General features: G+C 42.0%; 11 protein-coding genes across 16 annotated transcripts; 3 read left to right on the forward strand and 8 right to left on the reverse strand.

Moving 5' to 3' along the window:
• Positions 1-8,704: 8,704 nt before the first annotated feature.
• Positions 8,705-16,695, reverse strand: tcp11l2 (t-complex 11, testis-specific-like 2). The gene is made up of 10 exons (XM_056425303.1): positions 16,592-16,695; positions 14,204-14,390; positions 13,785-13,938; positions 12,626-12,746; positions 12,217-12,440; positions 11,956-12,092; positions 11,614-11,798; positions 11,152-11,333; positions 10,538-10,710; positions 8,705-10,430 (listed from the first exon to the last, which is right to left on the reverse strand). The coding sequence occupies exons 2-10, from the start codon at positions 14,370-14,372 to the stop codon at positions 10,168-10,170; spliced, it is 1,608 nt and encodes a 535-aa protein (XP_056281278.1). The 5' UTR covers positions 14,373-14,390; positions 16,592-16,695; the 3' UTR covers positions 8,705-10,167.
• A 1,254-nt stretch (positions 16,696-17,949) lies between these two features.
• On the reverse strand, positions 17,950-28,670 carry LOC130200771 (4-galactosyl-N-acetylglucosaminide 3-alpha-L-fucosyltransferase 9-like). Its single transcript, XM_056425304.1, has 3 exons — positions 28,509-28,670; positions 23,750-23,816; positions 17,950-21,584 (listed from the first exon to the last, which is right to left on the reverse strand). The coding sequence occupies exon 3, from the start codon at positions 21,575-21,577 to the stop codon at positions 20,426-20,428; it is 1,152 nt and encodes a 383-aa protein (XP_056281279.1). The 5' UTR covers positions 21,578-21,584; positions 23,750-23,816; positions 28,509-28,670; the 3' UTR covers positions 17,950-20,425.
• On the forward strand, positions 25,554-35,194 carry depdc4 (DEP domain containing 4). Its single transcript, XM_056425298.1, has 9 exons — positions 25,554-25,656; positions 30,222-30,639; positions 30,982-31,136; positions 31,233-31,428; positions 31,570-31,820; positions 32,645-32,787; positions 32,923-33,048; positions 33,518-33,596; positions 33,710-35,194. Exons 1-9 carry the CDS (start codon positions 25,554-25,556, stop codon positions 33,907-33,909), a joined length of 1,671 nt encoding a protein of 556 aa, XP_056281273.1. The 3' UTR covers positions 33,910-35,194.
• A 616-nt stretch (positions 35,195-35,810) lies between these two features.
• On the forward strand, positions 35,811-45,857 carry scyl2 (SCY1 like pseudokinase 2). 3 transcript variants are annotated; one of them, XM_056425291.1, is made up of 19 exons: positions 35,811-35,946; positions 37,842-38,038; positions 38,197-38,354; positions 38,838-38,982; positions 39,818-39,967; positions 40,070-40,291; positions 40,582-40,698; positions 40,801-40,926; positions 41,550-41,726; positions 42,022-42,033; positions 42,217-42,339; positions 43,146-43,259; positions 43,395-43,527; positions 43,620-43,738; positions 43,870-43,970; positions 44,166-44,235; positions 44,353-44,424; positions 44,520-44,642; positions 44,727-45,857. In XM_056425291.1, the coding sequence occupies exons 2-19, from the start codon at positions 37,862-37,864 to the stop codon at positions 45,354-45,356; spliced, it is 2,769 nt and encodes a 922-aa protein (XP_056281266.1). In that variant the 5' UTR covers positions 35,811-35,946; positions 37,842-37,861; the 3' UTR covers positions 45,357-45,857. The 3 variants fall into 3 exon arrangements, with proteins under 3 accessions (XP_056281266.1, XP_056281264.1, XP_056281265.1); XM_056425289.1 differs by lacking the exon at positions 35,811-35,946 and adding an exon at positions 35,963-37,694; XM_056425290.1 differs by lacking the exons at positions 35,811-35,946; positions 42,022-42,033 and adding an exon at positions 35,963-37,694.
• Positions 45,858-48,266: 2,409 nt separating this feature from the next.
• si:ch211-244b2.3 (uncharacterized protein LOC557230 homolog) lies at positions 48,267-52,690 on the reverse strand. The gene is made up of 11 exons (XM_056425312.1): positions 52,580-52,690; positions 52,456-52,495; positions 51,919-52,048; positions 50,762-50,906; positions 50,547-50,670; positions 50,376-50,454; positions 50,198-50,285; positions 49,884-49,989; positions 49,733-49,811; positions 49,256-49,425; positions 48,267-49,177 (listed from the first exon to the last, which is right to left on the reverse strand). The coding sequence occupies exons 1-11, from the start codon at positions 52,580-52,582 to the stop codon at positions 49,116-49,118; spliced, it is 1,026 nt and encodes a 341-aa protein (XP_056281287.1). The 5' UTR covers positions 52,583-52,690; the 3' UTR covers positions 48,267-49,115.
• A 455-nt stretch (positions 52,691-53,145) lies between these two features.
• si:ch211-244b2.4 (uncharacterized protein LOC541512 homolog) lies at positions 53,146-58,184 on the reverse strand. The gene is made up of 10 exons (XM_056425310.1): positions 58,113-58,184; positions 56,961-57,052; positions 56,602-56,788; positions 55,761-55,905; positions 55,525-55,657; positions 55,301-55,421; positions 54,799-54,862; positions 54,602-54,704; positions 54,407-54,527; positions 53,146-53,824 (listed from the first exon to the last, which is right to left on the reverse strand). The coding sequence occupies exons 1-10, from the start codon at positions 58,126-58,128 to the stop codon at positions 53,769-53,771; spliced, it is 1,038 nt and encodes a 345-aa protein (XP_056281285.1). The 5' UTR covers positions 58,129-58,184; the 3' UTR covers positions 53,146-53,768.
• Positions 58,185-58,971: 787 nt separating this feature from the next.
• On the forward strand, positions 58,972-61,613 carry si:dkeyp-38g8.5 (uncharacterized protein LOC568385 homolog). 3 transcript variants are annotated; one of them, XM_056425315.1, is made up of 4 exons: positions 58,972-59,107; positions 59,649-59,742; positions 60,032-60,119; positions 60,212-61,613. In XM_056425315.1, the coding sequence occupies exons 1-4, from the start codon at positions 59,035-59,037 to the stop codon at positions 60,917-60,919; spliced, it is 963 nt and encodes a 320-aa protein (XP_056281290.1). In that variant the 5' UTR covers positions 58,972-59,034; the 3' UTR covers positions 60,920-61,613. The 3 variants fall into 3 exon arrangements, with proteins under 3 accessions (XP_056281290.1, XP_056281292.1, XP_056281291.1); XM_056425317.1 differs by lacking the exon at positions 58,972-59,107 and having other exon boundaries at positions 59,656-59,742; positions 60,016-60,119; XM_056425316.1 differs by lacking the exon at positions 58,972-59,107 and having other exon boundaries at positions 59,724-59,742; positions 59,848-60,119.
• Positions 61,048-75,297, reverse strand: epyc (epiphycan). Its single transcript, XM_056425297.1, has 10 exons — positions 75,192-75,297; positions 71,798-72,001; positions 66,530-66,701; positions 65,678-66,193; positions 65,125-65,349; positions 64,082-64,198; positions 63,773-63,931; positions 63,486-63,688; positions 63,004-63,099; positions 61,048-62,158 (listed from the first exon to the last, which is right to left on the reverse strand). The coding sequence occupies exons 2-10, from the start codon at positions 71,987-71,989 to the stop codon at positions 61,988-61,990; spliced, it is 1,851 nt and encodes a 616-aa protein (XP_056281272.1). The 5' UTR covers positions 71,990-72,001; positions 75,192-75,297; the 3' UTR covers positions 61,048-61,987.
• A 1,977-nt stretch (positions 75,298-77,274) lies between these two features.
• kera (keratocan) lies at positions 77,275-81,854 on the reverse strand. The gene is made up of 3 exons (XM_056425311.1): positions 81,765-81,854; positions 78,129-79,000; positions 77,275-77,995 (listed from the first exon to the last, which is right to left on the reverse strand). Exons 2-3 carry the CDS (start codon positions 78,985-78,987, stop codon positions 77,826-77,828), a joined length of 1,029 nt encoding a protein of 342 aa, XP_056281286.1. The 5' UTR covers positions 78,988-79,000; positions 81,765-81,854; the 3' UTR covers positions 77,275-77,825.
• Positions 81,855-86,332: 4,478 nt separating this feature from the next.
• lum (lumican) lies at positions 86,333-90,619 on the reverse strand. 2 transcript variants are annotated; one of them, XM_056425306.1, is made up of 4 exons: positions 90,177-90,619; positions 89,913-89,991; positions 88,117-88,992; positions 86,333-87,740 (listed from the first exon to the last, which is right to left on the reverse strand). In XM_056425306.1, the coding sequence occupies exons 1-4, from the start codon at positions 90,189-90,191 to the stop codon at positions 87,586-87,588; spliced, it is 1,125 nt and encodes a 374-aa protein (XP_056281281.1). In that variant the 5' UTR covers positions 90,192-90,619; the 3' UTR covers positions 86,333-87,585. The 2 variants fall into 2 exon arrangements, with proteins under 2 accessions (XP_056281281.1, XP_056281280.1); XM_056425305.1 differs by having other exon boundaries at positions 88,117-88,995; positions 90,177-90,615.
• Positions 90,620-100,416: 9,797 nt separating this feature from the next.
• Positions 100,417-118,499, reverse strand: dcn (decorin). The gene is made up of 8 exons (XM_056425307.1): positions 118,337-118,499; positions 110,826-111,052; positions 107,503-107,615; positions 106,362-106,575; positions 105,483-105,596; positions 105,109-105,202; positions 103,745-103,883; positions 100,417-101,898 (listed from the first exon to the last, which is right to left on the reverse strand). Exons 2-8 carry the CDS (start codon positions 111,031-111,033, stop codon positions 101,698-101,700), a joined length of 1,083 nt encoding a protein of 360 aa, XP_056281282.1. The 5' UTR covers positions 111,034-111,052; positions 118,337-118,499; the 3' UTR covers positions 100,417-101,697.
• Between the last annotated feature and the right edge of the window lie 23,087 nt (positions 118,500-141,586).

Consider the following 141,586-nt stretch of genomic DNA (forward strand, 5'->3'; position numbering starts at 1 on the left):
TTAAATACTGGAGCTGGAGCCAGCTGCTGGTTAGCTTAGCCTAGTAGCTACACAGACTGGAAAAGGGGGAAAGACTTTTAAACCGTTTTAAAGCTCCCTAGTTAACAAGTTACATATTCTTTGTATAATCTGTAGGAAAACAAAAGCTTAGATTGTGGTTTTAACGAGAGTAATACAATAACTTATTGCTTTTAAAGTCGGCTAATCAAACCGGCCGCTAACTCCAACTTCACATTTAAGCTAACACACCGCTAGCTCGAGCTTTCATCATCTCGCCTAGCTCTCTCCAAGAAAGCTAAAAGGTGTATGTCCCAGGGTGTCAAACTATTCCTTTAAATATCATCACTTTGAAGGTCTAGACTGATTTTCGTGAAGAAGACGTAATTCAAATGAACCTGTTTTTGAGGCTCTGATTATATTTTGAGAATACAACGCCATAAAGCCGAGCTCCTCCCAGAAAAAAAAAACATCCAGTCATATGACAGATGGATACACACAACTACTTGAAACACTACATGAAAAGCAGACAGTTAGTGTACCCGAGATAAACAATCAGATGTATTTTGAGAGCCTTTGTGACATCATCGTAAAACAACCGCCATTGGCGGGCCGGGGCTAAAAATAGCGAAGATGTCAAAGCCCTGGTACATATATGTCCATGAAGTGTCCGGAGAACATTCCCCGTGATAACGGCAGATGGCTCACAGATTGGAGCCTCATGAGGAAAGGTTGAGGAGCTCGCCCACACACGCCTGGTGCATCTCACTCCGGGAGCTGGAAGCTCACCTGGGAAAAGCCCTCGCAGAGGCTCTGAAATGATGAGGTGTGAGGTTAAAGGGGGCATCTGTTTTGGACTCCCACGTTGTGTACACGAAGTGGTTATTGACCCCGATCGAAGAGGCTGAGATGGAAAACATTACCAGTGCTTGCTGAAACACAGAGCCCCGCAGCTGCGTATGAAAACATCCGCTATCTAATGTGTTTGGGATATTTAGGATTGGTCAGAGTGCCAGGAGTGTATACGGAAAGTGGCTAAATGGAAAAAAAGGGTTTCACTCTCAGCCAAACACAACTTGCAAAAGATTACTTCTGCATCTCTCGTTGCTGTCGTGATATTGCGTTTCCTCCTCATTTCTGCTTTTTGTCCTGCAGATAAAGGGAACTTTGCTGCAGTTCCGCAAATGAAAGCAACAACAACAAAAAAGCACCATAGGGCATCGATGCCGACTAATTCACGATTTGTAAGAAGCCTGTCCAGGTTGTGATGGACGGACGCCTTATTTCAGCTCAATGAAGTCGTCAGTGTCGTGTGTTTCTCTGACGTGCGTGATGAGTCCGGCCAAAGCTCTGCTTCTGCTACTGGGCTTCTCTGCTGCTGTATGAGGGAGGAAAAAGAACATAAGAGGAGGGGGGGAGAGAGAGTGAGAGAGAGAGAGAGAGTCAGTCCACGACATCATCTCTCCAGGCCTTTTAAGGAGCTCTCCAGTGGAGGGCTGAGAGAGAGCTGGCCCACTTTCCCATCAGAGCTTCCCAGCTCTGTCTCCTCTCCCCCTGGGATCCTGGAACATAGAGCGAGCACAGACGTACACACACACACACACAATATGGATATAATACACTTCAAAAACATACCACGGATACTCTTTCAACACGGACTGACTATACTCTTAAGGCGACGAAGACCAACAAAAACACAAAGACAGCGGCATCGGCGGGGCCGATCATTTGTCGCGTGCACTTGTGGGAGAACTGGACCACAAGTTGTGACATACACTTATCCCGTTGTCAAGGTCACACTTCATCATCTTGGAGACATTTTAATACGAGTGCAGGCACAAGCAAACACTGGGAGAGAAATGAGGGGATGCTAGTTCCTGGCGGCCGTCATATCCATCTTTGTATTCCCAGATGTTGTCAAGGGCTCAGTGTTCTAGAGCTCATCAGATATAGACACACTGGAGAAAGGGGAGGGGGGGGGGGGAATAAAGAAGACTTTGCTGAAGTGGTGACCCTCTCTGGCATTATCCCCACTGATGTCAGTCAGATCCCACATGGCCCCGTCCTCAACCCAGTGCCACTGAACCCCGTACGACCTCGCACACGCTCACACAGAACGGGTGGGATGAAGGAGGGAAATAAGTAATAAGAGGGGGGGGGGGGGGTGGACCAAGAGCGAGATGGAACAAGAGAACGAGGAGAGTGATGAAGCAGATTGTGTGGGCGAGCTGAGTGTGTGAGTGAGTGAGATTGATCGGGGGGGAAGTACCGGTGCATGTGTGACAGCGCGGACAAATGGCGAATGAAAGGCTTGTTGTGTTGGCGAGTTTGGCCGCGCTCCTGCTGCCAGATCGGCTTCGTGGATTCGGCGTTTCAAGTGCAGCTTCGAGCCCGATCGACCTGCCCCGCAAACAAGTGAGCGTCGCTGAAATACAGAATGAGGCCTTTATGAGGTGGGGGGGGGGGGGGGGGGGAATAGTTTAGTATTCTTGAAACCAAATCCGATGGTGAAAAAAAAAGTCACAGAAATTTAATAAATGGCGACATTGCGTGAAACATGATTAGAGTTATTAACCTGAACGCTGGTCATTCTAAATCTTACAATGAAAAACAACTGCCCTTCACAATGGTGGCTGGCAGAGGCGTTAAAAAAAGAAGAAGTTTAGACCTGCAGAATATTGACTAAGACACTTTATCCAATTAACTATTCTACCAGATGTTGAATGCGTATCATACCCCAATAAATTATAGTTATCAAAGAAAGTTATTTTGCATAATTACTTTAACCCTCCTGTCGCCTTAGGGTCATTTTGACCCGATTAAATATTTAACCCTCCTGTCGCCTTAGAGTCATTTTGACCCGATTCAATGTTTCACCCTCCTGTTACCTTTATATTTACTAACATATTTTACCCTTTGGGTTCAATTTGACGCCAGCAATTAAAACCTCCAGAAAATTATTAGAATTAATATTGTTTTCCAAGTTTAAGTGTGAGGCACTTTATGTTTGTTTGTTGACTACCGAAAGAACACCGACATTAAACATTGAATGGGGTCAAATTAATCCTAAGGCGACACGAGGGTGTAATATTGATTCGGGTCAAATTGACCCTAAGGCAACACAAGGGTTAAATCAGTCAGAATCTGTTGACTTTTTCCAACTCCTTTTGACTTCCTATGATATTCGTCCAAAAATCTATTTAAACGCAGCTCAACTATTTGAGCAGAGCAGTGCATTCTGGGAGTCGCGACAACATGTCCGCTGCACCCCTGAGCCCGCTCACTTCGGCATTATCCTGTGGCCCCGGCTCCGAGGCTCGACGTGTGTTGACAGAGCGCGGGGCAGCTGCAAGGCCCATTGCTATGTGGTAAATGCGTGCTGAAATAGCCAAATTAATGGAAGGGGCTCAAGTCCAAACCAGGGTTCAATACCGGGCTACATTTTAGTGGTATGAGCTGTCACCCACTCAGGCAGACATCAATATTTACTGCTGCCATGGCACAGCGACAGGCACGAAAGAAAAGAGGGGGTGGCAGCCATTTTGGTTCCTCTCACTTCCAAGAGGGATGATGGCCCCAGACAGCTTGGGGGAATCTCAACCCGCTTAGTGGCCCAGTGGTCCACCACCTTGGGACCGGTGGTTCTTAGAAAGAGGCCAGAGCAAGATAACCCATATACTGGGAGTGATGGTCACCACACAGTGGAAAGTCTGGCCTATAAATATACACACATATAAAAAACTAGATTGGGCACTCGGTGGAGCGCATACCTTCGCATATCAAAAGATTGGGCATTGAATTATGAACATTTTGGCATTAGTTGCATGCCAATTGGATATAAATTGACCGCGCTATGGTAAAAAGAAGATGTTGACCTTTTCATGACCTTGACCATGACCTTTGACCCGATCGATCCCAAAATCTAATCAAATGGTCCCCGGATAATAACCAATCATCCCACCAAATTTCATGCGATTCGGTTTACAACTTTTTTACTTATGCGAATAACACGCATACAAATAAATAAATAAATAAATAAATACACGGCGATCAAAACATTACCTTCCGCATTTTCAATGCGAAGGTAAAAATCAACTGCTTAGTATTAGGCCCAAAAAATAAATGGCGGTGTTGTGCTTCCAGTATTCAATTTCAATCTAATATGTACGGTAGAAAAGTAGGTTGTTTAGAAAAGTATAAAGCCTATGTGAAAATATGAATTCCCAATTTTCTTTTGTGGCTGAATTGAATAAAATGGAGAATGTTTGAAATGGTAGGGTAGCTATTTATGGATCCTCGCACATGGATATAAAAGGTAAGGCCTGTTGCCTTAAATCGTATTTCTCTTGACTTGCAGATTCACGGCCCCGTCACCGTTCGCTTCCTCTGACGAGACACTTTTTGTGCCGTTGCCGTGGCGACTGCTCTTCTGTATACCTTTTTTTGTTTTTCGCGCCCCTCTCGGCATCCTCCGCCTGCCGGGTTTAGCGGATATTCTCCTTCTGCTCGGGGAAACTTCAATTAACCGGCAACACTTTTTCAACCACCGCCAGGCCTATTATGGTCAAGCCGAGACGCCGCGGCCGGCCAGGAACGGCATCTCCTCCCCTGTAAATCTGAGAGCGTTTGTCTCCTGCTTACGGGGCTGTGACTCGACAAGGTCGAGGGGTCGCGCCTCCAGGTGATGTGTTTCCATAAGGCCGCCGAGAGGAAATGCACATATATGGTGTGGTCTTTATTTATTGCCAGCGGCTCCTCGCACTGGATGAGTGCAGCCTCTCCTCCTCCTGTAAGCTCTGCACCTCTCCTGAAGCACCGAGGCTCGCCGCGTCCTCCTCTTTTAGAGAGATGTGGGATTCAAGCGTCTCAGATCTTTTAAGTACATTACGATTCTAATAAGAATAAGAGTCACGGCGTGATTACGTAAGGTCTTCGTTCCCTGAAAACTACCCAAAGCTGTCACCGGGACCATCTGGACGTTGTCACATGAACTTGACAGTTAGCAACACCAACGCATTGTTTCCTTTGCAGACGGTGACCCATAATACAAACACGGGTTTATCTGAGAGCTTATCATCCGGCCCGGGGTCCCCACACTGCGCTTCCTCCGTCTGCCTGACTCGGGGGTAGATATGGACCCCGTTGGTCCACAGCGACTTCCCTTTGCGTTTATCTGTTGGCTAATGAACTCCTCGGACTTGTCACGCATGAACTGAAAGAGGAAGAGCACGGAAAAGAGAGTGTGCGGTCTAGATAAAGGGCCGATCGGGGCGTTGGAATGGGTCTTCACATCATGACTCGTCACATTTGTCGCTCCGATAGCGAGAGGGAAAAGGTCCAGAGGTGGATTCAGAGGTTTTAATGCTAATATTGTGGTATTTACGACGGATCGAAGGACTCGCGTGAAACGGTTACACGTGTAGAGTTTTGGTTCGTTCTCAACGCTCTCGAAGACCTCTTTCCCCACCGCGGCAGCTGTTTTTTTATTTTTTAGAAACAAAACTCTGATGGACTTTTATTCATCGGGTGGCCAGAAAAAAAGACTACAATTGAATGCTGATGTTGCTCTGTGCCATTAGCTCTATGTATACAGTATACAGCGTGGGAAATACACGAGGGCAAAGGGCAAAACTGCCTCTAAGAAATATAATTTTGCCCCTGATATCACTAGGAGAGGGACATAAAAATGCCCCTATAATTTCGATAATTTAATCGTGTTTTGTTTTTTGTTCTTAATCTGTAGACTACTGCCTTATTATTGCCATTTTTCTCACAATTGCTCATATACTGTAAGTCTAAATAAGTATATTTATTATTTTTGAACAACGGTTAAATGTTATTTTACACAAGTTTCAAAAAGTGCCCCCAATTTCTTTTTAAATGCCCCTGGATTTCAGTCAGTGAGGGCAAAAATTACCCCCTAAAAAATAGGTACATTTCCTACCCTGACAGTAGATACATCAATGTGTCTCTAGCTTAGTCCACTGCCCCCAAGTGACCCAAAACATGAATTTACTTTATTTTCAAAATAGTTACAGGCCCGTGCTGTGTACCCCACTGCATGTGGCCCGCGGCCTCGATGGCCGTTCACTTTCCCTCTGACAATAAAAGAATCCAGGTGCCATTTGCCCCGTGGCCACCGCTGTAAACACCAGTCCCACTGCAGTAAAGGTCAGGCATAGGTAGGAGGCGCTGCACACATGACTCACGCTACTGTATACAGATTCTCAAGATGATATCTATTGTGAGCTGCTTCCCTCCTTTAAGGGTAAGACGGGGGCGTCGAAGCCATCACTTTTTGGTTTGCAGGGTGTGTGTGTGTGTGTGTGTGTGTGTGCGCGAGATCCTCGTCAAGAGTCCCTCTCAAGGCTTTGGCCCTCCTATCATTCTGGTAAATCAATCTGGCCTCAAAGACTATTTGTCTTTTGTCAACTGCACATCCACGGTGCATCTCCAGAAAAGCACAGAGTGGACTGTTCGCCGCCGGTTCACCGCCCACAAACTGCACGGTCCAATTTGGTCGGATCAACATTGTCCAACATTGTGGTCAGATGAAAGGCGGCCTCTTGTGTACGACTGCGGTTTGATATTTGATGTCCAAAAAGCTCCCCACTTCCCTTTTCCCATGCTCATGTCCCATTCCCATACCCCGACCCTGCGCCCCTGAGCCCCTCAGCTCCACGCGGCGCTGAACAACATGACCTCTGATGTTTGGCTCGCCACAGGCCAGAACATTTGTTTTCTAGACACCGAGGTGCACGGAGTTTGTGTGGTTTGGGGTCGGCCTGCTATGGAGGAGAAATCAACGATCTGCTCTGATTTCTGCCAGACAGCATCTGGTTGATTATATAACTGTGCCACCAGCTGAAATGGCAATGATGTCACACTTAAAAGTGTTTTGGAAATTGTGCCCGCCAGAGGGCGGTGTTGTGCAGAGATGCTGAAAAGTGGACGAGGAGGAGACTCAAATATTATCCACTGGGAACTTCACAGTTGATATGATTTATAAAATGGTTGGATTATATTATACCTTTTTATTTTTAAACAACCGTGGCAATTAAAATCTATATTTATATAGCTAGTTAAAATTAATATTTGGCTCCACCAGATCCTGTTGAGTAAATTAGTTATTATCGTATAATGTCCTTATCAAAATAGCTCCTGAGCTGTTTGCATGATAATTTTTAGAAGCATCCATGTAAATAAACTAAGATTCCTACTGAAGTCATAACTCAGAGACCATATGATTCATTAAAACATGTATTTCATTAAAAGAATTCAATGTGACAATAGGAATAACCTTGTTTTTAATCTTTTTAACTGCTTGGTCTTACTTTGGTTCAGCGGCTGAAGCTTCATCCACCACATTTATATTGGAATGTTATCATATTGCTGTATCAGTGACACTTTTACTATTTTCTATATGAAACACTAATCAGAAATGAGAACAGATTTGACCAGCAGGGGGCAGCAGACGTTCATCATCCTCCGCCAAGAGATTCCAGGTGTAATGAGGCCTGGAGCCTCCAGCCTGCAGCAGAGATGAGCAGCTCCTTTCTCTCTGACAGACACACATGGTGGTTCTGAGATTACGTGATACAGAAATATGAACTTCACCAGCCCAGCTGGACGACACGAGCATTCAAGGCCCGGGTTCAAATCCCACCCGTGACCCTGTTGACCCCTTTTCCACAATCTCTTCGTCAATCTCTCCAATGAGGCCAAACATTCTACCTTTTATAATAAATAAAAAAACAATAAAGACAACTGACGCTAGATAACTGACACAGTTGTTCATTTAGTGAGTTTGAATCAGTCAAATAATCTAATTGTCATTTTTCAAGCACACTTGAACTCAAGCCTGTAAAGATTGTCTGCTTCCTTTGTCTCATGTGGAATTAAATTAATCATCCGTGTGATGTTTTGGATGCTGATCATAAAATAAGCTATTTTAAAATGCCAGTTTGAAAGAAACTAACAGGTATATTCCCGTGTTTTTATTTACATTTCTAACGTGGGATGGTCACAGCTTAATATATGCAGCTCCAGTGTGAGGACAGACACTTTCCTTAATCACAGATAGATAGATAGATAGATATATACTTTATTAATCCCCAAGGGGAAATTTGTCGTGACAGTAGCAGCAACACACAAGAGTAAAAACAAAACACAAGAAACAGGGATGAAAGATATAGAAGTATACAAGTAAAATAAAAGTAAAATACAAACAAAATATATATGTAAATATACAGGACTGTCTCAGAAAATTAGAATATTGTGATAAAGTTCTTTATTTTCTGTAATGCAATTAAAAAAACAAAAATGTCATGCATTCTGGATTCATTACAAATCAACTGAAATATTGCAAGCCTTTTATTCTTTTAATATTGCTGATTATGGCTTACAGCTTAAGAAAACTCTAAAATCCTATCTCATAAAATTTGAATATTTCCTCAGACTAAGTTAAAAAAAAGATTTATAACAGCAAAACAAAATCAAACATTTGAAAATGTGTTTCCAGGTGTTTCGAGTTAATTAGACGATTCAAGTGATTTGTTTAATACCCTACTAGTATACTTTTTCATGATATTCTAATATTTAGAGATAGGATATTTGAGTTTTCTTAAGCTGTAAGCCATAATCAGCAATATTAAAAGAATAAAAGGCTTGCAATATTTCAGTTGATTTGTAATGAATCCAGAATGCATGACATTTTTGTTTTTTTAATTGCATTACAGAAAATAAAGAACTTTATCACAATATTCTAATTTTCTGAGACAGTCCTGTACAACACACATGCATACACAACACACAACAACACTGACAAATCAAATACACAAAATATTAAATATAGACAGAGTGCAAAAAGCAAAGTGTGTGTATGAGTGCAGAGCAAATGAAATGAAATGTGTGTGTATGTGTGTAGTGCAACCAAATGAGATGTGTGAAGTGCAGATCAACATAGTGTAAGTATTCAGTTATTATTGTAGTTATTGCACTATGATCTGGCAAGAGGTGAACTGTTATAGAGCCTCATAGCCGTCGGCAGGAATGTTCTCCTGTATCTGTCCAGACAATTAATTATATTATTGATTTCAGGGGATAATACTCTGCAGTCTGCAGCTTCACGGAACTTAAACATGGACTTAGACACAAAGTAAGACGATTTTCTTTTTAAAAGTTGAATTTTATTAACTGTGGTACAGAAAACAAACAACAACAACATCCCACATTTTATATAAACCTTTTCAAAAGTACATATCAGTCATTTTCCATTGTGCATTAATGGGCGAATGAAAATCTTTGGACACATATTCACTTTTGAGTTCAGCACCTTTGGTTCCCTCTCAGGTTCTAACAGCCAACACAGCGATACTGTAATGACTACAGTACATCAACATGGAACAAACATGGCCACTAAATCAACAGAACAAGTATTCCACTGGCAGACAACAAGTAAAAGTATAGAACAACAAATTATTCATGATGATACAACACAAACTCAAAGCTCCTCACGCAGACGTTTGTTGGTTTCTTTTTTTTTGCAACTTTAAAATCCCAGTTGTTGTTTTTTGTATTTTTTACCTGTAAAGCAATACAAGTGGATACAAAAAAAAGAAAAAAATACATAAAGTAAGTTATCTGGATGATAAAGATACAAAAAGGGAGAACAATCAAAAAGATGAATTCAGTGGGAAAAGGGCTACCTTGTGTTTTTCATTTTTTTCTTCCCACGGTAGTTATTGTTTAAATAAAATTAGGTTCCTTAGAATTTAGCACTGATAAATTATTTGTTCTCCATAAGGAATCTCATGTGCTACTTTTCTAAATATAACAGCGTTTTCCACTCTTTATAAAGCTTACTGTGGTTTTGATCTTTCCCTTCTCTGGACTCCCTTCACAATAAAAGTCTGACCACGGACACGTTTCCCCACGTCGGGATCACCGTGAGCTCCAGAAACGGATCGCTGTAACAACGGGGTTCTGGGTTTGAAGCTGAAAAATACTCACAGCAAAGCACATTTAAGAGCATCTATGATAAAGGATGCAGGTCACATTAAATGTGTCCTGCATGGCGCCTTCACTGCTCAATGTAGTGAGAAAAAAATTCATTTGCAATACAATGAAGGCAAGTCAAACTATTGTGTTTCAAAAAGACAACCTTTGGTTTTAATTGGAGGGGACGGAGTCCCGAGTGGGGTCCTGTGGAGGGTTTGCTGCCGGTGCGCCGCTCCGGAACATCAGCTTCTTGATGATCTCCGCGTAGAAAGGTCCATACACAACCTTGTTGTAGTTAACCAGGGAGATGAACTTCGCTCCCAGCGACGCCAGCTCCGGCTTGATGGCCGTCAGGCCGGCTGGCACCTGTTCAAGTTTGACCTGGGGTTTAGGATCACAGATGAGTTCCGCGAAGAACTGCCGCACCCGATCCTCTGCGCGGAAACAGAAACCAGGAAGAGAAAAAGAGGTAAGAAAATGAGAACCAATCCTCACGTTTGAGGAAGAAAAAAAACAGTCCCTCCAGCTCCCGCCGTCTTACCAACGAGAGTGCGGATGGGATTGTCCTTCTGGGTGATGCTGCGGATCTGGCCCGTGAGCGTGGCCTGCAGCGCCGGGCTCAGGGCGGGGTAGCCCCTCTCCGTTAGAGACTTGTTGACCTCACAGCAGATCTGAGCACTCACGCTCTCGAGGGCCTCTTCCAGGTTGAAGTCCCTGCAGGTGGAAGGAGACAGGAGGTCCTGGTTTGAGGGCCTGTGTCGATGTGACTCGTGGATGTAAAGGGAGAGATCTGGTGTTTTGAAGTAGGGGTCGTATGAGTTACCGCCAGAATATATGTTCAGCCCCCGGACCGCCGACAGCAGTATAGATACATTTCCCTTTCAGTTACAAGCTGTAAAATATTCTTAAAATTTAGGGTATGCTGACATTAAATTACTTTTTTGGGTGAGCCCTCTTTTTGTGCGGTGTGTGAAAACACATTCGGCGTCATTGCTTTGGTTCCATGCTGGTCTCCAAGCTGTGGGCGTGCTGACCGCCATCTTTAGTTCATACACTGACTATGGATGAGCACCTCACACAAACCCACTTGAAAACACCGGGACCATCCCTTAAAAAGGTGGATTTAAATAAAAAAAGTGTTTAAAGTCAACTGACGGGCTGTGCATCCCATCCAGCAGCACACTAATCATCCTCTTCAGGCGGTCAGACCAGGAGGGCAGGCCCTGGATGGGCCCTCCGACGGTGCTGTAGATAATGAGCAGCACCTCGTTGACCGCCTGGACCTGATGGAGCTGCCATTGAATCTGCCGCAGACGCATCTCATCGGTCATCCAGGTCTGCACAGGAAGAGATTCGGGGACAGTTTTCACATTTTGGGAAATATGTTGTCTTCTGGAGGAACAGCTAGCCTGGCTCTGTCTTAAAAAATTTTTTTTAAATATACCTACCAGCATCACTTCTGAAGCTCACTATTTGGTTCCCTCACTATCTTATGTTAAGACTCACTGCTTCCAATAAGAACAATAATATTTGACTATGCATATTACAATAAAATATACAAAGAGGTATTAGAATCTCTTTCTCTCAGTGACGTGGACACATTCGAGACCCACTCACCTCGGGCAGTGGGCTCTTGTCGTAGTCCCACGTCAGGATGCGGAGGAAGGCCACGTTGAGCACCTGGAAGGGTCCGGGCATCAGCCGCTGGCCTTTTCCCTGACCATCAGTCGGTCCTTTGGTGATGGAGGTCGACATCTCCTCGAGGGTTGACTTGATCCACGAGGTGGTGTGCTTCAAAGCGCCTGAAGAAGTTTACCGCAGTAATACCGATTGAGGAGTTTGCTCTCGATACTATTTTTCTTTCACGAGAATGCATATTTTGGGACTACGTGGCGTCGGAAATGATAAAACATGTACGTTATTAAAAAGCTTTAGGGAAAACTGTCCTTGTTCACTCACTGGGGGTTTTGTCCAGGATGTTCTGAAACGTCGCCCGCTCATATTCTACACCCTGCCTCTGCAGGACAGGCCTCAGATTATCTATTTTAAAGTTGACGAAGTCAGCCTTCATCAGGTCCAGCACGCGGAAGATCCCCCTGGGTTGTCAAAAATAACATTAAATAAAAATTAAAAACTGTGACTTATAAAATAGCTTAATAATTCACAAACAAATCAAAACAAATGGTTTTCAAAGGCTTTAAATCCCATCGGGGTTCGTACTTAAACAGTGCCACTATGTTATCTGGGCTTTCGCGGAGCTTCTTGACTTCCTCATCCCTGACCGGCGCACACATCTTGCCCATGGTGGTGATGATGTAGGAGGCGAGCCCCTGAATGTCGACAGCGTCGTTGTCAGCCTGCTGACGAATCAGATCCATGTTCAGCACCTCCGTGATCTGAGTCCGCATCCGATTGGCTCCCGGATTGAGGAATGACAGTAGGATCTGTCCAAATAGGAACAAATAACAGCCGGTATTATTTATCACTCAATGAGTCAGCGATGTTGCCGAATGTGGAGGTGACGGGGACGAAGAGAAGCAGACACAAAAAAAGGAGCCTGAGAATGGGAGCGAGGAGGTAATTCCTGCAGATGGCGAGACGCTGTGAACATCACCGAGTGCGCGCTGACCTCTCTGATCTCCTCCAATAATCTGATGGCTTCCCCGTACTCGGGCGGGTCGTCGTTCAGCTCGGACTCCAGGATGTCCCAGAAGGCCTTGTGGATATTATCTCTAACTAGCTTCCATAAACTAAAAAAAGAAGAAGAAAAAAAAGAAATGGAAGATTTTAGTTTACCTCGAGTTTGTAATCCGTCAGAAAAAATGCCCGTTTATAAATTGGGCTTTTGGTGTCGATAGTGCACACGGTACTAAACAGCTGACAGCATCGAAAGATGAATAAATAAAGAATCCCTACTTGCGTTGTATTGCAGCCAGTATCTTATCCGCTACTGTCCCTGTCTTCACTCAAGTCAGAACTTTCTTGACTTTGCCCTCATCTGTCCTCTCCCCTCTCGTCTTCAGTTCAGTGTTATACTCAAAGGTCAACTGAGGCGGACAGGCGGTGACCTACGCGCTGCCCATCTGTTCTCTTCACTGTAAAATGTAATCCAGATTCACATCCATTACATATATTGGAGTTTGGTGCTGAAATCTTTTCTTCCATGAGGTTTACACATACCTTCGCCAATACTGTGATCCTCTTTATTCTATAGGAAGCATAGATACAATAAGCAGTTCTGGCTAAACACCAATTTATTCCAGATTTAAGGATGAATCTCTGGGATTAGAGCTAATAATGGAGTCTGAATACTGCGACGCAGCGGCAAGTTTATACGATTTAAGAAGTAAATACTTGGAGTTTGGAATCAAAGCTGGTGTTATTCAACTCGTGCACTTTAATATTCTTTTGTACAGCCCATACCTGACCAACTGATGTTTAACCCTCCTGTTACCTTCACATTAACTATTTTACCCTCGGGGTCAATTTGACCCCAGCAATTAAAACCTCCAGAAAATTATTAGAATTAATATTGTTTTCCAAGTTTAAGTGTGAGGTACTTTATGTTTGTTTGTTGACTACCTAAATAGCCCTTTAAATAAATAAAAAAGTTGATATTTCTTATATGTTTGACAGTGAAAAACAGCCTGGGGTCAAATTGACCCCAAAGAACACCGACATTAAACATTGAATGGGGTCAAATTGACCCGAAAGGTAACAGGAGGGTTAAATACATTGATAATCCACAAAACATGACCGGGGTGTGAAGGCTGTTTTTCGTAGTATACCTGTCCTGAGGGAGGCTGTCTGGTTCCAGATGGAAGTCGCGGTTCACAATGATCTCGTGGGCAATGCTGAGATTAGACAGGTCTCTGGTGGACTCCATGACTTCATCCAGGGTTAAGGTTTTGGGTGGGCTTGCTGTGAGAACCAAATATTTAGCTGGAAACAAAAGAAGTGGGCACGTGAAATCAACCAATGAAACAGGGTTGGTAATATATACATATAATATATATATATATATTTGGTTTTCCCTTTCTCTGGCTTGTAGTAATGTGCAGAGGCATTTTTACCAATGTCTTGAAATGTAAAAAACAAAAATAGCATCATAGAGATTTCTTCTCAAAGTGGAGTCCGAGTCAGAAACCAGACAAACTGAGAAAACCATGGACACAAAAAAATGACACGGGGAGGTGGGACAACTCACAGGAGGGCGTGCAATGTTTGCTGGAGCCGTCGCTCGTGAAGCTTTCGCGGGAGCAGTCCGCGTCGCTGGTCGACGTCATGCTGTCACAACGCTCCGATGACGACTCCGCGTCGCTGCCTTGCTCCTCGCCGCTGGACGTGGAGGTCGGTCGCTCGTCGTTTAGAGGCATCTCGGCTCGCAGCTGCACCTGAGGAGTTGGTTACAACCCGTAAGCTCGTCGGCTATGGCTTCAGGAACAACTGGATTTCTCTTGAACAGAAACACCGGGCACAGGTTTAGAATTGAAGTGGAAAGAGAATAAAACTATTAAAACAAATAAAAGTGCCCCACTGTTGCACTTAATGACTTTTTTCATGACCACAGATTCTGAAGTGAACCCTCCAGGTGGTGTAAATGACCACCAACATTGCTTTGCCTTTAGAAACTGAAACATATTCACGATCTGGTCATTTTCAAGATGTACATCTTCAATGGGATACAAATGGCTTGAGGTTGAGATCGAAAGACGGAATATGTTAGAAAGTACTGAGCCATTTCCTAAGACTAATGCATTGTTGGTTTTTGGTTGGTTCAAACTGACGGTGCATAAAGTAATTCTTTGGAAAAACATTTTCAGTGCGTGTTTACTGGACAACATTATCCAAAGTCTGGACACAAACAGAAAAAAACTATTTCCAAAACTAGGTTTAAACAAATAGGCATATTGGCCAAGATGAACTGGGTCTCTAAGGAAACATGGGACAACAGACATCCATTACTAGGTTTGAACAAAAGCTGATTGAGAGTGTAAACCTATGGATATGCATATGTTTCTTATTCGAACAGGCCTATTTTTAAATTAACCTAATTGTGGAAATAGGTTATTATGTGTGTGTGTGTGTGTCCAGACTTTGGATAAGGTTGCCCACCTCTGTGGTCGGCCTATCTGAGATGAATGGGGTCTCCAGGGCAACATGGGACAATAGAGGGCTTCTCAATTGCCAAAACGATCCCGTTACAGCTTTCCCTACACAAACAGCCTGTCTTTTAACGAAATATAAACACATACGAGCTAAATCCATCTGAGGGAATAAAAAAAAAATCAAACTTTAACTACTGTGGAAGTTGTGTTTGTGTTCTTATCACACATACTTGGCCAAAGAAAAGTAGCAATAAAATGCCTTTTCTAATATTATCTGCGCTGGCAGTGACCCTTGGGTGTTCCTTCCTGTCCCCGGACTCAGTTATCTGCTTCTAAAAATGAATGCACACTCCCTCGCTACTCATTCGGTTTAAAGATAGCTCAAAGGGTGAGGGTGGGTGTGTGACGTCCATGTACCCCTGCTGTGTCCGCTGCTCATCCATTACATCATCTGCTAGACTTGACAGCTAGGCCACCGCAAGGCAGCAGGGCAATTTTCAGAGATTATCTAGAGTGCTGGGAGCAGTACAGTGCAGAAAACTGATTTCGGATTATAGGTCATCTGCTGCTTCATTATAGGAAATCCTCTTGAAATAGTCTAAATACTGGGTCAATTCAAATGCATTATGCAATAACATGAAGATAAAAAGATAAACATTTGCCATATGTATGGACATGCAAGTTAACATTGTTTTTAAATAAACAATGTACATGTGTTGGACTGGTTTTAAGCAGTCGGTTCATTGTAGACCGTAAAATAGAGCACTGGAATGCAATGTGCTGGTAATACAGCTGTTTTTAATAAATACAATACGATATCCGAATAATCTACAAAATGTTACAGTCTCCTTTGCAGAAACAAAGTCTTCTGGGTCCCAGATTTGTCTGCAGTATATTGTAAACAAAGCAGTGGATCAAGGAGGCGGGGCTAACCACACGGGGGGACTCCCTATTGGCTGCAGCTCCCCGTCTGTCACCGTGACATGGAAAATCTTTGGTTGCAAGTGGGAGAAAAAAACCAAAAATAATACCCACACACGCGTAAGAAGTGGGTACACGTGATCTTAGCAGCGGACAACAACAAGAACTTCATGCACATTTAATATAGTTCGTCGCGTTTCCATACCAAAGTCAGAAGCCAAACAAAAGCTGCAGTCAGATGAAATACATTTCCACATACGAAGATAAGCTCGTCACCTCTGTGGAGGCTACATTACAGCAGGGTTTACACGACGGTCTTTGTAAAAGACACGACGATCTGGCTGGAACACAACAGCCATAACCTATATAAGTAAAGCAGGAAACTAGTCATGTGTTAAAGTAACGTCAGTCGTATTTAGCTTCGACCTTCGACGACTGTACCGAAGTTTCGCTCCACAACGAAGCCAAACGCAAAGTCAAAATGAACGTAAAGTTGTACAACAAAAACAAGCCAAGTGAGTGACCATTTTAATTAGAAACTAACCCGAACAAATTTCAACCTTTACCTCATTCAAGTCTCTGGGAAAGGGAGACTGATACCCAAAATAGCTCAACTGTATAGTGAAGATCCGTTGTCGTTTTGTGAGGCTGGTCTCCCTGTTTAAAGGTCTTTAGTTACCCCAACTGACGTTGAGGACTTTTGGGCGAAACCATTTCGTACATGGGGGTCGATCAACGGCCAGTAAAAACGCAAAGAGAATGTTTGCGATTCAAGATTTGCGTGTCTTTTATTAAAAGACACGTTTTAAATTTCCATATGTTTTAACTAAATGTACACGTCGAGTTTGGAGAGAGAAACGTGATGCGATGTTCTACATTGTGTCACCCTGGGTGGAAATGGTACGCTCCACTCTGTTTCACGTGGGACGACTCTGTTTACACGGTTGTGACCTCAGTCTGTTTACAGCTGTGTATGTCTGTGTATATCATAACCATTTACTTGTTTTTAATAATAATACGAACATGAAAAACATTTAATTATTTGATAGACAACACAATTCCTGTCTCTTTCATCAAGTACACATAGTGCTACTTCTTTAATCTTTAGCACGTTTCATACAGTACAGCATAGTTGCCTTGATCATAAAGTGCAGGTACCAGTACAGGTACCAGTATAGATACAGTCAGTATGCCATATTTTGCCAATGCTTAATACAGAGCTATTTTTTGGATTGAATATTGTGCACTGTTATTATTACATGTAGAAACATGTTAACCCCTTTGCATCAAACCGCTTATGGTCCTAATGCAGCCGGGGTGACGTGTGTCTCCCACTATCGCCTGTTGAAGCATAGTTTTCACAGTCCAAGGAACGTATTTGGATGCAACCCTTATGTATTTCTTTTCGGGAGGAATGTCGTCTAACCACGTGGTTACTTCACTAATGTGAGGTCCAACATATGTTTGGATTATTTTTCGAAGAACTAACAACTTGGGAGATAGTAAGATATAACAAAAAAGCAAATATTCCATCATAAGAGGCAAATGAGGCATAGCTACTATTGTAATATAAAATCTGAGCAACAATCTCATCCAATTGTCTGAAGTCTAGTGACCTTGAGTGGTTATTGACCTCAGCATTGCATTTTTACAGTTAGGTCATTCTCCATGAGATTAATGTGTAACTAATTTTAATTCGAGGTATAAATGTAACTTTGTGTTACAGCACGGCTCAAAGGCTGCAACATTAATGCTAGACCAGACGAGTGAAAAGTAATAAATACTCACATTTACTTCACTAAAAACATGAACTAAACAAAACAACCATGGGGATTAGGTAATCAGTAATGTCAGCATGTGCGACTGTGTGGAAATGTGTTGAGCAAACAATACTAAACAGCAGTCAGAAAACAAGAATACAAAATAAGATAAACAATATTTCAGATGTATTGCAAACAATTATCCTCATACAGTCATAAACTACTGGGATTAATTTAGACCAATATGAATTGACAGTGACAACCCTTTCGTTACATTTAACATGTCTTGATTTACTTTGAAACATAGAAATAATAAATTAAAATAAGATGAACAGTTAATATTGCAAATTGTCAATGAACAACACTTATAATCATAGTCATAAACTACTTGTATTCATTTAGATTAATATGAACAGACAGTGACAACTTTGTTACATTTTATATGGATTGATTGTACAAAAATAAAGAAATAAAGAAATAAGATAAACATTAAATATTGCAAATTGTCACTGAACGAAGCCTCATTCTCAATAACAAGAAGCATCAGTAAAAAACGAAACAATCAAGGCCTATCATACTTTATTAAACTGTTAAAAATCTGCATATAATCAAACCGTTGAATCTACATTATTGCACAAAGGAAGATATTGATAGTGAACAGTTTCATTGATAATGCACGAGTGAAAATAAGCTGTTTGATTGCCTGCAGGCAACAGAACAAAAGCTTTCACAGGGTCATGTTTTTAAAAAGAACGTTTCGACTGCAACCCCTGCAGCTCAGGAGCAGCTCATCAACTGACAAGCAACATCCTGAAATACAAAGAATCAACCCAGACCCCTCCGAGTGAAGTGGAGGGGTCATCACTGTTTGTACGTTTGACAACTTCTTCTGTGTGGAGTTAAATAATTAACATTCATTAGTCCTGAAAAGAATAGAATATATATTTACAGTAATTATGGGGCAAGTGTCGATGCTCGGGAACAAACCTATTCAAACACTGACAAAATGACCCGATATAAATATCCCAACGGTAAACAGGGTTTAAAATGACCTGTCTATTTAGTTTTTGTCAACATTTTTGTTCAAATTAAGTTCATTTATCAATTATGTTAATGTATAACATCATATGAACAGAATCCCCATTCAGTTAAAAAGAGTGGCAATTATTTATGAGTAGGGATGGGTATCGTTTGGGTTTTTTCCGATACCGGTGCTAAACCGGTACTTTTAAAACGATACCGGTGCCTAAACGGTGCCTGAACCGATACTTTTTTTTAAACGCACAATGAGGACATTAAAAACCTCTTCGGCCATATTCCCTGTAGAAGCCGTTATCATGGAGCACCGACACACAACGGATATCAGACTGTTAACATACACAATATATGTTCTCCATGATATGATGTGATATGTATTGTCATGTGCAGACTTTATAGGGTTAATCCTGTCACTGTTTTGATGGGCAAAGAGAACAACCAATCAGAGGTACTGAAGATGACACGTGACAAATAAAGTTTTGCTTCTGACAGCGAGAGTTACACTGAAACAAAGTGACGCCCCACGGTCTTTATTCCTCCGTCATTATATTCCCGGTAACACCGGGTATACAGCCGGGATCGCTGGACATCAACACATCTGCTAGCAGACTGTCACGCTCGCTACGAGCTAGCTTAAGCATGGTTATAATGGCTAATTTATTATTTCTTGGCCTACTTTTATGAATGCAAGACTTGCAATCAACGTTCCGGTACTAATCTGAGTTAAGGCTGCTTGTCATAATCGGTCTCCACGTGTTCAGGGGGACCGGTGACGGTCTCCCCGTCGCGCCCAGCCTGACGCTGGTGTGCTCCACACGGGTTCACGTAGTCACACACGGCGCAACCTCCGCTGTCAGAGTTAAATATGAGAGGCTCGCAACCTGCTGACAGGGCGGAGTCACCAGAGAAGTTCACAACAATAGTTTTTTTCAATTTCAATCGGCTCAGGCACCGGAAAGAAGCACCGGAATGTGCGTTGCGTTTCGGTCCGGGTAATACCGGTTGTATTGGAACCGGTACCATATTGGCACCGGGTTTCGGTACCCAACCCTATTTATGAGGAATGTTATTTCTGATTTGATTGAAGAAATTAAATTTTGTTGCGTCGGCCATTCATAATACAACCAATTTTTTATGAAAAACTAAATGAATAAATACATTTAAATGTTAGGTTCATTCGTTAGACCTCCATTTGTTCCTGAGGAACCGCGTGTTGTTGCGCAGTCAGTATGAATATATTATATTCAATCAATCATTATATACAATAATAATCATACAACATAAATAAATAAATGACTTGATTGAAACAAACAACAAAGGGAAATTCACGCAAAATGAGGAACACACGCACATACACACACACACACACACACACACTTACACACATACATAACCCCATAATAAGAACACATAATTGGGGTTAGGTCATCGCTTTTCTTTGGTCTGGTTTGAGAAAGCGAGATAAACACATAAAAGTAAAGAAAAAAAGAAAAATGTAAAAAGCTATTCAAATTATATGAATAACGAATCAATAAAGAGCATTTGTGACAATGATACTTCAGGTCATATAGTGACCTGAGGTGTCATTAAACTGTGTGTTACTCAACCCCAGTACCAACCGTTCAGATCATTAACAGCTTGGTACCCCCTGTGGTTTTGTAAGTATTTACAGGTTTTGCATGCGTGATCTCTTCCAAAATAAGTATGTTTTACTTTAAACATGCTTGTCCAGTTAAAGAATCGCATGTACTCCACAGGATTCTGGTCAAGGTAAAGTAGCCGCTGTGCCAACTTCTTTGCAGTAGAAAAGTCGTTGACATGAATGAAAGAATCAGCTGGGACGTGGTCCTCATACATTTGTCTTGAAGGGCCCAGAGCGATGGGGACACTTCCTATTGTCATAGGCCTGTACAGCTTCTCTGTGATGTAGTCTCTGTCGTTGGAGTTTTCAAAAGAGAGGTAGAATTTACAACTCAAAACTGTGTTTTGATATTCTTGGTCACTTAGAGTTTTGCCAAAGGTGCGGCCATAAGTATGGACCTCGACGTGTTTCCTCAGTTCATTGTAGAACTGGACTCTCCTGTGCTCCGGGTTCCAGTTGCTCACTATCCAACACACCAACTTGTCCTTCGCCGGCAATTTAAAACTCTGATCTTCAGATGTCACTGGTTCCAGATATCCATAAGGCACTGGGATATCTGAATCAAGGCGATAGTTGCACGTCAAGTTGAAGACTCGATTAAGTCCAGGGATTGGATGTGAGTTTGTGGGTGACTCCATATTAAACCACACCCATTTCTGAAAAGTGAGGCGTGGCAATTTGGGCATATTTGATAGCTGTCCATTTATGTCCCTGTGGTGGAACAAAAGCCCGTGGGCTTTATGGTAGAGGCTCTTATCATCTGTTATGCGGCATCTTGACAAATTGAAACCGTTGCAGTTGAGATCAAATTTGAAGCCAAATGGCCACATCCAGATCAGCAAAAGTGTGTCAGGCTCAGCATCCATTGCTGCTGCCTGGATCTTCTGGGTTCGATTGGAATTCGGGTTATTGTGGAGCTCTGTGGAGTTGTCGGGGTTTGACTCATTGGTCTGCGCTTTCTCTGCACACAGAAATGCAGGACAGAAGCGACCCGTGTAAATTCCAAAGTTGGGGTACTGGATGTCAGACCTGTACGAGAGGAAAAGGTGGAGAAAGCACAGCACCGCCACGATGCTGAAGAGAATAGGACGCAGATACGTCCAGCAGGCCATGGCTCACCTTTGGGGGGGAGAAGACAGTCGTTGATGGAAGTCGGTACATTTGAATGGACATTGAGTCGTCTGAATGAAAGCAAGTGATTTGCGATGGGACACGCATTTATGGAAACACAGGTAATTATTACCGCTAGATTTGTAAAAAGAACTCAAGAAGTAATGTAAAATCACTGAAATTCGGTTTCATTTTCTGGCATCAAGCTAAATGTTACATTACCAGTATTTATGGAGTAAAGAACAGGTTCTAAAGCTGTTTCTGATGAACAGAGCTTGAGTCCCCCACTGGCCCTCATGAGCAGAGCCCCGGTCCCCCACTGACCCCCATGAACAGAGCCCGGTCCCCCAGTGAACCCCACTGACCCTCATGAACAGATTTATTTGATTTATTTCATCTTATATGTTGACTGTTGATTGTTTTTGATTGTTGTTGTTTTGCTTGTCTGACTAATATGTACACCTCAGCCCCCAAGTCAAATTCTTCATGTGTCTAACATACATGGCTAATAAATTTTTCTGATTCTGATTCTGATGATGTATTGTATTTCTCAGTTTTAAAAGTTGTTCTACCTTAACACGTCATGCATCTCACAACACAGCAGGAAAGGGCGTGCTAGGTCAAATACAGAGTCATGTGCAAATATGTATTCAAATATCTGGCATGAAGGGTAGATTGTGCCAGTGACAATTCTCTCCTTAGGAAACTCCATACAAAGACCAAAGTCTGTCAGTCAGACAGAGAGTAAAACTTAATGGATCTTACATCATTGATCAAGTGCTTATTGCAAATGTTACACTGACGTATGTATTTATTTAACACAGTAGACAATATATATTATATATTTTGTATTATCATGATACAGACTATTCAGTAATTTTGACTTATAAACTATCAGTTTTATTTAACAATAACACGATTCATAAGAGGCTATTGACGCATACTATTTAAAAAAGATAATCATACATTCAAAGACTAAAGCATGACAGGCTTATTATATGATATATCTACTGTATATCCCATGGTTTTTATTTCAGAATTCATATCTGAACATTGCATTTATGAATTGTTTAATTTATTTTTCTCATCACTGCCCACTATAATCGTGTATATCCTTGCCTCAATCCCATTGGTCTACCATCGAAGATTCAAAATGCTGAGTCGATTCTAAAAATAAAAAACTGTCAGTAACTTCCGTAAAAAGGAAACAAAGGCTCATTGTCTGATAGGCCTTGACACGTTGAAACAGGTTTGTCCTCATTCATCTGTTAACATTTTGTATAGGACGGAATATATCATTTGATTATTTGTTATATATTATTGTACTATTGACTTAAATACTGACCTTTTTATTCATGAGCATTTTTATTTCATCGTATTAAATCTCCGACAAGCTTTTGCTCCTCATACAACAGAAACAAACAACAATAATGATTGAAATCAAAACGAGTCTAACTTTTTTGCAGGTTCTAATATTGTATTGGGATATGTGCTGTATGCGGTCCTAAAAGCGTAACAATATATCCGGGGCCAAACATGCTCTAAAAAGTATAAAGTGCTTTAAAAGTAAAACTCACCTTTGGAGTAACGCTAAAAATAATTTTAAAAAATAGTTTGGCTCCCTCTTTTACCATATTTCAGTGAACTCTAAAAAATATGTATTTATATCCATTTCAGAGACCTTCAGGCACCAGACTGTATACGTGTGTATTTTCGCATATATATGCATATATATATATATATATACATATATATATAATAATAATAATAATAATAATCATTTATTTTATATAGCGCTTCTCTAGACACTCGAAGTCGCTTTACAGTCCAGAGTCCAGTAGTCATACACACACAGTCGTCCCGGTGGTGGTAAGCTACATCAGTAGCCACAGCTGCCCTGGGGCAGACTGACGGAAGCGTGGCTGCCAATCTGCGCCTACGGCCCCTCCGACCACCACCAACATTCATTCACATCCATACGAACCGGGGTGAGGCTGCGGTGCATGTCTTTATGATATTATATATATAACTGGTTTTTTTTTAGATCACCTTTTTTTTTTACATTCACAAACTAAAGTAAATATGTCCGTCTGCCTCAAAATTAAAATATACATATTTTTTCCATTACATTTTTAACAGTTCCAGTTACAAATAGTGGTTGGAGCGCCGCTTACTGTGTTCGGTGTCTGCGGAGCTTCAGCTGGAGGAGTGGAATTAAATGTTGCGACATTCACCTGCCACCTGCAGCAGGCATCCAATCACAGCACAGACACCGGACAATTATATTTCATCGTACTTTGCATTTAAAACAAACTTAGTAGATTTTTTAAAATATATGTTTTTACTGCATTCAACAGATTTTTCATTCACATGTCGAATCACAATTTTAGCATCAGAAGTAACATTTTTAGTTTGTAATCCGACTTGACCAACCTGTTTGAGCACACGGGTTGAATGCAGCAGCAATGAGTGAAACTCACCTTTAGACTAAATCCATTCAGCTGCAATGAGTAGAACTATTTGTTTGAAAATACCTTTTTATCTGATATTTTTCCTTATTTATTACCACATTGAGGCTTTAATTTGAAGAAAACAAAACAAAAACAAAACTCCCAAATCTGGTAAACCCTATAAATATGTGAATATAAAGAATTAATCCAAATCTTAAAAAAGACAAATAAACATAACGAAACCAAAATCTCTAAACATTTCATTTAGTAAATATTTCCCATTCATAGTGCCCTTGAAATGTATGTGCTCATTAAAGGCGTTTTGTTTTTCAAATTTTAATTCTGGAATTTATTTTTAGGGTTCATAAAATACTGAAAGTATTAGAGGCCTGGAACTATCCCCTTTCTTATATATTTTAATGACATTATTTTTAGTATAATAGTTGAAAATTAACAGAAATATTACATAAAATATTATACATTCGAAAAAGGTTTCTGACAACATGTTAGGATAGGCTTCCAGTTTTAGCATTGTTAAACTGGTTCAACTCATACTGTAAACCTCCTCACTTCTTCTACAAACAACTCCAAAGCTGTTGTTGGTTATTTGTTGTTTTTTTCGGCATCATTACAATCGATAAATAATTAAAAAAATCACACAAGCAAAACAGAACAAAGTCATCAATGAGTCTGACCCTGTTTCAGAAGAGTGTTGAGCTGTAATTGTGATCACGCTTATTCTAACCGTATACGCAGTGGACACATTCCTGCAGTTAATTACACACTGAGATGAGTCGACTGCTTCAACTTTCAGCTTGGAAGCAGGTCTGACGTGTCAAAGTGCTTACACAATAACCTGTTGTACTTCTTGTGTAAAAAAACCTGAAGTGGGATGATGACACCAACCACACGATAGTTGAAATAATTGACCTGCGTCACCACTTGGCGACCAAGGCGCTTCTATTCTTGAACTCTGAACAACACTTGGAGGAGCCAAGTAAGCGTTCGCCAACAACAATTTTAGAAAATAAGTCGATAGCATGCACAAAGCATTTTAGGACCTATTCTACAATGACCCATTGATTTCCTCAGTAAACATTGTCAACAGTTTGTGTCAATCGCAATAGTTTTAAGTCTTCATCAGAACAGCATGACGTTCTTTTTGTAAATAACACTCATTTAGAGTCAAATGAAAATCAGATTATAGCCGATGGGTTCCACTATAACAGGGGTCTCCAATAAACCGACCGCAATCCGAGTATGGACCCGGACGCTGTTGTATCCGGACCTGGACCTACAACCAATAAATATACTTTTGAATTATTTTTCTCTTCATTAACTTCACAACTAACATTGTGGCCTGCCTTTTTCATGAGCTAACATACAGATGGTTTAACTTTAACCAGTGCAACATATTTTTTGGGGAGGCAGAAATTGGAAAGGGCTCGCAGTACTTGTTATCGTCTGTAGGGGACAGCAGCGCACGGTACTTGGTTATGTTTGGAAGAAGGACACGAAGAAGAAGCAGATGCCTACGTCATACAGAGAGCTCGGGATGGCGGCTGATTTAACTCCTCGTTTCAGAAGGCTGAACAGCCAAACGAGAAGTTTTCGTGAAAATATACATAATGGTAAGATTAAGGAAACATATATTTAATTTAAAGTGTGTTATAGATTTTATGGCTCTTGTTTAAGGAGAAACAGTATCCTAGTTAATGCAGGAAGTAAGGAAAGTAACAATATCACACTGATAAAAACACACCATTCAAAAATACAAGATTGATCTTTTCCCCTGTAAACATTCAACGTTTTATGGGAAAAAAGTGAGTGACTTTACGTTCTTTTAAAAAGAATACTTCGCGAGTATATTGTGCGATTGTTATTGTTCACTTAACAGCCTCAGCGGTCTCGGTCACCAGATTCAGATTACGAGTGTATAAGTGAGCGATTACGAGTGTATAAGTGAGCACTACATCACGTATGACAAAATACATGTAAGAACATATATTTACAGAAAGATCGCAACGACCTGGATTCGATCTCCGTCGAGCAAAATGATAATATCAATCAATAACAGATATAAAAAAAATCTCAAGTCATTTAAGAATGTACTCATGTGTCCAGGGAACAGTGTAGTCCAGGTTATCTGAAATTTAAGCGGATATTAAAACACTTCCAAATATATTCAGCGATGCTTTTATAAGTAATATTCAGACTCAGATATCATAATATAAAAATAAAACAAAAATATAACACAACGGTCAAGATAAACAATCAAAGAAAACATGCTGGACAGCAGAAGTCCTATATTGTCTGCCACGTGTCCTATATTAATACTGGTGTCGCTAATTAAATTAAAGTTATTGCCTGATTCTGATTACATGATTTTCAATTGGACAGCGTATTGTCTGATTTGACGTCTGTGAAGCATTTTCTCAACTCGTGTAATATGTAAATAACGTTGATCAATATTATCTTTTTATTATGATAGTCTGAATATTATTTCTAAAAGCATCGCAAAATATGTTTTGAAGTGTTTTAATATGCGCTCAAGATAACCAGTTGTTGGGTTGTGCATGACTCCTATTCCATTCTTCCTGTTGCTCAGTGTTCGCAAGGTTTTTAATCTCTTGTCACAGTACCATCGTCATTGTACACTCGTCTCAAATGTACATTTGTCTCAAAAGACAAGGCGTCTTTGAATGCATTCTCATTTTGCTCGAAAGAGATCGCTTCCAGGTCGTTGCGATCTTTTTATACATACAATCGTAATTGCTGCAATGTATATGAACTTTGGCTTGAAGATCTTCAGCAATATGTTTGTGAATGTTTGATGAATCCGGTGACCGAGAAAGACAACCGCTGCAGCTGTCGAGTGAACACTACGTATACTTGCGTGCGTAGGGAAACCAGTAGGATTGAAAACCAGTTGAGCCCTTACCTGCCTTGACTTGGTTAGGCCTTAGGGGAAGTGCCTACAGGACTGTCTCAGAAAATTAGAATATTGTGATAAAGTTCTTTATTTTCTGTAATGCAATTAAAAAAACAAAAATGTCATGCATTCTGGATTCATTACAAATCAACTGAAATATTGCAAGCCTTTTATTTTTTTAAATATTGCTGATTATGGCTTACAGCTTAAGAAAACTCTAAAATCCTATCTCATAAAATTTTAATATTTCCTCAGACCAAGTTAAAAAAAAGATTTATAACAGCTGAGTGTTTGTCAAGGCTCAGGAAACCCTTGCAGGTGTTTCGAGTTAATTAGACAATTCAAGTGATTTGTTTAATACCCTACTAGTATACTTTTTCATGATATTCTAATATTTAGAGATAGGATATTTGAGTTTTCTTAAGCTGTAAGCCATAATCAGCAATAAATCAGAATAAAAGGCTTGCAATATTTCAGTTGATTTGTAGTGAATCCAGAATGCATGACATTTTTGTTTTTTTAATTGCATTACAGAAAATAAAGAACTTCATCACAATATTCTAATTTTCTGAGACAGTCCTGTATACTTCTCTTTTTAAAAAAATTATATTTTATAAGTGTTCAGAATCTCACGTACACATATTTACATTTTTCAGATTCTATGTATAAAGAGAAGTAAGAAACAAAAAAATAAACAGATATGCAAATAAAGAAACAAAAACAATACCATAGTAACAAAACTATAAATAAAGCAGGGAGAAATCATTTTCCATAGAGTAAAGAAATACAGTCAGGCCATTTGTCTGTGACATAGTTGCACCACTTTTGCCAGTGCTTAACCCTCCTGTTACCTTTAGGGTCAATTTGACCCCATTCAATGTTTAACGTCTGTGTTCTTTGGGGTCAATTTGACCCCAGGCTGTTTTTCACTGTGTCAAACATTTAAGAAATATCAACTTTTTTATATATTTAAAGGGCTATTTAGGTAGTCAACAAACAAACATGAAGTACCTCACACTTAAACTTGGGAAACAATATTAATTCTAATAATTTTCTGGAGGTTTTAATTGCTGGGGTCAAATTGACCCCGAGGGTAAAATATGTTAGTAAATGTAAAAGTAACAGGAGGGTTATGTTTCCGTTCTTTGGTGAACATGAGCTGTGATCTGCTCCATTCTGTAGATTTCTGTTACAGTGTCTCTCCATGATGTATTTGTAGGACACTCTGGTAATAACCATTTTCTTGTAATAGTCTTTTTACTGGCCACCAGCATTGCATTTATCAAGTGTCTGTCCCTTTTCGGACAACTTTGAGGTATATTTCCAAGGTACAGAAGTGCCTTTACTTCTCACGCCAGCCGTGCAAAGAGGTCCCGATTAGAATCGTAATTGTTTTTCTCAGTTTTCTTTCGATTGCAGACGATGGCGGATGTTTATTCATTTAAACAGAAACCCTGTATCTCCCCGTGGCCATCCCATTTCATATTCGGCCTCTAAAGGAAAAGGATGACAAATAATTTGACACACAGTGAGATCCAAAACATTACTTACATTTGTCTCTATCTGGGACGAAGGCAGGAACTGGGTTGGATTGTGTTCCTCGGTCGCTGTGACCTGGGCCCGGTGTTTACCCTGGTGTCTCCATTCTGAAAGTCGTCTTCTTTCATTAAACGGGAGTCTCCATCGAGTAGATTCCTGCACTCTTATTCCAGAGTATATTGAATTTATTTCAATAAGGCAGGTTTATCTACACGGTGAAATACAGTGCAATGACCAAGTCTTCTTCCTTGTTCCCCGCAGTACTAAGAAACGGTTAAGTGTATCACGGGAAACCTCTGTGTGATTGCTTGAAAAGAGTTGTTCAGCCTCTGGGACCGAGCTAGAGAAGAATTACAGAAGAGCGCGGTCGTCCACTATACAGGACTGTCTCAGAAAATTAGAATATTGTGATGAAGTTCTTTATTTTTTTTGTAAAAAAAAAAAAAAAAATGTCATGCATTGATTTCTTCATTATCAAAAAAAATATTCAATATTTTTATTCTTTATTATTTGCTGATTATGCTTACAGCTTTAGACAAAAAAACTCAAATATCCTATCTCTAAATATTAGAATATCATGAAAAGTGTAGTATAAATAATTAAAAACAAATCATGAATTGTCTATAAACTAACACCACTGCAAGGGTTTCTCCTGAGCCTTGACAAACACTTGTTTTTTCTTTTTTTTTTTTTTTTTTATGAAAAAATTTAAATTTATTAGATAGGATTTTTAGAGTTTCTTAAGCTGTAAAAATAAAAAAATAAATATAAAAAAATAAAAAAATAAAAATATTTGTTAGATTTTGATAATGAATGAATGATTTTTTTTTTTTTTTTTTTTTTTAATTGCATTACAGAAAATATAGAACTTTATCACAATATTCTAATTTTCTGAGACAGTCCTGTATATAGGCACGTGCGTGGGAAGATTCCCGCGTGTGATAAAGTGGAATTCAACATATCCTTAGAGAACATCATGTGGTAAATAGGGTTCTGCAGAAGCAAAAACAACAGGATCCAATTTTAGGAGCATATTTAGACTTGCGTCTTCCGTTGTCGTGTAAAAAAAACTGAAATGAACGACAGCGCATTAAATGCTTAAACTTTATAACCCGATCCTCAACGTGATTACTTAAAATGTTACTTTCACAGTTGAGCGAAGTCGAACTATGTCAGCGGATAGTTTAATCTGTAACTATGTTTAATTGATTTAGTTAAACATTGTTTGGAAGAAAAGAAAAAAAAATGTCCATCTGGAATTTAGCTCGTGGAATAGAAGCGTGTGGAAATACTCAAGTGAGGTGCAAGTACACGAAGTCGGCCTAAAGTACAGCAAGTGTAAAAAATAAAAAAACAGCATATCTACTGTACGATAAATACATTCCACTGATGCAACTGGTTTCCAGTGAAATGACAAACGTGTGAGTGGCAGCTAAACTGTTATGGGTCCAGCGTTTACTGGTCCACCGTCATTTTTGATCATATTTAATCGATTATAGGCTAACTTCAAATATATATTTACAATACATTTAGTTACAAGTTGTTTGTGGTCTTATTTTCCTCTATTTGTTTCTTGATGTTCACCTTTTGAATTTAAGTTTATTTGTAAATTATTTGTATTCACATTTGCTTGAAAGACTGTAAATGATCCTACGAGTTTGAAAGCTCGCATGACATAACATTTGAGCTCTCGCATTGACCCCCCCCCCCTGTTCCTCCTGGCAGGTTTCTCGGGCCCCTTCGGCGCCACCCAGCTGTGGCACAACATCATCCGGGCCCTGCAGCTCCAGGTGGAGGTGCGCCGCTGTCGAAGGCACCTGCGCGCTCACGCCGCGTGCTTCACGGGCTCGGACGCCGTGGACGCCGTGCTCAGCTACTTGATGCAGAATGTGGCGTTCTGCGCCAGCGAGGTGTCGCGCCTCAAAGCCGCTCGCCTCTGCCAGGCTCTGATGGAGGCCAAGGTGTTCGAGCCGGTGGGCACCAAGCTGTTCCGCAGGGACAAGGAAGTGACCTTCGAGGACAGCGGCTGCAGCCTGTACCGCTTCCTGGATTACAGCGCGGTACCCGGTCCCGCCGGGAGGGAGCGCGACGCGGAAGACGCGCCGCAGGAGGAAGAGGGGCTGAAGAGGAGGAAGAGCTCCAGGTTGGTTTTGCTGGGAATCTGATAAGTTTGCTTCCTTAACTGACTCCTTGTATGTATCCAGTGTCCAAGATGGATTAGTGCAAAATAAAGTAACACTAGATATTGGAGCTGCAGGAATATATGCGTTAAAATATTGCTATTGGAATCTAGTTCTGGATAACATCTTTGAGAGATAGCTGCAGAGTTGCTAAATTCAGAAGTTCAACCAACCCTTGATCTAGCATAGGATTTAATATGGTGTGTAAGCACTGATCATACCTGAAATATGTTGCATCAAGGTTGAGCTTCTCCCCTGATACCTGGGCGCTTTTTAATCCCCTTAATGCTGCTTCTTTGTTTCAGGAGGCTGAATGAACTGAGGACGATCTCTAATCCCCTCGCCGTGGGGTCGTCGGACAGGAGGGTGGAGAGGCTGCTGAGGACCATCAACCTGAGGCCGGCCTTGTCTCCGGCTGTTAACGCGACCCCCGCTGCTTCTGCCTTTCTGTCCAAAGCCGGTGAGTCAAATCTGCCCGTATTTGCCAGTTTCACGGGAAACCCCAGTCGTGTTGACCGCTGATGGTGGCCGGATGTTTTTTTTCTGCTCTCCCTAGCGGTGAATGAGGTCTGGAAGCAGCAGACGCTGCTGCAGCTGCTGCAGGTGGTGGAGTTGCCCATGCTGGACCGCATCCTGACCTCCCCCACCAGGGTCCAGCTCCAGACCTGCAGAGCTCCTCTGGCCACCCAGGACCTGGTTATCTCCAACACGTGCCTGGAGAGAGAGCTGCCCGACACCCTCAATCTGCCCGAGTCAGTGCTCTTTGATTTCAGAGAAACGTCTTTTGCAGTTGTGGTAGCAAACAAACGTCGATTCTCGTATTTCACCTCTTCTGCAGTCACCTTTTAAACAACAACAACAACAACATTTTTTATTTCATCTTTTGCTTTCAGGTTGGATGGCTGGCTGGCGGCAGCGGCAGACTGCTTGGAGCTCTTCCCCGACCAGCTGATTGTGGTCGCAGGGGAACAGCTCAGCCACCGGGTTGTCGGCGCCTCCTCCTCAGAGGCCCGGGCGGAGCAGATGGCGAGCCAGAAGAGGGTGCTCTTTGACACCATTGCCAAGTACTACAGTGGACAGGAAAGAGCTCCGCTTCTCTCGGGACGCCACCTGGACATCCACGCTGCCATTCTGGACTCGCTGGGTGAGACTTCATTCAGGTTTACGGGGATTTTTGTTTCCGCGTTATGTCTTTGCCACTTTGGAAAGTGTGGAGAGAGGCTTGTGTAACCTGTGGCTCAATTTCAAGATTTATTTTCCAAATTCTATGCTGTTGTCTCCAGGTTTCGGCTATGGAGCTCAAGTTGTGTGCGAAAAACACAAAATCAAATAGTTGAGTTTAAGGGCTTTTACTGAACATAGAAATAAATCAAGTAACACATATTTATAATGAACAGAACTTTGTCACAGTGGGCAGTTGTGTTCATCCAACTCGTGGGTAGCTCGCCATCTTCATCGGATACAAAGTTTGTATCATCTCAAAAACCTGACCTGTACACAAGGTCACATGAAACAGTTAATTCAAAACACAAACAAATGTTAACAGCAGGAACCAAAAGCGCTGACATAGTCAGGGAAATACAAAGGAAAAGGAAAAAAAACATGTAATATAACAAAATGGAGGTCTAACATTTACACCAAATATTCTCAGAACATTGCACAGTCTACAACACAAAATTAACTTAAAAGTAATGGAGGTACACTCGCGCTGCACTCACCGCTGTCTGCACCCAAACGAAACAGGAAGTGACCTCCCTTGACCCGGATATTTATTAGGACTCGGGTCCTGGATTGGCCAATTAAAAGTTTTTCCTCCCTGAGCCAATCAGTGGGTTACACTTGACTGGCCATTCTGGCAACGTTGACCTTTAAATGAAAAGTGTGTAAATTACAAAGCGACAGGTTACTCCTTTTGTAGAGCTCCTGCTGCTTTGACCGTCTCCTGTCTTGACCACATCTCCTGTCCAGATGAAGGGAAGGTGCAGAATGCCGTCAAAGCATCTCAGCTGTGTTTCCGACTGCTGGAGACGAGCGCGAGGGATGAACTCCGGAGGCTGCTGGTCTTCATGGCGACCGCAGCTCACCCGGATGCTTGCCGTCTTCAGAAACAGGTCCACCGACCAGCTTGTGTGTTCCCAGTTCACGCTGTACATTGTGTTTTAACGTTGGAGGAGTATAGCCACGGTGGGATCAGTCGTCACTGTGTCGGGTATCCATCGTTGACATTCTGGTTCGTTTCCTTTCAGATTGATAACCGGGCCTCGGTGTGCCGGGCTTTCCAGAGAGGAATAATCCAGAATCATCAACTGACCCGACCCCAAAGCGAAACGCTGGTGCTGTTTCTGGTGGATAATTGCACAGAGCTCTTCAAGGTACACTTATGGATACTTAAAAAAACAATTCAGGTCTCAATAACATGCTCTTTTTAACCCTTGTGTTGCCTTAGGGTCATTTTGACCCGAATCAATATTACACCCTCCCCCCGCCTTCGGATTAATTTGACCCCATTCAATGTTTAATGTCGGTGTTCTTTCGGTGGTCAACAAACAAACATAAAGTGCCTCACACTTAAACTTGGAAAACAATATTAATTCTAATAATTTTCTGGAGGTTTTAATTGCTGGCGTCAAATTGAACCCAAAGGGTAAAATATGTTAGTAAATATAAAGGTAACAGGAGGGTGAAACATTGAATCGGGTCAAAATGACCCATAGGCGGGGGGAGGGTGTAATATTGATTCGGGTCAAAATGACCCTCAGGCAACACAAGGGTTAAAGATGTTTAAAGCGTTCGCATCAATTAAACCATTTTTATTATTTAAAACTATGTGATGTAACACAGACTCCCACATCCCTGACTGAAGCTGTGAGGAGAACTCTCCGGACCATGCAGCAAGGGAAAGACCCCGACTCAATTGCCAGTAAGTCAAATGCATATACACCGTGTATAAATATACAGATCACTGCAGAGTGTGTAAGTCCACTGGGCATCGTCATCAATGGCCTTTTTTTTTCTCCCCTCTTTGTGTTGCAGCTTTCACCTTCTGCCAGCAGGTGACGCCACAGGAGTACGAGGACCAGCGAGAGGCGACCACGCTGCAGAGCCTCAAGCAGCTGCTTCGCGATATTTCCTCCTGCAAAACCGTACCTGCCAAGGAGAGGAGGAGGCTGCTCAGAGAGTTTGAGAAACTCCACCCCGTGGTCTTCCTCCAGCATTTCCACAGCACCTTCTGAAAACCACCGACGGGTTTGGTTTGTTCGGTGCACTTCACAAAGCCAGTTTGCAGTGGTGCAGCGCTTACACTGAAGATTGATCATGAGTTAATGCATTTTTAATTAATTTAAAAAGCCGTTTAGCGATTGATTAGTGTAGATATTACTTGAATTAATACAAATGGGGCTGCTACAGCATGGCTGTAGACTCCCAGGATGCCTTTGAGTCACAAGAGGCCTCCAATAGTTGAGGTTGTAGATTTTAAGCACTATTTGTTTTAATATCGTTCTTACAGCCCTGTAGCACTGGATGCATTGTCTATTTTAATGAACATCGCATTTTGAGAGATATAAGTCTGTTCGTCCAAGCCATGGGTTTAATAATAGTTGTGAATGGGGTTTTGCACAAGTTTATAAACAATGAATTATCAGCTCATTTATGATATCAGGTGCCTGCATGGGGGGTAGTCTGTGAGCTGGGAAAGCTTCAGCTGTTGCTGCTGCTTTCCATTTAGGTTTCTTTAATTGTACACTTGACACTGATTATGTATTATTGAGATGAATACTGTTTAAAAGAGGGCATTTGCTTTTATACTGTAGAGCACGGTCGATGCCAAGAAAAGCATCATGTGTACATCCTGGTCCAGCTGTGGATGCTTTATTTGGATACGCTATGTTAACTGCTTTTGGACATGTGGTTTGCAGAAGTAATGCTGTGCACTTTGACCTGGCTTTAATATTTTTCTATTATGACAATTTTTGTTTGTTTTGTTTTCCAGGCTTGCTGTAGCATGCTGTCTGGTTAAGGAAACATAAACACAACGCTAATGCAGCTGAATAAAGTTTAACACTGACATTGCAAGATTTTTCTTATATGAAAACGGATATGAAATGTCAGCAGATGGGGTAAAATAATCAGCTAACCATAGCTCAGTTTATTATTACATGATTTCATTCACAGGGGTGTTGAGCATTATTTTAGTGCCATTATATTGATCAAATGTCTTTTGATTGTGAGGATTTTACTTGAGGGGACATTAAGTCTTTACACAAGATGTGTACTAAATAATAATGTAATGTTATTTTAAACTACTAAATTAATCTGGTTAAGCAAGATGCTTCAGTTGGATTGAATTATTCTAATTATTGACAATGATCATGCAGAAGTAATTTGCAGGCAAATCTCATTTCATTTCTGCTTTTTTTTGTTCTTTACATACACTGAAATCATGTTAGATTGCACTTTATGAGGCTGAAGCCTGCTTTATTTTTTTGTAACAAAACTTCTAATAAATGTTTAACTGATGTTATCTGTTGTTTTATTTGCATGCGTACTAGTGGAGTTCTTCTGGGGTCCTTGATGCGGTTGTAAGGGGGCTGCTCACACAATACTTAGTTGAGGCACTATAGAGGTTACTTAATAACAGTAACTGAATTACAGTGATTTCATTTTTCCCCTCATACTTAACCGATTTATGTGACCATCAGATTGCCACATAGATTACCTGATCTGAAGACATATTGCAACTGCAATGTTTATAATATCACTCTTAATCACATACTTTATATATATTTTTGTAATGGAGAACAGTATTTAGATAGTGTCATGCGCTCTTATCATTTTGTAAATAAAGTGTTGGAGTGTTGCTGTCAATATGTATAGCGCTGTTTTAAGGTATGCATACTTGGTTAATAGCGATTAAAATCACGACCACTCTATTTAAATAGTACACACAACTCTTAAACTACTTTTGCAGTACTGCCTCAATTTGTTTGCAACTGGGACACGCATGTTAAAGAAAATCAGTGCACTATTGTTTAGTTGTAAATAATCCAGAGCGTTTGTGTGCACAGAAGAGTGGTTGCGAAACAGCGACGCCGCCGATGACGTCACCCGGAAGTAGGGTTCGCTCGTTCACTAGCGCACTAAGCTAACGTTACCTCGTATCGTATGCCACTGGAAGACATGGGGGCTCTGTCTCTCAGCCATTACTGACTGCGGTGCAGCGGAGAGCCAGTGAATAATAAGACATACAAGAGAGTCCACTTTATATCGAGGTATGTAGCCGGAGGGTCTCCGACTGTCGCGTTGATGACTAACGTCACTGTCTACTTTGCGCATTGTTGAGGAAGATAGCTTGGGTATGGTAGCTACCGTGGTATGTTTGGGTCAAAAAGTATTTCGTGGTAGCCAGCAGACCGCCACGATGATGTCAGCCTTCTGGAGACCGACATGTGAGTGTAAAACAAGGACTGGGAAGCTCGCTGTTAGACGAACGTGTCCCATTGCTGTGCTAGTTGTGGATGTGTGTGCGCGCGCAGGCAATCAACGCGCTTCATGTAGCTAACGTCAGGCTGTTTGACAGTCACGCCGAGCAGCAAATGCACCATCTAAATGCTCCCGGCCGACGTTATGATGGTTGCGTGGCTTCCCACGACGAGTCTGTCTGAGCGCAACTATGTGAGAGATTATATCGATAAACTGTGTGGTCTCAAAAGGCTGCTCTCAGTTCACCTCCGTCAACCGGCTCATGACGCTGACGGATTGTTGTGAGTTCGTGACGTGCAAGAGGTGCCATGGTAAAAAAAAAAAAAAACGCCACAGCGGTGATCTTGAGCAAATGTATCGCTCTACCTGTTGCAAATGAAACACGTTAAACAGCCTATATAATACTATTATGTATTTTTATTGTTAGGCCTATTGCTATCTATAGATTTGCGTTTGGTATCTTGTGTGACTGTTTGCACTCAGGCCATCTGTCCATCACAGAGTAAACTAGAACGGGCACTCGGTAGAGCGCATACCTTCGTATATCACATGATTGGGCATTGAATTATGAACATTTTGGCATTAGTTGCATACCAATTGGACAAAAATGTATCGTGCTATGGTAAAAAAAAAGATTTTGACCTTTCCATGACCTTGACCTTTGACCCGATTGATCCCAAAATCTAATCAAATGGTCCCCGGATAATAACCAATCATCCCACCAAATTGCATGCGATTCGGTTCAATACTTTTTGAGTTTTGCGAATAACACGCATACAAATAAATAAATACACGGCGATCAAAACATAACCTTCCGGCATTTTCAATGCGAAGGTAATAATGAGCACTGCCACGGTGATTATACCGCACTGGTGTGATTCTCTTGCAGTTGAGTTCTTCATCTGCCTGTATTGCAGGTTTGGCTCATGTAGACCTGGCTGTTGTACCAAATGAGGAGGGGGCTGAGTGATTGACACCATACACATTCACAAAGCATCAGATTGAGCTATGCTTATTGATGGATTTCATATTCCTGTGACATTTGCCGTGGATGCATGCGTGACTGGGCTTGAGTGAAGTGCTGTGTAGCGGGCAACCGATTTATCCTTCAAATTTGGATTAAAATTGATTTAGCTTGGATCCATTTATACTCTAGTTATTTTTTTTTATCCGGGAACCTATAAGGAATGAATTATGCATACTGCATCTTGTGCATCTCAATTCAGCCTCGTTGCAGTGAAATAGACATCAAAGTGCTCGGAGCCCACTTAAAACCCAGAAGAAACTGTTCACGTGAAGATAAATTAGCAATATAGCTGTCAGCCATGTTCCTTTTTTTTGTCGGACTTCCTGTTGCCTAACATGCTTTCAAGTCAATCTGAAGTATTTTGAAAGGGAGTCTTAATGTGGTGTGAGTCGTGTTTTATTTCGGGGGACAGTTTGGTGCATATTCTCCTCAGCCAGCACAGGCAGGATGCCGGTGGGCACTTTGATGTGCAAATGTTCAAGCCGGTGCATCGGAGTGCACGTCAAAAAGGTTTGTTGAACGGGTTTTGCTTAACTCGAAAGACTTACGCGCCAAATTGCAAACTGCCGTTGTTTTGACATTTGACTGTCTGGTTCAGAAACCGTATTCATCTTTCTCACCTGTCCTGGGTGGTTCGTGATCCACCTCTCCCTTCAGCTGCCAGGTCAGGCGCGAACATGGAGTCTATGCTGAACAAGCTAAAAAGCACCGTCACCAAGGTGACGGCGGATGTCACCAGCGCTGTCATGGGAAACCCCGTGACACGGGAGTTTGAGGTCGGACGACATATTGCCAGCGGGGGTCCTGGCTTGTGCTGGAGGATCTACAATGGCACCAAGAAGTCAACGAAACAGGTTTGCGTGTTCACGTCCTCCCAATAACCCGACCCGCTCGCAATTCATAAAAGTTTAACTCGAAGTGATCGTGCTGTCGTTGACATCAACACCCGGAGATGACACGGGGCTCCATGAAGCTAATGTCGGTACCTTGTGGTTTGTCTTCGACCCTCCAGGAAGTAGCGGTGTTTGTGTTTGATAAGAAGACGATAGATAAGTATCAGAAATTCGAGAAGGACCAAATCGTTGATTCGCTGAAAAAAGGAGTGCAACAACTGACCAGACTGCGTCACCCGCGTCTCCTGACGGTGCAGCATCCTCTTGAAGAGTCTCGGTAATTAACACACACACACACACACACACACACACACACACACACACACACACACACACACTGGTATCAAGGGCAAAATGAAGGAGCTACTGCTTAAAGGGGGAGGGGGGGGGCTTTGGCATTCAAGGGGAACGTTACATAACCAATGTATTTGTCTGCCTGGCTCTGTTTGTGCATATATGAGCCGAAGCTCGTCCTGATCAAAAGACTCCGTCGACAGAGCCCTGATTAATTAATGGCCCCCGAGGCTGCCATCAGGTCGAGGCGGTCATGCGCTTACTTTCTTTTTACCGTTTTGTCTTTATTAAACTTCCAGCCAGGCAAGTGCTGAATTTAAAATAATTTCTCTCGCTCTGTTTTTGTCTTTGCTCGCGTTGCTTTTTGTCTCTTCTCTGTTCAAGAAGAATTCAACATAAAAAAAAAAGAAGCTTTTGACATTATTTTTTTTATGATACCGACGTTATCTCTGTACGTGGCCCTCAGGGACTGCGTGGCGTTCTGTACGGAGCCGGTCTTTGCCAGTCTGGCCAACGTTCTGGGCCAGTGGGACAACCTGCCCAGCCCCGTGCCCACCGACATCAAGGAGTACAAACTCTACGACGTGGAGACCAAGTATGGCTTGCTACAGGTAAGAGGGCAGCTTGGGTTATTTTTGTATTAGTGATTTTTTTTCCCATTATTTGCTGTGTAATAATGTCTGTACATCATTAACCCCAATACACACCCTGTGCACTGTCCACCTGTCAGATGGATGCTAAATCATTTTTCAATGCAAACTTGTCTGTTTGTTTTTATTGAGCCCACTAAATGTTAGTGGTCTGGTAGGTTTAAGTCTCGAAGTCCAATATGTATTCATTTTCTATTCTCAAAGCCCGTTGAACCAGATCCATCTCAGGACTCACCTTTCAGTGGTATGCTGTTTTACCAACATATTCATTGTTTGTGTCTTTCTCACCTTCATCTACATTGGTTAACATTTCAGTTTTCTTCTTGACTGAAGTATGTCTGCAGCTTTTTTATGTCCACGTCCTCCTACTCCTTCAACAAAATCCTGGTTAAATGATTTGAGGCGCACCAAGTCAGTATTTTTTGTCTGAAAATAAATTCAACCGTGTGATAAATCAATCATGTTTGCACACCGGTGATGAAACTTCCATTTCTCATTCAAGTTTTAAGAACAGGGTCGATTTTGGAGTTATTGGAAATGTTTCAATCCCACCACAAGAATCTTAATTCTACAAATTGTATAATGCTATTGATATTAGTGCCGTCTGATCTTTCTTTACACCTGTGCAGAGAAATATCTGGATGATTCTGTCCAACCCGATACTGAAGGGACACAATTTATAGAAAATGCCTCCAATGTCTAACATAGCAACCGTGAAACAATCCTCTCGTCATTGCAGAATCTTTTTCACCCTTCCGTATCAAAACTCGACACTTATTTATTTTTCTCCTTTCAGATCTCGGAGGGTTTGACCTTTCTCCACGGCGGGGTGAAAATGGTCCACGGCAACTTGTCTCCAGAAAACATCATCCTCAACAAGAGCGGATCCTGGAAGATCATGGGCTTTGACTTCAGCATCTCCACCACCAACCCCTCCGATATTGAGGTGTGTTTGCAGACTGTTTGCTACTTTCAGTTCAGCCCGTCTTCAATGAGCTCTCCCACAGTACCACGTCTTCATATTCTCACGCCGTCTCCCCCTCTTCAGCCGAAGTACACGTGTAAAGAGTGGGAGCCCAACCTCCCGCCGCTGTGCCTCCCCAACCCCGAGTACCTGGCCCCGGAGTACATCCTGTCCGTCAGCTGTGACTCCGCCTCCGACATGTACTCACTGGGCGTGGTCATGCACGCCGTCTTCAACGAGGGCAAGCCTGTTTTCCAAGTCAACAAGCATGACATATTCAAGAGCTTCAGCAGGCAGCTGGACCAGGTGGGTGGAGGTGTGGCCTACGTGAGAGCGAGCGTGACGAATGACTGGAGAGACAAAGGGCCAAAACAAATGTCTCCGAAAATTATAGAACGACAACACAGGGCCATGCAAATACTTTCTTGACACGCATGCTTATTGTTTTTTTACCTCTTCCCATGCTCGCCTCTGCTCAGATTCGTGTCGTCGTCCAGTTCTTAGTGCAGGCGGACGTCTTTTGATTTGATTAGTTTTTTACTTCTCAAACTTATTCTCCTCTCCTCTGCCATGCTTCCTATCTCTTTTAATTGTAGCTGAGCAGCATAAGTCCAGCAGTGTTGAACAAAATCCCCGAGGAGGTCAGGGAGCACGTCAAAATGCTGCTCAGCATCACACCCAACGTCCGACCGGACGCAGACCAGATGACCAAGGTTTGAATCTGCGTGACGCGCATGAAGAGACACGAGCAGCGGCTCATTTTCACGGTCTGCGACAAAGAATTAACATTATTATTCAATATTTTTTTCCTTCAGATTCCATTCTTTGACGACGTGGGCGCTGTAACCCTGCAGTACTTTGACTCCCTCTTCCAGAGGGACAACCTTCAGAAGTCCCAGTTCTACAAAAGCCTCCCCAAAATCCTGCCAAAACTACCCAAGGTACGTATAAGAAATGAGATGTTCTTCATTAGAGTGAGCTAAACCGTTAAAATAAGAGAGCAGGTGACTTTTTTTTGTTGCTCCGCGCCGGCATCGGAGCTCTGCGTCGCGCGAGACGGAGAGCCGAGAAGGGTTAACGCGACACGTAGAGACAGAAATGACATGCTGTCGTGTAGAGACGATCAACAACACACGGCTGTTTAGTTTAATAAAAGAACAAAGACGTCTTTAAGAAAAGGGCCCTTCAATTACTTCTGCTGTAATCTGGCGTGATAGAGAAAATTACAGGGGGGTGGGCCGAGATTTTTTTTTTCCAACTAAAAATTGTCTGGGAGCCATATGCCGTCACCGGAAGAGCCATATATGGCTCGCGAGCCATAGGTTCCCGACCCCTGGTGTAATTTCTTCTTCTTCTTCTTCTTCTTCTTCCTCTCCTCCTTCTTATTTTGACCTCTTCTCCTTCTTCCCCCTCCTTCTTCTTCTTCCCCCCCTCCCCCTCCTTCTTCTTCTTCTTCCTCCCTCTCCTCCTTCTTATTTTTACCTCTTCTTCTCCTTCTTCCCCCTCCTCCTTCTTCTTCTTCTCCCCCTCCTCCTCCCCCCCTTCTTCTTCTTCTTTCCCTCAGAGAGTGGTGGTGTACCGCATCTTGCCGGCTCTGATCTCCGAGTTCGTCAACCCGGACATGGTGCCCTTCGTGCTGCCCAACGTGCTGCTGATCGCGGAGGAGTGCACCAAGGAGGAGTACGTCCGCCTCATCATGCCGGACCTCACGCCCATCTTCAAGCAGCAGGAGCCCATTCAGGTAGACGCCCGCGTCCAGCTTTCAACAGCTCCACCCCACTGGTGTAGTCTGAGCATGCGCTGGTGAGCTAGACGTAACGACATTCACTCGGGTGATGTGCTCGCAGTAAAGTGGGATTCCCCTCTTTTTAAGCTTTGCATGGCATTTTCTCCCTTTTGACGTTTTGTGCGTTATTATATTTTAGAGTATGTAAATATGCCTAAACAGCATGCTCTGTTTTTTTATTTTGTTCTGCCTCTTCATCAAGACTTGTCTCTCTCTCTCTCTCTGTATTTTTCTTCCCATGCTTCTTCAGGCTAGTAACATGGTGAGTGGTCTCTGCTGTGAATATGAGCTAGTTTAGTGTTGTCTGTAGAGCTAGACGCTACACCGAGAGCACCGTCTCACCGCTACATTCCACTTACTACTTTAACCATTTGGAGAACATGGCATCAGGCGTTGGACCCTTGTATTCCTAACTGCCCCCCCCCCCCCCCCCCATGCTGTGCAGATCCTGCTGATATTCCTGCAGAAGATGGACCTCCTGTTGACCAAGACGCCCTCGGAGGACATTAAGAACAACGTGCTTCCGATGGTCTACAGAGCTCTGGAAGCCCCTTCTGTACAGATCCAGGTACAAGAGGGCAGGGTTTAAAGTCTTACTCTATATTTATATATATTAGGGCTGTCAATCGATTAAAAAAAAGTAACTAATTAATCGCACATTTTGAAATTCATTAATCGCGATTAAAAGTTTTTTTCTTCTTCTTTTTAAAGACAAAACTTCACAGAGCTGTGTTTTCAAAGAGGCTCCTACCTATAAAGTGCCAGCGAGGTATTAAATATTGTGGATGATAAATTGTTTCTTCAGTGAAACATCCAGATTAGTAAAAAAAAAAAAGTATATTTGAGACACCATTGGTCCTGTCATCTTTAACACTGAACACAGCAGAACCAGTGGCCTTGGTAACTGATTTACTGAGTGTTCATTGGTTGTTTTTTTCGCTAAATGTTGACAGACAAACGGATTGACAAATCACAGTGAAGGCTTCATGTGACGAGTTATTTCCGCGCCGCGTCACCCGACACGTCGCCCCTCCGTTCCTCTGTGTATCAGAGGGGGAGACGGGAGGAAGGAGGAGCAGGAGGAAACCCGACTGATTCATCCACGAGTTAAACTGATTTCTGCTCCTTATTTTCGCGGAGAAATAATTGTTTTAAAAACGGAAACAGTGTTAAACCGTACTGCCGCGGTTTGACATTCAGAGGAGTGTAAAAACTTCAACGCACACCGGAAGTAAACAAAGTTGCGTTAATTGCGTTAAAATATTTTAGTGCGTTAACGCCGCCAAATTAATCGCATAGATTAACGCGTTAATGCTGACAGCCCTAATATATATATAAATAGATGTCATATTTAAAACCGTCTTATCTCTGCAGGAGCTGTGCCTGAACATCATCCCGACGTTTGCCAACCTGATTGACTACCCGTCCATAAAGAACTCCCTCATCCCTCGAGTCAAGTCCGCCTGCCTGCAGACCTCTTCGCTTGCTGTGAGTCTCCATCGTCTTCAGCTTTTTTTTGTCTCTACTTTTATCCTTTTCCTTCTTGTAACTTTTACCGACTGAAATGCTTCCCGATGTATCCTGAATGTTTCTACGCGCGCATCTTCCACTGCCGCTGTGCAGGTCCGCGTCAACTCTCTGGTGTGCCTGGGGAAGATTCTGGAATATCTGGACAAGTGGTTTGTCCTCGAAGATATCCTGCCCTTCCTGCAACAGATCCCCTCCAGAGAACCGGCGGTGCTCATGGGCATTCTGGGTAAAGACGGCGGACGCGCTCGGCTTCCTACTCCATGCGGTTCAAACACCTGAGGATCGCTTATTTGACTTTTGCCACTCCCCCAACTTTAGGAATCTATAAGTGCACCTTCAGCCACAAGAAGTTGGGCATCCCCAAAGACCACCTGGCCACCAAGACCCTGCCCCACCTCGTCTCTCTTAGTATCGACAACAACCTCAACCTGAACCAGGTACCACACAGACAAGCGCACATGCGTACTTTCACATTTTATTCACCTGCAAATCTTTTAAAAATACACATCACATGTCTTTAAATCCTCCTGTTTGAGTTCTCATCTCTGTATTATTTGATATTCCCCAGTTTAACTCCTTCATGGCGGTGATCCGGGACATGCTGAGTCGCATGGAGGCTGAACACAAGACCAAGTTGGAGCAGCTGCACGCCATGCAGGAGCAGCAGAGGTGCCTTTTTAAATTACTTTTACACAATTTGCATTCTCTCTGTGACTAAATATGCAATGATGATACATATACGTGTGTGTTTTATACACATACGCTATAACATCTTAATAGCATTTGATACCTACCGGCCACATGAATATGATAACCGGGCTTCTTTTCACTCTCTGATGTTGGTCTTTGTGTGTCTTCTAACAGGAGTATAAACATCTCAAACCCAGGGGGCCCGTCAGAGAAGACCCCGAGCCCCCCCAGCAGTAGAAACCAGGTGAGAGGTCGATTGTGTGACCTATTGGGTTCATTTACAGTGCTGTGTGAAGAGGGAACTGTTCTGTTTGACCTCTCTGGGCTGCAGTGAATCTATTTGGACGTTTCTTTCCTTCAGATTGATGATATGTTCGGCAGCTCGGGGGTTAACGGGAAGGAGAATGGATCTGCAGCCCCACAGCCGAATAGAGTATGGAAACAATCCCGAACCTCAAAGACGCACATCTTCACCTTTTTTGTCCATTCAGCATGTATCCAATTTGTTCTCCTCCTCTTCCTCCCTAGATGTCCCTGACTCTGGAGGAGAAGCAGCGATTGGCTAAGGAGCAGGAGCAGGCAGCCAAGCTGAGGAACCAGCAGCCGTTGGCGCCGCAGAGTATCAGACCGGCCAGCGCCGCCAACACAAAGGTAACGCCTGGAAACGGCCGCGTCCGCGACCGCCGCGGCTCGCTCTGACGACGCTCGTCCCGTGTTTTCTTTTTTCCGCCGCAGACGAAGGATCTGACGAGCAGCCTGCTCAACAGCATGACGTCTCTGACCAGCCTGTCCCTGGGCAACGCGGCGCTCGCCGCCCCCATGCAGGGCGCCGCCGTCTCCACCTTCCCCTCCTCCGGCGCCATGATGGGCGCCGACCCGGTCTCCAACGGCTTCAACCCGCCCATGGGCTTCCAGGCCGGCGGCATGGGGATGGGCATGCGGCCCACGGGCCCGGGCCTCTATGGCGGGATGGCCACCGCCACCAGCACCCCCAACTTCGGAGCCCTCGCCCAGAGCCAAGGACCCGTCGGGCACGCCAATAAAGCCCCCCCCGACCTGTCGGCGCTGGACAGTCTTTTCACCCCCAACCAGACCAAAGTCACCCTCAGCCAAATGGGTCCGAAGGCTCCACCGGGCGGCGGCGGCCCGTGGCTCAGTCAGTACGGCGCCGGCCCGAACGCTCAGACTCCGATGCAGGGCGCGCCGCCGGGGGGGATGGGAGGAGCGCCCAGCGGCTTCGGGATGCAGGCCAACCCTTTTTTCAGCCCGCAGAACTTTTCTCAAGCCGCCGCCGCCGCCCCCAACCACAGTGGAGTTAAACAGAGTACGTCCGTCAACAATGATCTCAAAGACTTGTTCGGCTAAATAAGAAGAAAAAATTGACAACAGAATATATGAAAGGTGCCAGGTTGGGTTTGTTTTAATGACGTTGGGCAGAAGAGCCGCGGCGCTGGTTGAATGTTCCCATCCTTCCCGAGGGCGTCGCCGTCTCTATTTTTTAATACGACCTGGTATCACTTCTGACTCTCACTCTCCGCTGGCGTGTTGACCGGCACCTGAATTCCATTTCTACTTGACCAGACGGGATGAAAAGGTGGAGGCGGGAACTTCTTCCTCTCCGCTGTGTCCTTTCCATGCTGAAAGGATTATCCTACCGTTTTGTACGTGACGTTCTTTGGGAATGTCCAAATGTCGTCGGGTGGAGATGAATCCCGACTCGCGAGATATTCAGGAAGGTTTGGTGTTCGTATCATGAGCGAGTTTCACTTCCTGGACCAGTTGCATCAGAATCACTCACCAACCCCCCCCCCCCCGAAAAATAGGCAGAACAAAGAAGGGTCGCTCCCGCTGGACGCTCCGACGGGACGCTCCTCGGGACGCCTCCGACGCCCTCCGGTCGCTCCGGACGCCTCGACGGTCGCTTACGGACGCCTCGGTCGCCTCGGTCGCTCCTCCGACGCCTCAGGGACGCTCCTCCGGGACGCTCCTCAGGGACGCTCCTCCGGTCGCCTCGGGTCGCTCCGGTCGCTCCTCCGGGTCGCTCCGGGTCGCTCTACGGTCGCCTCCGGGTCGCTCCTCCGGGTCGCTCCTCCGGGTCGCTCTTACGGGTCGCTCTTACGGGTCGCTCCTCCGGGTCGCTCCTCCGGGTCGCTCTTACGGGTCGCTCCGGGTCGCTCTTACGGGTCGCTCCTCCGGGTCGCTCCTCCGGGTCGCTCCTCCGGGTCGCTCTTACGGGTCGCTCCTCCGGGTCGCTCCTCCGGGTCGCTCCTCCGGGTCGCTCCTCCGGGTCGCTCCTCCGGTCGCTCCTACGGTCGCTCTCGGGTCGCTCCTACGGTCGCCTCACGGGTCGCTCCTCCGGGTCGCTCCTCCGGGTCGCTCCTCCGGGTCGCTCCTCCGGGTCGCTCCTCCGGGACGCTCCTCCTCCGGTCATCTTTTATAGTGTTTTCTTTTTCATTCTTTCATCATCGGGTTCTGAGGCTGCAAATCGTGCTCTTCTTTTTCTAATTTTTCTTCTTCTTTTCTCTAATCTGACATTAAAGCGTGTTGAAAAGGGGAGGAGTTATCTTAGTCTGGCCTCAGGGGGTTGGCGATCCGCTCACCTCTTGTCAGTGTGTGTGTGAATGCAGTATGAATGATTCATCAGTGTTTTATGGTGGAATCCGATGTGTGAAGTGGTTTTTACAGCAAGGCGATGAACATGCACCGCTCACATGGGACGAGACAGACGGGCATCTCATCAAGTATTAATATTTTCCGATTTAATCATGTTACTAACCGTGACCACGAGAGATCTAAAGTTAGATTTTTAGCATCTTTTTCGACAAATGTCATACAACGACAAAGATTATCACAATATATTTTGATTTCTGCACTTTTTAAGCTGTCTGGCGACATACGAGTATGAAGTGTAAATATATAGTTATTTAAAGATTGATTGCTCTGTGAGGGGATTGTTTTTGTGTTTTTGTACGTCTTCGTGATAACAGTTAAGAGGCCTTAGATGAGTCGTGTGCAATAATCCCTCCTGGTCGTTAAGGGCGAGCGTCGATCGGCTCGACGCGTCCTTTAACTTCATCGCCACCGACCTCCAATAATCACGCAGCAGAACGTTAATGTCTAATCATTTGAAATCTTACATCTTTGAAAGAGAAGCGCATCATTTTGGGGTTGTTGGATGCGCCCCGGCCCCACTGGAGCTCCAAAAGAGAAAAGTCAAAGCTTATTCTTCTACGAGACTGTTTGTCCTGTCGATGTACGTGTAGTGTGGCCCGTGTGTGTGTGTTGTGTGTGTGTGTGTGTCGAGGCGCTGGTTCAATGAAAACCTGTACATATAAAGGACAGTACACAATCTAAAGCCCTGGACGGTGGTCGTTATTCGCGTGCTTGAGAACACGTCCGACAGCGGGAGAGAGGATGACGAGGCAGGATGAGCCAACACGTGGAGATTCACATCGAATTAGTCGGCAGTATTTAATAAAACATCAACGTTAACCCAGGGCTCTCAAGTGTCACGCATTTCGGTCTTACGTCACGCACTCCCGCCACACATCGTATTTCTCACGCTGAAAAAAACTCGGCTATTTAATGTTTTAATGTGCCGCAGCGCGCCAACATGAGCTGGCCGCACTGCCCTCCCCGTGGAGGAATCAAGCGCTCCCCTGGAGTTCTGCTGTGAGGAGCCACTTATCAGCCAATCCAAAAAAAGAAATGGGCTACACAATAGCCAATCAGAAAAAAAACCGTATCTGTTGTATCTGGGTAAGATTTAATCCAGCAACCAATGAAAATAAAGCATCCTGGAATTGCGCGCGACTAGCCATCGGGGGTCTGTGGGGAAATAATTCCGCTATGTAGGATTCTGGAGCCGCCCGATCCGGGGCGGATGTACTTCGACCTGCTTTCTGGCAGTGATTACGCAATGTCATATAGTGCCACTCCACGCTCGCAGCTCCAGTATAAGGGTAGCTTTTTTTATGTAGCTTTTTGGTGTTGTCAACAATATCGTATTCGATCACACGTACTCCACATTCAAACATTTAGAAAACAACGTATATAGGCTGAAAACGCGATCGATATTTATATAAACTAAATGTCATTCTTTTGGTTATGTTGTAACAATTCGCCCTTAGCAACTCAATCAAGGGGAAAATGTACAATACGCTTGTGTCTGTCTGCCTGTCTCACACTTAATGGCTAAAAAAAGGGAATGGGCGGATCTGCGAATTCTGGTGTTAACTCTCTGCTCAAATGGTCGTAAAAGAAAAACAGTCGATATGCGGAAACCCAAATGTTATTATATTAAATCAAATTCAATGCATCTGCAAGCCCCCAAAATGAACATACACTACAAACAATCAAACCCACTCAAAACGAAGTATAATCCCCGGATCCCGACAGTCCCCAAACTACATAATGGGGCTTTAAGAGAGGTATCTTGACAAAAGGTAAACATTACACGTGCTCTGACAGCGAGAGAGTATTCATGACTCATCACATTTTCAGGTGCATTTCAATAAGCACTTATATGAATCTTTGGTTTCAAGGTAAACTAGATGTGAAGGACATTTCCCCAATAATTCGTTATTTTCCCATAATTTAACAATGTACTATAAAGATTATATTTATATATGATTATATATAGAGATATTATAAATAGATTATATGTATATATATTATATAGATATATATATTAAATCTATCTATATATATAGATTATTGTGGTGGAAATAAGTGTTCCTTTTTCCGCCGACAATTATATCTATATATATATCTTGTGTTGCCTTTTGGGTTAATTAAACGGGACATTTAAATATGTACTTAATGGATTTTACATTTATATATATACACACATTTAAAAAAAATCTACATAATATATATATACACTTTTTTTTTATAGTCCCTCGCTAGTTCGAGATATTAAGATGTTAAATCCATTAAGTACATATATATTAATAATATCTTTAAATGTCTCATGTTTGTCTCCCAAAAAGCAACGAGATGAGGAAGCTTGTGAAAAACCGAACTGAATCGTTCCAGTTTGAGAGACGTCCTGAGACGGGCCCTGAGGCCATCGTGAGGGTCAACATTGTGTTGACCTCCGACCTTCGACCCGTCTGTCGTCTGTCACTGCTGAAGTCGTCGCACTGATCTGGTGGTGCTGGTGGACATGTTCTTCTGACTCATGGCTGCAAAGGAAAAGACTTTTAGTAAATCTGGACTTGATCGACATATTGATCCATCGGTCTGGAGATGTTGCAGCTCACCTGAGAGGTCCAGCTCATAGCCGTAGCTGTTGGTGGTGAACTTCACGGTGCCCGACGGGTTCTGTTGGTACTGGAGCTCGATGTCCTGACTGGAGACGCTGCTTCCTTTGGAATAATCTTTCCAAAGTCCATCGATATCTTGAAATTGCCATCGTGGCCCTGCGCCCGAGCTGAAGAACACACAAATAGACATAACACCAGTCCAGATGTACATGAACATGAAAACAAAAAGAGTCACAAGGAATTTTCAAATGAAAGTGGTTTACGGGATTTTGTTTTTCCCTTAAAAATTATCTGCAAACAACTGATCATCTTTCATGATATTTAAAATTGTAAATTTAAGGGGGAATTCATGTACCCCTTAGGCATAACTTCATTTCTTATAATGGGGGTTTTCAAATGAAGGGGGTTTGGTATGTTTTCGGGGCTAAATGAAGCATCGGTCCGTGTTATTTGAGGGGAAATGTTCCTCCTGACCTGCTGCGTGGACTCGCAGCGGCGGCGGTCCTCCTCGCCGCTCTTTCAGTCCCGAAGACGTGGTTGACTTGACACATTCCTGTGATGAACACAGAGTTTAAACAGCGATCGGTACTGCCGTTACGTTCCAGTGGCGTCGCGTTTCCCTTACGTGAAAAGTCCAGCGTGTACGAGCTGCTCCCGATCTGGAAGTGCAGCCGGCCTTGTGGACTCTGCTGGAATTGTGTCTCGATGGCGGCGCTGTCAAAAGAAGAAATCTACACACAAACACAAATAAATCAACTGAATAAAGGACGAAATGCATCTAGATAAGATACAGATTTCAAAAATATCTTTAAAAAAAGCAGATGTAACAACGTTAAAAAAGTTTCTGGCTGAACGTTGAATGAAAACATTTCTCTTTTTAAATTTATTATTATTTCCAACTTCCTGCCACAGCCACCGGAGGTTCGATGCCCCGCTTACATGCGCTTCGTATTCTGTCCATTTCCCCTCGTCTCCCATGAACTCCCACGTGAAGCCTCCGTCAGGGAGCTGGGAGGAGGAAACTGAACTGAAAAAATAAAATAAAATCTTTATTCAGGATGCAAGCCGTGAACGTTTTACACACAAAAAAAACGATCCTCCAGATGAGAAGTCTCACCTTCCCGTGTTGGAAGTGAATTTAGGACGTTTTCGCACATTCCTGCGCAGCCCTGTGGCGCAGTTTGTTTGTGTCATGGCTGCAAAAACAAAGAACACATCGGTTGGATTTTGGTGCGTTAAGACACGTTCATAGACGTGAACAGGCGGCGTGAAAAGGAATATCACCCACTGGAGAAGTCCAGCGTGTAGCCCGTCGAGCCCACCGTGAAGTTGAAGGTTCCCCGAGGGTTCAGGGCGAACTGACGCTGGACGTCTCCGCTGCTGACCGAGGAGGAGGACGACGTGCCGGAGCTCTGAGGACGAAGAGGAGGAGAGAGGACGCTCGAGAGTGTGAAAACCCAGGGAGTTCATCATCGTGGGGCCGATGCTCGAGGTGTCCCTCACCGTGGATCCATATTCACGCCACAGCCGGTCGTCTCGGAAGTACCAGCCGACGTCCTCCGTCTGGCCCGGAGGGAGGAGGCGGAGCCTCTGGACCCCGACACCTGCAGTCTGAGTCTCTAACTTATCAAAGTCGATGTTCACCTGCCTGTGGAGACGCACGTGAATATGAAGCGTGACGTTTTTATTGCACCAAAACAGAACCCGTCTGTAAGGTTCTGTGTGTACTCTGTCTTCTCTGTCTACTGTGTCTTCTCGGTGTCTACTGTGTCTCCTTGATTGTGTCATTCCCTGCACCTGCCCTCAGCCACTCGTCTCGTTAATGTCTCATGTCATACACCTGTTTCCCTGTCGTACACCTGTTTTCCCCCCTATATATTGTGCCACTCTTTCCCTTGTCTGTTGCGGGATTGTTGTCTTTTTTCTGTCGTCCTGTGTTTACCTGATCCTGCCTGTTTCGACCCTGCCTGCCTGCCCTGGACTCCTCTGCCTGCCCCTTTTTGGACTTTGTTGGTTTTCATGTGGGAGTTTTTGCCTCATTAAAGAGCGCCTTTTGTTAAATCTACACTGACTCCTCAAATTCTTCTGCGCATGAGCTCCTGCACCTCGCTACCTGTGACGTAGCCGTGACACCGTCCATCCGAGAGCGATATCGGTGTTATTCATTTTCTGAATATCGGTATTTGTCACCATCCTCGGCTTCAACTGACACGTTTATTCCCTTAATTAACTAAATGCTATTGTTGTCATTTGTCCAATAAATGAAAAACAAACATAAATCAGATTGCCACTGGGTTTGTGGTTTACACAACGACAAAGAAATTAACTTTACTAAAAACTATCAAAAGAAAAAGCTATCCTAATATATCAGATACCCTAAATAATTAAACAATACCACTTGTGAATAAAATAACTAAATACTAATATCAAATAAATAGCTCCTACAACTATACAGCTACAAACTTAAAATGGCTTAAAAGTGTCAGAATCCGCTCTGGGTCAAAGCTCATCTTCCACTTTCCTTCCAAATATTATTTAGTGCTTCCCAAATAAAATATCTGAACACAGAGACACATTTTCTGTGATTGTCATCAAATGTACAAACTTTGAGGAGAAGTTAAATGTCTTTTCTTTCTGTTTTTGGCCAGAAACACACTGACCTGTGCAGGATGTGGATGCGGATCCCTTTGGCTCCGGGCTGGCAGTAGTGGGTCTCGATCACGTGGTCGTTGGCGATCGGCTGCCACTGACCTCCTGTTGACAGCTGCCACTCATAATGTTTCCCGTTGGCTGTAAAAAGAAATAATATGGGGGCTTATTATGCATGTATGTCTTTTCTTAATTTAACAAATGGATAAGCATAGAAGACAGTTTTAATATTTTACACTAAGTCTTTATTTCTTTACTGTCTGGTACAGGTGTTGAGTCAAAGAAAGAAGTTCGGCCTGACGGAGACCTGCCTGACCTGAGGGCCTCCATGTTTGTAGAGATCATAAAACTAAATAAGGAAGTTCATGACATCATGTCCAAAGAATAACCACGTCATAAATCTGTTCTGAAGTCTCAATCTCGTACTTTTTACAGTCATATTTAATTCTTTAACTTCCGATTTAACGCACTGTAAGTCAGAGTCAGCTGAAGGGCTGGATGCGCACATCCGGGTACAAAGAACAGAGAGATTAAAACCTCAAACCGACCTGGAGTGTCCTGGCTTTGGTCCATGTTGTCTCCGGAATCCTGGAAGCAACAAATACACAAAACCAGTTCACATCACAGAGACTCCGTGTTTGTGCTGAAGGGATCTCCGTGACGTGGACTCACCATGCTGCGAGGAGGACGCGCCGCGGGGGACACAGCGCGTCACGTGAGCGCAGGTCCACCGCGGAATGGTTCCGTTGGAGCCGCTTCACCCACTCTGGCTCAGGAGAGGCGTCATCTCACGAGGAGCTTGGGTTTCACTTTCGTTTCAGGGCAGCCAGGCGCGCTCACGCGCAGACGCACAGATGTCACGCGCAGACGCGCGGACCTGACGCGCAGACGCACGGACGCACGAACCTCACGCAGCCAAACCAGACACATTCTCAGTTGAAGTGCAGTTAGTTATATAATGATTTATTTAGCCCAAAGAGAAAGTTTTGATATCTTTTTAAAATTAATATATGCAAGAAACAATAACACATTGTAATCATAATAATGCATTATATTTATATACATCACATAATTAAAACATCGTAACATATATACAATAAAAATAACTTAAATCTGATCTGCCTTATGCATATTCATAGTCATTGCCCCATTTAAGTGACTTTACAGTGTTTACAGGATAAAAGGGCATACACACACACATGTTTACAAATAAAGGGCAAAACACTAACACACACATATTTGATTAATTGTTTTTATTTGCAATGCTTCTCCATTTCCATTACACACGAGCCTCTGATACCATGTGTATCAGATTAAAAGAATCAGACACATGAATTTAGGCAGAATCACCCTTAAGATTCAAGATTTGACTTCCGATCTTGAGCAAAACTTGAACATTTAATTGACGAACAGTAGATTTCTATTGCATAATGTGAGCAGCCATGTGATGTAAGCACCTCAAACACAGCAGCATGTTGTTTACATTGGGGTCTCAATAAGTGGTCTTATATCAGAAGAGGCAGTGTGAAGAAATGCGGCAGCTTGAGCGTCTAACATGACATAATATCTAATATCTGTATCATGACACAAGTGTTGGTCTGGCAGTGTGCGGGTTGGTCTGCGGCAGGTTGATGAACTTTAGTCTCCTCTGGCAACCTTGTTTTTAAAACACAGTTCTTCATCTCATCTTAAATGCTGTAAACATAATATACCATTTTCCGTGAGGACACCAAAGTAGAACCAACAATAAAAAAAGATGTGCTCCAAACACCCACATCCTGCAGATTAATGTATAAATATTGTCTCGCATGATTGTTTGTAGACTTTCTTCTCGACGTCTTCCGAGATCCGATCGAAGCGCTCACACGCGCCTGATCTTGCGAGTCTTCTTGGTCTTGAGGTTGAGCTGAGTCATCGCTGCGGGGGAAACAAAACAAAAGGATAAATGCTCTCTGTGGTGCTTCAGGATTACTCTTCACGGACAGCTGAGGGAGTGAGATTTTAAAAAAGGACCATGAACCTTAAAGATGTACTTATGTCAGACTGGTGATGTGCAAATGTGTTATTTGCTGTGGTTTTTCGAATTATTTTGTATCTATTTTTTGGTCTGTTTGTTGTTGTTTTTGACCCTTTTATTTCTCCTTTCCCTTTGTATGGTACCCTTAAAGTCCTGTCTTGCTAATTTGTAAAATCAAAATAAATATATAATAATAATAATAATAATAATAATACTTTACATTTCTATAGCGCTTTTCAAAATACTCAAAGACGCTTATAAATAATATATCTTTAAAAAAAATGTTTTTAATGGACCTTGAATTCATCGTAATCTCTAGTTCTTTCACCTGGGAGCGAACAACTGCTAAGAACTCAACAACAAACCGTCTATTGCACAGAAGAAAACAATTGGTAACAAATAAGTCTCTCCTGAAAAATGATCTAGAACTCGCTGGTAAGCAGAGAACCGGTAGCGGCGCCAATTTTCTCTTTAAAGTCCACCTTGAAAGTCCAGCTTGTAGGAGGTTCCCTTCACTTTGAAGGCCATGCCGTCGGAGGGGTTCTGCGCGTACTTCCTCTCGATCTCCTCGCTGCCCACGGAGCAGCCGGTCGGAGTGTCGTCCTGCAGGAAACTTTTATTCTTAAAAAAAGTGAGGACGAGCGTTTCTCGGGCTCGGCCGGAGCCGGAGAACTTACCCTGCGCCGGAAGTCGTGCCACGCTCCGCTGTCGCCCTCAAACTGCCACTTGGGTTTGTCGTTGAGAGAAAGGTTCTGGAGCTCCGCGGCGGCCGAAGAAACTCTGCAATCGCCACAACATCCGCATTCTGGATTAGATTCGGGGGAACGTGTTCGTCCGCCACAAACGTCCTCCCTCAAACGAGCTCCACACTCACTTCGGTCGGTACAGCGGTCGGCGGGTGACCTTCCTCTTCCTGTTCGCTGCCACCTGCCGCATTTCTGACAAAACGTCGAGGAAAATGAGAGTAAACTAACAACGTACTTGTTGTGGACGTCCCACCCACTAACGCCCTCGTGTTTGGGTTCATGACATCACCCGTAGGCTCACTCAGCTCGGTCACTTTCACCGATGAAGTTACTGTTACGCCTGAAAGACTTCCGCTTCCAGCGCTACGAGAGTGGAACTCAAGAGCTGATTGGCCCGAGTTGCGAGATGACCGCCTCAAAGTTGAAATATTTTAACTAGGGGCGAAAATTGTGCCGCCGAAAACGCGTCGGCCACATTGCGTCGCCCCAAACGCCCCAAATGCGCCGCCCGGAAAAATATCGCGTCTGTACGTTGACTTTTCATGGAATTCGGTCGCGCGAAAAAAATCGCTTCGCTTTTGGTGTGAACGCACCTTAAGAGTGGAACGTAGTGTTCTGAGTGTGCCTCACCTGTGAATTTAATCTCAAAGGTATCGGCACCGGCGGTGAATTTATAAGAGCCGGCCGGGTCGAGCTGGAACTGGTTCTCGATGTCGTCGCTCTTCGCGGGTCCGTGTTTGCCCTTCGAATCCTGCGGAGGAATGAAAAAATAATAAAAATACATTCAATCCAAAAACCGCGTCACACACTCGGGGGGACGCGGAACAAAGCCGGACTCGTTGACCTCCGTCTACCTTGTCTCCGTACTTGGTCCACTTGCGACGCAGAGTGCAGTACCAGACCCACACCGTCGTCCCGTCATCCAAACGTCTCACTCTCAGACTCTTTTTTATCACTCTCATCCTGTTAAAATCCATACTCACCGCCCTACACAGAGAGAGAGAGAGAGAGAGAGAGAGCGAGGTCAGCGAGCTGTTTCTGTGCGTCTTCTCCTCGGGAATGTTTGCTCGCTACGTTTTGAACCCCTCACCCGTATGGAGTGTTGTAGATTTTGATGCCCTTGGTGTGGGGCAGCGAGTACTGGGCCTCGAGAATGTGATCGTTACCGACATCCAACCAGACGTCTCCAGCACAGAGCTGCCACTGATAGAATCGGCCGTCGGTGAGCTTTGGGTCTGGGGGGGAATGAAGAAGACATAAAGAAGACAACATTTCCATCGAGCAAATGTAGACAGCGAAACAAGCGAAGCGGTGATTCTTATTTGACTCCTAAGGGGCATTACAGCTGCACTACGCAACATAAATATATATACATATATCAATAATGTATGGGGTCAGATCAGTCTCAATAATTGCAAATGCACGCACAAAGATTCACAAATGCGACATCTGATTGGCTACAGGTAGGTCTGTGTGGAAAGAAACACATTTGCGAATCGAGCCACGGCAGGAGAGTCTCAAAAACCCACAAACAAATATGTAGCGATGCGCAAACAAATGCAGTGCGATGGACAAACAAACGAATCGTAATTTATTCATGTTCATTGGAATGTATTTGTGAATCGTTCTGCGTAAAACGAATATATATTTGTGAATCTTTGTGTGTCTCTCTGTGTGCATTTGCAATTATTGAGACTGATCCGACCCCATAATAATGGATCATAGGACGATGTGTAAATGTGAAAAGTGAAGTGAATCAGAAAATAAAATACAAGCCTTGAGAAAAAGGAGAATGAGTTCAAAGGGAGCGACAGAAGAAGGCTCCCCGTTTTTAGGACGAACACACATGCAATGGGCCTGTGCAGAGGAGACAGACAGGAAGTTCAGAAGTTTTAAGTAGAACATTCTATAAATGCGTCCCTTTCTCTCACCACTGGACGCCGACGGGTCCGACGGCCCGGTGCTCTCTCGGCCGGCTCTCGGGTGCCTCAGCGGACACCCGGCCCCGTTGCGACAGCTTCCTCTCAGGGCGTACATGCACATGTGCAGGTAGGAGCACCTCTCAGCGTTCTTGCAGCCCTTGTTGTTGTAATACTTGCAGGGCCCTTTCCCATAAAGCTGATCGATAAAGTAGACAGAATGTGTAGTTATGTTGTCTGTTGTATCCTGATGGCTGTAAACTCTCATCAGCAGCTGAGATTGTGTAAAGAGCCGGTGTATGAAGTGGATTTACTGATCCTTTCTTATGGCTTTATATGTTATTATGATATAGACGCTGACATCAACAAACCTGAACATCTGTTTCTTCATCCGAGTCTTGGTCACTGGTCGAATTATCGATGACGTCAGATCCACTTCCAGAAAGGTTTTCCTCATCGGACTCTGGAAACCAAAAATAAATAACACATATGAAATGTTGACACGTAAACACGTATTCCTATTCCTGGCATGGTGGACAATACTGGCTATTCAGTACATCCCTGGAGTCAGCACAGAGCTGTTGTCCTATTTTCTATTTAATAAATATCAAATATTAAAATATTTGAGTAATCTTTAAAAGCGGGATGCTATCTGATGAACTACTTTCAGCTGTGATGACATGTTGCAAGCCTAATAAATGGTGACCAAATAATGAAAGTTCACTTTAAAAACAAATTCAAAAATACCATGTGATATTTTTTGAGACACTATTTAGAAGACAGTCTATGTATTACCTATATAAATAAACATGGAAATTATGAGCTAGCAAGTCGAAATTATGAGAAAGCAAGTGCGCATGCGCTTTAGTGGCGCTGGCTCTTTTTTTTTTTTTTTACCTATCTCTACATATCATATTTATGAATTACTATCTCTTAATTTGGACTTTCTATCTCATAATAATCGCTTTCTATCCCATGATTTTGACTTTCAATTTACCACGAGGATATCTTTTTTACATTTTCATCTTATTTTTGTATTTTACTGACAGAAATGGGCTCCCATAAATATTGTTAAATAAATATTGTCTGCTGGATAATTAAATCTCAGACTGTGCGTTATACGGCTATACACGTTGGAAAAGAATCGATAATACGAGTAAAGATTAATAAGAGTAGCTTTATTTTAACGCAGTCTAAATTCTCGTAAGACATGACTTTACTATGGAGAGTTGCGCCATACAAGAAACTGAAACAATATCAACGTCTATGATCGATCACTTTCTGCTACCTCTGCTTATTTGAATCATAGCTCACACTTCTTTCAATCGTATTTCCCCATATGTGGTGTATTGCATAATCATTTTAGGATACTGTAATATAAATATACAATACAGGTACAATCATACAGCGACCACACACGGTCATTTTTTATTTACGAGGGCATACAAGTGGTCACACATGAGGTCAAAACTCAAGGCACAGAATCACCAGAACACACAGAAGAGTTGTTAAAGGCTACTTACGTTGGGCAGTCGCCATTCTGAGGCACACTTTATTATACTTTCGATTTCGTTTTCCCTATTTTTATACAGCTGCTGACTGACACGCCCATAAGTTGTTTGTCAGGAACTTATTCCTGCTTTATTCTCGCTCTATGTTGGAGCAACAAAGAAGGGACCTTTTAAAAGGGAAATAATGTTTTTTATTGTAATTTTAGTTAATTGTATTGTATAGCTTTTAGGATGTTTTAAAATTGTTATGTTTCTTTGAGTATCTTGAAAAGCGCCATACAAATTAAATGCATTATTATTATGATTATTATTATGATTTATATGATTATTATTATTGTTATTATTATTATCATCATATCATAGAGGCACCAGTAATGACAGATATTAGATGATGAATAAAAGAACCTTATTAAGATAAACAGATAGATAATAAACATAAATACAATGTTCTGGATGTTACAATAAATATAGATATGCATGCAAATGTATGCAACTAGGCAGAAACACACTACGTCTATTTAAAGTGCAGTGTTGTTGTACAATATGGTATCCACAGGTTTGCAAATAGCATACCATATTAACACAATAGGATTAAGTGGAGTGCATCACGTGCTCGGATATATAGGTGATCCTTTTTGCATCCATATGTATCAATACATAAATAAACTAATTAAATAGTCAATTGTATGAACGACGATTTCATATAAACTGAGTGGAGCACACTAAAGTGCAAAGCCTCCGCAGCACCACTAGATGGCGATAGTGAGCTGATTATGCCATTGGCGCCTCCCAATGTACAGGTCACGGGGAAGCACTCTGTTTAAAAACAAGCGAAGAAGAAGATAGGGTCCCTCTGAAGGAGGAACGATTAGTCTCTTTCTCACGAAGGGCACTTGATAAAAAGGCCAAAACGAAGAACGGAGAATAGGGAAACATGGAAATCAACGATCACGCCTACACGAGCACCACTTTTAATACGTTCAGCCCCGCGGAGTTCTCATATAAAAGTAAGTAGGCTACAGGCAGCGAGGGATACAACGTTTAATCAAGCTAGCTAACGTACTTTGATTTAGCCTGGGCACCTAGCAAGTGTGCTCCACGGTGGAAGTCCCCAATAAGCACGCCTTCATGCAACGATTAAAAGTAAATACAGCTAGCAAACGCGCATTTCCCCCGTTTACCTTCAGTGGTGACGTAACGCTGGGTGTGATGTGTTGTGTGCGATTGGGTAACTAAACGAGCACGCGCAAACCAAGAGACGACACAACTGTTGATTGGTATCACCTGTTGTTAAGTACACCTACAAAATGTTGAGCAGGTTATAGTATACGATTGTGCTCATTAGCCAACTGGTATAAAAAGAGGAGTGTGGAGTGTTCTTCACTCTTATTTTGTTAAAAATATTTCCATATGGGGAATTCCATACATTTGAAGCAATAAAATGCACACAGCATAATAACAAGTGGACTTGTTTTCCTTTTTAATCATTTTTTTCAGCAGCCCATTTACTCATTTCTAACTCATTCCTTTTCTCTCCTCTCCCCTCAGTGAGTGCAAAAGAAGTCGAAGACTTTGTGAAGCTGAGGGTTTCAAATACTTATCTCTTCTCAGGGAGGAGAAACACTTCCATGTGGGCATGGAGGTATGACAGCAAGTTTAAGCTCTGAGAGACGTTACTGTGAACAATTCATAAAAAGCTCTTTCGTATATGTATATGTAGATATATGTATAATATGTTTATGCATAGATAGAACGTTGTCATCGTGGGATATTCTGCATTAAGGTTAGTCTTTGTGCTCATGGGTATGCAGCTTAAATCAGAGAATGCAAAGAAGTAGTTGAAAAACTGTCATAATACTGTCTATATATATATCAACTAATGGTTTCAGCCCGGATGTTCTTGTGTGCTTTTAAGATGGTTGTATTTTCAGAGCCATCCTGAAACAAATGGGCTTGCAGCACAAGATGACCCATTGTCAAGCATCCAAAAAATGGGAAAACATGAAGAAGAGATACAAGGTACAGTTAAAAAAACAAACCAAAACATAAAGGAAACCCCTTCGATTTATTTAGTATTTGGACAATTCATAGCCATCTCTCTTCTTCCTCAGGGGCTGAAGAACCCGTCAGACGGAATGAAAGTGTTCCCTGACGCGTGGCCTTATTTCAACCTGATGGACGATGCCATGGAGGGTCGGCTGGAAGGCAACGCCCCCATCCTCAAGGCCTTCCCCACCAACGGCGATTTTCTACCCATCTCCAAACACAAGAAGAGGAAGGTATCCATGGCGACTCACTCCCCTCCGCTTTTGTTAGCAGGCGGACCGGAGATCGAGGTTCTCCTGAACGGAGATGAGGACGAGGAAGTGGCGGAGGAGGCAAACCGGGAAATAGATCGCGCCATGCAAGAAATGGAGCATGGGAGGGACATGTTGGACGGCGAAAAACAGGTGATGGAGAGGGAGAAGCAGGTGGTCGAGAGAGAGCGGCAGGTGCTGCAGAGGGAAAGAGCGTCGCTGGACAGGGATGTCGCCGCTCTGGACCGAGACAGAGCCTCGCTGGAGAGGGAGAGGGCGACGATGGAGAGGGAGAAGACGGTGATGGAGAGGGAGAGGGCGCTGGTGGAGAAGGACAGAGATGTCGTGAGCAGGGACCGGCTGGCTCTGGAGCGAGAGAAAGCCCAGCCGGACAGACTTGCCACGACCAGTGAACGGACTGAGGAGGTCACGGAGGACGGCGGCGGTGAAAAAGACTCGGTCGTCACGGACAGGAAGGAGCAGTTCCTCAACTTGTTTGAGAAACTCATTGAAAACTTTTGATTTCCTGGGGTTTGTTGGGCACGCGACGTCACCCGAAGGAACTTATTTTGTCATTTGTCCACCTTGGCTGCATCGATCCAAAATGCACAGATTACAAGGCGTCAATGAAAACTTTGAGCCACTCCGAGTTTGGAGAGGTCTTAACAATTTTATTCACTTGTGGTTATTCCATACAAGAGCACACAATAGCAAGATATTATCATTATTCTTAAAGCCATCCACAATCAAAATCAACAGCACCCCCCACCCCGCTCCTAAATCAAACAAGTCTTTTTTTGATGGACTCTAGACATCAGAGTCTTTGGTTTCGGCTACTGTGCACGGTTAAAACATCACTTTTTGAAATGTAGTATACCAAATATTGCAGTTCATGTAAAAAAAATATTTTTTTCAGAATATTTATTTTTATATTACAGTGCAGACTTTACAACAAATTACTGTGTTTAAATGCTTCTTTTATTGCATTAGATAATCAATTTATCGTCCATTGAGCTCCAGCTTCCATGAGTTTATGCTTGTATACATTTCCAAAAGTGTTACGATTTATCATTAATATTAATATCTTTTATTTTGTACATTGAAACAATATTACTGGTTGTATTTAAAAAAAAATTGCCAGACATGAACAGACACCAAACAGACACATACATGGCATTTGAGGATTTATATAATAAACTGATTTCTCCGAATGCCACCAATTGTTTTCTCTTAATCAAGTTGCGGAACAGTTTGGCTTTTGAGAAGGTTGTTGTCGTGTGTGTTAGTGTTTGTATGTGTGTGCATGCGTTTTGATAGGTGAAGGAAGACCAGAGTGGCGGTTTTAGTGTGCATCAACAACAACAAGAAATAGAGCAGTGTATCACCAGAATCTGACTCTTTAACTTGTGTGTTTGTGGATGTTTATACATTTCCACACAGCTTTACTGATCCATCGAGTAGAAGTCAGCAGCACGCATGGCACTTTGTAATTGTAGCTTATTGATTGTTTGAGGAGTGATAGACGGTCTGCGTGTGTCAATATGTACAAGGATGTGTGCGTGTGGTACTCGTGGGAGTCGGTGTGTCTGGTTAAATTAGATCCCCGATGGGTATACGGGGCAGGCAGACGTAAGCCTGCGGGGTCCTGCTGAGGTTGATGGGGTTGCCGTCCAGACGGATGTCCTCCAGTGCGTTCCTGATGTAGTTGAAGTCTTTCAGGTTGCAGAACGTGTCCCCGTGCATCATTTGAATATTGTTACGCTGCAAAAGAAGATGGAGGAGGACACTTAAAGAGATATCATGTGAAAGCGTATAAGACTGGCTTGCTAATGGATTATTATAGATTGTAATGTGGGCAGGAGGGGGCATTGGCAATTTGTGGTAAGAATTCAGATCACAAATAAAAGTCTCATTCATATCTTTCCCCTCCATTTCCAGGACCAGAGCCACTCAGTGAGGTATCGAATATATATATATACTTTCAAGTTGGGGGGGTGGGGGACACGCACATCCCCATGCTCCTCCCGAACAGGTGTTTTCAATTACTTTGCCTAATTGGACTTATCTCATTCATTGGTTTTGGCATTGCTCCGCCCACTTCAGCGTGAGCAGGGCTCTAATCAGGCCAAAGTGAAAACACCTGTCTGGGTTCAACTGCACCTGTGATTTATTATTCCGGCTTGCCTTATCAGTGACTATATTTACATCTCAAATTACAACAGCAAAGATACTTTCACTGCAATATTCCACTTATATTCCTGTTTACATGCAGTCGTACACTCCGACGAACGTAAAATGCATACTTCCCTACTTTTCCATCCGCAGACATGTTGCTCCCGTGGCGAACCCACATGGCCGTCCTCTGACCTTTATCATTTCATTTTACGGCTATGCATGTGAACTGAGACCAAACAAATGCTCCTAAAACCAGATTAATAGCAGCATTTCCCACTTGTAAAATAGCCAAATGGAAAATGCTGTATGTGACCTCCATCAAATGTGTAGTATTGTCTTATCTGGAATAATAGTGGAATATTACTGTGCGTGTACACATAGTCCATGTTGAGTAGTGGTGGGGATGAGTCACGAGGTCAAAGCAGATGTACCTGTAGGTGTAGAGAGCGCAGGCTGTCTGGCAGAGGCACAGGGATGTAATCAATGTGGTTGTCGGTGAGGTACAGGTACAGCAGGCTCGTCATATCCTGGACACAAGGAGGTAAGATGTAAGTCCGTATTGGCTCAGGCCTTCAGGAGCTTACCAACACGTTTGAGAGGTGGTCTTGACAATACAACATTATTATTTCAAAGCTTTCGCTGCATGCGCCTGTCCTAATTCTGCAGCCTTGCTCTTATCTTTCCCTACATTACTACATTTACACAACTCGTGCAACAATCCTCTGTTTGTCCATTTAAACATTACAATTTAGTCATAAAAATAATTCTGATATCACAAGTACTCTGAAATTATTAAACGATTAAAAAAAAGTCAGACCAATACTATACATCTTAGTACAATATTGACCGAAATATCGGCCTTCAGTGATTGGGCTCGATTGCGTGACAGAAGTTGTAAGTAAGGTGTCCGTACTTTGAACGCCTCATTGTGAATGCCCTTGCTGCCAATGTTGTTATGGCTGGCATCGATCCGGCTCATGGTCTCTGGGAGAGCAGGCAGCTGGGAGATGTGGTTTTCTCGAATCACCAGCTCATTTAACTCGGGCAGACCCAAAAATGCGCCCTCATCGATGGACGTTATCTCGTTGGCGGTCAGGTCGATCCTCTTCAGCTTGTCTGGAGGGCAGCGACAAAAGCACCAAAACATCAACTCTATATCTGGTCCTTAACACCTATTTACATATTTAACTTCAGACATACTCATGAAGGCGAAGTCGGACTTGTTGATCTTGGTGATTCTGTTGTAGCGGGCGTAGAAGTGAGTGGTGTCTTTGGGAAGAGGTGGAACGCTGTCCAGCTTCATGTCATCACAGTAGACCGACCCGCCCAGGCACGTGCACAGAAGGCAAGTGGGCATACCTGGAGAATATAGACCGGAAGAAGACATGGAGGGAATAAAATATGAATAAGAAAGCGGAAGAATGATTTTTTTTGGAGGATTCAAGTTCCAAACTTGGATTTTTCAGGCCCCGTTCTCTGAATTAAATGCCCGTGTTGTTAAATACTGACCTGTCCTGTCAATCACAGGCTCTTCGGGTTCGTCAGGTTCCCCAGAGCTCACTGACTCTTCCACAACGCCAGTACCCTCCTGAGGGGTTTCTGGTGTAACTGGAAGCAGCCCCTCCTCTTGTTAGAGACAAGATTAGGTGTTAAAGAAACAGGTTAGATCAGCATGGGCAGGTCTGGCAAACAGCAGCCACTGTTTGCCGCAGTGATGAGTAACATACAGTGTATTAGCAGTGTTAACTAAGTGTTTATGGCATTTAACTGGTGAATGGAAGTTAAATAAACACGGCTTGTTGGTGTTAATAGCGTGACGTGATCTGCTGAGTGGTCACATATGTGCTTGTTAGCAAAGAACCCCCCAAAAAACTTTTTAGGTAAGATAAGTTACTTATTTTTTAAATGCCAGTTATCTCTAGGCTTTAGATAACCACAATTGATTTTGTATGAGTATCTATATGAAAATAGTTCCCGTGTTGAAAAACTCAAATCATTGTTCAAGTAATGCAAACTAAGTGCCAACATCTTAAACATTTCTAAGCGTTTCCTTTCCAAAAAAGATTATTTCTCCTTAAAATTGTCTCTTCTCACTATTAAGGAATATCTAAAAATAATTTACGTTATCACGTTATGTGAAAAGCGGCATTTAAAATCAATTAATTAATGTTATACTAAGTGAATAATGGACTTAAAGATGGTACCCATTTATATCAAAATAGCTCGTAAAGTGCCTCAGATAAAATATATATTTAGCTTCTGGTTTTTCTGTGGCTTTTCTAGCCTCCAGGAAAGTTTATTCCAAATATAAAACCTTCATGAATTAATAATGAATGACCCTGTTTTGCAGAAGTTGGTTTTACACAATGCTGTACCGCGACTGGCCACTGGGATGAATTGGCAGCATGTTAACTGGCTATCAGTCTCTTCTTGTGCATGATACTAACACACTGGGAGCCACACCTTAAGACAATGATCCATAGCACTACGGGTCATAGGGTGACTCGGGGCCGAGAACAGTTTTTAACCAATCGTCCAGATTAGATACTGACCTTTATCAGTGTCAGGTACCAGAGTTACCTCAGGGACCTCTGTGTCAGGGACCTCGGTCTCAGAGCCAGAGACACCAGAATCCCCAGAGGATCCAGAGAACCCTAAGTCTCCTGACTCTCCAAGATCCCCAGAGGCCCCTGAGGTTCCTGAAGCTCCTGAGAACTCCCCTGAAGCACCTGACGCCTCGCTAGGGGTAGGCTCAGGGATGAGGGGCAGCTCCTCCTCTTGTTAGAGCCAAGGGTTGGCGTTAGGAGACACGGGATTAGGAAGGGTATAGGGTGAGATGGACAGTCAATCAACCCATGAACCAATCAAGCACACTCACAGGAGGTTAGGAGAACATTGATTATGAGTACAACAGATAGTTACGATTATGAGCAAAATCAACATTTAACTACATTAAATTAACCACGCAGTTAAATGGAATTTAAGACACAACATCAACATTTAACTACATTTCAAAAACCACGCAGTTAAATGGAATTTTAGACACAAAATCAACATCGAGTAAGACACATCAAGAAATGCAGTAGAGTTGCCATCTGTACTAACCTCCAGATAACAATGTTATCCCTGAGTCACCAGACTCGACAGAGTCCCCAGAAACCCCAGAGCTTCCGGAGGCCCCTGAGACAAAGAGATCTCCAGAGAACCCAGAACTAAACTGGTCCCCAGACCCTCCGGAGGCCCCTGAGATCAAGAGATCTCCAGAGAACCCAGAACCAAACTGGTCCCCAGACCCTCCGGAGCCCAGGGGGAATTCAATGGATATCCCAGAACCAAGGTCCCCGGATCCAGAGAGATCCCCAGATATTGAGAAATCTCCAGATATCAAGAGATCCCCAGATAACAAGAATTCCCCGGATCCCCCCGAGCTGAAGAGCTCCTCGGAGGCTCCGGTGATCAGGATAACATCACCAGAACCCCCGGAGCCGCTGGAGACCAGTAGGTCTCCGGATTCTCCCGACCCAGAAGCCCCAGAAGCTCCCGAGGCCCCGGACTCTACGGAGCCCCCAAAATCCCCGGACTCATGAAGGATGTCAATGGGCGTCAGACGCAACTCCACCTCTTGTTAGAGACAAGATTAGGTATTAATAAACAGACAGACGACATGGATCATTAATCACAGTGATGATCAGGTTAAGTAGTCGAATGGTGACACATGGACACAGTCATTGAAAAGGACACATTTAACCATTAACAGCTAGTTAAATGGAAGACATGCACACTGGGAAGACGATTGTTGAAGATGTAGAGGATAAGTTTAGAAAGTAGATTAGTCTATCTTTGTTTTGGATGTTTTTTTCTGGAGACCCAGCTGGCGTCAGCGAGAGGAGCGAGGGCCTCCCTTAAACCCGGTGAACTGAAGGGACTCAAAGCTTTTGGGTGTGTGCTGTTTCAGACCTTTCTGTGTGTCTGGGCCCATGAGAACCCCAGATCCCCCTGAACCCTGAGGGATGAGCTGGGGTGTTAGAGGCAAATCTTCATCCTCCTCCTCCTCCTCTTCTTGCTCTTCCAACGAGGCCCCGGGCACAGGGTAGTTATAGTCAGGTGGGGCCAGTGTTCCAATCTCTATCTGAGGGAAAGACGGCAGCAGTGAATCAAAAATGCATCGGGAAAGTTTTCTTCGAGAGCGAGTATCAATGTTTTTTTTATTATTTCTTAATTACGGAAAAAACATGAGGCAAGACTTTTTTGTATTTTTAATTGATTTAATTTTTAAAATTTGGTTAAGATCATAGCTAAGCACATTAATGTCTAATTAATACTTATGCAATAATGGTAACAGATCAGATGTAAAATGAAGTATAATTCTGAGCAGATGATACAGCCTGGTCATTTAAAATGTTCACGGATTTCAAGAGAATAATACAAATATTGTCCTCCCTTATTTTAACTTATTTACTCTATATGCTAACATACATTATAGTAATACATTGAATAATGGAGGGCTACATGCACATCTTGGCATCTTGTTATGTAATAAAACTTCTGCACCACAGGGACAATATTTTATTTGACGGTCTTGGTGGTTAAATATATTTAAATGGATATAAATGTGGAAAATCTAAATATTTTGCATCCATTATTCACATTTCATCCATTATATTGACATCTATTATAAGCAGAGATATTATACAGGCCAATACCTTTTAGGTGCTAAGAAAACAAACAAACAATGACTTATGTGATCCTCATAGGACAAATACAGTGGTTGAATGTGTCATCGTTATCATGTAATTGGAGTATAAATGGATAAAAAAAATAGTCAGTTGTGCCTCTCTCTACTGGGATTCAAGACAATCAAAAGGATAGAAAAATAAATCTAACAACAGGAGAAGTGTGCAGCACTGAGCCGATATGATCTGTGTGGCTGTATCAAAGACCAAATCGCAGCACCATGATGGAGCCACTAGATGGCAGCACCGTGTACAGCTTTAAGTATCCAATCGGCACTCAAATGCAACTTCCTGGACAGATTATAGTGGACATTGCATAACAGTGATGAACCTAATTCTATATATCAACAGTAAAAAGAAAATGTAATTTGCCACGAGTAAATGTTACTTTCTTTTCAGACTTTATATCGATTCAGTCGAAGCTTTTCTACTTAGATGTGTTATTCTTTATTTAAGTGTTCTCAAATCATCCCATTTGAAAAAGCAATACATATATTTTCCTTTTTGATCAACTAAAACACCAGACAAACCTCAGAGGTTGAATCCAAGCATATCCTCTATCTCATTTCAAAAATATAAAAATGACTTTTTATAAACAAAGGCTCAGCAGCATTTACATTTTATGCTGGGTAGCAACTGACAAACCAACCAGGCTTCAAGAATGACATCCTTTGTGGTTTCTTTCTTAACCCTTGTGTTGCCTTAGGGTCATTTTGACCCGAATCAATATTACACCCTCCCCCCGCTTTAGGATTAATTTGACCCCATTCAATGTTTAATGTCGGTGTTCTTTCGGTAGTCAACAAACAAACATAAAGTGCCTCACACTTAAACTTGGAAAACAATATTAATTCTAATAATTTTCTGGAGGTTTTAATTGCTGGCGTTAAATTGAACCCAAAGGGTAAAATATGTTAGTAAATATAAAGGTAACAGGAGGGTGAAACATTGAATCGGGTCAAAATGACCCAAAGGCGGGGGGAGGGTGTAATATTGATTCGGGTCAAAATGACCCTAAGGCAACACAAGGGTTAAAAGCTTCAGCTAAATATCCATCTGGCTGTATCGTTGCAGTCACAACAGTCACTGCAAGTTGCTCTCTATCGCTCTCCAGGCGAGGGCAATGAGCCCCCACACACCGACACAGGTAATACCTGACCCTCTCTCTCTCTCTCTCTCTCTCTCTCTCTCTCTCACGCCCCTACTCGTCTGACTCAACCCTCCAAACAGGGAATGGTCCTTGTGGAACCAAGACACACATGGTAGCTGCACAAATCCATATTTTGGTCTTTTCGACTACTTGCGACCACAGTAATCGGATGCCGGTAAGCCAAGAGGTACCAACAATCATTCATCGTGACAATAAATCCGGTTCGAACAACGTGCAGCCATTAAGCGATCGTTTGCAACAAATATGAGTATGCTGTCAAAAGTCTTGCTGAGACTTCGAATGCAGCGATGAAGAGATGCCCAGTCACATTTGAAAAGCTTGGCAGAAACACCGTTTGGGATACAACAAGGTAGGCCTTTGAAAAAGTTTGACTCTCTGCAGCTCTCCCCTTCATTTACCCGAAGCAAACATCGAAGGCAAACATATAAGGAAAGAAGAGAGGAAAGGCTGGCAACAAAAAATACGGAGAAAAAAAAAAGCTCTCTGGAAACGGCATGGGAATACAGAATAGCCCGGACGGTGAATGCGAGCATCGAGCTGAAGGCAAGATGTTACCGTGTATTCCTACACAACAAATAAAATGAATGATCGCGATGAAGAAATGAGCACCAGGACATCACACAGCTGGTGCTTCATCACGGAGAGTCCCAACTTCATGCCCCGAGTCCAATGAAAAGCCACGTGGTACATTTTGAGTCACATTTCTGAAGCTCTCCCAGTCCAACAGAATCTCTGCACTTTGTGTCTTCAAAAAGTTTCGACCTTTTGGGAAATCGGCTTATTCGCTTTCTTGCCAAGCTACAGGAGGAGATTGATGACGCTCAAGTCTGTACAGTAAATATGATCGTTGGCTGCGGTGGCTTCCCACAGTTTTCTTTTCCAAGACCGATCTAATTGAGATTTAAGGTCTCTTTTCCATGGGAGTCCTGGCCAAGACGGCAGCGTTAAAGGTTCACGCACAAAAAACAACGGCATTTACCGATTTAAACAAACGTCATGTGAATTAATGAGCTTTAGAAGTGCTGATGTAGGCAGATTTTGGACGGAGCATGGCTAGCTGTTTCCCCCGGATTCCAATCTTTTTAAGCTAAGCTTAAACCGACTGTAGCTTAATATTTAACAGGACAAAAGCTGGGACAACATTCCCTGTATTTTCAAGTATGATTATTAATGCAAACAGACACGATTATGCTATTAACCCTAACTCTGATAATGGATAAGGGTGACTATTTTTACGTATTTAGTTGTTTTCCAAGTGACAAGACCCACTATAATTAATACAACCCACGACAGCAGCAGCACACACAGAAGTTTCAGACGTCCCCTTGAAACCTGAGGCACTGAAGTCGGGTTCAAGAGGGCCGAGTGGATGCCTTGCTGCAGCTGAGATGACGCCGACATGACTCTAAACTCTGTGATTAAAGCATTTCGAATGCAGCAGACTGGAGACAATGTGCTTGGATAACATTGTAAATGAGCCTTTACCAGAGAGACAAGTCCTGAGGAGGAGAAAGAAAAGAAATACAAACACGGAGCTGGATGTGGAAAGTAAAAAGTCAGCATTCCAGAGGCACGGAGGTCACCCTCGCTTCATTTCTCCCCCGACATTCGCTGCGTGCGTGTGTGAATCAAATCCATTTAATCCGTACTCTTTTTTAAGCACCCAGTCTATCTGAGGAGCGGCCCTCTCACCTTTGAACTGTGAAAAACCAAACAAGCATGACAGATCCTGCAGCAATATGCTTTTTCTTACGAGTCAAAGCTTTGTATTTATTCAGTGTGAAGAACAAGATGCAGACGTTTTCTCCTCTTCCTGCTCCCACAGACTCCCGCATAATGGTTTAACAATGTGCGGTGTCATTTCCAGGCTTGTTAAACAGAGAGACGTTATTATCAAAGCCACTCCTCTGTAACACAGTACAACATTCTGACACTGCCCAGTGTTCTGGGCTGTAAAACTTTGCACGGCAGAATGTAACCATCATGAATGTAGGCGGAAGGCTATTGTACTTGTTTGCAATGGTGGGTGGAAATAATCCAGCACTTTATGTTGTTCGTTCGAGTACATCTTGGACTGTGTGCTTGGTTTCCAGATAAGAGCAGCGGTGTGAGTGCAATGCACATCAGGTCCAAGTTAAAATCGCTGGCTCGGAAGAAGCCCGTTGAAAGCCCGCCATCTCGACATGCCTCGGCCCAATTTCCGTGCACCAGAGAGAAATAAACGGGAACATGAATTTGGCTAAAGCTTGCCGTCCCAGCGTGCTCCGCGGTCTCACCACATGACGCTCAACGTGAGTCGGTTTGAAGACGACTAAATGGACGCCAGCATCCTCCCCGTAACCCTTTCTGCCACCGCTCTGCGCTCACCTTTTAAAAGATGTTGGGCCGAGCACAATTTGAGTAGAAGGAGAAAAAAAGTGTTTGAGAGTTTGAGCATAAGCAGATAACGATCTTTATATATAATTATACATTGTGTGTACAAGCGATTACAGCGGATGCCATATGCAGATAACAGCAACCTCGCAGTTTCCATTCCGACCTCAGGACTTTTGTTGAATCTCACACCCGCCTCTCCCTCTCCCTCTCTCATTTCTACACGGTCGTCTATCAAATATAAAAGCAATAAAATAATTTTTCTAAAAAATAAATAGGTATTAAGATTGTTGAATCCAAAAAAATCATTGTATATATATATATATATATATTTTTATTTTTATTTATATAAATATATATAAATGTCGGGTTCCTCTTTCGTCAATTGTTGCCCAGAAAATCAAAATGTATCCATCATATATCTGTTATTGAGGCATAAATATTGTTTATCGTATGAAAAGTACTCCAGATGGAGAAGTAAGCCTGTGGAAACTCTGTTGTAACCTAATTGGTGGCAAGTCAAGGTTTATAAGTGAAATATTTTGGACACAATAGTGCAAAAAGCTGCTATATCAGCAGGCTGCTTGTCTGCTTCATGAACCTGGTGACCTGGTGACCTTGGTCCAAAACCAGCCTATTCCCCAATATTACACTGTCATGTCTGTGATTTGTGTAATTGGAGGAGAACCGTGACCTCTGGGAATTGTAGCACAAAAAACACACTGTGTCAATGAAGTAAACTGAAAAGTAAATGTTGCATAATTAAGTTAACATAAGCACAGCCAGGACCCAACTCATTTACTTCAACTGCCAATTAAAAGTGAACAAATACAAGAACGATGACAATAATAATAATAAAAATGTAAATGACTTTGAAATGATAATTTCCAGCTGTTCAATTAAAAGCAAGAGACAGTCATTTTTCTCTCGACCGAGACAGTTCCTTACCTGAGGATCATCGATTGTCAGCCCATCTTCATAGTCATAGATATCCTGGTTCTCCAAATTTGAGTTGTCTAGATCCACATCGTAGTGGTCAGTGTCGTATGTGTCCAAGTTCACCTGTCGAGAAAATCTGGGGCCGGCCACCACCGCTTTGAGGATGAAGAGTCCCAACACGAGCCGCACTAGCATCCTCATACTGTCGTCCACCTTGACACGGACAGAGAGACGGGCGGTCAAAGGAGGAGAAATACTCAAATATTTACATATGTGGATGCACACTCAAAAAAACGATTCAAGCCCTTCTTAGAGGTGACACATTTAAATATTGTTTGATACATTTAAATAAATCAATTACAAAACGAAGATATTTATTTTGAATGGGTGTAACACAAAATGTATGAATACTTTCATTTATTAGATTTATTTAGGTTACACTCACAAAAACGATTCAAGCCCTTCTTCGAGGTGACACATTTAAATATTGTTTGATACATTTAAATAAATCAATTACAAAAATAGATATTTATATTTAATTGGTGGAACACAAAATTTATGAATTCTTTCATTTATTAGATTTATTTAGGTTAGATGGTGTGCATATCAACTCAAAATAAATGTGTTTCATTGAGGACTACCCTTTGCGCATGCGCCAGCTGAAAATCAGTTGTTTACAATTTAATTTAATGAATATCGTTATTTTATTTGAGATGTATTTGATACAAATGAGTTGGACTAACTTAATTACATTGTATTGCACTGATGTGCTAAATTTGAGTTGGAGTTGCATATAATTATTGGATGGAAAACCTGCCAACAATTTAATTGAGTTCATCCAATGAGTCTTTTCTTTGAGTGCAGTAAAGGACATCAGTTGTCCCATGTAAGCAAAAACTGACCTTCTTTAATATATATATATATAAATATATATATATATAAATATATAAATATATAAATATATAAATATATATATATATATATATATAAATATATATAGCATACCACTACATCACCACTCAGTACAAAAGCACAGCTGTTAGATCTGAACCTGTGCAACACTTCAACATGTCTTCATGATACTGGCTTCATAAGCGTACGGTACCACCAACCAGGGCTTGACATTGTGCCACATCACTCAGGTCAGAGATTTAATTACTGAGGTGCAGACAGCTGGAGGAATCAGAATATGGGGGCCTCCTGCCTCACTGCAGAGAGCAGCCATCTTGGCTCAAATCACAGCTCGCCTGTGGTGTGTCAAAGGTCAGAAGTCGCATTGATCTGATAAGGATGGGAATGTTTTCATCAATGGGCAGTGCGAAACACTTCTATGCACGACGTACTTCAAATAAATCTACTTTCTGTTAAACCCTGTAAGAAACCTTTATTTTGTTGTTTTGCCTCTAAAAGTGTCAGAAAATGTGCAATAAGAAGGTGCTTTAGTTTTGTTCCACGATTACTTTTGCATTCAATATCTGCCAGTTATTTAACAATACTGTATGTTGTGGGTATGTAATAAAAGTTTAAAGGAGAAGGGATTTTGGAGTCTTCTTTTCCAATTATACACAGTTACGGCCACAGTTTAATCTCAGTATAACATTGAAAAAGGCTTTGGCAGAAACGTGCAGCAACATCCTTGCCAACAAACACAAAGTGAAAGCACAGACAAGAGGGCCTTTTCTACTTGAATCATAAATTAGCATGTATGATTTTCACTGCATGGGCGCAGACCCACCATCCACTGCCATGACCTAGATAGCTGCAGGTTGGTTACGTTCATAAATGTGAATCCCTATAGTGGGAAGTGCCATTAGGATTATCATATATTAATTACCCTTGAGGTAATTAAGTCTAGGAATAAATCCTCTGTCGGTGGAGAAAATGGATAGCAGGTGTAGCCACACATGTCAGCAGGCCGGAGATGGATGATGTGCAAACCAAGAAAAGAAAGAAGACTTTAAAAAGAGTCCTCCAGAGAAATGGAGAGCGAGGGAAGGGAAGAAGAGAAGAAAAGAGTGAGACGGAGAGAGAGAAACGTGGACAAGATGTTGGCCCTCAGGGTTAGATGGAGCGAGTGAGGGAAAGAGGGAGAGAGAGAGAGAGAGAGAGAGAGAGAGGTTTCTAAGCTAACTCGACCCCTCGCCCTTTACAGAGGGCCTTTATGAGGCCCGGTCTTTGCCTGTCTCAGCACTCAAACTCCAAATTCCACCGAGGTTTGTGGACAGGATGGCAGTGAGTTACTGCTGCAAGGAAAAGATTCATTCAGCAGTGAGAGTGCTCATAGACACACACACACACACACACACACACACACACACACACACACACACACGCACACATTCTAGCACACACTCGGAAAGACACGTCCTCTCACAGATGCACGCTCTGTCTTAACACACCTATCTTTCAGAGAGAGGAAACTGAGCAACCTCCGCTGCTATTTGGGGATTAGGACGAATATAAAACAAGCAAACGACAAATCGACAACCACAAACACATTCACACATTATTTAAGCCCTAAATCAAATCTCTGTTAATATCAGATTATGCAAATCAACCTGTCATTATCTATTGGAGATGTCCAACATGAACTGAAAGAGGGACTATACTAGAGACAGAGGTGTGCTTATACAGGCCGTCACAATGTACAGTGTGTGGACACTGTGTACGAGGCGAGCCTCCTGACTACCTCCGTGTTGTGCTTGGCTTCCTCGTGGGCATTCCTGATGTCCAGCGATTCTGCCGTCTTGACTTCACGGACGTCCCTTTACTACCGGTTGCACCAAATACTTTAACTCTCAAGAAAAGGGGTTTGAAGGAACTTGAAAATCCTCAATCAAGCAGGCGACAACGACGACATATGAACACAATCCAGAATATGTACAAATGTGCGACAAAAAAGATTCCAGTGACACTCTTTGGAATTGGAGGAACGTATTTTATAGCAAAAACGGATGAAAAAAAAAAGTGACTGACTCGATACATCTCTTAAGGCAAAATTCATGGACGCTTGCTCGATGAGATATTGCATCATAAGAAGAAGAAAAAAAACGCTGCAGCTGTCCAAACTGCAAAATCAGTCAGCATCAACGACGCAGCAAATAGCAATGACAATGAAATAAAACCCCACCTGTCGGACACTCCGCACACACAAATCACTCAATCAATGTACTGAAGCTTAAAAAACTAACAGGCACCATATCATAACCACAAAAGGACAACACAGACATCCACATTTCATTCACCAAAGCAAATCCATGAATGGAAATAAAGCAGCTGCAGCGGCAACCGATTGGCCAAGCGGCTGCTGAGGAGCAGTATTTCTCGGAGGGGCCAGCCGAGCCTAATCCCCTGAACTACGGAGCCACTGAGCCGGCATGAAGATAGCACCAAGAACGCTTACCTCTGGGTCCTGCTTTCCCAAATGGTCCCTTCAGCCGTGATGGAGATGCTGAGGACTCCGGGACTTGGCCGATGGTGAGAGGTCGCTCAGGGTGCCTTGAAGAGGGGAGGGCGCGTGTGTGAAGTGTGTGAAAGGTGTGTGTATGTATGCGTGAGTGTGTGTGTGTGTGTGTGTGTGTGTGTGTAGGTCTGTGCGCTCTGGCAGACCTGAGTGCCCTGTCGCTTATGTGTGAAGGTAGGCACTGAGACTGATTGGACCGAAGCACATTGCTTTTGGTCCGTCGGAGTGCACCCACCCCACACCGTACACCCAAATGCACGACCATCTCAAATACCACACATACTACACACACACACACACAGACTAAACACACATACACACACAGACAGATACACACTCGTATACAGACACCAGGCATAGAGAGAAAGAGAGAGCAAAGCTTCCCGCCCCCTGATGGCAAAATACTTTTTTCATCCCTTACAAGAGTATCCTTTATTCTAAGAGTGTGGCTCAATCAGACTGAAATATTTGTCAGCCTTTTCTTAAGGTGAAACTCTTGCATGTGTTGCTTTCATGTATGGGGGGGATCCACGGGGCCCTTGTACACAATGGGACCTCTGTGAGAAGAACCTGTTCGCATGGTGCTGAGAGGAAGTCCCCTCTCGGAGGAAAGGCCTCTGCTCCTCCCTTCTGGTCGAAGCTGCGTTCTCTTCGCACCGTCGCTCGCTAAACGTTCCGCTCGTGGGATTCTAACACGCGACCGATGAGATGAGCGCCGAAGAGAGCTCGAGGGAAGTGGTTCTTTTTGCAGTTTATTTGTTGTCTCAACCTGCCCACCCCTCTCTCTCTCACTCATGGTAACTCAAGACCTTGTGATGAGTGAAGGGAAAAGGACCTCGCGAGAATGCCAGAAATCCATCTGCACCTGCCGTGTAGGCTGGGATTTATATTCAGGGCTTTTCTTCTAATAACTGAATGCCCAAAAAAAGACAATGATTGATGCGCAGTGTTGTTCCATTCGTTCAAGGCATTCATTTAGTATCTGTCAGTGAGATAAAGTAAAGTCATAAAATAACAGAGATGCTAGCTGGGACAATGTGCCGTCTTAAATCACAACAGTCAACCTGTTCTTTTTCTTACCCCCAGGTTGGAAAAACACTTACAACTAAAATTCTTTGACCATGTGACCCATCTCTCTCTGGAGCCTTCACATGTTTGGGCAGAAGAGAGGGAGTAGGAAGTACTGATCTGTGCTTCTCATTTTACAGTAACATAAGAAGTTTTCTGGACAGAATACCATTCATTGTATAATTATTATTTGTAGATTTGATTACAACACATTTGCATTGAAATGTAATCTGATTGATGGAGATGGAGAACAATGGCAACATTTCATCTTCAGATGTTTTATTCAAATTCAAGAGAATTAAAATGCCTTTTTTCTTCGGTCGTCAAATACATTTTGTATACAAAACATTACCGAATTTTCTCCATGGATATTCTTTATAGAATTTTCTCCAATATTAAATAAAAATAAATTATCTATGGAAAATATATATTTAAGATGTTCTAAGGTAAATATGACAGTAAACCTAAGACACAAGACCATTCATTTGGCTTCAAGTCTACAACTATAAAGTTAAATGTTTCCTGAAATAACAGAAAAAAAGGAAAAGGGATATTTTTGCCATTCATAAGCGATGCTTCCTGCTCAGTTTATGAGGACATTTTGTTCTCTTATGCGCAAGAATCACTGTCTTCTGAGTGATACATTTTAATCACTTTTTTATTCTAAATGCAAAATGTTTACAACAACATAAGCCACGAGTGGTCAACAGATTGCAGCATCAATACAGCTTCTAACCTGCCAAAAATGATGCTATTCAAATTTCACTGACAGAAAATCTATATTTTCTAGAAATCAAAGGAAATATTCTTGAAGCCACAGCAATGAAACAAGTCGATGCCAACTAATTTCAAATGTTTGAGCTTCACAAAAATGCAAATATTACTCATATCAGCAATTTAGATCCACAGATAATCATCAGTTCAATCAAGGAGAGACCCGTTAGATGATGAAGGATGTTTATTGTTAACAGATGATATGCAATGATGAAGTCTCAGAGTCTTTGGCGTTTGGACTCGACGGGGAGATTTGTAATTGAGGGCCGACTGTCCCGATCAGCAACGAGATAGATCCCCCCGTGGAGTCCAGACCTGGTGGTGGCTGGTGAGCTGATGGGGTGATGAGTTGAAGCTGATGGATCCGTGAAGACTGGGTGGAGATGGGCAGGTGGAGGGGTGCATGACAGCAACCTGAATGAACTGAAGGTAGAGAGACGGTCATATTTGAATGATACGGTCGTGAGATGATTGGCTCGCCGTGTCATTGTTTCCCCCGTGCTTATTGGATAGAATGGACCAGATGATCTGTGCAGCTGGTGTCATGATTGACGGTGCCGAGCAATAACAGCAGGTAAACAATGAGTGAGCATGTGAGAAATGCTTAGCAGACATGTGAAGGAGAAAATGGCTGACATGAGGGGTATGGTCTTCCTGTCTGAACTTGCCCTATATTTCCATTTGTGAGGAATTAGAATTTTCTCACAACACGGCGATGTATTTTTATTTTCTTTAGATGACAATGGACGTCAGCATTCGGAAGCACAGAATGACATCCCTTGGAATTGGTGGCTTGATCCTATTGCCATCCAGTCTGAGATAACGCAGTCGAGGAACACTTTCGTTAGCGGAGTCGTCCACAGCGTCAATGGCGACAGGACAGACGTTGGCGCCACTTACACCTGTAAATAAACCAAGGCAATGCATAAATTACGATAGCATTACAGGATACCTCTCTGATGAATAATCCCATTCAATAGATACAAAGAAGAAATACTTTGGATCTACAGCTCAAATTATTCATGTCAAACTTACTTTTGATATTGTTGTGGTCGAGGTGAAGTTGTTCAAGGCCCGAGGAAATGAGGGGAGCCTCGGTCAGCTGGTTGTGGGACAGCTGCAAGTCCAAAATGCTGGAGACATTGAACACATTTTTGGAAACTCCAGTGCTTCCAAGCTTGTTGTGGTTGAGTCTCAGAAATGCCACTTTTGCCAAATCTTTGAAGAAATTGGCTGGGATCTTCTCAATGTTGTTGCCATCAAGGAACAGCTGGGTGGTGGTGGGTGGTAAGCCAAGAGGCATCCTACTCAGCTGGTTCTTGGCTAGATTGATCTGTACCAGGTTCTTTAGACCTTTCAGGCTCACCTCAGTCACATCATCATCCATCAGCTTGTTCCTTTGAAGGTCTAGGAGGTTAAGCTTATTCAGACCCAGGAAGACACGAGAAGGGATCCTGGAGATGCGATTGCGAGAGAGACGAAGATGCTCCAGGCTGGCTGGCAGGTGAGAAGGCACAGTGGACAAGAGGTTCTCATCCATGTAGAGGTGTGCCAGGTGAGACATTTTACTGAGGACACCTTCTTCTACTCCCTTACTACTGATTCCGTTGCGATTTAAGTTCAACCAGCGCAGCTGTGTGGCGTTACGCAGGGCATCTGCTGACAGGACTTCGATAAGATCGTTCTGCAGGTAAAGACACCATGTGTGTGGAGGGATGTTGGGGATGATCTTCAGGCCTCTATTGTCACAGTAGACGGCACGGGGGAAGTCAGCGGGGCAGCGGCACTCTTTGGGGCAGGCATGGATCTGGGCCATATATTCCTCATGGGGCATGTCTTGGCCAATGACTTGTCCAACCAGGCACAAGCAGAGAAGACTCATGAGAGGTGCCATTTTGATGCCCAAGCTATGAGGGAAAGTAAGAAAAAACAATGTAATAGATGCCTGTGTAAGTGATACAGTTTTAGACACAAGAGGATCTGATCATTTGCTAAATATTGGTGCTGCCCAAGCGTTCATTAGCACATTAGCCACCGGTGTATGTTGCCTGCTCTACCACTGATGTCATTATCATTAAATTCCAATGGCAGCTGCCGGTAACCTGCTTTCTGGGTCATTTATTTACTTCCTTTGCCTGCCGATGACACGTAAAGCTCCAAAGACCGGATGCAGGTCAACTTTAATTGTATTAGGACAATCTTGAAGCGCTCAGACTTGAAGACTTTGCATGTCAGATGCAAACTGTTCATCAGGCTTTTGATCGCAACATGTATGGCCGCACATTTTCTAAGTCCACTTGCTTTGGTTTATACAGCTGGTACTATGATGCATGCAAATAAACACTTCAGGGGAACCACATATTTCCCCATGTTAGCGATGGCAGTTGAGGGGAACGGCAGATGGCCTGGTACTAGCCCCTCACAGCGGTAAAGTGAGATGCAAAAGGTGGGATGCAAAAACTAAAAAGAGAGTCAGCTCTATCATCTTCCATCCACCCATCTGTTTAGCTTCTATGTAATTCCCCTCAGCTGCCATCTGGTGCTCGTTGAAATTCTTGATGCACTCCTTGTTTGCCTGGAACTCATTTTGAATAGGTCACGCTTTTCCATGGATGGGCACACATCAAAGACACAAGCTGCCGCACCTGTTTCGAGAGTGTGTTCCGGCTTTCTCACTGGACAGAGGTCAAAGCAAGGTTACGAGGTGCGGTGCAAATGCTAAAATCATTATCCGTGTTCCCGTAAAGGTAAAACCTGATCACTTGTTGCCAGTCAAACATCTACTGAATCACCAACCCTGTCATCAAGCCATGTCAATGTCTTTGCCTTCCAGAAACCAAAGCTTACCTTTAAACTCTCTTAGTTCCTTCAAGCTTTTCTCCTTCCTTAGCAAGTTATATAGCGTACTCCCAAATGATGGCTGTACTTCTTTCTACCCTGTATTTGTACCACTTGTTTTTTCATTAAACCCGTCATTCATGATGACACCAAAGCTTTTCTTGGCCAATGAGATTCTCCCACGATCAAAGGTCATAATCCCATGGTTGTGTTTAGTGTGCTAATCCTTTTTAGTACTTGAGACATGACCCACTTACAAACAGGCTAATGCAAGACTACGTGTTTTGTTAGTTTGCTGGCTTCCACATGTACAACCCGTCCTTCTTTTTTTGGCATGATTGATCCACTCACAAATCCTTGAGTGACCTTTTGGCTACCTTTGTGCTAATTCTGTGCTACTGCTGTACACGGTGCGATCAGTACACAATTAAATAATCTGCAAACTATTATGTTTTACAGTGTTTGCAGACTCAAAGAAACCAAATGTTGTTCAATACGGTAAATTAAGAGGATTTTGGAGTGAGGATGTTATAGGAGAGAGGTCAAGCTTAATCTGGGGGGATTTTACTACCTGCCGGCCATGCAAATAATTTCTGTACAAGATCGCCAGTCTCAGGATTGCGACCCTTCAACATGCTAGTGTGATATTGAGCTAATTTAACAGGTCAGCAAAGGTTTTATTTCCCAACTGAGTTGAGTGAGGATAAGGGCAACACTCATCCATGATCAGCAATGCAATCCCATCATAGCTCCTCCTCTGTTTGCCAAGGTGCGTTGGTGAACGGTGACGTAATCTTGTATGATCAGTTACACGTCCTTAGCAGATTTAAAGGAATTGTACGTCAAAGACAAATCGCTATCGAGATAAAGGAACATGTTTCCGCACACTTTTGTATCTTATCCTAACTAACGCTTGGTGTCTTTACTTCTTTGCACGGCATTCTCCAATGTGTTCTTTTGAGTTAATTAAAGAAGACAAATGCACTCTTGCACACACCATAGATGGGGTATCGTTCTAGTCTCATTAATAGTCATTAATAATGTGTGTTGAATGGTCCAACTGTTGAAAATGATGAATCAGGGCTTTACATATCTGCAAAATGGAACATAATATTACTGAAAACAACTGTTGGCTCCAAACTCCCTGACAGACTAAAGAGAAACACATGCAGAGGAAAATATGATAATGCTCCTTTCCTGCCAGGGCCTTTGTGTCTGAGCCAGCTATGTTAATTATACAACGGGTTGTATTTGCACTGCATGGGTTTTGTGGGATCGGTTCCAGTTGATGGCTTTGCTGAAATCCACATCATGACTTTGAAACATTTGGAAGAGTTTGCATGGCTTACTTCATCCAGAGTGGAGAAAGCATTTAGGTCAAAGTGTTCATGGATGATTATTCTGTGGAAATAAAAACACGTTTGGCAAGGCAATTTATGTGATCTTCAAAGAAGTGTTCCATTGGCAAACAGCCACAGTTGATTCGTCTTAGTTCATTAATTTCCAGATTTGATTGTAAAACTTTTCCAAATCAATCAATCAATCTTGATCCTGACTGAAGAATCGCAATTCCTAAGATAAAGGTGTCTGAAAGAAAAACTGAATTTTTCAACTGATACATTTACATGAAACACTTTCAAACCCTTGTTCCATTTACTTCACCTCTTTAACGTAATACCTGCAAGTTCAGAAACACAGGCTTGCAACGTGCACCACATAAAAGGTAGAGACAACTCCAATGAGATGTATACCATCTGAAAAATGCACCGTCCAAGCCTTTCACTCCCCCTCTGTCAAACTGTTTTTACTCGAGAAATATACGATTATCTTTACCTGTGAGAGAGATCTGCATGCAGCCAGGTGTGGTTTGGTTCTGCTTCTCAAAATGATTGTCCGCAGTGTCACAGTTAAGCCCAGTTGGAGTTGTAATGGTGTTGGTTTGATTCCCCCAAGGCTGTTCTTTGGACACCAGTTGAACCGAGAGGATAAAGTATGTGTTGTTGGTGGGAGGACGATTGGGTGAGTTGGGATGTCCCTTCAGAGTTTGTGTTGCCTACCTATGGCCAACCTAGTGGATTGACAGCTTCACTCGATACCTATTAGGCTACTATCGGGAATGGGTGCACATCCATGTTATGGCTCATTTCAGCTCACAGGCCTTTGGGTGTGTTTACTAGGCTGCCAGGTGGAGTTACAGTAGCTTGGATGGGTTTTCTCTCAACCAACTTTTTTTAGGAAAAATTCCCTTTGTATTTTTTTTACAACTCAAGTAATCGTTTTGTAGTCTTGCTTATCTAATTACTTACTGACGTCAATGTAGATAATTTCTTTCACACTGGTCATTGCCAGAAAACGTTTCACAATACAACCCTGTCTACTGTAGTGGAACAGGAGCCCCAGACCCCTAATAAAGTTAGCCAGTTATTTGGAAGTAAAAGTTCAACTTTATTAGTTTGAGAGTGACTCACCCGTAAGATATCATGGGAAATAGTCATGTTCCAGGAAGCTGATGCTGTAGCCAAGCATTCAGTTTACTATTGGTGTGCATTTTTAGTTTGATGCTTTCTTGTATGTATCCAATATCAGTTGGGAATAATTTCCGACTATCCTGTTTTTCCACAGTTTCCTTTGTATTTTATCTGCAATTGTGGTGCTGTATTGTTGTTGTTTTCTGACGATAGATTAAAAAACTATTTGATGGATTGCCGGTACATTTTAGTTCAGAAATGTGTGGTTCCCAGATGATGAATGCACTACTTTTGTGACCTCGACATTTAATCCAGTGCCATTACAAGGTAGACTTTTGGGGTTTTAAGGGAAATGTCTTTACAACTATGGATGGATTGCCATGAAATTCTTATCCACCTCAGGAGGAAGCTAACACTACAAACTGACATGGGAACATGATGAACTTGCTAACATCAGTTTGCACTGCTATTGTGAGCATGTTACCGTGCTGCTGTTCGTATTTCTAGCATTCTGTTCACTCGTCGTCTTGTTATTATATGTATGGCTGGGAAACAAGAATCACATCGAGTGACTGATACCAGAAACTTCAGGTAGTTTCTCAATTTTATGTTTTGGCAACATTTGAATACGTTCCACAAATATGTGACTTCATTCATTTTAAACAATTTTATTCAATACAAATTTTTAAGAGCAGAACACACATTTTCTTTCACAGCATCCAAGAACCTTTGGAAATTGGATTATGTTAATGCCATCCGTCTTGCCCATCTTCTTGCCTTCTTTCTCAGCCCAACTGTGTGCGTGTATGCGTTAAGGGCACAGATGGTACATCTGGATCCCATCTTGTCCCCAACACTTTTGGGGACAATTGTGAGAGAAAAAAGAAATGTACAAGGGATGGAGAGAGAGAGAGAGAGAGAGAGAGCTTGAAATAAAAGAGGGATGGGAAATATCCAATAACAATTTAAGTACAACTGTGTCAATTGAGTAAAGTCTGTAGAGAACAATTAGAAACTAGATTAATGTAATGATGGATGGACACAAAATAGGAATAACAAGGAACATATATAGAGATAAGAGCTGGAGATGGTCTCTAGACTCTAGACAGGAGCACACTCGTTTTGTGTTCGGCTGCCAGGCTGCAACAGCTGATTATACTTCCACTCCCCATCCCAAGCAGGAGGATGTGAGGCTTACAGTTTTATAAAAGACTTTATTGTCTAGACAGGTTTAATATAAGAGCGACCCAGGAGGAAGAAGAGGAAATTGTCCTAGATCAGGAATCGGTGCAAATGACCGTATTAAAACATGTGAAATGTGCTAAAAGCTGTTAAAACAAACATGTAACATGTTGTAAAGCTCTTGGCAGCGAGCAGACCGCTAATATTTTACCCGCCGACGTGTATTGGATGGCATAGAGAAGTGTTGGGTGTCATTGATACGTCCCAGCAACTCCAAGACAGAAGACTACTGACTTTTCATTCACATAACTGCGTCACATCTCAACTTTACAGCTGGATCTACTTTCAAACACCACTTTCAAAGATCGGGAATCTAACGGCACATCTGGAAGTTGTTTACATAACAAATACAAATGCCACAAACCTAATCAACTAACCTACCAACTTGAAATAGTGTCTGCTGTAGGAAGGAACTCTTGACTAATACTCATAGTGTTTCCAGCACATGTGGTACACATCAGTCAGGCTTAGTGGTGTTCTTACTGTTAGTGCAGAGCTTTGCAAAGGTGCTATTGATATTGTAAAAGTAACACACCCATAGACAGTAACTATGCATCTTTGCTCCTGATATATTATTCACATTCTCAATGCATTTATAAATCATGAGGAGCACTTTGAGGATGTAACAGGGTGTCTTTGTCATTTCTTTCATTGATGACAGTTATCCATCTTGTGTTATACAACATAAAGTGGAAGAAAGATTGGACTTTTTCTTTAAATCTTGAATAGAGATTACTCTGCTGTGGCTTCCAGATATTACAGACGCTGATACTCTTTGAAAAACTATAACGAAAAGCAGACGTTTATTGCCTTGACAATATCCAGACTAGAGTCTTTTTCTGCTGATGCAGGCACAATGTGGTCCAGTTATTACTAAATAGTACAACACAACACCCACAATAGGGTTTTGAGCTACAGTTAAATACACATTACATTACATTTTATTTAGCTGACACTTTTCTCCAAAGCGACTTACAATAAGTGCATTTAACCATGAGTACAAACTCAGAACGACTAACTAAAAATACTATAAGTAAGTGTCATTTAAGTGCCACTGAAGTGCTAATCAGTTTTTATTCAAGGTTTAGTCGGAAAAGATGTGTTTTGTAGAGACTTTCTGCTGTCCACACAATATATAATTCCCAATATATGACTGAAACTGATACATCTGTTAATGTGCTCTTGTAAATACAAAAAAGACTTGCACCAAATATTCAAAAACCAACATCACCTCCTTATTAAGATTTATTCAGTCTTCTTCCTGGTAAATTGGACGGTACCCATTTTAAATGGTGGCACAGAAACCAAAAGGAATGTGCTGATTTTTCAAGTTTGATTTCCTTCTGGCACACAATGAAACACATTTCTCAGACTCCTCCAATCATAAGACAAAAAGCACCACAGTACAATGAGGGGGCCAACAACCTGAGTCTTATTTACTTTTGAAGGGAACTATTGAGATGCAAAACTCTGGAGAAAATTGTTAAGCTATGGTTTTCTCTGCACGAAAATAGCCCAAGGGTATTTGTTTCCATAGAAAATATCTCTAAGTTGTGGAATTGTGCAAGACCCTGCAACCCTTGCATCCCTCCAGGACCAGCATTTTTTTTGTTTTACTCTGGAGTTACAATAAATAGAGGGCAAAGATTATATGTACTCTATGTAGAGTAAATACTGTGAATTGATGACTTGAAAGACACAAAGTGAAGTCAAGAGAATCCAAGATAAAGATGAATACCACAAGATATGGCTCTTTGAAAACAGTTGGGCTGTGAGTGTAAACAGTTTAGCTGAAACACAGCAACAGGCCTTGGCAAATGAAAACAATTCATCCATCTTAAAAACGTAATTTTTTCCTTTTGTAAATGACGGGAAACATTATGATTTCATTCCAAGATTTAGGCCTGAAAGAAAGAAAGTAGCTGCTAAAAAATGACAGCTCACTCCACAGAGAAAGGCAGCCAACTAGTCTTGTTTTTTGCATCTCATAGATAATGCAGTCTGGACTGATTGTGAATACAATTTGAGACCAATGTCACAAAGTGTTGTTGTTGTTTTGAGAAATTATGTAATTGTCATATGTGACGTTTTTTCTTGACACATTGTTTCCGAACATATTTTAAACATATTTATTTTAAGCCCAACCATGACTTTTTTCTTATTTTTTGTATTGCCTCAACCTAACTGCTGCTGTCACAGTAGTTGCTTTAATATAACTGCAAACCATTTTGTGATATCGACATGGTGTAAAATGGATTATATGGCTATAACTAATGGATTTATTACACCATGCCAAATGTATTTTTTGTGTTATTTGTAAGTTGTCTTTATTAATCCTTTATGAATAATTATTATAGGATCCAACAATTAAGAAACCATGTCTACCCTTTATAAAGGATGCCTTGTTGAAAGTGGTACACAAATAAAAGTTTCAGCAAAACCATAATGAATACCATAAAGGTTATCCTGAAAGCTCTTACTCTTCCGCTGAATCAAATAAGATGGTTTCATCAATTAGTTTCCATACCTGCTCAAAATTAATTGCAACAGGCTTGAAAAGCAATATCATACCAATATGTTGTAAAGATAGTTTATTGAACAGTTTTTTGTTTCCTCACAGCAAATCCAAGAGTCAAAGGCTACACAAATAAAACACGCTAACATTAAAAATTACCGAAAGAAAATGTGATATTACTTCAACCAACATGACACGGCTGCCAAACTTTATTTTGTATGGGCAAGAAGCATATATCATACATAGTGAACAACAACGTAACAATGACAACATAGCAACTGCAAAAGCTGTAGTTTATTATGAAAGAATGGTACCATTGGTTGCATGCAAACAATGCAAATGTATACAAATGCACATTAAAGTTGACAGCTAGGAATTAGATAAGGTAACGAAAAAAACAGTTGACTCGTAATTTCTTGGAAATATCATCTCAAGGTTTAGCTGAGCAGAAAAAAGCAGTTTCAAGCATACTAGCAACTTCTTTTAATCAAGTGTCATTGATTAAACTCTTTGACACCAAGTACCTGAGGAACAGTTTGGTCCTCCCTCGATTGGAATTAAAGAAGTTATTTCCAATAAGAAATTTACATTTCCCAGTTGGGTATGTGGATACATTTTTTACTTTGTAGTTCAAAGGCATCAGTCAGTGGAACATCATGGTATTTGCATCAAGGCGGACACAAGTAAATAACACTGGTATTTTACTAAAAAGCACTCCGATTCATTCAAGACTTTTATTAATGTAATCGTTTTTACATTTATTCATCATTTCTTACATTAGGCATTATACACTGAAATCTAAGTACGCGGTCCCTATTTGCTGGTCCTTTGCACAGCAATGGATTCATTATTGTACCCACCTTTTATTATACATGCTAAACATTGGAAGATACAAGACCGACAACAAAATGACAATTGACAACTGAATGGGGACATTGGAGTTATTGTTTACTCCATTGTGTCCATCTTCAATATCATCAAATACAAGTTTGGAATATTTAAAGTGTGTGTTTTCAATCAAAGCAAGTGAATACATTTCTATTTACAGAACTTTTGGTCCTTTCTATATTTTCTATATTTCTTCCCTCTCTATTTTGCCTAGAGTCAAATATAAAAAAACAACACTTGTTTTGACGCCTGATGAATTCAACAATCTGACTGCTGAATGTTTAGCGAAATATGTTGCAGCTTGTCCTTTCATCTATTGAATCTCAAATTTGCCCAGCTCTTGATTCATTCAAGATATATATTTTATTAATAAAGATGCCATCAAAGTACCTAAGATTTGCATACTACTTATATGCAAGGACATCTGAGTACTAAGACAGAAGGGATATTACACCATTCAAACCCAGAAGGCTTTGGGCTGAGCCGTGTAATGGTAGTGGAGAAGCAGGTTATGGTAAGGTTATTGATTTGAGGGAGTTCCTTAGTCAAATATGATATCTGCAGCTTGGCGCAGGCAGGTGGAGTACTCAGGGGGCATGCTGCGATGTGTGATTTGGTTGCCGTCCAGACGCAGATGATTCAGGCGGGAATAGTTGACGGGTGTGATGAGCTTGCAGAAACTTGTCAGTTCAAACTCTACAGAGAATCAAAAGTAGAGAAAAAAGTTATTGAAGTTGGCAGAAAAACAAAATACTCAAAAGTTATTGTATACCTTTCAACCCCCTGGGGGTTAAAGGTACCCTGTGGAGTTGTTGACCACTCGTATGAGAATGCCTACGCATTCCTGTGGTTTAATGCTGTTCTGCTGACCGACAGTCATTGGCGATAATGCACAAAGAAAGATAACAATGCACCTGCAAAGATAGTCAAGAAGATGGCCTGGCTAGCAACCATACATGTAAACAATGCACACAATGTAACCACATTGGTAAGGCATACTAATTACAGACATAACATTAAGCACATGGCCAAAAAGGACATTAAGAGAAAAGATTGCCAAATTGACACTCACTGTTGATGTCGTTGGCCTGGAGATAGAGTTGCTGCAATTGCTCGTTGATCTCGGGGATGGACTGCAGTTTGTTGAAGGACAGGTCCAGCTCCACCAGCGATGTCACATTGAACACTCCAGCAGGAAGTCCAGAGTCCACCAGCTTGTTGTGGGAGATTCTCAGGTACTGCAGCGAGGACAGCTTGTTCAGGTATCCGGCACCAACAACGTCAATGTCGTTGTAGTCAGCGTAGAGGATTTCCAGTGAACTTGGGACTCCAGCTGGCAGCTTCTTCAGCTTGTTGTGGCTCACATCCAGGGACAGCAGCTTCTTTGACCCTTTGAATGCTCCCCCGATGCTCTCGGTACTTAGTTGATTATGCTGAAGGTGAATGGAAGTCAAGTTCTCCTTGTCAGCCAAGAGTCCAGCGGGGAACTTGGATAACTTGTTGTGCATCATCTTCAGCTCATTGAGGGCCTTTGAGGGAGGGATGATTGGCTCTGTCAGGTTGTTGTAGCTGAAGAATAGCTTCTCCAGGCCTGTGAGCTTGTCGATTGAGCCCTTTGCTATCTTAGCATTGGTAATCTGGTTGTTGTCAAGTACCAGCCAGCGAAGTCCTTCAGTAACATTATCAAATACCCCAGCTTGGATCTCTTCTATCTTGTTGTTCTGGAGGTACAGGTACTTGATCCCGCTTGGGACCATGGGAATAACCTTGAGCCTGCGGCTGTCACAATACATGGCGGTGGGGAAGTTGATAGGGCAGTCGCATTCTTGATCACAGTTGGGCCCCGAGGGTCCGAGCATGTTAGCAGGCCGGTAGTCATAGTCGTCATAATAGCACAGGGCTACGCTGACCAATACGGCCAAGAGGGTTGCACGGAGAGGGAACATAACTTCTTGGGATCCAAACGACAGAAGAGAGGAGGAAGCAAGCAATAAAATGTAAAGGTTAGATGGGTCAAGATCAACCAAATGTTAACAACAGAAATAAGACATAAAGGGATTTATTAATTCGCCTCAATTTAAGAATTCTGGATAAAAGCAATATAAAGCATACAATCCCCCCCCCTCCCCCTGGTCAAGAGTTCAAGTCAACCCATTGTTGAACAATGAGTCCTAGATTCCTTGATTTATTTATCTGTGTCGAGCCACATCATTACAGCTGCAGAATGAGCCAAACTGCACTGCTCCCAGCACCACTTCATCTATCAACATGTCACATTTCAACATAAACTGGCAATGGGAGCATTAATGCAATACAGATGTTCCTGGAGTGCACACTATACATCCAAAATGTTACACTGATCTTCAACATATGTTTTCTGTTTGACCACTTAATAAAGTGATTATCATCCAAAGATGCAAAAACACAAAAGACAATAAACTACAACCAGACGTATAACTAGTTCAGGGTTATGGCTGTACAACATCAACCCTGCAGACATTGCAGAACCAGAATAATAACATCCAGACACATGAAAAATGCAGATAGAAACTGGAGCCAAGTGCAACAGATTGTTTTCCAAAGTCTAAAAAGTCACCAAAATCTAAGAAAGAGTTCTAAAAATGCTCCTGCAGATCTGAATAAACATGTAGGATCTCAGCAAATACACTGTTTACCTGAAACAATATGCAAATCATGAGACTGCGGCCACTTTTTGTTCCATACATTAGTAATTGTTTGCCTTCTCTGCACCAGCACTAGCAACAAACCATAAGTTTGACATTTGAAAAGCATCCGGAATGCAAAAATAAAAAGTAAGTAATAATCAAACAGGAAATCACAAATCCATGCCTCCATAAGAAATCTTACCTGTGGTTCTCTTTCTTCGTATGCGTGGGGTGGAGGGCCAGTAGGTAAGAACAGTGTGGTGTTCAAAAACTGGAGGTCTCTGGAGAAAAACACAGAGGGAAAGAAGGACAGAGGGGGTGGAGAAAGAGAGAGGGTTAGATGGAGAGACAGAGAGGGAGGAGGGGAGGCTTCTTCAGCAAACTGCAGTCAGGTCGTAATATACATTAAAGGTGTCATCATTGTGAATGTTGTGGGGAGCATCATCCAAAACACCTTTTAACTAACCAAAGGCAGGTGCATCCAGCATATTATCGCAAAAAGTTAAAAAGTATGATTCGAAGAAAATAAAAAGTATGTTGCCTCCACCTTTTCTAATATATAGCGCATTTACACATCAACCATGTCTTCTGGTTAATTGTTCTCCAAACAACCATCCCGAAATGTGTGCATGAAGAAACTCAAGTTGAAAATGGGAAGGCGGTTTGTGGAAAAAATATAAACAGTCGGGGAAGTTATGTGTGGAAAAATGTGAAAATGATCTCTGGCAGCCATTTAACCCAGACGCCGGTTGTGAAGAGGAACACATTGACCAGAACCTCTCAAGCTGTGAATGAGGCGTTGGAAAATTTGACAAGGCTATGAGATGGCCAGAGAAGACTGTTTTTGACAAAAGGCATGAGCTGAAGTGGACAAAACTAGGTTAGAGCTTATCCAATTCACGCCATATGTCTTTGCTAAGAAGTATTCTACTCTTTATTCTTGTATCGCAAGGGGGTGGGGAAGATAAATGGACAAATGTGTTCCCATTTGTTGGTGGACGTCCATCACACCATCACAGCATGCTGGCAATCGGCGCATGGATTTAATCGGTCGCAGTGCCGTCTGTTTCTCTACTCACATACCATTCTTGGACACCATCTTGGAGACTTTTTGAAGTGTGTGGAAAACTTCCATACCTCACATTCTAACTCAAACTGATCGTCTGGTGTTTAAGAAATATCATGGGGAATCAGTTATTTTGACTGGTTTTTAGAATTGTTACTTCCTCCTAAAGTCTTGTTTATAATAATGAAAACAATACTTTGAATTCATATAGCGCTTTTCCAAACACTCAAAGACATTTTACATACGGCATAGACAAACAGACCCAAACTAAATAGAAAGACGAGGAGCAAACAAAACAAACAGAACATTTCAGGTAAAAAAAATAAAATTTGTCTCACTGAATCATCTTTTTTTTTAACTTGTGCATTTATAAGAAATAATACCGAAAATCTGAAAGATCCAAAACTTAAAGCTAACTATATATGTGTCTGTGTGTCCTTCACATATCTCCAGAACTGTGCCTCTGATGTACTTTCTACGGGCAAAAGAATGTGCAGTGTAGATTCGGTGCAGTTTCGACGTGTGACACATTCAATATTAATACATTTGGAATGAACAACATAAAATATGTGGATCATTGGACTACAACTGTGTTGCAAAGAAATGGAATATTCCTTTTAATGTGGGGAAAATGGATGGAAACAGTTTCTCTCCAATAAGTTATTAATTTGACATTTCCTGATCTTAAGAGTTGATGAACATCGCCTGAACTGAAAACTAAATAACTACCCGGTGAAAAATAGTAGAGGGCCAAGATGAATGTCCTTCATTATAGTTAACGAGTCACACCTGGTGTCAAACAGGCCCAATCAGCACAGGTGGCTCGTTAAGAACTCTCTTTTTTTCTGCCACGCTCTGCAGTCTGATTTAACCAACACCTTTCAAGTTACACATTTCATCTATTGTTGTCAAGCTTTTGAGAGGAACTGTTTTAAAAATATAGGAGTACACTAATTATGTGCACAGGTGGTCAAAAAATAACCCTTTTAATCTTTCAATTATTTGTCATTTCAAAGGGGAAAAAAATATACAAAATGTCAAAGGAAATCCAAACAGCTCTCAATTGGTCTGCAGGCAGTTCACGTGGGCTCTTCATCAGAGAAAAATATTTATTTCTTTGAGGTTGGTGTGTTTCTACCTCTGTAACTGGCAGTGTGTTTGTGTGAACACAGACGTAAGCAGTTAAACACTGTGCAGAGTGGAGGTGGAAAACAGACCTTTTGCTTGGTCACTGTGCTTCTTCTTCTCCTCCACACTGTTGCTGTCTGCCTTATGCTCTCACTTCCTTTCCATCGGGCCAGATGGCAGACATTGGCTTCCAGCACTGTTTCCCTTACACTTGTTTGTACTTAAGTGCAACTTGTTTAATTTCCCTGCAATTATGCCAAATACTGAATTATATGAGAACACAAATTCATGGAACAACCAAACGGAGATGAAACTGTTTCCCATGCATTGGACATATTTCAGGGGTTGACGCAGATGTATTTAGACCATTTGAATATTCATCCTATCAAATTTAAAGTATGTAATGTTAAGAAAACCAGTTTTTCCGCTCTTCCTTTGCCCTTTCTTTTAACCTCAGTGTGATTACTGGTTGCAAGTTACTTTATTGCCTTATGTAAAAGAAGGCCTGCAATTTTATTTACAAGATGTTATTATCTATTTATCAAATGTTAGTGTTTACCAACAGCCTGCATGGACTAGCGTGACTTTGTCGTTGATCCGTGTCCCTAAAAGAAGTCTGTGTACTGCAATGAAGAATATCATAAATCTGCTTTGCTGTGAACCTAATTATTTATCTGTGTAGAAAGCATGGCAATATATTATGTTTTTTTAGTGTTTAGAAACACAAACCTATTACATTTCTTTTGAGGATTTCATCCATCACTTTATATTCAATTCAATTCAATTCAATTCAGTTTATTTGTATAGCCCAATTTCACAAATTACAAATTTGTCTCGGAGTGCTTTACAATCTGTACACATAGACATCCCTGCCCCAAAACCTCACATCGGACCAGGAAAAACTCCCAAATAACCCTTCAGGGGGAAAAAAAGGGAAGAAACCTGGAGGAGAGCAACAGAGGAGGATCCCTCTCCTAGGATGGACAGATGCAATAGATGTAATGTGTACAGAAGGACAGATTTAGAGTTAAAATACATTCAATGAATATGACAGAGTGTATGAATAGTTCATAGTAGGCATATTCCACGATGGAGACCTCCACGATCCATCAGGCAGATGGCGGTGGGGAGGAGGAGTGGGCGGAGTCTCAACAGGACAGTGGCGTAGTCATGAGCAGGAATTCCACGACCCAGACGATCCATCAGGCAGATGGGATCTATGCCGTCTCATAGGGTCCGATGACCCCATGAGACGTAAAGTCAAAAGGACTTCGGGAGAAAGCAGAGTTAGTAACGTGTGATTGAGATGAAAATTCATCCTTAAGGAGAGAAAAGAGGAGATAGGTACTCAGTGCATCCTAAACGTCCCCCGGCAGCTATAAGCCTATAGCAGCATATCAAGGGGCTGGACCAGGGCAAACCTGATTCAGCCCTAACTATAAGCTCTGTCAAAGAGGAAGGTCTTAAGTCTACTCTTAAACGAGGTGACTGTGTCTGCCTCCCGGACTGAAATTGGAAGCTGGTTCCATAAAAGAGGAGCTTGATAACTAAAGGCTCTGGCTCCCATTCTACTTTTTTAAGACTCTAGGAACTACAAGTAGTCCCGCATTTAGTGAGTGTAGCTCTCTAGTGGGGCAATATGGTACGACAAGCTCCTTAAGATATGATGGAGCATCACCAATCAAGGCTTTGTAGGTTAAGAGAAAGGAAGAATTTTAAGACTCTAGAACCACAAGTAGTCCTACTAGTGAGTGTAGTTTCTACTGGGAGCCAGTACGACAAGCTTGATATGATGGAGCATCACCAATCACATGTAGGTAGTGCAAGAATCTTAAAGTGATTTGATCTCTTTACTGGGAGCACGAGCTGCAGGATTCTGGTTAACTGAGCAGTGCAGGAGTGATGTGATCTTTCTTAGTTTTAGTGAGAACACGGACCTGCAAGAGTATTCTGGATCAACTGGAGGACCTAAGTTTATCCGGTGGACCTAAGAGATTTATTAGAGCAGCCTGCTAATAAGGAGTTGCAGTAATCCAGTCTCGGGAACGAACGCGTGAACCACTCTTTTTTCTGCATCTTTTTGAGACAAGATGTGCCTGATTTTTGAAATATTCATTTTAAATATTACGTATTTGGAAATATTACGAGATGAAAGAATGCAGTCCTTTAGATTGCTTTCTTTACGGGAGTTGGGAGTTAAAGGACAAGTCCATCAAAGATAACGCCAAGATTCTTTATTATGGTGTTGGATGCCAGGCAATGCCGTCTGTGAAGCCACATCCATCACCAGATAATTGATCGATCTCTGAGGCTCAGGGCCGATTAAAATTACTTCGGTTTTGTCTGAGTTTAACATCAAGAAGTTGCAGGTCATCCATGTTTTATATGTCTTTAAGACATGCTTGAATTTTACAGAGTTGGTTGCTCTCACTCGGTTTTGCTCGATCGACAATAAATATAGTTGAGTGTCATCTGCATAACAATGAAAGTTTATGAGTGTTTCCGACACACGCTTTCCGTGAAATACGCGTATAAGGTAACAAATTGATCCAAGCACAGAACCTGTGGAACCTCGTGATTAACGCGGTGGTTATCACCAGGCGCCATCGCTGACAAATACAAACTGAGATCGACTGGGATAACAGGATTTAAACCAAATTAGCGCCGGGCTCGAAATGCCAATCGACCGCTCCAGTTCCCGTAACAGGATGTCATGGTCAATGGTGTCGAATGCAGCACTAAGGCTCCAATGTTAACTGGTGACAGAGGGAGTCCTTTATCTGCTGCCACAAGAGGTCATTTGTACTTCACCGTGCCGCCCCGGTGCTGTGGTATGCAACCTGATTGAAATTTCAACAACTATTACAGAAACAGCATTGCAACCGATTTACAATTAATTTTCTCGTGATCTGAGAGGAAGGGAGGTTAGAGATCGGTTCAGAAGTCAGGCCACTGCCTCTGATCCAGAGGGCTTTTCAGGAAGAGGCTTAACAGCCACCTTGAAGAGTGTGGCACGAAGCCCAGCAGCAGAGACACATTGACAGATTCACAGAGAGCCGGGCCACCAGCTTGTCCTTCATTATAGTTAACGAGTCACACCTGGTGTCAAACAGGCCCAATCAGCACAGGTGGCTCGTTAAGAACTCTCTTTTTTCTGCCACGCTCTGCAGTCTGATTTAACCAACACCTTTCAAGTTACACATTTCATCTATTGTTGTCAAGCTTTTGAGAGGAACTATTTTAAAAATATAGGAGTACACTAATTATGTGCACAGGTGGTCAAAAAATAACCCTTTTAATCTTTCAATTATTTGTCATTTCAAAGGGGAAAAAAATATACAAAATGTCAAAGGAAATCCAAACAGCTCTCAATTGGTCTGCAGGCAGTTCACGTGGGCTCTTCATCAGAGAAAAATATTTATTTCTTTGAGGTTGGTGTGTTTCTACCTCTGTAACTGGCAGTGTGTTTGTGTGAACACAGACGTAAGCAGTTAAACACTGTGCAGAGTGGAGGTGGAAAACAGACCTTTTGCTTGGTCACTGTGCTTCTTCTTCTCCTCCACACTGTTGCTGTCTGCCTTATGCTCTCACTTCCTTTCCATCGGGCCAGATGGCAGACATTGGCTTCCAGCACTGTTTCCCTTACACTTGTTTGTACTTAAGTGCAACTTGTTTAATTTCCCTGCAATTATGCCAAATACTGAATTATATGAGAACACAAATTCATGGAACAACCAAACGGAGATGAAACTGTTTCCCATGCATTGGACATATTTCAGGGGTTGACGCAGATGTATTTAGACCATTTGAATATTCATCCTATCAAATTTAAAGTATGTAATGTTAAGAAAACCAGTTTTTCCGCTCTTCCTTTGCCCTTTCTTTTAACCTCAGTGTGATTACTGGTTGCAAGTTACTTTATTGCCTTATGTAAAAGAAGGCCTGCAATTTTATTTACAAGATGTTATTATCTATTTATCAAATGTTAGTGTTTACCAACAGCCTGCATGGACTAGCGTGACTTTGTCGTTGATCCGTGTCCCTAAAAGAAGTCTGTGTACTGCAATGAAGAATATCATAAATCTGCTTTGCTGTGAACCTAATTATTTATCTGTGTAGAAAGCATGGCAATATATTATGTTTTTTTAGTGTTTAGAAACACAAACCTATTACATTTCTTTTGAGGATTTCATCCATCACTTTATATTGATTTATTACAAGGAAATCAACAAGATTGCAATAGGACGAATAAATAAGAATATAAATGTAAGGATGACTAAGCAAAGTGTCAGTGTTTCCCTGCCTTCAAAATAAAATCAGTTAGCAACAGCTTCACTGCTAGAAATACAGTTAAAGGCCTGAAAAGAGAGAATCATTAAATTACATACCCAGGGCATAATGTGTGTACACTCTTGGAAACAACTCTGTACTCCTTTATCTGAGGATTTGAATCATATAATAGTGGATAAACAGCTTCCAGTCAGTCAAGTCCAATTTGGATCAACCCATTTTGAACATTCAAATCAATACTTGGTTTTCCACTAGATTACAACATATCCCTCAGCACCTTTTTTGTATTACTGAAAATTCTAGGACACAATTAAAGTGAAATTATTTAAAGAACTCAATGGTTCTACACTCAAACTTCCGAAATACTGCACTTTAGCCAAATGTCACAATTCCCATGAGGTGACTGGAGGGTTATGGAGCTCACCTGTTGTGCAAGAACCTGCTTCCTGTAACGACTTGAGAGCAGCAAGGCGCGTTTCCCCTCTCGGCCAATCAGGCCTTTCTATAGGGCTTAAGAGAGGTGGGGGGGGGGGGGGGAAGACTCACTGCTCACCCACGATGTAATGCCGACCTCATTTTAGCACATTCAGCAAGAAACTCTGGTCTGTAGGCCCCTTTGAGACTTCTTTTCCATCTTATATAACTTTTCAGCTTTTGAGCAGATCTTGAATGAAAATGAAAGGATCAGCTTTCCACTATAGGTTGCTTGCATCAGGGCAGAGTACAAGAGTGTGTGATTACCTAATGATAACTTCATGCCCAAATACTTTAACATTCTTATTAAAACCCCCTTATACACATTTCCTCATTAGCAAAGGTGAATAATGTATATGTAGATGGAAAACTGACATGTTACAATCTGTGCAGTGCATTTATCTCCATACACAGACATCTTCGCAGAGCAAAATACATTTAAAACTAAGGTGCAAATACACATGCTCTGACAGAGTTATACACAGTTTGGAGATCCAAGGAAGCATATTAGCAAACTGGGATATTTTTGGACGTCTTGGCACGGACACACAGAGGCTTCTGACACAATCTCAGACGGCACTCAGACACCACCGTCTGCTCCTACCATGTGGCAAAAGTCTCTCTTATTTTGTAATGACCTTGGCTGTATCACACAACGTACCCTTATTTTACAATCCCTTAACTTAAGGGATAAAGTGTATTGTTTTCATATCAAATCTCACGCACACTAATAATGGGGTTTAACACGTTGTGGCGTTGTTGATGGGATTTGATTGAAGGAATTTAGCATCTCATATATCCGACGGGTCTAAGCTCAGGTTTCTGTGTGTACATTTGGTGAAGGTAGTTTGGATTTGCAGATAGAAATAACCCACTGCATGAATGTGTGACACATCTGCACTTCGGCTCACCGGTCTTTGCTTTCGACACGGTGTAGGCCACAAACACACACACACACACACACACCTACAACACACACACACAAAGTCACATGTGCATGTGAAAACACACTAAGCAGCGAGTGTGCAGTGTGTGCCAATATGCTCTGAATTAAGTCGATGGAAACTTATTTTCACACAACTGATTTTCTCCAAAGTACTTTTTTCACATTAACTGAGACCTTGCAGACACTCAGTACATGCACCAACACAAATAATGGCAGCAGCCTAAAGCAATAAGTGCTTATGGTGTAGAGAGGAGAGCCTTCTGTTGGACCGTGCTCATGCATGTGTGTGTGCAAAGAATATAGAGTGCTGTTCCAATATCGACCACATGGGGGCAACAGCTTGAAGTACATTCAGGTTGCTGAATAATAAACAGATTTTTAGCCGGTGGGGCGAGAGCCAGCACTCAAACACTGATGCCTTTCAGTCTGTTCCTCGAAGACCCAAGTCCTATCAGATGGAGAGGATTTTGAGCCAATCATAACTCTTACATGTTCTTTCTTTAAAAACTTCTTCTAGGCAGTATGCATTATTTGTAATCTAATGCCACAAAGTTAGAAGTTTAGTGAGGAAAGCAGCTTTTCTGTGGAGGTCTCAAAACTCTTATATTGCTTCATTTCTTTATCATATACAATCATTTATCTGCCACCGCATTTTGTATTTGAATTTGCTCACAATATGTATACTTTTATCTCAAACCTCACCTTTTTGTTGTTGCTTATAAATATGATATTTGTTTGCTTGTCGTCGTTGCATATCCATTAGTGGTGAATAGGAAAAACAGAAAGGAGTGTGTGGAAAATATGCAGCTGGTGGCAGTGATGCACCAACTGCACAGTAAAAAACCTAGCTTTTCGGGGCATTAATTGAATTAATGAACTCTTATTTAATCACTTATTCTTTATCTGATAGCATGTTACTGATAATTGTCACTTCTAAGACTTTAAACAACGCCACAAAATATAAAAGTAGTGAACACATGCTGAAGACACCATACAACCTGCTTGCCGAGGCAGAAGTGTCAACCACCACACGTCTCAAGGGAGTCGTTATATTTTAAATATGCTTCTTACAGTCTCATAAATGACTTTAGGATTTTAAACCACTGGTTGGCAGAGGCCAGAAATAGTTTGTGAGCAAATATTTTTGTTTTACCTCAGACTACAAAACCCATCAAGATGAGTTGGAGACTGCAGCTTGAAGAGAATCTATATGTCGGATTTTGTAAAAAACAAATTTTGGGCCCACCATCCAGCTGTTTTTACTCCCCCCAGGACCTGGATGTGTTGGTACGATGGCTCAGTAATTCACATTGTCTTTCCACTGCAGGGAAAGTGTATGATCAAACCTGCCGGCCCATGTGGAGTTTGCATGTTCTCCTTGTGTCGGTTTAATCTCCCCAGGGAGTGACCATTTCCTCCCACAGACCCTAGAAACGGTGGACCGCCTATATACCGTACGTCCTGTACATGTGTACAGTACATCCTGTGATGCAACGTGATTCTGGGCCAATGGATGCTGGGAATGGCTCCACCCACCCTGAGCCCTGCACAGGATAAAGGATTATAGAAAATAAATAGAAGTTCTGTATGTTGTAATATCATTTAATCTTTTATGGAAAATACGTCTCAAAGGCTCGATGGGACTACATTATATGATACGGTATTTTTCATGGTAGTTTGTCAAACATGGGTCTTTATCAGGACATGTTATGCATGTACACTACCGTTCAAAAGTTTGGGGTCATCCAGACAATTTTGTGTCTTCCATGAAAACTCACTTTTATTTATCAAATGAATTGAAAATTGAATAGAACATATAGTCAAGACATTGACAGGGTTAGAAATAATGATTAATATTTGAAGTATTAATTTTGTTCTTCAAACTTCAAGCTCAAAAGGAAGGCCAGTTGTATCGCTTATATCACCAGCATAACTGTTTTCAGCTGTGCTAACATAATTGCACAAGGGTTTTCTAATCAGACATTAGTCTTCTAAGGCGATTAGCAAACACAATGTACCATTAGAACACTGGAGTGATAGTTGATGGAAATGGGCCTCTATACACCTCTGGAGATATTTCATTAGAAACCAGACGTTTCCACCTAGAATAGTCATTTACCACATTAACAATGTATAGTGTGTATTTTTGATTAATGTTATCTTTATTGAAAAAACAGTGCTTTTCTTTGAAAAATAAAGACATTTCTAAGTGACCCCAAACTTTTGAACGGTAGTGTATATTCATTTATTTATTTATGTGCTCTATCTGATCAGACATCCATTCTTATCCAAACCGCTTATTCTTTTTTTGGGTCGCGGGGCGCTGAAGCCGATCCCAGCTGACATTGGGCGAAGGCGGGGTTCACCCTGGACAGGTAGCCAGTCCATCTCAGGGCACACCTGATCAGACATATCTGTTGCAATGAGGCAGGGCATCTACTGTACGGCTATGTGGGCACATTTATTTCCTTTTGAAAAGTCTTAAACTCAAGTACGCATGAATCTCTGTTGAAAACAGCAGATTTCCTAAACATTTGAATTGAGCCAGCCATGGTAATCTTATTGGACAAGTCTTCTATCATGACTTTCACCTTATGTGTCTGCGTATTGTGTATCGTCGAGGTGTCTCACCTGTTTCACAACGGTACCTGTGCCTCCTCTTGACCTTGTTCGCCAAGAAGCCGCCGCCCCTTCTTTTATTGTGCTGTAGCGATTACAGCGCCATCCAGTGGGAGCACACATCTCCAATAACATCATTGATAATCAATGCAAGTTCTGGTCATTACATCCATCAAAAACGGCTACTTTTTCCATTAGTATTTTTATTTTGTTCAGGACACCTTAGCTGGAGTCCCTTCTCCTGGGGGAAAGAAAGAGGAACACCTTTGTTGCTGATATATTAAGTCTGAGCTATGGTAAGTGCTTGTGCCTTTAAGCAAATGAGAGGTTTTTATACAGCATTTATATACAGCGTCTATACACACAACATTCACACCAACATGGTTGCAGTGGGCATGCTAGTCCACATACACCATATTTTTCTTTGACTCTTGAAAAAAAGAAATAAAAGGTCAGGGAAACACGGAGAGAAATACATATAGGGATTAACACGAGATTCCAGAAAGCACCAGGTTCAAGTTAAAATGAAAAGCAAAAAGGGCATGCATATAAATCTTTGGGAATGGCTTCTGTTTAAAACACATTGTTTATTCTAATGTTTTTTTCTTCTTCTTTCTATAAGCTTTTTTCACCTTATTTTTCTTTTGAAATGGAACAACATACACAAGGAAAAGAACAAGAGAGGAAATGCGATGAAGAAAAAAAGTGTTTCAAAAACCCAAACAGAACTTAACCCAGAACACTGAAGTAAGCACAAGAAATCACAAAGTGATAGAAGTCACGGTTGCTTTTATCTCTACTTGAATTGAGTACAATACAAATAGAAACTCTGAGTTCTTTCAAAGAGTGCAGCGTGCTAATGTTACACTCTGAATGCTATTCTTAGTACACAGGTAATATCCAGTACATTCTAGTATACCAGTTGTTGAAGGCATTGTACAACACAAGTTATCCCCTTGCTGCCTGCTCTACAGGCCAGCGCTCTCATAATTCATACAATGGCTAAAGGATGGAAAGTTGATCAAAGTGGGATTAATAACATGTTCCACTGAGTGAGAATTCAAATATTTTTGGTTAGGGTTCACCTCTGAATTTCAATTTGTCCACTGAAAGCAAATAATACAGCATGAGAGAGAACACATTTATCGTTTTAATCGCTTGCTTATAACTGCGTCTATGAATGATGAGCTCATCGCCGTATGCTGGTGTTTGCTGTAAGCCGTGTGTACTACTGCTGCACCAACCTGGAAGCTAAAGAATGAAAATGATACGCTGTGTCAAGAGGTCCATGTCCATTAACATTTCGGAATACGTGCGTGGGTTAATGGCGTCACTGTCTGTGCGTAGGCAGTGTCGCTAGTGGGGTCAGTGTTGTGGGGCTGTGGTCAAATACGCACAACTGGAAAACGTTCACACACTCATTTACAAACACACACTCTCCCTTGCAGAGGTGCGCAGGACGCTCTACTTCTTCCTGTAGTTGCCGAGCTGGATGGCGGAGCGGTCGAAGACGCAGCGGAAGGTGATGGGCTGGACTTCCCAGTAAGGCACGGGGTTGCTGAACAGGCTGATGCCGGAGTACATGGCCTTCTTGTGGTTGAGGCCGGGAGGACAGAAGTCCTCAGTTCCCACGGCCGCAATCTTGTTGGCATGGAGGTAGACCACCTGGAGAAGGGGATTTAAATAATGACAACCTTTGGTCACTGAGTGGGACGTGCATGGCAATAATTATGGTGTTTCTAAATAAAGTGGATAAAGAAGATGATCACAAGTCACCAAATAAATAATAATGGCTGAAGAAATCCAAGTAGATTGTTTTCCCCTTCAGGATGTTTAACTGTAAACAGTTGGGGAAATTACTTCCTAAGTGATACTTTTTCAAAAGACTCGATGCTGCTTGTTATTTGAGCACCAGCACAGCTTTAAATGCATATATGAATCAGAATCACATAAAAAAAAAACATATCAAGATTTAGTTATCAAGCTCCTCTTTTATGGAACCAGCTTCCAATTTCAGTCCGGGAGGCAGACACAGTCACCTCGTTTAAGAGTAGACTTAAGACCTTCCTCTTTGACAGAGCTTATAGTTAGGGCTGAATCAGGTTTGCTTGATATGCTGCTATAGGGATGCACCTATCTCCTCTTTTTCTCCTTAGGATGAATTTTTCATCTCTCAATCACACGTTACTAACTCTGCTTTCTCCCGGAAGTCCATGGGGTCATGGACCCTAATCTTGCCTGGATCTGGGTCGTGGAATTCCTGCTCTCCTCCTCCCCACCGCCATCTGCCTGATGGATCTCTCCATCGTGGAATATGCCTACTATGAACTATTCATACACTCTGTCATATTCATTGAATGTTAACTCTAAATCTGTCCTTCTGTACACATTACATCTATTGCATCTGTCCATCCTAGGAGAGATCCTCCAGGTTTCTTCTCCTGTGAGGTTTTGGGGCAGGGGTACAGATTGTAAAGCACTCCGAGACAAATTTGTAATTTGTGAAATTGGGCTATACAAATAAACTGAATTGAAACTGAATTGAATTGAATATATCATCATGCAGCACTGAGGGGGGATGAGAAGGATCCTAGAAAGAAGAACAAAAGGAGGGAACTTCCACAAATCCACTGGGATAAACTATATCATGCTAATTACAGATTTCAAAGCTTCTAGATCCAAAAATACTAAACTATTCATGGATAAAAGTCCAAATCTTAACACAATTGCATAAACATGAAAAGCTAAGCAACTCATGCAGTAATAATGTGATACCATAATGTTGTCGTTAATTGTTTTATGTACACCAATTTCACTGAGAAATTCAGTTAGCACAAACTGTGCACACTGGCTTGTTGGAAGCTGTTTCTCCAAACTCTTCTTCCCATAGTTTGGTTTGCCATGGTTGCTATAACAACGATGCCATTGAGATGTGGATGCTCACAGAATAACCGTGCAGTTCATTAGAAGTGAATATAAAACTTCAACAAAGTGCAGACAATTACTCCAAAAGGTTTTATAGGGACGGGCCCGATTACAGCAGTAAGTAATGAAATGCTCAAATAAACTGAGGCCAAACTAAAGTAAAAGGGCCTTGAATCAGGCCTGTTTACAACCCCCACCCCTCCTCCCTTCCCCCCCCTTCCTGCCAATAGCTGTAACATTATAGCATGACAGGCTACCAACACTCTACTCACTAAACAAACTAAATGAATCCATGTGCCTTTTTGTTATGGAAGTCTTGCATGACTTGTAATCGGGCAGTGTGAACCTAAGCAAACCCCATGCAAAAATGCAACAAAGTCAACTTTTTTTCCAGTATGGTTTGGATCAGAGAAAACGACCTGTGTGTGTTAGAGAGAGAGAGTGTGTGTGTGTGTATGTGTAATGCTCAGAGTTAATTTACTGGAACTAAATGGTTGCAATAACAATTCCCCTGTTTCCTGTGATCGTGGATTGATAGCACTGAGAAGTCCTGTAATTATGATGTGTATCGAAGCAGTTTCTGTACCTGGATGTACTTGTGGTCGGACAGGCCAGCCGGAACACTGATCAGAGCGTTGTTGTCGAGGTGCAGCTCTCGCAGGTGGGGGACGTTAGCCAGAGTGCCGTTCTCCACAAAGCTGATCTCATTGTCACTCAGACCCAGCCTGCAGGAAAAGTCCGCAATTAGATGAGAAATTAATATGTGCAAATGTGAAGCAGAACAAAACACAAAAGCACAAATTGCATGAGTAGGGAAACAGATAGTGACATCAGTGTTTGTCTCCAGCTGCCAACATTATTATTGGCATTACAACATGGTACGAAAAGAAATAAACTGAGGAAATGAGGATACCTAAAAGAATCTGCACCTGTGATTGAGGCCATTTCTTTCCCAGTCCATTTCTAAATTATGAGCAAATGGAAAATATAGACCATTCTTCTCTCATATCCTCTTTAACTCTACTCCTGATGCATCAAAGCCCCCTTTGTTCTCGTTTGGTATGCACAGTCTGGGCAGTAATCTTATAAACACAGTGTATCCACATTTTATGAGCAAAGCAGTTATTTTGATTCTCTAAAAACTACTGCTTGGGTCTCGGGTTTTGTTATACGATAGTCCGTAAACGGTAATACCAGAGAATAAATAATACATGTCGCATCAGCGGGAAAGTTGAAATAAACTAAACGGAATATAAAATGCTTCTCATGTTTCCAAAGGGGCGAGGCTACATTATGCTATTTACCTTTTTGAAAGAGGAAATAAGATAATATTCCTCTAGAAAGAGATACGTTTAGTTATTTTCTAAAAAGTTAAATATATTTGTACTCACACCTTCCTAAATTCAATTAAATTTGGAGTTTTCCACCTTCAACCTTTCTTGATCTTGTAGCCTACGAATAGATTTTTGTTGCTAATGTTAGCAAACTTTAGACAGATAGCCTACAGCTAAGCAACTTGACATATCAACTCTTGATCTTACAAACAAGCTGAATCCATGAGTTATAAAATATAAAATGTGATACCGTCATTTTTTTTCTCAACTTCAAACACACCCAGTTGGTTATGGCGGGTAATGCTCGCAAACGTTGGTAGCTAACATTAGCTATGTGTCAGCCATCTTGAGATAGAGCTGTGTAACTGACATTCTTTAGTCAATAATATGGCTTTTGAACTCATTACTTGGTATGTTTCAGCATGGTGCAGATACACATTTCAATAGTTCTAACAAAAGCAAAACAGGATGTTAAGTTTCCAGGAAACATTATTTGAGAATATTAGGACATTAAGGACAAATCGATGTGCACTGCATTGCAAATGCCATTTGTTCTATCATGAAATGATGAGGTTAATATGGGTCACTGTAAAGAGATAATCATAATTCTTATTACTTGGCCAGGTTCTTCAGGCCCTTGAGGCCACCAGCCGTCACCTTGGAGATCTTATTTCCATCCAGGTGGAGCTCAGAGAGAGAGCTTGGCAGACCTGACAACCCACAAGACAAGGATTATTTATTATTAAATAATAAAGTGATGACATTTCTGATTAATTAGAGACTTGCAACGTTTGAATTTCAGCTCAAAAAGTACATATCAAGTTTCCAAGTGTATCAGGTCGATATCATTTTACTAAAACATCAGACATCTTCCCACCATGAGATCCAAGCCTGCATTCTTTCGTAGAAGACTGATGTTTCTGGCTGACCTTTGCGAGCTAAAACTTGGATTAAGCCAAATTGTTTGTGCAAAAAGATTTATTTTTTTACCTTTGGGGATCTCTGTGATGTTCGTGTCTGCAATGCGAATGTAGGAGACCCTTTTCAGGTCAGCAAAAGCACTGTCCTCAATTCCTGCGCTACTCAGAGGGTTTGACCCGAGCTCTGAAAATGAACATGAAGGGAAAAAACAGAACAAATTGTGAGTGCAGACAAAAAAAGGGAGAACAGCAGTAAGAGGTCATGTCTCTGAAGAAGATTCCTCTCCTGGGGCGTTACAGCAACATAGAGCTGAGTCACCAGTAAACAAAGTCAAGAGAATAGCTTGTGTTTACAACACAGACTGTCTCCAAGCCAGATTCCCTGATGTATCACAGATCCTACTTCTCATATCATCGGATCTTAAGTGATGTAATCCACCTGTTAAACTTCAGTTGAGCAATGACACTTTAAAAAATTGTGGAACAGGAAGTTAGAGATGATTCGTCAAAGTGATAAGTGGAGGAAAAAGGAGCGGATGGAAGATGAAGGACAACAAACGAAAACCTATAGAAAGTAATCCTAAATCCATGCAAACCTAATTTAATTAATTTAAAGTACTCATTTGAACAATGAATAGATTAATTGTTTGCATCCTTCACAGATGTAGAATAGTACTTTGATCAACATTCAACTACTATAGAGGACCTTGTTTTCATGAAAGTACTAGAAAACTCTGCAGAGGCTGTGGAAACATCTAATTCACACTGTTTTCCCTTTGGGTAAATATGTTGTATCACGCCTGTTGAACTGGAGCCATGCGCAGGCATACCTCCGGAGATGTGACCTCTACTGTTGAACAATATACCACAACCCCCTTCAAGCTGTAAGCTATAAAATATAAATATTTGCATTTTTGGACCAATAAAAGAAGTAATTCTATTTCCGTACCCATGACGATGACATGGGACAGGCCCTGGAAGGAGTTCTTTTTGATCTTGGAGATCTCGTTCTCGTGGATGCGCAGCTCCTGCAGGCTCTTGGGCATGTTGGCGGGCATGTCCTTCAGCATGTTCTTGGACAGGTAGAGGCGCTGCAGCTTGGTCAGGGGGCTGAGGGCCTTGGCGTGGATGATGGAGATTTTGTTGTTCACCAGGATCAGAGCCTATAAGAAAGAACATCGAATGAGATGAGATAATACTCTTAAATTTTTTTTTTTTTTCATTCTTGCTGCACGGTGTCGTGTGTAACACTTTGGGGAAGTAAAACAGCGGCATAAAGAAATGAATCAGGAATTGAGTCTGGCTTTTTTTGATCTGTCTAGTTCAATTCACAACTTTGATTCTTGTGGAATTTGATCTTGATGTGGAACTTTACATCTTGAAGGCTTTTACTGTTTTCTCTTTACTCAGAGAGATGTTCTATCCAGATGAGATTCTACACAAACAAGATGTTTTTGAGCTCAGCAGCTGTTTTTACCAGGTGCCTGTGCAGTCAAGATGGAGGACCAAGCTCAAGTCTAATCTGGAGTTATCCCTGCGTTTTCATAGGACTCTACCTCCCGCAGTCTCACTCCCATGTAAAAACAGACATGAGGCAATGTGAGGTATGTGCTCCTTCCCCTTGAGAGGCCAGATACATTACAGTGGAAACAGCTCTGGCCTTCAGATAGAGGTATTTATTGCGAGCAAGAAAACGAAAGGAGTTTGAGGGCTTGAGGGGGCAAAGCCTCCGGGTGAATAGTTTCCATGCATCTGGTGACTGGGGGAGTGGATGATCTATGGACGAGGTTGAGGAGAGTTTGGGGACGGTAGGTGAAATTAGGTGCATGATTTTAAATTGAATAACAGCTCCGAGTGTGGTAACATTTCATTATACTGCACATAACACTGTGAGTAGTTATTAAGAAACAGCCAAGAACCACCAAATAATTCATGAATCATTTAAAAACAAGATGTCTCCTCGTGGGGATCACCACGGTTCATATTGGGGGGTTGCGGTTCGTGATACGGTTGCGTAACAACCCATTACATAATATTACACATACTACACAGACATGGCGCTCTGCAGACGGATGTGACGTGCATCTTACATGTAGTCCTTTGAGGTTCTTGAAGTCATTCTCCTTGATCTCAGTGATCTTGTTGTTCTGCAGGTCCAGCAGGGTGGTGTCGTCTGGGATGTCTTCAGGAACTGACTTCAGACCTGATGTTGAATGTTTAAGAGACATGGTTTAATCAGAAGGAGGGTTCGAAGCACGCAAATGCAATACATCCATCAGAATGATGGGTAATAGTAAACTTAGTTTGAGGTGAGGTGGTGACAGCCCTGATTCTCGTGGCGAGAGGTTAACCACACTCTGACCTCATCAGGAAATGGACTTGCTAGTCGCCATCTCCATGTTTCAAGGGTTTGATGGCTTACAACAACTTACTGAGGACCTTATAGACGTGTGAATCAGGTCTACTAAGAATGCTTTCACGAGCCATAGTAATAAGAAATTGATACGTTTCCCTTTCTCTACCTTTTTAATCGTAGTAGTTTGGTATTCTAGTCTATTTATATTCGATAGATTTAAAACTCTCCTAGTGTTATGCATATTTACGGTTCCTGTGCAATGCCATGACAACCCTTTTTCTCCAATATGGGATCAATAAAGTACATATTTCACATATTCTCATGCACCGATCAAATTCTGAAGACAGTTGCTTATTTGTGCCACGAGCGCGGTCCATCAAATCTAATCACATGGTAACCAAGGATGGTTTTATTCTGAACTTTATCGTTGATTGTTGCTTATTTAGTCGCGCATAATAATGCTGTGCAGGGGCTTTAAGCTCTTAAGAACTGCTTTGGTTATGAGCTAAACCTGGACGAGCTGCATGGAGTAACCAAAGTTACAGTAGAGACGATCCGAAATAAGAAAGTCTGCTTCGTCACAGTAGGTCGCTCCATAAAGTGGCGACGATATGAACTTAGAGCAGAGTGGGTTTCATGATGACATTCCAATGGCACCAAATAAGAGTTTGATTTGTTCCGAGGCACGCATGGTGGAAATGGACGTTAAAACAAATTTCCTTTGGAGTAAGTAAGCGACACTGAGCTCAACCCGCATCGTTTTGCCTTGACTTTATCACGGCACGGTTAATGTGACACGGAAAAGGACATCCGCAGTGAAAAGACTGTTTGGCGGGAGTGGCGGAGCGGAGACAGCTGGGAGTCACGGTGTGTATGCTCTTCTGCATCCGTGGTAACCCAAAAGATACACTGAGATTCATGATGGGTAGTTTACATCTCAGAGGAAGAGGCGTAGAATAAACTGTTTAACAAAGAGGCTGACGTTCTGCATCTCCGGTCCACAGACGTATGACTGAACGCATTTCGTCCTGAAAGATTGTGACGAATTCTTTGGAGTTCACCCAAACAGTAAAACCCAGATTTTAAATATGCCTTAAGATTTCATTTTCACCCAGATGTTTTGTTGTAGGATTTGGAAAATGCTTCCTGTCACAATAAATGAGGAGCTGTTGTCTTAAAATCTTCAACAAATTATAATAAATGAACAAAAAAAAAAAAGCATTTCCTTTTTTTTCAAGAATTAAAAAAATAAATCAAGCCTGGTCTAAATACTTTGGTCCGTTATACTGGCACGACCAAAGAGGACATTCTGGATATGCAAATAAATACGGTCAGCATTTCACTTTTCAGATGATGAAAAAATTAACTTTAAGTTTTGCCCCCGAATATAATAATCAATTTTTTTTTACTATTTCATAGCAAATTGTTTGGCATGATTGTTTTGGACTGCACTGGACACTTCCAAACATTAATGACAGTGTTTATGTTATGTGACAAATGGATCTGGCTGCTTCATCAAAGACTCGTGGGATTTGAGTAAGTTTGGATTTATAACTGCACATCCTACAAAATCACTGCTTACAAAAGGCACATCTTTAATCAGAAGAAGCTGCTGATTGTGTCATTAGATTAATACCTGTAACCGAGAACAATAGGCAATTGTGGCAGTCAGTGGATAAGAAAATATCATCACATCTATAACACATTTTTTTCCGAAGCCAAGGCTTTTCTCCTGAATGTTTGAGCTGTCATCCTGCAGCTGCACTCAGGCAGGAAAATCCACATCTCCAAAGTGCTCTGGGAGCAGACTCTTCCGTCTTGCCCGGGCCTGTGTGTGTGTCCAAATATATACATATACATTTAATCCTATGTGCGTGTGTGTGTGTGTGTGTGTGTCTGTGTGCAGGCCAGCAGCTCCGGGGAACAGATGGAGGCACGGGGCCAACAGTTCTAATGCAGGAGTGGAGAATGGAGGTGACTCGGCTGAACGACTGAAGTAATGGAACCGGAGTTTTCCTGAACATCACGCTCTCCAACTGTTTGTCACTCGGACTTTTGAGCTGTCTGCATACTCACACTATATGCAAACGCCATTTCATTTCACCGTCTCACCCCTGGACCTCTCTTAAACTCATTAAACCAAAGTGGATCTGCGCTCTTTATGTCTGTCCTCCATTTGTAACTCCCTCTTCTCCTTCATCTGCTTCCTTAAAGCTTGTGCCCCATCCTTTCCAAATAAAAGCAGAGTCAGAAAAACCTGATCAAACCCAACTGCAGTGAAGCACTTTTATGTAATACACAAGGGTAAATGAAGTCTCTATGACTCAAGCTGTTGTGTATCGGATTAGACTAACAGAGCGGATGGCCTCCAAACAACCTCGATGACAAAGAGTAAATTGTTGTGACTGTGCTGAATTAAAAAAGCTGGCAAAGTAATTGTAGTCTTTAAAACTTGATGAGCAAGCTTCAGAAAGAGAAACAAGCTTGTTGGTTTGTTCTGGACTTTCCAATACCAAATCTGGACTTTTTAAATCCCCACCTACAGTATGTTTAAAAAGCAATTTTGGCCAGAAAAGGCAAATACTGTGATGGTTACAGGAAGTGAAATAAGCCTCGCAGCATCTGTGAGCATTTAGGGTGTCAACATGGGGTGTCATCTTCTCTGGAGGATTTGCAATAATGCATAACGTAACATGACCTTGACATGAAGATGTGGTTTTGTATGGACAGTTTTTGGGAAGTCAGGGACTTTTTCCTCTCTTAAAAAAAACCCATTAACGTGACTCAACACAATAAAAGAACATTGCAAACACACCAAATTGACACCCATCTGACCTCATCTCAAGTCTTTTGTTAGAAATCCAGATCCAAATGGAGGAGCGGAAAAAGTAAATGGACATGAACAAGAAGCTTGTTACATTAAAATAATGCAACAGGCTTCTTGTCATGTGCTGGTACTTCTAGTGGAAAAGTTAGTCTGGAGCCGGACACATGACCAAGATGCTGATGTGTGGGATGCTACACAACCATATGAAACATCACGGTTCCTTTTCCTACCGAGGTCAGAGCACTGGATCACTCGCAGGTGGCACTGGCATCTGAAAGGGCACACGGGTCCGACAGGCATGACAGGGGGGCTTCGCTCTAGAGGCTCTCGACCCGATCCCGCCTCGTCCTCCATCATGAAGTCAAGGAAGCCGGACTGGCGGAAGGGCAGAGCCCAACAGGCCGTGACCAGGAGCAAAGAGAGACAGGCTGACCTCATGGTGCTGCTAGCAGGGAGTCTGGGGGACGAGAAGACATCAGTTCAAAGGTTTGGGTGGATACACATTCAAAACAGTCGGCCTCGGTTTGTTTCTCATTCCATGTGAAGGGGGAATTTGGATTTCCACTGGGAAGAGAGAAGGCCAAAGAGAATAAAAGGCAAAACAAGAGACATTGATTGAAGTCAAGAGGAGCAAAGGGCAAAAGGTGACAGCTGGAGGACCAGAAGGTTACACACTTGGGTGTAACAATTTAGGGAGGGTTGGTGAAAAAAAGCTGTGAAAGTGGTTGTTTTTAGACCAAAGGTGGAAGGTGATAGAGCAGGAGCACAAACCGAAATGAGAAAATGACACAATTTTACTTTATCAGAGGCAACACGCCTTCGAGGGACCGAACGATTACATTACTGAGGAATAGAGAGCAAACGAGGAAGACCTGAAGGACAACTATCTTCTTTATCAGTAAGAGTTTCTCTCTGATTTCAAAACTGGAATCCAACACTGTTAATCAAATAAAAGTGAAAAATGTTACACTGTTTTTAAACAATTCACATTGTACGAGTGTCCACATTTTAGTTTGCATTATTAAGCTCGATGAACCCAAAATATATCCGTTCATCGCCAAATTTGTGTCACCATTTTTGGTCATCATTTATCAAACGCTAGAGCTATCTTTTTTAAGGTTATATCCATTGTTAACTAATTCTATTTATTTGATCCTCGACATTAGCTTTTTTCACTTTCTATAGCTGTCACACACACTAAATTACTATGTAGTCTTTAGATAAGAAACGTTACTAAGTCTATTTATTTTATTTTTAAAAAACATTTTTTAAACTATTCCCTGCAGGAGAAATACTCTGCTGTGCTCTTGGTCCAATGATGTGCTGGGCCTGTCTGCTTCGCTCATGCAGGATTGCAGTTTAGTTTCTTTGACAGTAATACACAGGGGATGCATGATGGGAAATCGTATGGCTGCTACATCATCTACTCAAAAGTAATAAATCACATTAACCATTAAAGCCCTTCAAATAGCATTCATCTACTGTACCAGTGGAGTCACCGGGAGAATCCTGTTTCCTTTTGCCGTCTTCTATTTCTAAACTCGGCCACAAACCAGTTGACACATCCTCTTAACCTCAAACCGTATGGAGATGCATCAAACTGCCTGAACCTTTACACGGCAATACACACACAGTCTCAAAAACCCGGCAATCTGGTTGTCATGTGTGTAGCCGAAAGTTGCTCCTTCCGTCTTGGTGCCACAATAATTGAAGGGCGGCTTTGAGCCGCAGCGGCTAACAAATGATTTGGGAGTCGCTGGTCAGCAACAGACTTTAACCTCAACATCATGACCAGGATGATGAAACCAAAACCATGAGTTGGCCCGCGCTGGAGGTGACTCCTGCCTGTTTTTATGCGGTCTGTGTTCATGTGCATGATTCTCATGTGCTGTATTGTTGCTTAGTTTCTGTCGTTTAACCCTTGTGTTGCCTTAGGGTCATTTTGACCCGAATCAATATTACACCCTCCCCCCGCCTTTGGGTCATTTTGACCCGATTCAATGTTTCACCCTCCTGTTACCTTTATATTTACTAACATATTTTACCCTTTGGGTTCAATTTGACGCCAGCAATTAAAACCTCCAGAAAATTAGTAGAATTAATATTGTTTTCCAAGTTTAAGTGTGAGGCACTTTATGTTTGTTTGTTGACTACCGAAAGAACACCGACATTAAACATTGAATGGGGTCAAATTAATCCTAAGGCGGGGGGAGGGTGTAATATTGATTCGGGTCAAAATGACCCTAAGGCAACACAAGGGTTAAGTGAATATTCGCGTATTTTGTGTGCAATAGTTTGCGTTTTTAAGTGTATTCAAGTGCACCAGTTGTGCTGTCTGTGCACCTTTTCGTTTGTACATAATGTACAAGTGCAAATGCATTCAACGGGTTCAGTCTTCAAAAAAAGTTTCTCACCATGTGTCTTTGAGAATGAGAAAGAAAGAAACGAGAAAGATACGCTGTGGTGGAGCGAATCCCGGTGAAGGTTATGCCAGGTCACCGGATCAGGGCCCAGAGGGACTCTCAACACACGCTCTAATTATAACCCATGTCCACAAAACAGCCAACACTTTGACACACTGTCCAGCTCCAGCCCAGTGGTCACAGAGCTCACAGTTTAAAATCAATTCCATCCAGAGGAGAATTGCGTTGAATCGAATAGCTCTGCCTCTCACTGTTTCATCTTTCTTATTTGTTTTACTCTGTTGCAATGAAGCGGTAAATAACGAACTAAAAAACATTCAAAAGTGTTTTAGTCGACGCTTCTTGTATCGATGCAGTTCTCCATGCATCAAACGTACCATTCCATCTCACTTGGCGACATGGAGAGCGCTCTGCAGTGGGAGGCGTCCACACAAAGAGCTCCGCTCTGAACACACAGTTGATCCAGAGTACACGTTGTTCCAGTCTTCGGCAGACTGAGTCATCTTGGCTGTGTCAGGCTCTCTTATCTCAGCTCAAACCAACGAAAACCTCGTCTGCAGACTTGGCATCGGCAGTAGATTTTTTTATTTTGTAGATACAAAGCACTTGTGGGTTAAAACGAGCTCGAAGATGCCTTTGATGGCTTGTTTCGCCCCGCTTGGATGCCAGATCTGTTCGTCTCCTAGGACGATACACCAATCGCCGACACTGGAAAGTATTCGAAAGTCACATCTAACACATCTTGCAGGCTGGAACATTCAGAATGATCCTCAAAGCCAGTGTTCCGGCTCCGCTTGAAGGGAGCGGCAATGTACACAAGATAACAGAGGGTTTCAATGCCGATTGCTGAACCGCGTCTCCCTGCTTTGACCCACAGCCACGAGCACATAAAACCCAAAGACGTGCACATGTGCCTCGGTGCAGGATTTCAGATGGCCCTCCATGTGTTTCGCCATCAATCCGTCAAGCTTTCGTCCATAAAAGCGTCAGCAGCTTTTAATGTGAGCCAGACAGGCGAGAATCAGAGGGGAGCCATCTCAAACTCTCTATGGACGTTCACCGGCTGCAGCATGACTGCAAAGACAAGAGTTACTGTACCTCGGGAGTTATAATCGGACCCAGGGGTTGTTGACGGTGAGACTAAAAAAACGGATTCGGGACACAAAATCTAAGAAGAAGGGATTCTCAAGAGTTTCTGTTTGGGACATTAACTCACGGTGACATCTGCGGTCCTTTCTATTAACACTGTGCGTGTGGGACTTTTGGGTTTGGAGATGGAGGGCTGTGTGTTGTGGTGGATTTATGGGTGCACAGGCCTGTCTGTGAACTTGAAGGTGACTCTAAATTCAAAACGCATGAAGAAGTAATCGCATCTTTCAAAGTTGAAGTTCAGGGCTTTCGCTCTGCTTTATGCATGAGGCGGCCTGCGGCGCCTCAGGCGTCGGCTCTTCCATGAGCAGTGGGCTCAGATGTGTCCGCCGGCCCCGCTGCAAAGAAGATGCCCCCACTTCTATATAAACACACACATGCGGACACACCTACATAATGTACCGAACGCACGACACAGGCTCCTCAAACACGTGTGTGTGTGTGTGTGTGTGTGTGTGTGTGTGTGTGTGTTGGTGAACGCTAACCCCAGAGCATGCTGAAACATGACTTGCATGCAAACCCTGTATCTCGCCTTTTCTAATCCCCTCAAAGAAGATGACTGTTTTAGGATGAAAGGTATTCCCTTATCATTTTCACTTTTACTGAGGGATCAAAACATGCTGGAGGTCGAACTTTGATGTCAGAAAATGTGTCATCTGGTGCCCTGCAGCTTGGATAATGCGACACATTTGACACATCGATCTTTGTGGATGCAACTCCATTTGTTTTATGACTTACGATTAGCATTCCTTTTTAAACCATTTTGATATCATTTTTAAATATACCAAACTGGATGTATCATTATGAAACGATATGGCCAGCGTCACATTATGATATGGCTGTATGCCAGCTGGCAAGATGAAAAAATGGAACAGGCTTTATTTGCAAGAATTGGACTGACACTAATCAGTGCAAACGTGGCAGGAAATTGGTAGACGCTTGTTTTCCAACTAATGAACTTTTTAAAACCATGCAAAATAATCCAATTAAGCCTTTTTTTTTAAAACTCTTATTCTGAAAAAGCATGTATGGGGATTTCTGTGAAACCGCGTCTGGGTAAAGATGTTCACGTATGTGGTTATGTGTATCTGTTATGTAAGTCATTCAAGTCTGTTGAAGCACTGCATATTAAACTATGGTGGGTTTACAAGAAATATCAAAAAGCACAAGCAGCTGTGAGCTGTGTCTCTGAAACCTGAGATTCTTCACCCCATATGTGACGGAAAAAAAAAAAGGGTGGTTGACATTTCCTGTGGCCGTGGCATCCTTGTCAACTCTCCTGTGTCCTTCTTTTTGTCTCATCCCTCCCTCCCATCTCCCCCAAGTCTGGCCCCGACATTACTAATGATTCCCAGGCAGGAAGCAGCGCTCGCATGAGGGAGGAAAGCAATTTCCCCTCCTTTGCTTTGTCACTCTCTCCTCTTTGTTGCTGCCTTTCATTTGGAACTCTGAAGCACAGAAAATCAATGATACCACCGAGCAAATGACTTTATGATGCATCTTGACGTGTTCAGCAACATGGTGTTTCGTGGTTTTAGCAAATCAAACCCAAGAAGAAAACAATGTGGCAGACACCCATTCCATCCCATCCTCCACCCCGGTCCATTAGCCCCCCCCCCTCCCACACACACACACTCCCCCACCCCACCCAGTCTAACTCTCCACAGACCTGCGTCTGCCTCTGCAGAGCGTCTGTCAGCAATGAATCACTGGAAGGTATTTATAGGGCCACAGGACTTTTAAAACACGTGTGGCCATTTTAACCCATCACGAAGATGATTGGGAATTTCCCTCCCATGCAGTTACCCCCCCCCCCCACACACACACGTACGCATTAATCAAGAATGCTGACATTTCTTTGTTATCTCTTCCTTTGGCAGTGGTTGTTTTTTAAAAGAACAACATTTTAAATCTCTATATATTTGGGGATTTTTTGAGCGAGAACATGTGGATCTGAAAATATGCAAAGACACCGGCCAACAAAACTATTTCAGAGCCAAAAGGTTCTTGTAAAGCCAAATCAGACTGGTCTGGGAAATAGCCTTTCTGTTTGCATGGAAAGTTGTTTTGGGCTTCGAAAATGCCCGAAACTCTCTTTTCCCACTACGACCAATACAATTTCTTCATGCAGATAAAGTGAATAAAATTGCGTGAGCACCGTAACTATATTATTGAAAGATCATCCGAGGGTCTCCAATGCACGGCTGCCTTGTGGAGCCGTGGCATGAGAACGCCAGCGAGCGGTTGAACCACATTTCAGCTGGTCCATGAGGAGCGCTGTCAGCCTGCCATCAACCCCAGTCCCATTATCAACAGTCTGCGCTGCACAGACGTGGACAAACTCCCTTTCTTCTCTTTCCATCTCCTCTTTTTCTTGAGTGTGTGCTCTTTTCCTCCCTTCCCCCGGTTTCTCTCCCATAGCTTATGGTATTTTCTGTTTTCTTCTCTCTGTCTGACCCTTAAAACTTTGGCCTGAAAAGACTGACATGTGGAACTTTCTGGTATTCCAAAGAGCAAAAAAGGGGTGTGGGAAGCCTTCCTGTTTGATGTCAACTCAATTCCATTGTTCGTTTGCTGTGTTTGACCGGAGAGATGAAGTCCAGATGGAAGGAAAGCAGCCCCTGGGTGCAAATCTGGGCCTTGTCTCCTCCTAACCTTCCGTTCACTCACTTCTAGTTCAAATGATAAACATCTGCTCAGCTCACAACAAAAGTATGAACTGGAGAAGTAGTTTTTCAGAATGTAATTTAGTGCAGTGCGTATGCCTCTTTTAGCCTCGATTCTGTTCTCAATCCCACTTTTCAGTCTATTTTCTTCGCCTGACTTTTTATTCCTTTTTCAGTTCAACTCAATTCAACTCAATTCAGTGCATCTGAGCCTTATTAGGTTTTTTTTTCTCTCCTGCTGGCATAAAGGATGTCATGAGTTAGCTGATACTTGTGTGGTGGCTTCAGACCTCTCTTTGATCGACGAAGCTCTACCATTACGGGATTAACGGCACTGTGCGTTGCCAGGTACAGTTTATTTCTTTTTCTCATCGTCTCTTCAAAGCCGCTCACTTTAAGTTGCCCCTAGCAATTTGCGTCCTGTGAAAACACAGCAGCAGTTTCCCAGTGAGAAGAAGAACCAGGGAGCAGACAGATAAGAGATTGGACTTAAAACGGTCCGGACACATTCGCAAACGAACTGCTCGAGTGTGAAAAGAAGAAATGTTGTTGTTGTTGTTGTCGCCCCAACCCCCCTTCGTTTTGTTTGTCGACCACGGGGAAAGAAAAGGAGAGAGAGGGACTGAATAAAAGAGAGCTAAGCAAAGAGGGAAAAGGAACAAATTAATGACACAAAAGCATTTTCCACTGACGTCAGCCAATGTTGAAGCAAACAACTTACGTATGAAATATAAATGTTCTGCCTTCCCCTGACTCGACCCACTGGTCCGTATGTAAGTGTTACACATCATATTCACTTGCCATGTATACAACTAACACTCACAATTCATTTCAGGAATGCACAACCATATGGGTTACATCCAAACAATCAAGTGTAAAAAAAAAAAGCAACACATTTTTTTTCAAAATTGCAAGCTGAATCGAGACAGTGCTGAACACCCCACGTCCCGTGGCGCTCGTCGGTGGTGGAAACCTTGAAGACTAACAATGAGCCAGGAGAATAAGGTTTTTTTGGCGCAGGAACGAGGTACCAGCATCGACTGCACTACCACACCCCCTTCCCCTAGCCGCCGCTCTTTTCACTGAGCTGTATGCCGATTGGACTGGATCTGATTAAAGGTCTCTCATCACAAAGCCACGAGAGCTGTGGGAACAAGACCTGGCAACATCCAGAAAACACACATACACACATGACTGTACGGCAAAGTGAATCAAATCATTCCCAAACCCAGTCTTATAAATGTATCTGCATAAAATAAGAAAAAAAACATGCAGTCATCCTATCTTTATACAATGACATTATCAGCAAATAATTTGACTTTAAATTCACGAATTATTGATTTTGTGATGCTAAAAACTTTTCCATCCAGCATAAAACAAATAATTCTCTCAAAACTATTCTCTCTCACATACCACTTTTTAACCTAGCTCTTTATTCTGAACCTAACGTCCGCCATCACTACCCACACTCTCCTCCTCTCTCAGAGTAAAGCATTAACCTACCTGTTCTCAGAAGAATCAAGACAGAGTAAAATTGTTCGAGATGAGCTTGACTCCCAAAAAATCCAGTCGAGTGGGGGGGATGAGACTGAAGTGGCTGCGAGGGCCTATCGGGTAATTAGACTCAGAACTCGTGCAGCCAAGTTCAAGCAGGTGTGCTCTGTCACAACAAGGGGAGGAGAGACCGAGGACGAGAGACAGAGGAAAGAGAGGGGAGAGAGATAGACGGAGGGAGGGTCCGACCGCCGGGCTCCTCTCAGGACCGAAACAATTGGTGGAGAACTTCTCCCCCCCCCCCCCCCACCACCCCACAACCCCACCCTCGTGCTCCAAAAAACAGCTGGAAATGGAGAAGGGAAAGGAAGGAGGGGGGAAAGGAGGAAGAGAGAAAGAGCAGGAGACAGGGAGAGGGAAAAGAAGGCAAGAGAAGAAGAGAAAGAAAGAAGCAGAGAGTTTGAGTTTAAAGCAATAAGCAGGGATCGGGCTGGCAGCCACCCTCACGGTGACATCTGGTATTGATAGGTCCTGTGTGGAGCTCTGAGCGCAGCGCTGCACACCACCCCTCTCTCCCCCTTCCACACTCTCGGTGTCATTCATTCACATTCAGTTTCTACTGACTAACCCCAGGACACACACACACACACGTTTGTCGAATCTATTCAGATTGGCACCTCCTCCCAGTAAACCTCCATTTCTGTTTTAACCCACACATCTTGATTAGGTTTGTCTAGGTGTCCATTGATGGATTTTTTGGTCTATTGGATTTTATTGGCCCGCAACAGAGTGTTGCCGGTGACTCAGTGGGAGGAAGAAGGCTCCCATGCTTATTCCTTAGGTTGTTTTTTCTTTTTCTCAAGCCTGTAGCCGGAAAAGATTTACTTGGCAATGACAATAGACGGTTAAGGTGAGTTGTTTAAAAAAGGCGAAACCACTAAATCAGGCATTGCGACAAAAGCGCACAACCTCCCATTCATTTTAATTTAGGGCTGTGCATCCGCGTTGCTAATGATGTTTTTAATTAGATGTCAGGGAATCACATACATCTTTACAAGTCATCCTAAGTGGAAAACGCATCACTGCAGTTTTTCGTGGGAATCTGTCAAATAGTTGTCCAGAAATTACACTCACAACCACAAATTTGAACCTCATGGTGACAAGAGAAGAAAAGTCAGGGGATCACCAAAGTCTTTTGATTACATAAAGGGTTTCACCAAATCATGTTCTATTTCATCCACTACTTGTTAAGATATTCCTCTGGATAAGAAAAATGTTTGGTGTGCATCTGTTGCAACCAGCAAACCAGTCAAATTCATTCGAGCACTCCTTTTTGGCCATGCAAGTTGGATATAAATAATGAGTTCTAGGAACACATTATGTAATTAATAGGAATACTTTGCTTCTTTTGAAAATAAATGATGTTTTGACTCTAATGGGCATTTCTGGATTGGCTCAAAACAGGGCAAATGTGGGGGTGGAACTTGTTTTATAACCCCAAGTGAACCAGACCTCATCTTATCATGACGGGAGGACGTTGGGGAGAGACGATGTCATGCTGTTGCAGGAAGGTCACAAGTTTAACTTCTGCATGAGCCAACATCTCCATCAGCACGCATGAGTCTCGGCCTCCGCTTCCTCGTTGGAGTCTCCTCTGGGTCCTTAAATCAGCTTTCAATGGAAATGGTGATTCATGGGAAAATACTTTAAATCAGTATAAATTCAAAGTTCCACTTTGATACCACTAAGAAGGTATACTAATAAATGCTCACTGTTACTTATGACTCTAAGATGTCGGACACGGACCACAGTGAAAGCTACTATGAAAACACGTCCCACAAACTAACTATAAACCCTCTGCTCCTCTTTCTCTCTACAATAATGAAGTGACTGATGATGTAGCCCCGAGTTGATCCAAAGACATCTTTTATGTCAAACAGGATTTTCTAATGTATACGAGCAATTATATTACATCAGAGATCTGTGTGCGGTTGTGTTCAGGGGTAAGAGTTATTTTGAAAACACAGTGAGGTTAATCAACCCGTCAACAGCAGCAGTGATGAAAGCTGCTGCATTTCACAATGTGTTGCTTCCATCACATCCGGGGCTCATTTATTAAACTCCAGATTTTAAACACAACGACTGTGCCGGTTGAGTTTCAGTCCGGAAGAAAGATTCAAACCTGCGTCAGCTGCTCTCCTTCGCTTCGTCCTTTGCTCTCTCTTTCTCCAAGATTAAAGAGAAATCGGAGAGCAGAAGAAAAGAGCAAGTTTCATCCTGCCTGGCTCTTCCTCCGTCACCTTGAATGCCATTCACAGTAGAAACGGCCCATCTCTATCCTCCTAGTACTACTACTGCTACTACTACTACTACTACTATTACAACTACTCCTACTACTGCTACGACTAATACTACTATTACTACTACTACTGCTACTACTAATACTACTAATACTACTATTACTACTACTACTACTACTGCTACTACTACTACTACTACTCCTACTACTACTACTACTAATACTACTACTCTGCATCACTACTACATACTACTACCATCCTCACTACTACTACTACTACTCATCTACTACTACTACTCCTGCTCACCATTACTGTACTACTCCTACTCCTATTACTACTACTACTACTACTCCTACTACTACTACTACTACTACTACTACTACTACTACTACTACTACTACTACTACTACTACTACTGTTCCTACTACTACTCCTACTCCTACTCCTACTACTCCTACTGCTCCTACTACGACTACTACCACCTTTTAAACTAACGTGCATTTTTTCGCCGAGGGTTCAAGTAATCTTTAACAGAAGCTCAAATTGAGTCCACAGAAGGAAGGAGAGGAGGACACATTGCATGGAAAAAGGTCCGAGACCAGGAGCAGTACAGCTTGATGTGAAGGAATGGATGAAGCCAAGTGGCCAACATGAACCATGAGATCATATCTGGCATATTTTACAAAATTTGATTGATTGAAGAAAAAGATGTCTGCCTCAAGAAGCAATGACACGTGGCTGTTGTGCAGACTTGGACGTATAGTGGGGATCAAACCTGTGACCTGCTGGACACAATGTGGCCTCTGCAGAAGAGTCTTTTCCATCACAGTCTTTGCAGCTGAAACTGGTTCATGTAGAATACATTTATTAAAATCTACTCTGTATTAATATCCCACTGCAGAATCAAAAAGAAGAAGAGAGGGACATACATTTCAAGATAAATGGATGAATCATAGAAAAAGAAGGGAGCAGGGTCAAGGAAGTACACTTTTTTTTAAAAGTGGGATTTCAAACTTTAATGTGTGTGTCTGGAAGAAAGAAAGAAAGAATAGGGGAAGATGAGCCGGGGTTAGCGGGTATGATTACCTGCGCTTGAAAGAAAAGAGGTTTCAGAAGGAGGTCAAGTGGAGACCCTCAGCAGATCTTCACTTTGCTGTAAACCTCAGAGGATTTGCCAAAAGCAAAAGGGCAATGGCATGATCTCCAAGTTGACAGTTATGATTCTTTGTACTGAAAAGTGCCTCGAGGAATGTGAACGCTTCATATCAGGAGAATACTGTTTCAAATATAGTGTTGAACAACATGTAACATTCACTCTATTCTCGCAACAACCTTGGCTCATATTGAAGTTATAACCACTGAATAGTGTACGTGTGAAAAGAGGATTCATAGAATCGTATTTCGGTCCTGTGTGCCTGCGCTAACATGCTGGTTCAGGACCTCATCGAGTCGTCACTCAACATTGAACACTACACACAGTCTTCTGAAAAGAGCTTGAGGCTGTCTCCGCTCTGCTTCACCTCCTCATCTACTCAATCTCTCTATTATCTGGCACTCAATTGATACAACTTATTTTTCTTTTCTTATCGCTCACTCGAACCTCAAACTTTCCAATCCAAGCCTATACTATGCGACCATTCAAAACACCAATTCTCACGCAAACTCTGTCTCTACTGGTGTGTGAAGAAGATTGGGGTGAAAACAGAATAATTTTCAGGGCCATTAAAGTCATTAAAATGAGAATGTTGAAGACACAACATAAAATATTGATGTATTATGTCGGGACATGTTTGATCAATGGGAGCTGGGCGGCGGGTGTGGTGCGGATACAAGAAGTACCCTCGGGGGATGTCTACAGAAACAACTTGTTTTAACAAATTTGCCTTTTTTTTACTGTTTCAGCTGTGACAGCAGTTCTAATGTTGCAATCCTCGTGGAAAAAAACTGAGATCTCTCCGCTTCCATGAAGCATTTTAAAATAATGTTGAGTTTATTGAGTATATGGACAAAGAAAAATAAAGTGTTGGCCTCACTGCCTTGCTCAAGGGTACTTTGATGGCAGTTGTAGGGTGAATAGAGGGCTAGTCATACGTTTCTTATACTTCTGATATTGCATCAGCTGCTTGGAGATGGCATTGCCACCTGAAGCCTCTCCTCCATAGCTGTATAGTTCATATACAAGACAGCTGTGAAACCTGCAAACCACCAACTGTGGGGGAGAGAAACATCCTTTTCGGGTTCACATGCACCGAGAATGACCCGGCATGTCGTTAGTGGTCAGCTCTACTTGACCGTAACGAGCTAAAAGGATGTTTTATTTAGATAGTCGGTGCAAGTGCGGCCTTGATGTGGCTTGATTTACCAGATGGTATATCACGGAGTCCCCAGTGACCAAGTATGGTTCAACTCGCTGCATTTTTTAAACTGATGCCAGAGTATTTGCCTTTAGCTTGCTTTTCGTTTCATCCGGCCCAGTCTGTACGTATTGAAATACCTCCGGTGTCTGCTTCATGCATTAGATCAACCTGCAGACAGTTCTGTTGGTCTGTCACTCAATGATAAACCATGGGAAGCCTTTCAAGTACTGAGTGCACGACTGTACACACACACACACACACACACACACACACACACACACACACACACACACACAACTCATCCCAGACTCTCTAAGTAGTTTAGCAGCAGTGAGGCGGAGGAGCTCTGTCCTTCCCATCTCTGACTGGAGTGTCTCAGCTGGGATGGACAAAACAGACCCTGCACACACACACACACACACACACACATGCAGAGTAGAGGCACCAAGGATGGCAGTGACAGGACGACAATTGGGTTCCGGGGGCCAGCGGTACTGTGGGAAATGACCTTATTTGGACCAATCAAAGTGAGGCTGTGTGTTGATCCTGATTCATATGATAATCACACGGGAGGAATCCCGTCAGTTTGGTTCGCTGTCGACAGCCTTTCCTTTAAAACATGAGGGGCCACGCACGCACACACACACACACACACACACACACACACACACACACACACACACACACACACACACACACACACACACACACACACACAAACACTCTCTCTTTCTCTCTCTCTTTCTCTCTCTCCCTTTCTCTCTCTAAGACACACCCACATGTTTTTAATGGGTATGTTTCTTATGTCCAGGGTGAGGGAGAGTCAACATATCAAATGCCATGCTGTTCCCATCAGCAGCCATCACTCATTGAATACTTGACCTTTAGTATCCATTTCTTCAGCGTGGAGGCTGAACATCGTGTACGAATAAGACATAAGGTGAGCGTAATAACTTATTCTGCTATAAGATGGATCTGACTCTCTGATATTTTATAGGAATTCCATCCAAAGTAGTCCCACTGAATGTGTGAGACGATGGATGACAACAATGCTGAATGGCATCCCCATAAACCCAAAGAAAAGTTCATCACCTTTTGTCATAATATAGTAAACCCACACAAAGAAAAGCCTTTTCAGGGAAGCGACTCATTCACTATTCCTCCTCGCTCACCCCATGGCCTCACATGGCTCTCGGGGGGAGAAGAAGAAAAAAAGGCACACAGGCGACGGAAACACTCGCTCAAGTGATGTTTTGGTATCAACGTGGCCATTCAGGGCCGGCAGGACTTTTTGGTTTCCATGGCGACAGACTCCTGCTCGGCGGAAAGCGAAGAGAAAGAGGGAACACTTCCCAACTGGCCAAGTTTACATCAAACCCTGTAGTAGAAGAGAGGGACATGTTGAAATGGGCAAACACAGCTGCCTGGCTGGTGAGCATGCAGCGTAGAATTAAAAAAATTGATTAATTGTGATTGCATGGTTTTAAATGGCTCTGGGTTATTAGAGTTTTACAAACATTAGTGTGTGAAATACAAGGAGAAAATAGGAACACATATAAATTAATGTGCATTCCCTCCAGGCCGTACCGTCAGCCCAGAGAAGCCTTTTATATAATACAATTATTCCCACAGTCTCCTTATAAACACCTTGTCAAACACAGCTATCTGGCAGCAGAACATTAAGGCATTAGAGAAGTGAATTATTGCAATTGCATGGTTTTAAAATATGGAAGTTGGGATTAAATTGATGAACAACAAGGTCCATTTATTTAATTCAGAATGAGATATGAAGTATTTGCTAAAGCTGAAAATGTAAAGCAAGGAACCTTAAAGTGCAACCACCTCTTTATTATGTGGATCTTTTAGGATATTCAGCAAAACCCCAGTTACTCCTTGGTCTTTGCAGCATTCTTTTGTGCCAGTTCGAACCTTCACGCCTTTTGCATTGTAGCTGCAGGGAATGAGTGGGTGTAGCATCTAAATAAGCTGCAAGGCTGGGCTCGAACTTCTTATCAACACGACCAGAATGGAATGCATTCTTCTTTTCTATCATCCGGTAAACCAAATCACATCAGCATGAATCAAGTCCACTGGTGATTACATCTCATTAAATGTCTTTTGTTTAATGTGATGAGAAGAGTTTGCGGTGTTGGATCGGATTTCTGTACAAACTCTATACAAAGTTAAGGTGCGAGGGTGTTAGTGTTCTATTTCAATGTATTGCAGGACTACCAGGTTCAGGAAAACCATAGACAAAACATAAAAAACACACTTCCAACTATTTATAAGAAATCCTTGATCACACATTCACAATGGTGGAGGAACAGAGATGGGGCATGAAACAAAGGTCCAGTGCTTTAACCACTCCGCTACCAAGGCTCTCCACAGATAGTTTATTATATATATATATATATATATATATATATTATTTCCCCTCAAGAGGATTAAATCAAAAAGCACACAATTAAAAAAGGCCGTAAATTGACCCTAAAATGTCAGGACAGCTTGTGTGGAAGTCAAAACGACCGATTGTTTTTTCTTCTTTAATTACATCATGAAGTTTAATTCTCACCAATGTGGTTTGAGTTACCAGGCTAATTCTAACTTTGACCAAAGCCGCTTTATTCTGTAAACTTAGCTGCCAGTTACCCATTTTTTATAAGACTAACAGATAAACCTTTCGTGATGGAATCTCTGCTGCTGTCAAATAATCCTTTTATTGTGGCACGACATCATCTTCTCGTTTCTCGTGTCCACGGATCTGCGATAGAGAGCTAGTGATCATAAGTTGTGTTCACCGGGCGTTGGATGGACTTCACAAATGGCTTGAACGGGTCTGGATATGTTCGGTGGGCATTTTTCCCTTCTTTCCATTTCAGTCTGTTTCTGATTTACTGGGCCGAGGTGAGCGGCCAAGCAGCTCCTTTGTCTGCCAACAGAGCGAGCGCGTCCCTCCCAGAGACATTCGGGTTCAAGAACCAAGTATGATACGTTAGCTGCCAAACTTTGAGATCTTTATAAATGTTCCCTGAATAATTAGGCGTCATGGAAACAAAATAAGGTGTAATGCTGTGGTCCATTTACAGTTGCTGATCATCCCAAATGCTACACTAGCAAGTCTATACGGGAGTTTTATAGGGAGCCACTGCCAGAACCGTCATTAATAACACACTTTAATGGGACATCTCTAGGTATCCAAGTCTTTAGGGCTTTGGCCAAGTTTTAAATTATGTATTTATGAGAAACGACTCTTTACAGATCTGTGGAGTGGAAAGCTTTCCCTGACTGAGGATACAGAATCATATGCTATGGTTTGTGTTTCTCTACCGTGCCTTTAGCATCAGACACGTGTTGAATGAGCTGTTTATTCACCGACCGTACATCAAGGCCCCTTCATGAAACTTCTGTGTGATCAAACTTGATAACGGTTCATTCTCTCAATAAAATATTACAAACTAGGACGGGCACTCGGTAGAGCGCATACCTTCGCATATCACAAGATTGGGCATTGAATTATGAACATTTTGGCATTAGTTGCATACCAATTGGATATAAATTGACCGAGCTACACTCAAAGAAATGACTCATTGGATGAACTCAATTAAATTGTTGGCAGGTTTTCCATCCAATAATTATATGCAACTCCAACTCAAATTTAGCACATCAGTGCAATAAAATGTAATTAAGTTAGTCCAACTCATTTGTATCAAATACATCTAAAATAAAATAACGATATTCATAAAATTAAATTAATTTGTGTTTGTCCAACTCAAAATATAAACTAACAAACTAAAAAAATATGCAAACTCCACACAGAAGTAACACCCCGACTGGGAATTGAACCCACAGCCCTCTGGCTGTGTCTTCACCTCATGCAAACAACTGATTTCCAGAAGGCGCATGCGCAAAGGGCAGTCCCCAATGAAACACATTTATTTTGAGTTGATATGCACACCATCTAACCTAAATAAATCTAATAAATGAAAGTATTCATACATTTTGTGTTACACCCATTAAATATAAATATCTATTTTTGTAATTGATTTATTTAAATGTATCAAACAATATTTAAATGTGTCACCTCGAAGAAGGGCTTGAATCGTTTTTGTGAGTGTAACCTAAATAAATCTAATAAATGAAAGTATTCCTACATTTTGTGTTACACCCATTCAATATAAATATCTTCGTTTTGTAATTGATTTATTTAAATGTATCAAACAATATTTAAATGTGTCACCTCTAAGAAGGGCTTGAATCGTTTTTTTGAGTGTATGGTAAAAAGAAGATTTTGACCTTTTCATGACCTTGACCTTGACCTTAGACCCGATTGATTCCAAAATCTAATCAAATTGTCCCCGGATAATAACCAATCATCCCACCAAATTTCATGCGATTCGGTTTCAAACTTTTTTTGTTACGCGAATAACACGCATACAAATAAATAAATAAATACACGGCGATCAAAACATAACCTTCCGCATTTTCAATGCGAAGGTAATGAGAAGCTGGTTTCAAATTATTATTTATTTATTTATTTATTTTATTTCGCTATTCATCACGTCACTGGGACGCGGGCGGAATCACAATCACATTGCTCAGTCTCTGTAAATATGGACTCTTCCTATAGAATCAAACACCGGAACAGGAGTGACAATATATTTGTTTTTCCAAAATACAAACCAACAAACACAACCGAAAACATAACTTTTATTAAGGAGATAATGAAAACTTGTCGTGCTCCTGCAACTCAGCATATGATTATGTTTTTTTGTCTGACAGCGGCAATAGCAGCAGAAGACAAAAATATTAATAAAAAACAGGCACGTATGTTGAATATAAGAGTCTTTAAAACAAGCTGCCAAATCAGTGCAGAGACATGTGGTGTGGCTCGTATAGTGTAATATGTGAATTGGAGCATCCTGCCAAAATGTATTTCATTCATGAGATATACGGATCGGAAGACACTAAAGATCACTGCTATTAGGACACGCCCCCTAAAAACACAGTTTATCATCTTTACTATTTAATTACGGTGATATTCAGCCCTTGAACTTTCAAAATGTGCATTACATCACATCCAAATATTTGGCCTGAAAATTCATCCAATAACCTCCCATTTTGATATCCACCCAAGTCCAATTAAAGGGAGTGTCGAGTCTTTCTGCTCCACCTATTCACATTATCCCATCCAGGTGAATCACGCTTAACATTTCAGTAATGGGTTGAGCGAAACCCGTAATATGATTTGAAGCAATGTTCAAGCCATACAAAATTGGATGTAAATGATTCTGCAGTTTGGATGCACATCAAAGCATGCAGCAAGCTGATTTATGAGTTTTTAATTCTCCAGGTGTGTTTTATCAAAAGAAAGTGGCACACATGGGCATGAAATAGGTAAATCAAAATTGTCTTTCGCCTCCCCACCCCAAAGACATTGAGAAGCTTATTAATTTACGACAACATTTTGTGTGAATGCAGGTTCTATCTCTACTACATGCAGATTTACATTCTTCTGGATTTTTTTGAGAATATAAGAGTGCTTTAGTGGAAATATTCCGGCTGTAAAACGGATGATGTCTTCACGAGGCCATCCGAAGCGCGAACGTGTCACCGAGGCAGAAAGTGTCCGACTGGGAAAGACATTACCAGCCGAAGCTGGCATCATCGGCTCAGCTGGGCAGAGACACTCGGGCCTAACAAAGGCTGCTCTGTGTCGGTTACAGCCACTGTGGACGTCTGAGGGAGTGATTCTGGAGGTACAGAGTGTGGTGAGGGTATTAGGGGAAAGAGACGATGTAAAATACTGGACAGTGCCAAGAGAGAGAGAGAGAGAGAATGGGCTCACCAAGTATGATTCTTCATTTAAACATCCTCACTGCTCACAGGATATTACATTACAATTAAATGCAATGAGGTAGAGTCCATTTTTAGCTCTGTTACTTTGGATGAAACACACCTTCCAAATAAATAAACAAGTGCTGACACCACACACACACACACACACACACACACACACACACACACACACACACACACACACACACACACACACACACACACACACACGGGTGGTTGCATTTTGTAATATGTAATGCCCCATTCCACCAGAGGTAAGTCATGTCTGGACCGTGCAGATGTTCGTGTGATGGGCCAGTGATTGTTTCTTATAACGTCAGTATTTTCCATCACACGCAACATGACATGCGACGCTTCCAAAAGCACATGGCTGAAGGACATGGATTATAAACAACAAGCCGTCGACAGACAAGACCAACATGTCTTTGGACAGAATACATTACAGTCTTCTGATTTTCCATTTGGAAAAGGGACTCCAGACGCAGCAGGAGGCTAGTGGAAGAAAACATTCAGTAAATAACAGAATGGTTGTAAACAAATAATTACAGTTCAAATGGAAAAACTAAAATACAAAAACAATATTACCCTCAAGTCAACGACCTACTTTCCTCCATCTCGTCATTTCCAAGACACACATGTTGATATGATATTAGAAACGTTGTTTGGATCAACTTTAAAAAGCTTCGAACTTTGAAACATGACTTTTACTTTTACCTTACTTTGCTTTCTTACAGAGAATCAGAATAAAAAGTAGATGCCTCTCATGTCTCTTACCGTTAGCTCCCAGTTAGCTTCATGGAGTCTTGTTGGCACTGTGAGGTCACAGGAACTGTGCTTGACCAAGAAATGGACTTCCACATAAGCATTAAATTAAAATGTGTCATTTTTATACTTCGTCTTTTCGTACAGATCAAAACAACAAGGTATCCTACATTATTTAGTCAACTTTGGAGATACTATTTGGTAGATTTGATTACCTTTTGGCTGAGCTAAGCTAGTGCTTGTGCTAAGCTAAGCTAAGATAACAGACTACTGTCTGTAAACATTTAGCATACTGAAAATCAAACAATTAAAAAAAATATTTTCTATTCATTTCATATCTTCCACAATAATTATATTTTTAAAGAAAAATTACAGAGTTATTCGTAAGCCATCTGGGTGTTTAGCTTTTTTACATGACCTTTTTTAATATATTTTTTTAGATGGATCCCAAAATTCGAACCACAGCAGCTTCCATCTCCAGATAGGTTTACAGTCAGCTGCACATTGAGCAGTGTAATGGATACCTTCACCTTAATTGGCTTCTATATTGCTGCTTCAGCGGGATGCTTAAAGTTGGGTTTCTGATGTGTGCCACGATTTAGTGTTTCTGGCTGCTTATTGAAAGCAGACATGTGCAGGCTCTGTTGATTTTATTACTTACGTGGCAAAGCTTTCGACATACTGTATATTCACTAACATCTCAACAGATCCACTGGAAAATTCTTAACAAACATCTTGAACCATGATAAAAAGACAGCGAAGCCTGTCTTGATCCAATCAATTTGAAGAATCGGGCACATATGCAAGCAGTAAAAGGAAGAAATTAGCTGATTTTGTTCAAATATGGAGAAGATTGCAGTTCTTACATATGTCAGTGTCTTAAGATAGATAGATAGATAGATATATACTTTATTAATCCCCAAGGGGAAATTTGTTGTAACAGTAGCTGCACCAATAAACCAAACACACAAGAATAAAAAACAAAACACAAAATATAAAAAACAGGGATGAAAGATATAGAAGTATACAAAGTAAAATACAAAACAAAACTCTAAACTTCAGATGAGCTATCTGTCCTAGATGGTCCCTCATAAGCCACCATGGTGTCTTCACTCTGCACTGGCAGGAGCTGCATGATGTCAGGGCCTTTGGTAAATAGAAAGTCACCCATCTTTCTTCACTGGGAATCCAAGCCAGATGAGTCTTAAGTGGCGGCGTGGATGGTAATTGAACAGAGTGTGCCGGGTGGCTCCCTCCACCAGACAAAACACTTCCTTTGTATACGTTGGAGGCCCGGTTCCAGCCAGACTGACGTTGAGACAGACAGACGGCCCTGTTTGTATCCTGAAAAATCTTCTCCTGTTTCATCCACATGTATCATTGTGTGTGCCAGAGAGGTAGCACTCCAACTTCCCTTTTTAGGTTTTAATTTCTTTCCTTCAGTGCGTAGACTTGTTACGAGACAGTGTGTAACTCTGAGGGACGAAACCGGACAGAAAACACCTTGTTTTTGTTATTTGCTGCGTCTGTGAATACAATTCGTATCGTATTCATTCTTCACAGTACAACCGACAGAATGACATCATGTTTGTCTATTTGGGTCAAAGAGAGAGCATTTTTCATTCCCAGTGTTTCTTATTTGCACTGACAGCTCCTCCTCGACATCACAGCATAACTATGACGCCATATCTTATCTCTCGTACTGCTTCACATGAATCCACACTTCATGAATTCCAGAAGGGGAAGAAATTGCCGTTGGTACTCCATGTGAAAGCCTTTCAGGTGGTAGGAACCGTTTCTACAGCGACACAAGGGAACGCTCCCCAATGCTTGTAATGTACCAGACACATGTTCAGGCCCACATAACAGTGATGGATACTGCAAAGCATTTTCTCGGTGTAGAGGAAAAAGTAAAAGCTGCTTTTGGAGGAAGGGAGTAGCAGAAAGGGGGGGGGGGAAGTAATAGCAGACAAAGAGCCTGTTGGTGGAACCAATTAGGTGTTGGTCACATCTGTTCTCAACCAGACTTCTGATAATCTATCTGTGGTCAATGGCAGACCAGCTTTGCATGGAAAGGATGAGATGTGGTGAGAGTTTTCTCCAGCGTTCTCATGAAGCTTTCCAAAGCGCCACGAACACTCTAAAACCTCTAGCCTGTGTATTTGAGATCAAATTAAAATGTTCTTGGGACGACGATCTCTGCCAACATATGGCAGAGAATCAGAGGGTCGTAAGCCAACGTCTAAGGCTCCAATTGTACTAATTGGGCCCAGTACTTCTGATCCAGAACCTCTTGTTGAATCTGGATGTTTTAGCTCCTTAAAGATCAGCCGGCCAGAGGATCATTCAGTTGCTCTTGGAACAGACTAAGTTTACTCAAGAGTCTGCCCCCATTCTTTCCACATAGTTCACATTTTCACGTGTCTTCGCAGTGTCGACCCTCATTGTAGGCTACTACTGACGGGAAATATGGCCACGTCAAAGCAGAGGTGTGGTCACGATGTTTCCACATTTGCAGGAGAACAGGGCAAACAAAACAGTTTCCATCCACACTCTTTTACAGACACTTAATTTCAAACACTTGGGAATTCGGATGGACAAAAGTCGACATTTTAAATACCATATTGACTGTATAGTAACAAAACACAAATGCTGTTTTTAAAAATTGGCTGAGTTGACCTTTTTCTGACTAAATATTACTATTATAACCCTGTTTCACACAGCCATGAGGTATGTTACCAATCAACATATCCTCATACAACAGTTTGTATGACATAAGCTATTATAAGTATGAGTTATTCTACAAATGTTCAGAAACACGAGTCACTTTACGCGTGTTACAGGCTTACAGTCATTTCAAAATCAACTTCTGTCTTCACAGGAAACAGGGTTTAGCTTAGCTTTAGTCAATAAAACCACTTTGTTAGATTTAGGACTAGAATAACTACGGAAGTTACGTGACTAAGTGAACGTTGACTTCTCGTTTCACACAGGACACAAACAGTGGGCTACTGGGTGAAGGTTTAGTATCACTCAGTTCCTGCGTCTCAATTAGGTAGATTACATGCAAATTGATTTTGTAGGATATACTTAACTACAACAGGTTTATATTTCTGAAAATAAGTCACAATCTCCAGTAATTCTTGTGTTTCAGTCTTACCTTATTCTTAGCCACAGCAGATCACTATTTTTTTTAATTAAATAACCAAAAAACGCAGTTGGCTATCTGCCAAGCATCAAAAATAAATGTGTGGAGACCCAAACAAAGCTAAAATTAATATCTGTGGCCAGAAACATGACAACAAATAAGTGATAGTGTTGCTCTGTGTCATGGCTGAGTACACAGGCCGCTGTTTGTGTGCAAACACCATATGTGCACCTTAAAAACATTATACAGGTGATAATATATCAATTTTGTGTTGACAATTTGCCACCAGATGGCCCAAATAAATAATGAGTGCAGCTTTGAATGCAAATGTATGTCTCTTGGACATTTGGCACAAAGAAGTGTGACAACACAAACATTCATACAAATTGGTCGAGTTAAAAAGATTTGAGTTTACAAGTCAAATATACATATACTCATTTTAATAGTAAGCAAATGAGATGCAGAAGATAGAGAGATGGTGGGTAGAAAACCAGCTCAACAGCAGTTGTAGCTAAACTAAAACATGAACCCAATATGCCATAAAAGAGCATCGCACTTACGACACCAATACTTACAGGTCCTAACCAGATAATATATGTCTTTGTTCATGTTGTAATACGTTTCCAGGTTTTGTTGCGGGACATTTCCAGACTGCATTGTTTTGCTGAAAGACTTCTCTTCCCACAGATCTTAAGAGGGAGAAACAGACACGACAAACTGTAAATATTTGAACCTGAACCACAGTCAAGAAAATTAAAGCATCCACTGGCGTGAGATGTAAGACATCTAGATCACTCACGGGGGTGTATTCCCTTAATCCTGCTGTAACATTCCTTCACTGAAGAGAAAAACGGGCAGATGTGGAACTTGGCTCAAGCATTTCAACACAAAACATGATGTAAATAACATTTAGTATCTGTGGATTGATGTAGAACTGCTGTAAAGTGTTTCACAATATATGGCACAAACAGCTGGACTGTCCACAAATGAACACTAACTCAAGGCTTGGTACTTTTTAAACAATTATGTTCCCGTTTGATGTCAACAAGATTGTAAAATCTACTAAAATAAAGTAAACTTGTTGGAATAATGTGTTGCCGTGTCAGACATCCCTCACGGGTCCGGTCTTGTGTCTATAAACATTACATTATATTACATTCATTGAATGTATTTAAACTCTAAATTTGTCCTTCTGGTCACATGACATCTATTGTTCTGTCCATCCTGGAGAGGGATCCTCCTCTGTTGCTCTCCTGAAGGTTTCTTCCCTTTTTTCCCCCTGAAGGGTTATTTGGGAGTTTTTCCTGATCCGATGTGAGGTTTTGGGGCAGGGATGTCTATGTGTACAGATTGTAAAGCACTCCGAGACAAATTTGTAATTTGTGAAATTGGGCTATACAAATAAACTGAATTGAATTGAATATCACAATTTTGCCAAGTGTGTTTTTGGTCTCTCGTCTTCTTCTTTCTGCAAACCCCTGAAGAAGAAGAGTTAGGTTTATTATGTTGTCATTAAGAGCGGTGAATCTTTGAAAAGGGGGTTCAAAATGACCTTGTTTGAATTTGTGCAATTAGTGTGACAAAGTAAAGTAGAAAACAAACATAATCATTCATTGTTGAATTTGCAAATGTTTGTTTGAAACCCAAATGCACTTTAAAATTAGACAGAATTAGTCATGAAACACCCCAAAATGTGACTTTTTTCTTCTTATTTTCCTGTGTTGTTGAGATGTAATGAATGGTTAAAAAGACAACATTTCATTTATTATTGTACGCAGTGTCCTGTAATCTGCTAGCAGCGCGGCTGTAGGGACATGTAGGCTGGTCGGTCTGACGGAAGTACCTCAACATGATTAGATGCAGGTCAGTCCTGTGTTTGTTGGAATGATGAAAAATAAATCAGTCTCACTAAAGTTATCGATGGAAATGAATTAGCCACGGCAAACCTTTGGACAGAGTACAATCCACTTCCTGTCTCCTGGTGTCCAGACCTCCATCTCATCAAAGCATCCAGACACCCACGCCTCCCCTCCGCCTTCCTTCTTGAGTACGTGTAGCATCCCCCTTCTGCTGCTCACAGTGAAGTGTCATAAAACCTCCGCGATCAGAGAAATAAATCACCTCTAATGTGTCACCGTGTTGCCTGTGCTACTAATTCACTTCATGGGAAATGTCAAATTAGAGGCTAAACAGGAAGAGGAGCCGTAGCTCTCATCTTAAATGTTACAGAGGTGATGACAGATCATGTTTTTTGGGTGTCAGGTGATCTGTTGACTTCTGTATCACTAAGTACCATCCGGGCCATGAAGTGAAACAAGCTCTGGAATAATCTTAGCAAGTGGCCTTGCAGAGCCAAGTGGTTCCTTCCCTCCATCCCTTTTTATAAATCCGCTTTCTGCTCATTGATATTTAAAACAGACATTGGTACAAATGGGAGGCGAGGAATGATTTATTAGGTAATGTCTGCTGCTAAGAGTGGAACAAATAATATTTATGTGAATTGTTCATTGTTCCTCAAAGTCTGCCTGTTTATTCTCTGAAAACAATGTTGTATTTTTAGTGACCTGGTTTGCCTCTTGCCAGCCCGTCTAGACTTTGATTAGGGTGTCACTATGGTAATAGCAAAAACAGGAAGCAGAAAAAAGTGCTTCCTCTGGTGACTTGGTTTACAGTGTTATATAACGATGTCTTGAGCCTCGGGCAGACAGATGGTTGAGGGCTAAAAAATGGACGGCATGAGATCACCTGAAGAGCCAAAAACTTGCAGAGTTGATCATCACAAATGTAACTGATCATCACAAATAACCAAACCCTATTTTATTATACTCTGAATGCAAAAACCCTCCTCCGAAATATAAATTACTTAAACTTTGTCCAATCATGAACCCTATAAACTGCATGACAAGCACCCAGTGGAATGCCGATAAAACCCATCTGTGTCTTTTACTTGCTTCACGTTTGGTGGACACCTGAAGCTCGAGGGGTTTTCAGCTTTACTGGCCTGCAAGTGTAAAGCCAGGCATTTTCAGGAAGTCAAAAGCGAAGATTAACCTTTGACTGACAGATCAGGCGGTCAAATCAAAGTAGAAGATGAATTGTGTTCAGACTGGACAGACATTTCAGGTGGATTTGTCCTGAGATGGGTCAACCTCTGGACTGAACATGGACCGTTGGAGGAGTTTTGCTTTACATCTTTACACCACTTCTTTGAACCAAGGGCGACGTACAATCACAGTGAATCCACAAAAAATACTCAAAATGTGTAAGCTTTCATTTATTGAACCTTTGCGTACTTTCTTTTATGGAGGTGTCATCTTCATGATATATTGTGAAAAAGCAGACAAATGAAAAATACTTAACAAGGTTGCTTGATAGATTATATATATTTTTTAAAGTAAGTCCAAAATCAGTCGAGGTATGAACTTAATAAAGCATCAGCAAATAATTTGGGTTTGTTAAGACCAGAGTCCTAGAGCAGCAAAATAATAGAATAAAACAATATATGTATATATATATACCAATATATAGCACAACTTGAAATGAACTATATCAATTCATGTCGATGGATTTCAAAGTAAACTATATCCATTCTGTGGTGAAGACATACTATGATATAGTAAGTTGCTTATAAGATTAAAATATTATTATCATTATATTCTTATATATTATACATTTCATAGTAAGTGTAAAATAAGGTTATTATAAAATCTAAATCTACCTTATGAATTAAATTTGATCACCATCTCATAATTAAGACCTATCATGGAGGCGTTGACATGAAAATGTGATTTTTTTTTACAGCAAGTACACAATGTATTATGTTACCACGAGTGGTAACATTTCATATTCTATAATGAACAAATACTAATGTACCCGGAGAGACCATTTGTTTCTCTGGTTGATGATTACAGGCAACTGAAATCCAAATGTTGGAGAAATATAAAAGATGTCATGGAAAATAATAGTAATACTTGATGCAGCTGGACAAAGAAAAAATGCTCCACGTTGTCCTCATAATGAGCGGAGAGCAGAGACGGTTGGCTCCGTGCACATAGTCATTTCTACCTGCAGGAGTCCCTGTGCACACAGTCTCAAATACATGAACAGCAACAGGATAAACAGATATTGACCTCGTGGTAAACAACCATCTAATGTCACACATGGAAGTGGAGAGTCAGCAGATTTAAGCCATAGTTGGTTGAAAGGTAGCTGTGGAACCCACACAACAACATACACAACAACACGCACAACAGTAAGCAACGGTTTTAATAAAAAAGCAAAAGAAGAAGCAACTTAATGAATGAATGGTGAAATATAACGAATGTTCCTGGAGCCAATAGCAACAAGTTGTCGTAGTCGTGTGTTCTTCGCTTGACTTAAGAGGAAGATGAGCTGCCTTTCTGCAAAAGAGGAGCACTCATACAGTTGGCCCCCTTGTGGAGCCCCTGAACGAGTGCATGCATGCGTGTGTGTGTGTGTGTGTGTGTGTGTGTGTGTGTGTGTGTGTGTGTGTGAGTGTGTGTGTAGCGGCAGTGGAGAGGCTTCACTACATAACGTCTTTATGTATGTTTGTGTAGATTTGTAAATGCAAATATGAAATATTTCACAAGAATGTCATCTCTGCATATGTGGAAAATGCTTATTGATGCATGTGTGTGTGTGTGTGTGTGTCTTGAGGTCCCTCTGGCTCCCATGGTTTCTCTCTCTATCCCATCCTCCTTCTCATTCTCCCCTCCCTCTGTTCCTCCTCTCCCTCTCCCCCCTTCTCTCGCCACCTCCCTCTCTCACACGTGCACCAGCACTGTGCTCCTCCGGGTCTGAGGCAGCCAGCCGGCGTTAACCCTTCACAAGGACTTTTATATCATCGGGAGATTGAGTTAGAACTAGGGCACTGGGGTCAATCCTAACTTTGGAGATCAAGTTTAAGGTCAGAGTTAAGATTAGGTTTAATTTGAGCTGAGATAGCTGAGTTTAGGGTTATGGCTGGACGAGAAGTAGTCGGTGGGAGGTTTTATCAGAGCAGGACAGTAAGAGTGAAGGAAGAGAAGAGACACACAGATGTACACACATGCTATACACAGACACATAGCATCTGGGGGGGGGGGGGGGGTCTTTCCTACAACTGTTTTCAATTACTGTATGAGAAGAAGAACAGCCACACCTGATCATTTAAATATTAATCACAACTCTGACTGCAACATATCTACTTCCCATTGATTGGGTTTCTGTTAAATTCTTGCTTAGTCTTACTCTCGTCTTAGAATCGCAGCATTTAACACATTTGAAGAGATGTTTTAACCAAATATACAGTGCCTGGTGCATCATGGGAAGGAGGCCTCCGAGATTCATGAATATCAGGAGAGGAGCGACAGCCAAATAGTATCACAACTATGTCGGTGTGGCTGGCTCACATGCAGGGTGCGGTTTAATATCCTGTTCCCTCTGTTCTTCTTTGTCTTGCTCTTTTTCCGTGGAGATTTCTGTCAGAATGTGGTCAGCGTTACAACAAAATAATCTGAAAAGGGCTCAAACGTTGTGTTGGCCGCTTACAGTTATTGCAGTTCATGAATTAAGCTCGTTACAGAGAATTTTCGTCAAAAATAGAATCAATATATTCGTAAATACTTTACTTTTAATGATAGTTTTCGAACGACAAACAGCAACAATCTTTGCAGTGAGGCTGAGAAACAACCCACACAAGACACGATGCTCCAGTATTACCACGTCGTGTACCATCTCCTTCCGAGAAGACGATTGATGGTCGATTAATGGCGTTGTAGTTTTGCCTCGAGCAATATATCAGATCCAGTTTCCTTATCAGTCTGAGTGAAAAGAATCAGAAAAGTCCAAAAGGTTGTTGTTTTCTCAGAAAAGACCAGGAGGAAAAAACTAAGTTTACACAGGAATGTGACCAACGCAGGTAACTGACAGACGAGTGATACATACTGAGAGAAGGTGGCAGTGAGTCATCCTGAAAACCTCTAGTTTGGATCATCTGAACTATCGAAGACACAGAGACACACAAACACATTCATCATCTGCCAAACTGCTTCAAATGAGCGCCTGAGTTCAGACTCCAGGGAGCAGTTTACATGATCATTACGTACGTGGCTCCCATGCACACACACCAGACGACTGACACACACACACACACACACTGATAGCGTGTCCACGTGTGCACTTGTGGGTGAATGAGTGAAAAGCAGAAAATATGCAAAAGAGAAGAGAAAAGAAAGAGAAAGAAAAAGAGAGAGGAGACACAAAGAGTGGAGGAGTGTTTCCAGTGGGTCCAGGTAGACGTGTGGCGTTGTGATACGGGGTCCGGCTGGACCGTAGGGAGGTGCTGGTGAGCTCCCATCCCAGCCGAAGCTCTTCCCTTCTGGACACGCGCTGAGCCAGTGGAGCCTGGAGCCATCCTTCAAAAAGTGATTCCTCCTCCTCCCCTCCTCCTCCTCCTCTCTCTCTCTCTCTCTCTCTCTCTCGCCCTCTCTTTACTTCCCCTACTCCTGCTCCTCTTTCCCAGGTCCCATGGGTGCAGTGCCACGTTGCTGACTGAACTTATTAGAGTGAGCAAGAGAGGGAGAGGGTGTGTGTGTGTGTGTGTGTGTGTGCTAAGCACCTCCATGTGGGCTAATGTGTTTTCTCCACGTTGGGCTTCTTTCTGCTTCTTCACCTTTTGTTTATGTTAAAAAAATAAGCCTTGTGATGAGGTTGAGTCTTACGTTATTGCAAAATTAAGTCCACAACTATATTTGCTTGTCTGTGAAAACCTGACTGCTGCCTGTGTGTGTAGGTGTGTATGGGTGTGTGTGTGGGGTGTGTGTGTGCGTGCGTGCATGCTTTGCTGAGTTTTAAGTCTGGTGTGAGCTTTTAAATGTATATTGATATGTATGTTTAATGCCTCACCTTCTCATAGGACTAGAAAAAAGCCAAATTCAAGCTCCCTTCTGTATCTCACTGTAAACATTGAAAACCGAGTTGAACGTGTCAAATCTATTTTCTTAAACATTATTGCCATCTAGTGGATATTTCGTGTACACATCTATTTTTTCACAACTAAGTCTTTTTTTATATCTTGCTTTTGGAGACCTAACAGCAACTCTAGGAGACAATGAACAACTTTGGCTTTAAGCTATTCTAGTAAATAAACACAAGACGTGCTCGGCATTTAAAACTGTGGAACATCCCATTTTTCTTTATTCGGGAAATTCACAATCACATTACTTTCATATTCTTCAGAAATATTGCTCTTTATACTTCTGTATCATACATTTTATCATACTGATGTATGGAGAGTTGTTTAAAGGCTTTAATAGCAGACGTATCATGTGATTGTTTAGTCCTGTGTCATCATGTCACCGCTTGTTTGATAATGTTTGTTTCAACCGGCCGTCCCTTCATTGGACGTTGCGTGATGCTGACAGGTTAATGACGTTGTTGTTCTCATGAGCATCCTCCAGGCGCTCACTGATGCACAAACACTTTGAAAAACAACAAACTCGACTGATTTGTTTATGGAAAATGGTAAAAAAGAAAATGCTGTGGAACATCTCGGCCAGTGTCCATTTCTTAGCATGGGAACACAGAAGTTGGAACTCTAAGCCGTCGCTCGTGCCAGTTATTTTGATCCCATTTTGGTTTAATTGACCATGGCACAAACAAAGGAAAACTGAAATGAAAAATAACTTGAGGAAAGCTCAATCAGCACATTTGAGTTTCATTCTAACATGCTGTTTGTTAAGCATTCTGGAGGATATGCGAGAGAAATTATTTCAGAGAAACTTTTATTGTAGTTTGTGGTCGTTTTAAATGAACAAATATGCAATATAATATTTGTTCTCAAACCTCAATCTGAACCACAGGCTGCCACGTATCTTGATGGTCGCGGGCATTTGATTTAACTGAGCAGGACAAATACATATCTCAGAAGATCTAAGGCAGGAGTGTCCACACTTTTTGCAACAAGGGCCAAATTTGATAAATTAAAGACGCCCAGGGGCCAATTGTTCCTTCTGACATTTTTTTATCCACAAAAGTTAACCCTAACCCTCACCCTTTTTTACTTTTTTATGACTCTTTTATTACTTTTTATTACTTTTTTATTACGTTTGTATTACTTTTTAAATGCTTTTTAAATACTTTTTAATACTTTTTAAATACTCTTTTACTATTTATTACATTCATACATTTTTATTACTTTTTTTACTTTATATCACTTTTTTATTACTTTTTTACTTTTTATCACTTTTTTTAAATTTCCTCTTTTATCCCCTTCTCCCCTTCCTACCCTATTATTATTATTATTATTAATAATTACATTATAAGTACCCTAACCACACCAACTAGCTAATCGGTTGGGCTGCACCTATTTTGACAAGCTTAATGTAAGCTTCTTTTCTACATGTTTACCAACATAGGTAATCACTCGTCTTCCACTACTAATATTACCTGTGGTGTACCACAAGGTTCAATTTTAGGTCCACTTTTATTTTCAATCTATATGCTTCCACTTGGTCAAATCCTCCAGCGACACAATGTATCTTTTCATTGCTATGCAGACGACACACAGATATACCTTCCGCTGAGACCAGGTGACCCAGAGAGCCTAGCTGCTGTTTTAAATTGTCTCTCTGACGTTAACTGCTGGATGGCACAAAACTTTCTCCAACTCAATAACTCAAAATCAGAAGTGATAGTCTTCAATTCCCCAAACAATAACACCGGTATCGTCGATAGTGAACTTGGTCCCCTTGCTGCCTATTTAACACCTGTTGCAAGAAATCTGGGTGTCATGTTTGATTTGCAATTGAATTTTGAATCACAGATTTAAAAAATT

This window comes from Pseudoliparis swirei, chromosome 10, assembly GCF_029220125.1.
Source record: "Pseudoliparis swirei isolate HS2019 ecotype Mariana Trench chromosome 10, NWPU_hadal_v1, whole genome shotgun sequence".
NCBI classification, from domain to species: Eukaryota; Metazoa; Chordata; class Actinopteri; order Perciformes; family Liparidae; genus Pseudoliparis; species Pseudoliparis swirei.

Coding starts and splice junctions, on each gene's coding strand:
- tcp11l2 (XM_056425303.1), bottom strand. CDS start 14,372: ATGCCTCTAAACGACGAGCGACCGACCTCCACGTCCAGCGGCGAGGAG. Junction 12,441..12,625: donor TATTGGAGGAGATCAGAGAG/GTCAGCGCGCAC, acceptor CTATTTGGACAG/ATCCTACTGTCATTCCTCAA. Junction 12,093..12,216: donor AACATAGTGGCACTGTTTAA/GTACGAACCCCG, acceptor TTGACAACCCAG/GGGGATCTTCCGCGTGCTGG.
- LOC130200771 (XM_056425304.1), bottom strand. CDS start 21,577: ATGGCCTGCTGGACGTATCTGCGTCCTATTCTCTTCAGCATCGTGGCG.
- depdc4 (XM_056425298.1), top strand. CDS start 25,554: ATGCCTACGTCATACAGAGAGCTCGGGATGGCGGCTGATTTAACTCCT. Junction 31,137..31,232: donor TGCCTTTCTGTCCAAAGCCG/GTGAGTCAAATC, acceptor TGCTCTCCCTAG/CGGTGAATGAGGTCTGGAAG. Junction 31,821..32,644: donor TGCCATTCTGGACTCGCTGG/GTGAGACTTCAT, acceptor TCTCCTGTCCAG/ATGAAGGGAAGGTGCAGAAT.
- scyl2 (XM_056425289.1), top strand. CDS start 37,562: ATGTGGTGTGAGTCGTGTTTTATTTCGGGGGACAGTTTGGTGCATATT. Junction 37,695..37,841: donor TCGGAGTGCACGTCAAAAAG/GTTTGTTGAACG, acceptor CTCTCCCTTCAG/CTGCCAGGTCAGGCGCGAAC. Junction 40,699..40,800: donor ACGCAGACCAGATGACCAAG/GTTTGAATCTGC, acceptor TTTTTCCTTCAG/ATTCCATTCTTTGACGACGT.
- si:ch211-244b2.3 (XM_056425312.1), bottom strand. Junction 50,455..50,546: donor CTACACGCTGGACTTCTCCA/GTGGGTGATATT, acceptor TTGTTTTTGCAG/CCATGACACAAACAAACTGC. Junction 49,990..50,197: donor GGACAGAATACGAAGCGCAT/GTAAGCGGGGCA, acceptor GTTTGTGTGTAG/ATTTCTTCTTTTGACAGCGC.
- si:ch211-244b2.4 (XM_056425310.1), bottom strand. Junction 54,705..54,798: donor CGACCGCTGTACCGACCGAA/GTGAGTGTGGAG, acceptor TGGCGATTGCAG/AGTTTCTTCGGCCGCCGCGG. Junction 53,825..54,406: donor CTACAAGCTGGACTTTCAAG/GTGGACTTTAAA, acceptor TTTCCCCCGCAG/CGATGACTCAGCTCAACCTC.
- si:dkeyp-38g8.5 (XM_056425315.1), top strand. CDS start 59,035: ATGGAAATCAACGATCACGCCTACACGAGCACCACTTTTAATACGTTC. Junction 59,108..59,648: donor CGCGGAGTTCTCATATAAAA/GTAAGTAGGCTA, acceptor CTCTCCCCTCAG/TGAGTGCAAAAGAAGTCGAA. Junction 59,743..60,031: donor ACTTCCATGTGGGCATGGAG/GTATGACAGCAA, acceptor TTGTATTTTCAG/AGCCATCCTGAAACAAATGG.
- epyc (XM_056425297.1), bottom strand. CDS start 71,989: ATGAGGATGCTAGTGCGGCTCGTGTTGGGACTCTTCATCCTCAAAGCG. Junction 66,194..66,529: donor GGGCCCAGACACACAGAAAG/GTCTGAAACAGC, acceptor GTCTCTAACAAG/AGGTGGAGTTGCGTCTGACG. Junction 65,350..65,677: donor GATAACATTGTTATCTGGAG/GTTAGTACAGAT, acceptor GGCTCTAACAAG/AGGAGGAGCTGCCCCTCATC.
- kera (XM_056425311.1), bottom strand. CDS start 78,987: ATGGCACCTCTCATGAGTCTTCTCTGCTTGTGCCTGGTTGGACAAGTC. Junction 77,996..78,128: donor CGACCACAACAATATCAAAA/GTAAGTTTGACA, acceptor GTTTATTTACAG/GTGTAAGTGGCGCCAACGTC.
- lum (XM_056425305.1), bottom strand. Junction 88,996..89,912: donor ACGAAGAAAGAGAACCACAG/GTAAGATTTCTT, acceptor TTGGATCCCAAG/AAGTTATGTTCCCTCTCCGT. Junction 87,741..88,116: donor CCAGGCCAACGACATCAACA/GTGAGTGTCAAT, acceptor GATTCTCTGTAG/AGTTTGAACTGACAAGTTTC.
- dcn (XM_056425307.1), bottom strand. CDS start 111,033: ATGAGGTCAGCCTGTCTCTCTTTGCTCCTGGTCACGGCCTGTTGGGCT. Junction 105,203..105,482: donor CATCACAGAGATCCCCAAAG/GTAAAAAAATAA, acceptor GTGGGTTGTCAG/GTCTGCCAAGCTCTCTCTCT. Junction 103,884..105,108: donor GGCCTGAAGAACCTGGCCAA/GTAATAAGAATT, acceptor CTTTTCCTGCAG/GCTGGGTCTGAGTGACAATG.